Source organism: Tauraco erythrolophus, chromosome Z (assembly GCF_009769465.1).
Source record: "Tauraco erythrolophus isolate bTauEry1 chromosome Z, bTauEry1.pri, whole genome shotgun sequence".
NCBI classification, from domain to species: Eukaryota; Metazoa; Chordata; class Aves; order Musophagiformes; family Musophagidae; genus Tauraco; species Tauraco erythrolophus.
The window spans coordinates 50,339,683-50,480,422 of record NC_141496.1 but is presented as its reverse complement, the minus strand read 5'-3'; the positions used below and the strand labels follow the sequence as shown (position 1 = coordinate 50,480,422).

Genomic DNA, 140,740 nt, shown 5'->3' with positions numbered 1-140,740 from the left:
GGGAAGGACTAGCTGGAGTGCATTGCTGAAGACCAAGAGCATTGCCTTGTTCCTAGTGTTGTCATCCCTTACCTGTATTTCCCTGGGCTGTTTGGCTCAGCCCAAGGGACTGGGAAGAGCTCTTGAGCAAGCTGTTGCTGCTTAGCAATCGCTTGCTTTTTTGCCCTGCCTCACTTGTGAGAAAAGTTTCTTTCTGGAGCTGCTGTTTGCTAAATTTCAGAGGTTCTAGTCAAGTCCTTGAGTTTCTCCTGTGATAAATTGTCAACCCCATGCTTGTCAAGGGCCGCGATTATGAGGGTAGTGGTGCTGTGTGCAAGAGCCCCTTTTCAGCCTGTATACTACCACCACAGAGCATAGCTGAGACCCGTGGAGAGAGCCCTTGAAACCAGAGACTCCCATTTTTCACTTGGAGCTTTCTGGGTGGCTGCCTATGTCCCTGTGGAGCCCTGAAGGAGTCCAGCTGCCTTTGCAGGCTGTTAGCACTTGAATGGCCCAAAAGTTTGGGTTTGCATCTCCTCTGTGAGGCAAAATACATGCTAGGCATGTGGTCTGGTGGCTTGCTGAAGCAAGGTTCTTGCATCTGTTCAAGGAATGGTCTGTGGCAGCTGAGATGTGACAAGGGGAGATTGAGGCAAGAGGCCATTAAGGGGACCAGGGAGGTGGCCATGGGCTTGCCCAAGGCCAGGCTGTCATTGGGGGCCAGCCTGGTGCCTGCAGGGCAATCTGTGCAGCCAGGGTAGCTGTGCCATTTCTTTGGACGGCGATGCAAAGATCAGAGTGGTGCCACAACCCGTGGTGAGCCTTGGCAGGAGGAGCACGGGCAAGCTGGAAGCCTGTGGCTTCCCGATATTGTAAAGTGAGACGGTGGGCCTGTAGGATGGGAATGAGAAACCAGGCTGTTTCCCAGAGGGGCCCAACCTAATGCGGGAAGGTGATGGAGAGGCTCTGGCTGTCTGCTTTGCTGGTTTCTGAGGTGCACTGCGAAGGTCCGTGTCTGCTGCTGAAGCCTTTGCTAAACTGCCTGCAGGCCTGTTGACCCAGCAGTTACAGGCATGGAAATGGTTGTAAATCCTTCTGTGGACAGTGAATGAGCTTGGGCCTTACTGACTGTTTTCTCCCCTGTCCCCTTCCTACTTCAACCAGGTCATTTGCCATGCTGTTGCTTGCAGCGAGACTGTGCCAATTGCTCAACTGGTGGCCCGGCAGAGGAGTTCCAAGAGGAAAACAGGGCGACAAGTGAACTGCCAGATGAGGCTGAAGAACACATCTCCAGTCACATTAGCAGGTAAGCCCCAGGCAGCTGTGGAGGGCCTGTGTTAGTGGAAGAATTGTGCAACTGCTGGAGCAAAAGTTGACCATGAAGGTATGTCACTAATGGCCACAAGTTGTGTGGTCCCAGTGAAGAGTTCCTAGGAGCACAAAGTGTGGCTGACAAGAGTGCTTGTGCTTGCCTTGCAAGCCATGGTCAGTGAGGAAGCCCTTCTCAAGCATATACATGAGATATGAATGATCTTGGGAAAAAAGAGTTCTTAGAGAACACTTGGCTTCACTTCCACCTGCCTATTCTGTGAGAAACGTGGTTGAGATGTGGGCAAGAAGTGTGACAATGAGCCTGCTCGTTCTTTGAGGCCAAGCCCAGCCTATTGTGGCGGGGATGAGCCATGCCTTCACAGTGAGAAGGAGTGCAGCATCAGCTGTGGCTTTTTTAGCAGCTCCTGTTCCTGCTGTGAGTGCCCTGGTCCCACAAAACAGGTGATATCCAGGGGCTGCTCTTTATTCCTCTGTGCCTTTTTGCATAAGCTGCTGTAGCAGTTTCCCCAGAGCCTGCGGGTCAGCTTTCCCTCACCGCCATGCTGTTGTTGTGTTGCTGCCAGCAGGAAATCCCAGGATCAGGCCTGGGCAGGGCCCATCTGCTTGCGAGTTGGCAGCTGGGAGCAACAGGGAGTCTTGGAGTTTGCTGGTATTCCTCAGTTCTTCTCGGTAGCGAAAGCTTTGCCTCTTGGTGTCCTGCAGCCATGCCAATGGTCTACCCTCTAGTTGGGAAGCTGAACTCGTGACTCTCGTCTAGTTAAACGACAGTGATGGTAAACACACATTGGTTCGTTGTCTTCCACTGCGATACCCCTCGGAAGCGTTTGAATTGGTGTGGTACAGGCAGCAAGTAAAGAGCGAAGGGACCAAGAGGTTGTTTATGGCAGTGTGGTCTGGAGGCCAGCGTGGCGTGTTCCTCTGCAGGTGTTATTTGGTATCCTCTGCCTGGTGGTGGAGGAAGGCGCTTGCAAGCCAGGGTACAGAGAAGAAGAAACCCTTTGGGTGGCGGTGCAGGAGGTGGCCGAGGAGGTGGAACTGTGCTGCACGTGCTGCATCTCTGGGAGCTGCTGCTGGTGCTGCTGCTGAGTGGTAAAGGGCAGCCTGACCACGGGTTCCACCTGAGACGTGACCTGTTGTGGCAGCTCAGAGGTGAAAGCTTTTCCAAGAGCATTAAGGGGAGACGGGTCTCCTGTCTGTTTCCCTGCTGCAGCGTGGTGGTGGAGATTGTGGTTCGTGAGTCCTTTGGCACGAGCCACAGCAAAGAGACCCACGAGTGTGGCTGAGAGCAGCCTTCCTAAGTGCCTTTTGGAAAACTAGGGACTCCCTGGAGCAGGGAGTCACCTGCTGTGCTTGAGGAGCCCCTTTGGGTTGGGTGGAGGAGAGCGCTTCTCACGGCTCCGTCTGCCGACTTTTTAGGAAAGCCTAAAGGAACGTTGCGACAGCCCAGGCCTTTGAGCATGGCAGAAGAAGGCAGCAAGAGGCCTGCTCCTCACCCACCACGAGGCAGAGGAGTGGCGTGTGGAGTGGTGAAACCCACTATGGAGAGTGCCCGCTCTGCCTTGCCTCCAGCTGCTGGGAGTGGACCGTCGAAAGAGATTCCCATGCAGAGGCACGTCACTGTGGTAAACAGGTCAGTGTGTGCGTGTGTGTGCGTGTGAGCACGGTGAGATGAAGTGTGGTGGACCCTTGGATGCTGCCATGCCAGCAGTGCGTTTTGGGACATGGGAATGCGGGCTCCCGCCCTTGCAGAAGGTGACGTTTGAATGTGGGTGGGTACCCAGGAGGGAGATGGTGACCCTTTGCATTTTGGATGCTGCTGCAGCTACCCCGTGCTCTTGGCCTGCTCCCATGTCTTCTGGGGAGAAATGTGGCCAGAGGTGTCGCACCAGGGGTTTGTGGGGATGTGGCTGATTCGCAGGCCCAGGAGGCAGCACGACAGAGAGCAGAAGGAGGTTTGTGCGTAGATGACGGGTGATGCGGCGTGTCCAGGTTCGTGGTCGTCTGCAGGTGGCTGCTCTTTCCGTCTTGCCTGACTTTCCCGTTGCAGCGTTCGTGTCTGTGGCCTTTCTCGGCATGCTGGGAGCCAGCAGCTGCCCGACCGTGTCCGGGTGAGCTGAGCCGAGGGCCGGAGCTGCGATTTTGCTGGGTTAGCGGTACTTGCTGGTTTTCAGCCCCCTTTAAGCCTCTCTAATCTGGGCAGCTCACCCAACTGCTGCCCCATCGTTTCTGTGTTGTTTTCGGCTGCCCTGGGCCATCAGCTGATGGTGGTGAGAACGTGTTTGCTGTTCCCTCATTGTGGCCGCGCTGAGTCGGCTGGAGCTGTGATTGTGGTGGTAATCCTCTGCAGGTCACCGGGACGGGTTGGAAGTCGGCTGTGCATTGAATGGGAATGGCAGCGGGGTGCCGCGTGCACGGCAGCGTAGCTGTGAGGTGGCACAGGGCAGTGACGGCTTAATCCTGCCGTGGTGCCTGCTCTTTCTGGAAGAGCCACAGAAAGCAGGCGCATCCTGCCCGGGTCACCCGCTGGAGTCCTGCGTGCGTCAGGGGTCTGAGTGCCCGAGGGGAAGATGAGGATGTGCTCAGAGCACTCGTGAGAGCAGCAGCCGCCGCAGCTTTTGTGCCTGAGAGCACAGATCTTACTGACGGCCGAGAGCGCTGCCTCGGGACCTTCCTGCTGCCACACAGAGGGCCCTTTGCTCTGCTGGGCGTGCTTTTTGGGAAGTTGCCCAGGTGCTGGTGGGGTGAGCAGGAGCCCCGAGAAAAAGGAGGCGGCCTTGGAGCTGTCGGGTGGATCTGCTGGGACTTTGCTCTGGGGCAGGGCTCCTCTTGAGGGCAGGAGACGCTCCTTGTGGCCGTGGGCAGTCGGTCTGTGGCTGTAGCAGCAGGTGTTTGGATGTGCCCAGGCAGACATTTGGAGGAGTTAAGAGGCGGGTGGTGATGGTGGCAGGAGCCGGAGGCGTAAAGCTGAGGCGGGTGAGAGGAGAGCAGCGGCAGGAGCAGCAAGGGAGCCGGAGGAGCTGGCAGCAGCGGTGTGAAGAGTGGAGGGTTTGGAAGTAGAGGCGTCCAGGGAAGAGAGACCTGCTGCCTGCAGCAGTTGAGGGGAGTGAGACTGGGGCTCCAGCAGGAGTGGCAAGACTCAAGATGGGCCAATCTCTCCGCACCACAGTTCCTAATGACATGAGCTTGGACTGAGCTGACCCCTGTTCTGCTCCTGAGCAAGCTGGGTGGTGCTTAGGAGCAGAAAAATATAGTCTTGAAGTAAACATGGCCTTATCAAGTAGAGAAGAAACGTGTTGCCAGCTCTGTGCTCTGTTGTGTTGAGGAGGCTGCTGCACAGAGGACAGAAGGGCCAAACTGTCCAGCTGTTCAGGAGAGATGTGAGAGCAGGTGTGCGTACGCCTTCCCTATTGTGTATGTGCAGATTAATTGGATTTTTTGTAGTGGCACTTCCCTAAAAGGCAGAGATCCTTTCTTCTGAGACAGGCAAACCAAAAAGAGCACTTACAGTTCTTTACTAATTTATGTTAGTTGCTGCAAGGCCCGAAGGTGTTTTGTAGTACTCAAAGGTTTGTAATTCTTGAAATAAAATTAGGTAGATGTCAGCCCTATTCTAACTCTTCTATTTAAGTGCTCTCCATCTTGTGGTGTTGTCTTTGTTCTTCTCTGCCAAGTTTCCCTGAGCTCTTTTCAGGTAACAGTGTTCTCCTGGTTTTGTTTCTGGTGTCTGTTACTGCCTTTCTTGGGAGTAGAAGCTACAGATGAAGGTGCTTCGGCCCAGGTAGTTCTGGAGGAGAAGACATCTTTTGCTGTTGCAAAGGGTCCGAATGTTATCCTGTTACCTTGGGAACATATTAGAGGGAGTGTTCATCAAGAAGAGGATCATATTCTGTTTTAGTGTAAGATCGTGTAGTGGCCCATGTGACTGGATTAATTTGTTTCAAGTTGCCCAATTTGAAGCAGGACTAGCAAGATCCATGGCTGATGTCCTTACCGCTGGGGATGTTTTGTGCCTCCAGACCTGCTGTAGTTGCTTGTGCTTTGGGAATTGCAGGAGGGAAAGCTGCTTCAAGCCAGGAGGTCCTGGCTCCTTTTGCTTTCAGTGTATGTAATTATTCCACAGCTGATTGTTTCCAAAACAGTCTTAGTGAGCTACATACTGCTGTGACCTCTGCACTGGCAGGAGCTTGTGCTGCATGCGCTCCTAGTATAAGCTGCTGGTCTCTGAGGGACCTCAGAACACCTGCAAGCATGCCATTTGTGTCCTTTCTGTGGGAGGGCGCTTCAGAGAAGAACCTGTTAAACAGTATAGCAACAGCATCCACAAAAAGACCTTGAGTTCCTGTGTAGTTTAGGTGTTCCTCTGACTTCTGAAGCCAGATACTTTCAGGAGACTCTAACGTGGCTACCAAGAAGTTGAGCATAATCATGTTCAACAGCAAGACTGAGACGCCATCCAGATAAAAGACTAAGTAGCAAGGCTGAACGTATCAAATGTAAGATCATTAACTGTTTTAGACCTAGACACTTTCCTTTTGCTAATGTCTTTTTACCATGTGTTTTGTTTCTCACAATAATGGAGATAATAAGATAAAACTAGAAACCACCTGTTGGTCTGTCTTGTTACTACTGATCAGGTTGTCTTCTAAGACAGGACATTGCGAGTACTAATCTTGTGCAGGGCGCCTGCTAGAAGTATGTGGAATGCTTTTTTTTTATGTATAGGTCTTGTAAGCAAAATGAATGCTATTGAGAGCCAAGAGAATGATTTAAAGCAATTTTCTTTTCAATGTTAGGTCTGAGAAGAGACTAACTGTCCCACCACGGTTTCAAAAGGAGTTGCAAGTTCACCTGTCCAGAAGCAATTCTGTAGATTCAAATGGTATGTTTGCCCATTAAGAAAATTTTTGACTGCTCACATTAGATTCAGTATCACCTTAAGAAAAGTCCATCTTAATACTTGTTTTGAATGAATGGTTTGGGTGAGAAACCATGTTCTGTGAGTGAACCTTCTCACTCTTATTTCAAGGTAGTGGGGAAATGTGTGTGTTTACTTGTCTGCCTCTCTATCTTCTGGAAAAATCATTGTGTAGAAAGTGTCAAAGCCAATCGCAAAGCTAGCGTGAGTAGCTTGGAAACAGGAGGAGTATGCTTAACTTAGCTTCACTGTCAGAGCAGGGATGTGGTATAGGAAAGTGAAATCCTGGCTTTCAGGACTAAGCAGCACACTAACCTAGCTGTCCAGAAAATACCCTTGTGTGTGCCTGACTCTCAGCAGTTGTGCAGATGATGGGCTTCTCAAATGATGGTTGCTTTCTTTGAGACCTATCAGGCTCATTTATGAAGCTTCAGTTCTGGTAGCAAACACACCCCTCCAAAGGGAGGAGAGGAATAGAGATGAGGGAGCAGGCTAGCAAGCTGGTGATGTGAACCTCCAACTGGGATAATGACTGCCTTGCTCCTACACGAAATGTATGAAACTGTCCAAAGTAGCTGGACAGTTGCTGTCTCTTTTCCTGCTCCACTGAAGGGCTTCTTTGGATGCAGTAGCACCTAAAGGCTGGGTGCTGGGTTCAGACTTTTCCTCAAGAGTGAAAGGCAAATCATTGGTCTGTTTTGTACATCCCTCTGAATTCGGAAGATCATCCTTGGGTGTTTTGGTGTATCTTTGTTGTTGTGTTTACTCATAAAGAAATTATCTTGTGACCCTGTTGGGACACTGCCTCAGTGCAGCCCCTCATCAACAGCATGGCTGAGAGTTCTGTAACCTCGTCCAGGATCCCTTCAGAAGAAACATTTAGCAACTTGTTACGAAAGCAACTACAGTGATTGAAAATTCAGATTAGATTCAGGTCAGTTATCAAATGTCTAAGGTCTCCATGGCTCTTTCCAATAGAAAGTGACTAAAACAGCCATGCTGAGCAGCAGAGACGCGTTTTAGAGATGGAGTTATGTTGGCAGGTCCAATGTTTAATTTTTAAGTAGGTAATAATCTGTTTTTCTCTCTGCTTGATAAGGCTATGTTTACTTCAAAACTATATTTTTGTTTATCAGATAACTTGAGTACATCCATTGCGGAGACACATACTGTTGCCTCTGGCCCTTCTACTGCTCATGAAAATGAAGTCCAAAGTCGCATTAAGGAGATTCTGAGCAAGAGCAGCAGTGGTGTCTGGGTGTCAAAGATGCCGCAGATCTACCGGGAGATGTACTGGGAGGAGCTTAGCACAGCAGTGCTCCGTCAGCTTGAGAACTGGCCTCATGTGTGCACAGTAAGTATTGAATGTCATTTTTATGGAAGATGCCAGTACCCTACAGATTTCTGAGTGTTCATTTGCCAAACGTTATTTTGTGTAGTCCTGCATTTCCTTTCAAGATCTGTAGCAGTGAAGAAAAACGAAAACAAAAAAAAAGAAAACCTCCCCCCAAAATTGTAACAATGCCTTCAAAACAACACCCCAAAAATCACTGTTGATTGGACTAGCATTGTTTTGGAGAAGAAAGGTCAGCCTCTATGTCATCCTGGAAAAAGTGCTCCAGGTTTGCTGAGTTGCCGCCTTTAATGAACTCCAACACTGACAACCCAAACAGCAGCTGATGACACTTGCTCTCCGTGCCATGGTTGTTGTTTTTCCCCCACTGCATTTTATGCTTTTCCTTGCTGATGGGTTTATCTCCTCTTAAATATATAAGCTACGAGCAAATCCTGTATGGACAGACTTTGGTCTGTCTGTAGTTGTTATCTTTCTATAGACATTTCCACAGATCTTTCTCACATCTTAAGTCAAAGTTATGGAATTGTGCTGTGTAAGTTAGGCTTACGATGTGATACTAGATGAAAGCAAAGTGTGATAATGTTGTGGGGAGAGATGACAGCTCAACCCTTTCCTGCCCCGCTCTCGCACCGATGTCTATTACAGGTGTGTTTGTCCTTCATGTTAGGAGCTGGTATCAGGCTGAGCCTCTGATTGTAGGTTTGCCATGTGTTGCCATCACCACTGGGTTAAGGGTCTTCAGTTGCTGGGCTTTTGTCTCTTCTTCTCCACCCGTGGTTCATATAAGGTATAATGCAACTTTGCATCAAGGCTTTGTTTAGCTTTGCTTTAACAGGCCAGTCATACCAGTGAATACTTTCAACTTTATCAACATCTGTCAAACTTTGGCACCAGAAGGATACTGAAGTTCTGAGAATATCTGTTTGCCTGAAGTGACTTTTCATGTACATACTGCTGAGTATTTTCTTGTGTAAAACTTTAAATTGGAAAAAAAAGTTTCACAGAGATTAAATACTTGCTCTTCAGAAATAAGAGCATTTGCATTTGTGTATGATGGTCTAATATACAGAAAATGCATTTGTGACACTTTACTACAGACACCATCGGTAACATGCAAACAGCAGCAATTTGTTTTGATGGATGCTGATCAGCTCCTCTGTTATCCATAGAGCAAGCCGTTATGTCTTGAGTTACTTAATTCATGCAGCAAATTTTAGTCTTTTTCTTTGCTAATGTTCCAGACAAAATGTTACTGTTCATCCAGGATCTTCAGTCTGTGTTCGTTGTCCATTTGCTTGTTATCTGTGGGGTCTATCTCTTCTTTCTAGCAAGCAAATGAAGTCATTTCAGTGTAAATAAGCAGTCATTAAATCTGTGGAAACATTATAATACAGCAGGCACAATAGCAATTGGAAATATCAAGTTGTCTTGGCGCAGTCAGTCTTATTGTAGAGAACTGTTAATGAGCCTGTAAAGCCCATCTTGGTTTACTGACTTATGTAAACCATAGTCGTGGCTCTGGCGTGGAGAATTGTGAACTGGGACCCAGACCTTCTTGCATGAAGGCTACTATACATCTCTCAAATAAAATCAGTGTTTATTCCTGGTTCAAACAAGTCGTCTACAGGTATACAGCTCTTTAGAACCTTTGAAATGCCAGAGGGCAGACTGTACCCCTCAGGAACAGTAAAGATGCTTCCATGACTAATTTCTGAATTATTTCTGCATTGTTGGATACTTACACAGGGAGTGTCTGCCAGCCTCAGAAGAACAGAAAAAATGCCTAGTGTTTCTCTAAGTGCCTTCTTAAAGAGACAGCACATACTCTTATTGAATGCTTACTGATTAGTAGTACCTTAGTTACAAACTAGCAGGCAATAAACTATGTAATGCACTTTCAGCATCTTCAGACTCATTATTTGAGGACTCCACTGTGGACTCTGCTGTGGACTCCACTGCTATGGACAGTGTCACTTCTGAATAACTTGCATCCCTAAACTTTTCTCTGAAAGGAAGGAATTTTTAACTTCTGGGAAACGATCATTTCTGTGTTTAGGTTACAAGCACCAGTAATTGAAACCTTCCTATCTAGTGATTTGAAGTCTCCAGAAATCACTATAAGTTGCAAGTTGACAGTCTTGTTTTCAGTCTTCACCTCTCAGGCAAGAGGATCTGCTACAAAGGATTGAGGCTGACCTTGTTCTCCATTGGTCTGTTACCTTCCTTCTTTAGGTTAGCTTGCTTGAGCATCTTGCTTGTGGCACAGCTAAATGCAAAAGTACAAAGTAATTACATCGGGGCTAGCACTTGGAGATTATAGCCAAGCCTTAATGAGCAACTGGGCTGAGAACAAATATGCTCGCCAGCCTTATATAATTCCCAAAAAGTCTTTGTCCAGACAGGCTTCAGTCGGGGGAAGAAGAGTCTACTTCAACAGCTCTGTCGGTCAGATCCGCGGAATTGCTGAATTGTCTGCTTCCATCTCCAGCAAGAGTGGTGCTTTGAAAAAACTGGTAACCTCATTTTTTCCTGTCAGAATCTTAGACCTTTCCATTTGAATTACTGTCATGCATCTTTTAGCAGTTAGTGATCCCTGTTTTAGCCATCCTACCCTTGTCTTATTTCTTATCTTTCTACAGATTTTTCTCACAAGTCTTTCTCACAACTTAGCAATTTTTTTAGAATTCTGAGCCAAAGTTATATAGCTCTGCTGTGTTTGGGCTCAGCCTGGAATCCTTGGGATGCAGGCAGCTGAACCCCTAAGGGAGAGAGAACATTACAACAGAGGTATGAGAGGGAGAGGGATGCAGACTTGTAAACAAACAAGTTTTTTTGTTTTTTTTTTTTCTTTTTTTTGAGAAGTCACAAATAATCAAAAGCGGTAATATATTTGCTTTTGTTACTGGCAACGTGTCTTGTGGTTCCCTTTGCAGTCTAATTATAAACCTCCTTACTGAGTGGTATCACAGAATCACAGAATCACAGAATGGTTTGGGTTGGAAGGGACCTTAAAGATCATCTGGTTCCAACCCCCCTGCCATGGGCAGGGACACACTTTTGAAGTGTTCTGCTTAGTTTGGTAGTTTTAGTGCTGACTGTCCTTTGGAAAGTTGAGACCCTTGAGTATAGTACAACTGCTCCAAAGACAGTCATGGCACTTTTAGGTCCACCATTGATTCCATAGCCGCTTCTGGCCAAAGAAACAGAAGCCTTACCCGATTTATGCTATCCTTGACAAAGTACTAAAGAGTTTATAAACCAAGTGAAAATAGAGACACCAAGCCCGAACTCCTGCAAGCCTCTCTCCAAAGCACTTTGTTTAATGTGAAACAGTGACAGAGGTTCCTCTGAGCCTCCTAACAATTTCCTTTTAAACTGCCAGGAGCAGCTTTGTATTTTATTTCACCAAATCCCATAAGGGGGAGTTTTACAAACCAAAGTCCAGGAAGTCTCTCTTGTGAGCTTCCCTGTTCTTCATGGACTACTACAAGAAAGAAGAGCTAACATGGTGAGTCCAGCAGCATCAACAAGATACAGGCCCAATACTATGAGATCCGAATACCTTGATTGCCTACTGATTGTTTTAAAGTTGTAAGTGAAAAATGCAGAAGTACAGGTTCCTCTGTACAGGGCAAGGACTTCTGAAGACATACCACAACCCAAAGCAAAGAACACCAGGAGAATTAAAAATCCATTCCAGTGGAAATGAAAATAGATTCTCCTCTGTGCTAATTCCCTGTATGTTTCAAAAGGCTCACCTGTCTGCCTGCAGGCTTCATGCAGAGAGGAAACAGCATTTTCTAGGTACTGTGTGCACTATCTTGAGACGCCTCAAATCGGAGTCCCAATAATGTGCAGGAAATCGAGTTTCTACTACCTGAAAAACTAAAGAAACACACCAGCAGAGAATATCCCACCTCACAAAGAGGAAAAGCTTTATGACAGGAGACCTTGCTTTAAGTGAACAGCACGTTTATGCTCCCTATGCAAGGCAAAAATGCACTCCCTGAACAACTCAGCACATACTAAAGAAAAAAAAAACAAAAACCCTTGAAGAGCCTTCAATGTGAAGATGTGAAGTGTGTTCTGGGTCAGAATATGAGACAGAATGCTTCATCCCACAAAATATATTATTACAGGGTGCACGCTACTGCTCTGTAGGGTGTCTTCCTGAAGACTCTCTGGTGTATTCCCAGTCTCTGAGTCTATGTCATTTATTTCCTGGTGACTCGGACATCATTTCTTATCCATCAACTCTAAAAGTCTCTGCCTTTCCATTCTGATGAGATTTGTCATATTGGCTTGTATGTTTAAAAGACTTCTTCCTTACACATGCTCAGCTCTCCTCAATCACTTGAACTCTGTGAGTGATTCAGGAGATGGCGATTTAGATAAGAGAAAACTAAATAATAATAATAATAATAATAATTCAAGAGAAGACTAAATTCCTACATCTTTCTCAAAACACTTACTTGAATTCCAAGAGTTCTTTTCCAAAAGCTTTTAGAGAATTAGGCAGTCCTAGGACATTAGAGAAGGTCCTTGCATGCATGCGTAATTGGTTAAAAGGTTGGAAATGTAGGAAGGCTGAAATGGTTGACCTTCAGAAAGGCAGGAAGTCACGGAGAGATTCCACATGGGGGACACTTGGACACGTGCTGGTCAGGCTTGTAATAAGTGAGTTGGTAAAGGGTGCAAGTATGAGTTGTTACTGTGTTACAAGTAATAACACAGGGTTGTTCAGACCAGGGCTCTCAAAAGAAGTAGGGAACTGCCTGGCGAGGTTGCTGGCCCATGAAATTGCAACTGAGACTTAACTACAGCAATGGACAGGAAGAACACTGTCATTACGTTTAAAAAATGTTTTTTTCTGTGTGGTCTGTTAAGCCTGGGAAAAGAGATCGTGGCATTTTTTTATAACTTCATGAAAACATTGGCTCAGTAGGAAAAAATGCAAGTGATAAGAAGTAGTTGAGAATGACTAGAACAGAAAAGAATATTTCAGTTGGAAGGGACCTATCAATGATCATCCAGTACAACTGCCTGGCCCCTTCAGGCCTGACCAGAAGAAAGCATGTTATTAAGGGCGTTGTCCAAATGCCTTTTAAACACTAACAGGCTTGGGGCATCAGCCAGCTCTCTAGGAATCCTGTTCCAGTGTTTGAACACCCTCTTGGTAAAAAAAATGCTTCCCAATGTCAAGTCTGAACCTCTCCTGACACAGTCCTGCTCTGTTCATAAATAACAAGTCTAGGAGAACATCTTTCCTTTCTGAGTATTTGTGACAAGAAGTTACCTTCCACATACTTCAAGAATTTCTCAGACTTGCTCGTCACAGCAGTATGGTATTCCCGGTTGATGTCTGGGAAGTTGAAATCTATCATAAGAACAAGGACTGCCGATCCAGAGATTTCTTCTAACTTCTTATAGAGTAACTCATCAGTACTATCATCCTGGCTGGGTGATTGGTAGTAGACTCCCACAACAACATCTGCTTTGTTTTCCATCCCCCCAGTCCTCACTCAGAAGCTCTCAACCACGTCATCGCTAACTCTAAGGGCTGTACAGTCAAACCTCTCTCTTGCACACAGTGCGACTCCTCTACCTCGCCTGCCCTGTCCATCCCTCCTGAAGAGCCTGTAGCCCTCCATCCCGGCACTCCGGATGTGGGACTCAATCCATCAAGTTTCACTCATATCAGTGATACCATGGCTCTGGGAACTGACCAACAGTTCCAGTTCATCCTGTCTGTTTTTCATACTGAATGCGTTGGTGTACAAGCATTTCAGATGTGCTCCCGAGGTCTCTACACTCCCAGGAGCAGTGTAAATGTTCCCACTAGCATTGCCACCCTCAGGTGATGCCACGCCAATCCTTTGCTGACCTTAGGCTCTCCTGTTGGCATCCCCTTCCCTCAGCAATTCTAGTTTAAAGCCTTCTCCATCAGTCTCGCCAGCTTATGACCAAAGATGCATTTCCTCCATCAGGATAGATGGGTCCTGTCAGACCCCATCATACCTTGTACCTCAGAGATTCTTCCATGGTTATAAAACTCAGAAGTTTTGGTGGAGGCAAGTATTTATATCTTGGGCTCGTCTGTTTCTTCCAAAGTCTCTCCCCATTACTGGGAGGATTGAGGAAAATACTGCCTGTGCCCCTGAATTTTTTAGCATTCTTCTCAGGGCCCTGAATCTCTTTTAACTGACTTGGACGTTTTGTTGCAACATCCTTAGTTCTCACATGAAAGATCAGGAGTGGCTAATAGTCTGAAAGCTGTACTAAAAGCTATTCAGTTGTCTGATGACATCCCTAGTTCAGGCCCCAGGGAGGCAGCAAAATTCCCTGAAAAGATGGTCCAGACTCTGTTCTCATGAATAGAGGACAAAATAGCAAACACTGTACAACTGGTGAAATGTGTGGTGTAAGCACACATCAAAATCAGATGTGCTCCTCCTGTCTCCACCCAGAAGATATACAAACAAAAACTCACTGAGAGATCAAGCCGAGTGAAAGAGTGATTCAGAAGGATGGTGGGTAAAGGTAAGTAATGGATTCTGAACGAGCAAATTAGATGTTTAGGTTGAGAAAGATGGAGATATGGACTATAAAATAATAAGAGACCTGGAGAAGATAAATGGAGAATGATCATCATCTTGAATTCAAAAGCAATAGAATACATTCAGTGATGAATGGATGATTGCTGGCCTCCATCATCCTGAACTACTTTATACCAAAGAAACTGTCACTAACTGACAGTGCCTGAACTGTGGAGTATCCAAAATGGGAGGAAGAGGTAGCACTATGTTTGTCCTATCCCCTGTGCTTTTTCCTAGGCATCTGCTGTTGTCAAAGATGATGTCAGGCTAGGAACGTGTTTGTTTTGACCCAGTACAGCTCTTCTAATGCGCAGATTCAACCTGCCTCCATGTAATTATTCCACAGCTGATCGTTTCCAGCCGGTCTTGGTGCTGACTTGTTTCTAATAGTGGCTTTTTTTCATGCTGATAACATCAATCTGAGAAGACAACAAAATGTATCAGTCCCCTTTGTTGTTTCATAGAATCATAGAATGACACAGGCTGGAAGGGACCTTAGAGATCATCTAAGCTAACCTCCCTGTTATGGGCAGGGACGCCTCTCAACTAGATCAGGCTACTAATCTAGCCTGATCTAGTTTGTCAGGTGAAGCTGTCTTCTGTCATCTTTTTGTCCACTTGTCTTTCCAAATTCATTCTTTCAGTTAGAAGAGAAGAAAAAACAAGTAATAGACAACCACCTTTTAATTGGCAGAAAGAAGGGATGCTCGCTTCTAGACGTGCTTCCATAGTTTTCTTGTAGAAAAGGCTACCTTGGTCTTTCTATCTGGTTTCTTAAGGAGCTGGTAGAAAAATAACACTACTATTCTGAATTTGGAAATTCCAGTTGTACTGGAAAAGATATACTTGCTTTTCTACAGTTCCAGAACAGAGATGTTCTTTTCTGTAAAACATCCTACTGACTGACTATCTATAAATTTAACATTAATCTGTTGTCCTTAGAGGCCAGTTTCATCTCCAGTAATCTACCATTCCTTAGGCAGTTGTCATACTGCTTTTTAATACGTATATGGCTAAAGAATACCTTAGCATATTCTTTAGTGCACTTTAGCACTTTGGCTGATACTGTGTGAAAATGCTCCTCAGACTGGAGAACATTTGTCTGGCTATTTACTCTGAGGAGCAGGTTTTACACAGTCAAAGAAAGCTTAAGTGTTCTTTGTTTCATCTCAGATGTCTGGGATGGTGCTGGGCAGATCCCAAAGGCTGTCTGTCTTCTTTAAGATACATAATTGGAAAAAAAACAGAGAAAAGTAGGGGAAAATTAGCATGTTTTTTGTTTGGTGGGTTTTGGGTGTTTGTGGCTGTTTTTTTGGTTTGGTTTGGTTTTTTTTAAGTAGTCATTACAAGTTGAAGTTTGTAATTGCAAACAGAAAGGTAGAAGGTATTTTTAGACACGAATGGGACTTCTGTATGTTGCCTAGTTGACAGGTAGGATATTTCATTGACTTATTTCTTTTTTGGCAGTATCTATTTCTCAGAATATTCTTAGTCTCTTACATTTTGTAACAGGCATGACTGCATGACTGTTTGCAGAAAGTGAAACTAAAGGCTCAGGAAGATGGCAGGATCAGCTGGTAAACAAACTGACAGGAGGAGGATTAGAGCTATTGTCTTCCAAATCTCTGTTCTTAGGTGGTATCCCCTCCCTTAACAAACCAGGTGCTACATACTACTACATCTGGCAGCTGAGTTTTTACTGTAGTGTTCAGGGTGAATTAAACAGGTCCACTCAGAGAAGGGGAGGATTTCCATAGTAACCAGTTGTATTCCTTGAGCAACTTTGGTTCTATCAGGGTTTTTACTCTCAAGGAAGGAGTTTCTATACTACGATTAAGCAAAAGTCGTCATTACAAAGAGAGAAATGGACTTAAGAGAATAAAAAATTCATCTCTAATTATGCATAATAGGTAGTGCGTTCTTACAAACTGGAACGTACTTTGCACATGGAGGAGACAATGGAGCGGGCTATCATGGTTGGTAGTACGTATGAATGAAAGCTTGCACACTTTTACACAAACCCTATGAACTGTCTCCTGCAGATGAACTCTAGCATTATGATAGTTACTTTTCTTTTGCTGTGCTCATTAAAGAAATCGGTGTTTGGTCTGACAGTTTGCTTTGGTGGGTATCTCAGTTCTAGACACAGAGCCACTAGCTATTTAGAATGGAGCTCAGTGAACAGAAGACATGTTCTGCCTAAAATTTAACTAGCTGTGTCGTATATAGTATAGCACAGGGCAAAATACAGTTGGTATCAACCTCACTGAGAAAATGGTGTCATAGTACGTGTGCAAACGAGCCAGTTGAGGACACAAGATCCAGAATAACTTTGCTGCCCAAACATGGTGCTAGAACAGGCTGTAACTCAATGTACCTGAAGCTCAGTCTTACTGGTGACTGATTAGACAATATGATGATCCACCAAATGAAGTTAAACTTCATTTGACAGCATCTTTCCTTGTTCCTGCTTCACATACCCTTGCAACCTCTTGTGTGTTGAATCTTGCGCTTTTCTGACCCTTTAGGAAGACTTCACTGCATTATGAGGTGAAAATTAGTGCAGCCAAAACGAACTGCTGACAAAGGTGTCTGCCGATCCTCAGGGCTGGCGTAAGGATGTGAGGAATAAGGGCAGCCCTCAACAGTATGAAGTTGTTAGATTGGCTCAGCTGGCTTATTGCATCACGGAGTTACAAGTGAAACTGTATACTTTCAGAAGTCAGAGTCTCAAAAGCATGAGGAACTGTGGAGAATAATTATCTTCACTGTGATATGCAAGCTAATAAACTGGGAGGGCAAGGAAGATGGGCAGAAGGGGGCAACCTAAAGACACTCCTGAACTTTGCAGAGCTTACTATCCCAGTCCTGAGTATGAGCTGAACCTGATCAAGGGATAACTTGTCAATAAGGATCCTTTAGTCTAACAACAAAAGAAAATACAAAAATGCGCCCAGTGTGACTTGTATTTTAGCATTTCATTTAAGTAAAGAAGTAATGACTACCAGAAATAGAAAGGTTTCAGTCATTTCTGAGTCAGTACAGTTTCCTCCAGTACCTGAAGGGGATCTACAGGAAAGCTGGAGAGGGGCTTGTTACAAGGACGTGTAGCGATAGGACAAGGGGCAATGGCTTTAAACTGAAAGAGGGTAGGTTTAGATTAGATATAAGAATGAAATTTTTTACAATGAGGGTGGTGAAACACTGGAACAGGTTGCCCAGAGAAGTGTGGCTTCGCCGTCCCTGGAACTGTTCAAAGCCAGGTTGGATGAGGCTTTAAGCAACTTGGTCTAGTGGAGGGTGTCCTTGCCTCTGGCAGGGGGGTTGGAACTAGATAATCTTTAAGGACCCTTCCAACCCAAACCATTCTATGATTCCATGATTCATTGTAGAATCTGAATATTTTCACTTCAGTCGAAGGGCTGAAAGTATCTTCTGTATTTGCCACAAAGATACCACCAGAATATATTGTTGTCATTGTTAGTCTAAATATCATAAGTTATCTTTTCTGGGCCCTCTTAAAGAAACTGACATACCTGACAGAGTTAGTGGCTGAAAAGACTAAAAAGACTATTAAATCAAAAACCTTTCCAAATTATTTTGCATTCCCTAGTATTGTAAAAGGTCTGTGATGTTTGAAGGTAGTTCTTATATTCTGATAACTGAAACTCAACTGAAATTTAGAAGAAGTGAACCATTTCTTCTAACGTTGTGTAAATACTTCACAGAATCATGGAATCACTGAAGTTGGAAGGAACCTCTTGAGATTATCTATGCAACCCCCATGCTCGAGCAGGGTCACCAGGAGCAGTTTACCCAGATCAGTATCCAGTTGTATTTTAACAACAGACATGCTACAACCTTTCTGGGCAACATATTCCTGTCCTGTTCGTGTCCTGTTCCAGCTTCCCGGTTGTTTTGGCTGAAGACAAGCCTCTTAATGTGCCCTTTTGGCATTCAGGGTAAGAAGTTAGGTATTGTACCTTCCCATGCAAAACAGCTGATTGCATATTGACTAGAAGCTGTAAAAGCTGGAGTGATCCCAAGGATAAGCCCTAACCAGATGATGTCAGAGGCTTCCACAGCCTTGTAAGGAAGAGCTCTTTACTGCGTCTGATGCCAGCCTGTGCAGTGAGGATCTTCAGCCTTTCGAGAACATTGCACAAGTCTGTTTTTTTTTCCCAGAATTGGTTACTTTCCATGCGTATTCAACAGCTTGGTAGCTTAAACTGTTGCTTTCAGAGGCAGCTACTTAGAAGAACAAGGAGGACTGGAGCGTTAGTGTTGAAGCAGCATCTTACCATTGTCTGGGGAGAGCTGTACTGTAGAATGATTGGCAAAAACAGTGGGATCTGGAGTTGTAGTGGCCACCTCTGACAGAGAAAAGACACTGTCAGCCAAATGTATGGATGCAAGCTGCTGCTGATGAAGGCCAGGAATACCTTCCTCACTGCTTTGAGCTCCAACTTACTGGGAGTTGAACTTTATGTACTATCGAGGAAAGTCAGGTAGATGAGAGATGCCTTCACGCTGAAGCATTTGTCAAAGGTGCCTGTCAGCAAAATGTGTCTGTATGCGGTCTATGGCACATATGCCATAGTAGCTTCTGTGTTGCGTATTTAAGTCAGATCTGAAAGAATTCGTGCATCACACTTCTGACGAATTATTCTCACTGAATTAGAGTGATAGTTCTGATCAGTGTGTTTTAGAGCAGTCTTTGAGGACCTGTTTGATACCAAGAATCATGGAGCCAGACTTCTCCTGTTTGCCATGAGTGATGAGACTGTCACTGACATTAACCACCAACTTCCACTGCACATTTCCTTTCCCTACCTTGCAGAAGAATGGCAGAAAGTAGATGCATATTCTAGTTGTGGATGTAATCTTGAAAGTGAAGGACCCTTTCTCTAGAAATTTGCCATTCAAGGAGGTGTTTTCTCCACTTCCTCCCTGGAAGATATTGATGTTCTAGGAGATCGTCAGTGTATCTGCTCTTTGGTCATCGCAGTACACACGATTAAACAAGACCTGGTGTTATCTTTGCCATTCTAGCATGGCAAAGTGGATCCTTTCTTTTGTTTACATATGTTAGTGTAGTGGTTTACCTGCATGTTGTCAAGCACGCATGTACATAGCTTTTGTCCTAGCAACACGTACAGGAGTATGTTTGCCTTCATCCCCTCTGTATGTGTACGTCAGGAGTGTACTTGCTCTTCCTTTGCATTCAGCTTGACTTACTAAGTTGCAGTGTCAGTATTTGTCTTGGGAGTATTTTTTTTATTTGAAGCTTTATTATTTTGGGGCTCTTGATTTTAAGAGCCTCCTCTGATACTCAGGCCCAGCACAAATACGTTTTTCTTTTTCTTCTGTGTAGAATTACTTAAGTCTCTGTTGCCCTGATAATACATTCTAACAGCTGTTGACTCTGCTTTGTGCTCTCTAATGGAGAGGTGACAGCAGGCGTGTTGTGCTTGCAGACCAGGCCTGCCAGCCATACTAATGAGAAGTACCTTGCAGGCAAATCTATAAACTCAACTGGAAACCATGTTGAGATACTTGTGCTAAAGAAAGGGTGGCTGTTTTGAAGTGCTGCTCACTGCAGCGCTTCACTTGCTGCTTCACAAGTGAAGCTGTTTGCTTACAATTAAAAGTTTGTTATATTGTGTGTCCTTGAATGTGTCTTGGCCATAGGACTGTCTGGAGGAGTCTGTTGCATCTTGAACATTAACTTCTATGCAAGAAATAATAGCCTAATGATGTCCACGTGAGCTTATTTATGCTGAAGTAAGCTGAAACAACTTACTGAAATAGCATTTTTCTGTCTCTAAATGGTTTGGTTAGTCAGTGTCTACAGTCTCTTCTAAACGGACCTTCAATGCCTAGAAAACCTCAGAGCTATTATTAGAGTTAAGAGGCTTAAAGGTCTCTAAGGATCTTCTCTCTTTAGTCTGCTGCTGGTCTTTAGCGTGTAAGGTTTAATAGTCCTGTAAGCTAAAATTTATTCATTCTGTCGCCGCACTAGTTAGAAAGAGCTAGCCAAGAGAAAGGGTACGTAAAGCCAGATCTCTGCATCCAGTTTCTTTCAGGATGAACTGCTACACATTCCAACACAGCTTTCTCAAACAAATTGTTGTCCTGATAATGCCAAGTGTTTTCTGGAACTAGAAGTTTCCGTGGCTGGTCATTCAAACAAATTCCTCAATCTTGTGCATGGACACTTGGAATTAACATCTTTAATTCCTCTGTATCTAGGATGTCATTACCTGCTAAAATGGTGTGCCCTGGTTTTTCCTCTGGGCCAATTGATATACTTTGGTCTCTTGACTGTATATCAAAGCCCTTGCAAGGCTTTGATAGGTTTTTGTGGGTTTTTTTAACCAAGCTCCTTTCTTCACCAATGATTCAAGAGGCACAATAAGGTTTCTGATACCAGAGGGTACAAATGTAGGTTCTTCCTGTCATGAATCATTGATGGTAACCCTTTTAGGTTGCGTGGCCAAACATGTTCTGTCATCTCTTACATCAAACTGACTAGCAGAGATGCTTAAGAACTTGGTGAACGTACCATTGGTACATTGAAGTTCTTTATATGATTTGTTTATATTTTATCCTGTAGTTGATACATATTCTTTAGTAAATGGACATCTATAGGACACTATCTCTCCCCTCCCCCCAATTAAGAGGAAATGTCTCCTTGGTTTAGTGACCCTACTGGGAAAGACTTGAGCCTTAAATCTTGTGGACTCACTAGCATGAATTCAGGGAGCCAAGGATTGTTAGATAGGTTTGTCTGCCTTCTCATGTGTTATTCTTGCAGAAAATATTACTACTTTGTTTTTAACTAGTAAGGAAGGATTCAAACATGCCATCATGAATGCATGGGAATTCTCTGACATGGTTAATATTTTTTTATATCTATGAATACTATTTCCTTTGTGTCAATTTTAGATAACACGTATGCTAGTGTTTGTAGAAGTTGACCAAGATCTATTCCCAAGAACCATTTGATATCTTGCTTTTGCACCAGTCTAGATAATGTAATGCACAGCAAGTATACGGAAGTGCACTTACATAGGAACTCTTAGGTGGTTTTGCTGACTCTCTCAACACAGATAATCATGTGGTAATTTGGGCTGAGTGTGAAAAGGTGCACAGCAATGGCCATTTTTTTTAAATTTTTTCCCATGTATTGTAATGAAATGTCCTTGTCTTGTTAAAGTTACCTTGATAATAAGTGACATCTATTATTCTTGTTACGTAAGATAATACTTAAAGTCATCTTTGTTATGCTTCCATCGTGTGTTGCTAAGACAGAACACCAAAGAATTACTTTAGCAAGGTTTATAAAGTTCTGATAGGCATGGACCTCAATATTGTAAAGGTAAATGCTACCCCTAAGTAGTAACAAGTAATTCAACTGCTTAATATTTTCTTCATTGATTTGCCTCTGAAAAGGACTTTGGTGTGATGTGGACCTAAGAAACTGATGAGAGTTGTTTCCTCTGAGGAAAGAACATGAAGGTGAAGCCACATACACCTTAATAACTTACTTTATTGCAGGAGTTGTTCTTGCTTTGAGACCAATGTGAAAACACTGAGAGCTTTTGTTATCTCAATTCTACATAGATACCCCTGCTAAGTTACGGCCAGGTTGATCTAGGTTGAAACTGCATAGCTTTAGGAAGTGGAATTTTATTATGAGTTTGTGTCTACAGTTCTGTTGTGGTTTAGCCCAGCCAAGAACTAAGCACCATGTGACGACTCGCTCTCTTTCCCCCATACCCGGTGGGATGGAGAGGAGAAAATATAACAAAAGGCTTGAGAGTCAAGACAAGGACAGGGTGGGATAATTCTCCAGTTATGGTCACGGGCAAAACAAGATTTAGCTGGCGGAAAAATCAATTTAATTTGTTACCATTTACATCAGAGAGGATAATGAGAAACAAAATCAGATCTTAAAAAAAACCCAAACCTTTTCCCACTCCTTTCTTCCCATGCTCAGCTTTGCTCCTGATTTTTCTACCTCCCCTGCCTCAGTGGTGCCAGGGGGACAGGGAATGGGGATTCTGGTCAGTTCATCACATGTTGCTTCTGCTGCTCCTTCCTCTTCCTCTGGAGGACTCCTTACACTCTTCCCTTGCTCCAGCGTGGAGTCCCTTCCCACAGGAGACAGTTCTCCACAAACTCCTCTGACATGCATTCTTCACACAGGCTACAGTTCTTCACAAACTGCTCCAGCATGGGTCCCTTCTATGGAACACAGTCGTTCAGAAACAGACTGCTCCAGCTGCCGCTGCCCTCCCTCCCTGCCCCCATCAGGCGAGGTGGAGAGGGTAGTCGGCTCAGTGCAGACAGCCACCCGCACCTTCCTCCTCTCTCCACTGCAGGTGCCACATGGTGCAGGTTATTTTTCCTTTCTTAAATACGTTATCACAGAGGCACTAACAGTGCCGCTGACTGGCTCAGCCTTGGCCAGAGGCACATCTGACTTGGAGCTGGGGAACCTTCTAGCAGCTTCTTACATGGACCATGCCTGTAGCCCCTCCTCCACTACCAAAACCCCACCACATAAACCCAACACAAGTTCTTAAATGGTGCTTTCAAGGTTGTGATTTCAGATCATGTGAGGTGCTTATTATTGAACTTAGCAAAGGGTGGAGACACATGGACTAGCAAAATATCTGAGTCTAGAGGGAGGCTGTGGGCAAGGTTTAAAATGGCTTAATCAAATTTATTACTAAATTTATTATGATCCAGAAACTTTTTCTTTAATTTCAGAACTTTTTAAAAGCAAAAATAATTCCCTGTGCATGACAGCAGATAGCCTGACAGGTGTCCTCTTATTTCTGAAGTATACAATCAAATCCCCTCTCCCTCAGTAAACTGAGACAGAAGCTCTTCTTTATGATAATGCTTACCTGTGTGGAAGATTAGGGAAGTTAATGTGCAAAAGACCTAAAGTTTGTGGAGTGTGTCATCATCTTCTGATCCTTCTAGGAGAAAAGAGAGACTATACTTCTTTGGAAGCAAGTCCAAGCTGTATTGCATAGATTAGATATTTGCCCTGTACTGATGTAGTTATATGTATTTGATATCCTTCAAAATGGAGGAGGAAACATTAGAAAAAATACTACCCTGTACTGACTGCCTCAAGCTTAGTTTCCTGGGGATGTCCGCTTTGAAGTCTGTATAAAATCCATGTTATAAAAATGTAATTGGCAAAATGATTTAGACTTAGATATGCAACTGATTATTGACTCTATTTTTTGTTTTCCAAGGTGGAGAAAGTACACAGGGGTGATCAGATGGATGGGCTGCTTTATCCTGCTAAGAAAATACCACCGATAGCAAAAAGTGATACCGAGCAAGAAAAGGCATCTCAGAATGTTACTTCTCCAAAAGCAGACCCTTTGTTAAAACCAAATATGGAGACCACACCTGCATCACTTAGTAGTGACTTCAAGCAGAAAGTTGTTAACATCTTGCTGAAGTATTCAAGTGGTCTTTGGGCTAATGCACTTCCCAAATTGTACCAAGACACTTACCAAGTAAAATTTCCAGAAGACATTCTAAATAATCTAGAATTGCTCTCAGATGTCTGTATAGTAGACTATGTATCCGAAGTCCCTAGAAAGGCCATCCTCTATGCTAAACCCCAAAGACGCATTGATGAAAATCTGAATGTCACTGAGAAAGTCCAGAGGCATGATGGTGTGAAGGCCACAGCTGAACAACAGCATGAAGAATCCAAGGACCAGTATCCAGAGAACGTAACTGTTCCTTCTCTAATCATTCCATCGGAAGGATCTGTGTCAGTCATGGTGTTAGAACTGAAGAACACTAATGAGGTCCTAATTAGGCAAGTTTGTATTTCAGAATCTGTCTTTTTTGCTTTATTTATAAATCCACATGCACATATTGTGCAGGTCTGCCATAAGAAAACAGATGAACAGGAAGTTGCAGGACTTTGTTATTTACTTATTTTGGTAATGAAACTTAAGTATCCTTTGTCTGTGTGCTTAAATGGAAATTTTCTGAAACTTTTTCTGTGCTGAGCAGATTGGTTCTATCATTAGTTTGTCTGAGAATCAAAGCAGATTTGGCTTGCCATTGGAAGACTTTTTAAAATAACCCTACTATAACACATAGTAGTATTCAGATATTACTGCAATACTTATTAATATGTATAGTAGACTGTGTATCTGAAGTCCCTAGAAAGGCCATCCTCTACGCTAAACCTATAAAATATCTATAAAAATATTTTTTACTTCTATAACTGACTTACTGCTAACTAGGTGTGACTTGAGTGTGTTCAGAGTACACTGCAGTTTTCACTTTTGGGGACAGATAGGCTTCCATCCAACAATAAACTGCTAGTGCTTCTCGATTTGGTTGCTAATCAGCCCAGCCTTAAAGGACAGTGTAAGAAGTGCATTGCAGTGACTATCTTATGTATATGTTACTGTACTGTTTCAGGAAATACTATGATAAGCTCTCTATACTTCATTGTTGGAATAAACCACACAAATCCTAGCAGTTCTTTAAAACTTCAAACAAACACACATACACACAAAAAAACCCACTTTTTATAGAGGATGTTTCATTTTGAAAATTATTTCAAATCAAGCCTAATCTTAAAAAGTTTTATATGTCACTTCAAAGGATGAATTGAGCAACTGTGTGGTAATACACTGTATTGACAGGTCTCTTTTTTCTCACTAGTATCTGCAGTTTCACCTTTCATTAGATTGTTTCAGTCATTCTCAGAGGTCCTGATTAGGATCAAAATAAGTATATGTGCGGTTTATTTACAGATTGGTTCACTATGAAGCTAAGACCGTGTTCCTCATTGCTGGTCAGCAATATCCAACACACTAGCCTTAAGGCTGAAATTCAGATACCTTTTTTCTCTTTAGCTATCAGTAATGTATTGGAATACTCAGCCTTGAACTTTCTGCATGTGTCAGTCCACCATTTTAGTTCCCTGAAGTCATGGAATCTTAGTGTCTGATAACCTATAGTGAAAATCTCCATACTTGGAGGTTGTGAGAGAAATTCTTATTTGAAAATGTTGCTTTGTTTTACCTGCTAGTACCATTCATATATATACCATTCTTTTCTCAGATAACCTGTTTTAGTATATTGCTTATCCATTTATTTTGTAAACTGGTCTTACCACAAAACATAATTTAAGGCAAGATTCTTCATCCATCATTAACATTTTACTATCTCTGACTGGACAAGCCAATCATTTTAGCAAAGAAGACACTGCTGGAATTTGTGAGTGAGCCTAAGTTTAAAAAAAGAAATCACAGGAGGAAGAACTGCATCAAAGAAAAGAGAGGCTTTATGTTTTAGGTTGTTCCTGTGAGTCTGTTTGAATTTAGCCTAAGACATGAAAGATGAGAAAGATGAATAGTGCCACAAAAGACAGCCAACTTAAGGCATGTAATCATCTGTACATAGAGATACTGGAACGGTTAGACATGTTGCATTTTGCATGTTTTGTATTAGGAAGAGCCGGAACAAATTATGTGTCTCTTGCTTCCAGCTTGCTGTGCAGGTGGGACTTAGCTCTGCAAAACTTTTTCCTTCTCACTGTATACCTTTTAATTCTGGCAGCACTGATATCTTGCTATATATGTGGAGTAACAAATCTTAGCTTTCTAATCTATTCTACTAATTATTTAGGGGAACGTTTCATGTCCCATGAATTAAACTACTGTATGACGCAGCGGAGCTGAGGGTGATTATGTAAAAATTTCTCTAAAGCAGCAGTTCCCAAATTTTGGTCCATGGTTCTTGAACCATATTAAAGTTTCTGAATTTGTCAGCTCTGTGAAGGCACGTGGTGGTGGTTAACTAGCGGTCTCTTGGCTCGAGATACAGAAATGACTTCTTAGGGTTATCTATGTGCTTCATGTGCAAGGTCACTTATCTTCAAGATGAAACTAGCCATGAAGGGAATAGGTTTTTTGCCATGAGAAGAAAACATTCATGTAGACGTACAGGAAGGAAACAGGGCATGGTCTCACCTTTCCCATGCATGTACTAGCAGTCACTTTCTCCTGATCTACACAAGAACTGTGTAGTGGCTATTGTCTGGTGTTAATTTTTGCAGGATCAGTAAAATCAAGATCCCTCTTTCTGTCTAGGGGATGGAGCAATTTCTCTTTACTTTCTTGGTATATGGCTAAGTGTTGTTTGGCTTTAACCTTTCATCTGCAGCACAAAGTTGTTTGGCTTTAACCTTTCATCTGCATCTGTAAGACAAAGCTGGAAAGTTTGGTGCTATTTCAATTTTGAGACATGGTACAATTCTGTAAGAATTCTGATGTCGTCAGAATGAAAGTGAGGTGATAGAAACATTCCTAGATATTTGCTATGCGTGTACAACAGTGTGACTGAAGGCAGAAATGATATGCTAGGTGCTACATTTGAATTCTGACTATAAATAACCATCACCTTTTATTCTCAGCTACTTTGAGTTTCTGTGCTACAGCTCGGATACTTTTTTCCTCATCTTCTTTTATCTTTTTGAATAGACAAAACTTTGTAGCTTATTTCACTATGGAAACATACCCCTCTGATCCTTTCACAGTGAAGCAGCAAGCTTTGCTTGACATGTGAATTGATTCCCTTTGAGACTAAGAATGGTGCTGACTGCACACTTGCAGTGTCTGGCCACCTGCACATGGATTAATCTCTAACACACTTTTTTGAAGTTGCTTTCCAAGATTCTCCTCTAAAGAATCTGAAAAGTAATTTTTCAACTGGCTTTGAGCAGCCAAAAATGTCTTCAGTATGATGTTCACTTGTAGCCGGAAAATAGCAACTGAGGCAGGAAATTCTGAAAGACTCTTCTACTTTCTGTTGACATAGTCCTACTGTCTGTTAAGTATCTTTACAAAATAAATGTTAAGAAATAAACTTTTAAGTAGCACATATGTGACTGTCACCCAACTCCTTGTCCATTATGAAGTAGATGAGTGCCTACATAGAAACAAAAGGGCTGTCATTCTAAAAAGCAATATATAATTGGATGGTGAGGTAGCAGGCTTTCTTCAGGAAAATGAGGGTTCCCTGGTATGCAATCAGTTGGAACTTAATCTTTATAACAAAGTTAGCATCGTATGTCATAGTACAGTATCTGCACTAATCCTAGGCATATAGCAGAACTTCAGAATAAATCTAGATTTTTATAGGATGGTAATCTGAACTATGGGGTAGAAATAAACAGTATTAATCACTCTATGAGCAAGTTAAAACAGTAGCTTCCTTTTGCCTGGTCTAATCTGACTTGTGTCTGAAGCATTCAGAGCTTCCCATGTGGACTTTTCAGTAAGTTTATAGACTGCATTAAAGAAGATCTGTGCAACACAGACTACTTCAGTGTGAACCATTACATCAGAAGCCTAATATCAGGATCGTTCTGAAGGCCAAAAGTAAACAGCATATGGTTCGACAGCTGATTTGTAAAGTTATTTTAGATGCCTTGTTTTTGATCCACTTTAGTGAAACCTGATTAAGCTGGTGTTTGTTCATGACAGAGTAACTTCAGAGATGTCGTATTAGTTCTGTTTTGTACTTAGTCCCAGATACTGCTCTGTTCTAGCGATCAAGTTGCTCTACATGATTGTAATACTCAAGTAAGAGCTCTTACTAAAAGCCTAGTTGAGCATATTTAAATTCTACACTGCTGGACCACATTTAGCTGTCAGCAAAAGTACTAAATTTTATTTCAGTTACTTTTTTATAGCCCTCTTAATGGGAAAAGAGTTTGGATACTGGTGTGCTTAGAAAAAATATATTTACTCGTATTCATATATGCATATAAATGTTCTTAGGTTTTTATTCAGCTTTTTGAAGTTGCATCCTAACTCTTGTGATTTTTTTTTTTTTTTTAAATACTGTAGGTATGTGGGCAAAGATTATTCTTCTGCTCAGGAACAAATGGAGGATGACATGAAAGCATACTATAGTCAGAATAGTACAGTGTCACTAGCTCAGTCTCTGAGTGTTGGACAACTTGTTGCAGTACATGCTGAAGAAGATGCCTGGTTGCGTGCTCGGATAATTTCTCTAGAAGACAACAGAATAAAGGCAAGCAATTACTTCTTTTGGCACTTGGAGAAAGACTTGAAACAATCTTATTTTTTAGATGCACGGTCAATTCCTAAATATGCTGCACCAGCATTCTCTCCTTTCTTGCCCTGAAGTACTTCTGTTTTCAGTGATACAAGAAATTAAGACTCTTTTGAAGTTATGTGATTGCCAAAATTAAATGATCTTTCAGGTGTTTTTCCATAATTAGTTTGAGTTATGGGTTTTATACGGGGCTGGGCCCTATAGCACTTTTGTACTGAAAACGTGCCTTTGATGGCCTTAGGAGGGTGTAGTAGCACTGTTTGGAGTGGGCAGCGGAAGGGAAAGGGAGGGATAAAATTCACTTGCTGATAGATCTTGTTTGAAGTCTTGTACTGAAGTGTCTGTTACATGCACTAAATAGCAAGGCAATGAGAAGGATATACTTAAGTTCCCTTCCAGGCAGACCTGGTATTCTGGGAGTTACATGTAGTGTACATTTTAGTTAAACTCCTTTGAGATGATTTAACTACTCTGTTAAACTTTTCCTGGGCCAAGCAGACTCTTCTTGTCATCTGCAGTGAAACTAGGACATATGATAGAACTGTAAAAAAAGTTTTAAAATTCTAAGTTATTTCTTGCCTAGTCAAATATTAATGATACCTTTTTATTTGTTATTTTTCTCAGTTAGTCATCCCAGTTGGATGACTTTTTACCCAGGTCTGCTTAACATACTTCTAAAGTTGATCCATTTCATAAATATTTAAATAGCACATGTATTAGAATTGAGTTTTTTCTGAAAGTTAGTCTGATAGCCTTCAGCTAGGTCTTGAAGGGGGGTGTCAGAACTCAGTTTTGTGAAATACTGTTGAGTTTAGAGAAGTGGCAAAGACATTGGTAGCAAGCTTGCCTCTAATTTCTATCTAAAGCTCTCAGCCAAAAGAAGGCTACTGCTTTATTGCAGCATTTGCTGATTATCCTCTGATACAGTGTTGAGACTCCCTTTTCACTGTTTGATATGCAGACGTTTTGCATGATCGATTTTAGAAAAAAGTTGTAAAAAGCCCTTCTTTCTGTTGCTTTAGCTCAAATTATTTGCTGCCAATCCGCAGTTTCCCTGCTGTTTTCCTGCATTGACTGTGGTATTTGTGTCAAAGTTACCATAAGCATAAATCAAAATGATTCTTTTAATTCTGTATAAACAAAAGGCATAGGATGGCACTTTTCAACACTTCTAAAAGTTTACAAATAAAAATTGCTGCTTTATTACCTTTCTTCATGTGGTTTGAGGTAATATGCGCTGAGTCCTTCCAGCAGTGTTCTTATTAAGAGCTGTGATTCTGAGTAACAGTTGGAGAGGATGGTTTTACAGAGATCTTGAGAAGGCGGCTTTCTCTTAAAACTCTGAACATTCAAGCACTGAAATAAATGTGAGATTAATGGGGTTAAGTAGTACTAAATTTGCAAAAAGGGATGATTTCTCTGTGGCTGCACAGAGGATGGGTAACTTAATGTTATTTTTCCTAGTCTCAAAAATACATATTTGCAATTATATTCATGATCTTACACTTTTATTCCATTTTTTTATTATCAGGTATGCTATGTTGACCATGGTTTCAGTGAGTTTGTTGAAAGCAACAGTGTGTACAAACTACAGAAACAGTTCAAGTTGCTTCCATTTCAAGCTGCTAAATGTAAACTGGCAGGTAAGAGAAGGCCAGTGTTGACTATACAGCTTGCTGTTGCATGATTTATGGATTGAAGTGTCTCAATCTGGGAGTTTTGATCCTTCTCAATCTGGGAGTTTTGATCCTTGGTCGTAATAACTTTGTGTATGTTAGATTTTGTTGAGACAGCTAGTCTAAGCAGACACAGGTAGGCATGGAAGGAAGGAAAAGGAAGGAAAGATGGATGTGAAGGAGAATTTTGTAAAGAAATCTCGATAGTACAGGACCTTGATATCCAGTATCTCTGTAATGGAGCTTAGTTTTTTCTGCACTTAGCTTGGATATTTTTGTCCTTTTAATATATGCAAGCCTAAAGAAATAAAAGGAAACGTTTACTGTTGTGTGAAACAACGTACTAGCACAACTCCTTTTTCCACAAATGAGGCACATCTGTTGTGACCAGGTCAGGCAATGTTCCTAAATATGATCCTATTTAGTTATTTGAAAGTTATCCTTCCTCTTTCAGTGCTTGCATGCTTGCAGACTTCCTAGACTCTGCTGGAAATTATTTACCTTCCTAGAAGTGGTAGGCATTTTCTAGCTTTTAAAAAATATTTTATTTTAAATACATAAAGTTGCTATGAATGAGCTTTTTTTTCACTTGTTTGTTTTTTTTAACACTTGGATGCATTCTATTCATCTCCGCACATTTGCCTTAACTCTTTCTGAAGAGGATCTTTTTCTTTCCTTCCCTTCTGCCTCAAAGATGGCTTTCTGTGTTAAAAAGGTGAAAATTAAGCAGAATGCAAGTAGGCTTGCAGTACAACTTTCCTGCTACATCCTGATTCTTGGAAAGATTCCTGTTGCAAACACAGATCTGGTTATTATTTTTCCCTTTGAATACAGTGATGCATAAAAAGTATGGTGTCTTATAGGACTGGAAGACTTCTGTGATGATCCTGTCCTAGTAAAGACTGTGGAATCGCAGACATGCTCCAAGATATTTGCTGTGGAAATACTGGAAAAGAGTGATATTCCTCTTCTTGTTCTTTATGACACTTCAGGAGAAGACGATATCAACATCAATGCTACTTGTCTGAAGGCGTTGTATGACAAGTCCCTTGAACTGCACCTACAGGTACCATTTTCCTGTTTCCTTCTTAATTTGTTAAAAATCATTGATTGCTAAGGTCTTGGATGGACAAAAAAGAGTACTTGGAAATTTGCTAAGTTTGTTTGTGGGGGTTTTTCCCTCCTTTCTTATCAAAATCTTGCCATTGCAGGTAGATGTACTATATACAAATGTCAGAGTAACCAGTGTTTTCTCTGACGGAAGCCTGTATTGCCAAGTGCCGTCTAAAGGCTTGACTAGACTTTCTGAAATCTTGCAGAAAATAGAAGACTACTTCCATTACAAGGTAGGTTTCTGGCGAGAGAAGTGAAGTCACGTGGCCTTTCTTCAGAGTGTATCAATCATTTTCCTTGCACATAAGTTCAAGTTTCTGAGGTAGCCATAGACTATTCAAAAAGACTATAAATTCTCTTCCTAGTTTTTTGGGGTGCATCTTCCAGCATGAAAAGTGTCTTCTGATGCTTTCTTGTTCACGAGCTGTCTTTGACTTTTTTCTCCTGGCACTTGATATTCTCTGTTTCCCTGTAAAATACATAGCTTGGAATTAAAGCTTTACCGATTGGGGAAGCTTAAAACAACGTGATAAGAAATGCTTCTGAGGCTGCAAAGAGACTTTATATTCGAAACAGAGCTTTTGCTTCGCAGAACTGTTTATTCCGTATGTGGCTTTTGAAATGTTAGTTGAGTGGCAGATAGTAATAGCTCTGTGCTTTTTAACTCCTTTTTTTTATATTTGCAGCAGACATCTGAGTTGAATGTATTGCTACCTTTCTGTGGAAAAATCTGCTTGTTCCCTTCCAAAGGAAAATGGTCACGTGTAGAGGTAAGAGGTATTCAAAGAACAGCTGCAGTTTTCCCACATAGAAATGGTTCTCCTTTTTGTTCAGCTAAATATGAATCCTTAGTTTCTATGAAACTTGTTATAATGTATGTACCAGTGTTGTGCTTTTAACCTCAAAATGATGCTCTTGCTTTCTTCTTTCAGATAAGAATTATTCACACTAGACGGGCACTTGATGTGCAGTTCATGGATACTGGAACAGTTGCAACTGTAAAAGTATCAGAGCTGAGAGAAATCCCACCACAATTCCTGCGAGAAGTAATTGCAATACCTCCTCAGGTATAAAGATAGGTTAAAGCTAACCTGTGTTAGATCTCTTGGCAGCATTTGTAGAGCTGCCACTTCAAGCTTTATGTAGTGATATTTTGTTTTGTTTAATAGCAGTTAACGTTGGTGTGTGTTTCATTGTGCATCTTTGCCCGAATTAAATCGTAATGTAGTCCTATGTATCGATGGGATGTTATGTATGTGTAGTGGTACTGGCTTTGCACGTTCCTCTGTCTCTTTCTGTTTGTCATACGTATTGAATCTGTCAGCATTAATGAAGTTCTGTGAATAGGAACTTGTGGACTAGTTTCCATATTACTAAATTATGCCTTGTATACTTAATTCTGTTCTTAGGCTATAAAATGCTGCCTAGCAGATCTGCCTCCTAACACTGGCATGTGGACTCCAGATGCTGTTCTGTGGCTGAGAGACACTGTAATGAATTGTCCTGAATTTAGCATGAAGGTAAATAATCAAAATGCCTATGTGACTTGAAATCCATAGGCGTATGGAAAGAGCATTAAAAGAACAACCCTAGAAGCTTAACCACTCATCAAATTTATTTTTGTTATAGAAGTGTAAAAGTTTGTAGCCAGTTCATAGATTTCATAGATTTCTAGGTTGGAAAAGACCTTAGAGATCATCGAGTCCAACCATCCCTAATCCCCATTAAACCATATCCTCAAGTAGCTCATCCACCCTATTCTTAAACACATCCAGGGATGGGGACTCAACCACTTCCCTGGACAGCTTATTCCAGTGGCTGACAACCCTTTCAGAGAAGAAATACTTCCTAACATCCAACCTGAATCTCCCCTGACTAAGCTTATGCCCATTTCCTCTTGTTCTATCTCCCATCACTATTGTAAAGAGCCCTTCCCCTAACTCCCCACCATCTTTTCTCAAGTATTTATAGGCCGTAATCAGGTCTCCCCTCAGCCTCCTCTTCTCCAGGCTAAACAGCCCCAACTCCCTCAGCCACTCCTCATAAGTTTTATTTTCCAGCCCCTTGACCAGTTTAGTTGCCCTTCTTTGGACTCGCTCCAGGAGCTCAATATCTCTCTTAAATCGAGGGGCCCAAAACTGGACACAATATTCCAGGTGCGGCCTCACCAGTGCCGAGTACAGGGGCAGGATCACTTCCCTGCTCCTGCTGGTCACACTATTCTTGATACATGCCAGTATCCCATTGGCCTTTTTGGCCACCTGGGCACACTGCTGGCTCATATCAAGCCGGTAGTCAACCAACACCCCCAGGTCCTTTTCCGCCAGGCAGCTCTCCAGCCACTCCTCCCCGAGCCTATAGCGATGCTTGGGGTTTTTATACCCCAAGTGAAGGACTCTGCACTTGGCCTTATTAAAGCTCATGCCATTGGCCTCAGCCCAACGATCCAGTCTGTTCAAATCCCTCTGAAGGGCCTCCCTACCCTCGAGCAGATCGACACAGCCTCCCAGCTTGGTGTCGTCCGCAAATTTACTGAGGGTACATTCAATCCCCTCATCCAGGTCATTGATAAAGATGTTAAACAGAACTGGACCCAGCACTGAGCCCTGGGGAACCCCACTGGTGACCGGCCTCCAGCCGGTCTTGGACATAAATTCTATACAAAGTCATTTTCTTAGGATATTTGGCATAAAACTTACTTGCTTAAGCCTGTTAGAACCTTCTCTTTTTCTCTCAAGAATTTAGGAACTTTCACATTAGCCTTTCATGTTTGCTGTCCCAGTACAAATATGCAGCTAGAATTATTTTGCCAACTGATAAGAAAGAAACACCATTATTAATGCTTCACCGCATGAAAAGATACAACTGTTGAGTTAATCTTAAAATATTTTTATGCTTCTTGTGAGCTTATAGTCCTTGTGGTCTTGTAAAGCAACTTTATTTTTTATTTGCTTTTTCTAATCCAGTGTGACTTAATATATGCTACTGTATTCTTAGAATTTCTGTTATCTTTAAGATAAAATTATTTCTGCTTGCAATGTATCCTATCCAGTTTAATTAACTGAAAACACCATTCTAAAGGAAATCTGTTACTAGCTTCAGACTAAACCTAATTTCCTCTTAAAAAACTGATTCAAGATACTGTCATAGCACTTTGAAATGTGTTTTGTAGCTTTCCTGTACCTTTTTGCTTGCTTTAACACTGGACACCGTATAGGTAAAATATAGCTCCTCTAGTCTGGGACTTACGACTGTTGCATCTGGCTTTTCTAAACATCCTCTTCCAAGATAGTTTGTTTGGTACTAATTTTTGCTTGATTAAAAAAAACAGATGACAGATGTATACTTTAATTGTGGAAGGTTTTTATTCCTGGCTAGGAAAATCAACAGAAGAATCCGTAAACAAAGTTATATACTTTGTCAAATTAAGATTTCAGTGCTTTACTATCAATAATGCTAGTATATCTGACGTTAAATAGGAAATATTTTTGTCAGTGCTTGAAAATTATGCATGATGCAAACATGAAAGTTTCTTTCATCTGTTTTTTTCCTCGTACTTAATTTACTTGACTTCATCTCCCATAATGACAGGAAGAGAGTTTAGAAGGATTAAGTGCTAATATTTAATAGCATTACTTAATTAGTTTTTTAGATCTGTGTGGGCACTGGCTACTGTTCTTCTGAAAACTAGAATTGTACAGGCAGTACTGAGATTGAAACTGCTGGGCAGAACAAAACTCAATCCAAGCTTTGTATTGGCTTTACATTAGCGGAATAGCTGCAAATGCTCTTTTTAGCTGCTGTGAGTGGATTACTATCCAACAACTTCACTGACATGCTTGAGAGAACCTTGAAAATACTTCAGTGCAAATAGAGTGCAATGAATTGTTGCCACTTTTCGGTTAAAGGCTTTAGTCTTCTGTGCAAAATTAGATGTGCGTTTAATAGTTACTAACTTGAAACTAAACTGTGTTTCATCTTCCAAGTTGGTTAAACAGGATGGTTCAAAGGGAATTGCGCACGTTTACTTATTTGCTCCAGAGAATTTCCCAGACATGGATCATAGTGTCAATCGACAGATCAAAAACGCAGACTTGTGGAAGCATCAGAAAGATGTTTTCTTAAGCGTTACACCCAGCGGGACTAGCTCCACAAAAGTGACAAGTGGTGCTGTTTCAGCTCTACGGTTAACTAGTGGAAAGCTAGAGAAGAATTTATCATCTGATTCAGCCAGAGAAACCAGCAGTGCAGTGTCTACCATTGATATGCCTCCACCTCTACCCTTGTCAAAGACTGGTGAGCTCATGGATGTCTATGTCTCGGTGGCCTGCCATCCAGGTCACTTTATTGTCCAGCCCTGGAAAGAGCTGTATAATCTGGAAGCCCTAATGGAAGAAATGATCTTGTACTACAGCAGGGCAGAAGAGAAACCTGTGAACATTGAAAAAAACAAGCTGTATGCAGCTAAAATTGAAAATCAGTAAGTAGATACTTAAAAATCTTTGAAGGCAAGCTTAGCTCTGCTAAGCTAGGCAAGCCTAGCTCTGCCTTGTCTCCATTGTTAACAAGGTGGCTGATGTCCAGTGATATCTGAGAGATTAAGGGAGTAAATGAGGTTGCAGTCTATTCATGCTTCCAGTTTGTAGTTGGAAGACTTGACTTCTATTCAGATAATACCACATCTGGGAAGCCTGAGACGTATTGATTGAGATCTTTTGGTCATGCATCATTTTTCTGGTGCCTCGACAGCGTATGAATACGAATTAAAATTGTTTATTCTTCTTCTCACCCTTTTTAGGTGGTACAGGGTCATAATAAAAGGAATTCTTAGAAATGGATTTTTGTCGGTATATGAGCTGGACTATGGTAAACATGAGTTTGTCAGCGTAGAGAAGGTACAGCCACTCATGGATACGTTTAGAAAACTACCTTTCCAAGCTGTAACAGCTCAGCTTGCAGGTAGGTAGTAAGCATTTACCATTTTTTTGTTAAGCCTTACGTCAGTGGGGATACCAAATGAACGGACATGTAAAGTGGGCAAAGCTAAAGGTTAGTGATGTAATTGTTTTCTGCTCAAGAAAGCATGTACCTACTAGCAAAAACATGCTTAATGCATGCATGTTTATGTCATCAAAGCTCTGCTTTTCTTCTTGACATAGGCGGTGACGGTTCTGTTTTATTATTTGTTGGTTTATTTTAATGCCACACTTTTAGTTACCATGTATAAAAGCAAAGATTGCTGAAACTTTCCCAGCAGCTGCTTTTCATTGTCATAAATATTTATCATTTAATGTGTGTGATGCTTAATATGCAAAGGACACAGGGAACTCAAAACTAAATTATTTTTGGATCCTTAAACATAACTCATTACAAAGTGTGAAAATTATTATATATTTGTTGATAAGCATTTATATTCTGATTGTCTTAATCTACATAAAGTTAGGAACTAGATGCTGAGTTTTCGGAGAAGTTTTTCTTATATATCTTGCCTCTATTGTAATCTGCTGTTTTGCAGTGCATATTTGGAATCCAAAGTCGCCTGAAATATAATGTTGCTCTTAAACAAGAAAAAAAAAAAAAGACCTCCACAAGGGAGGTGGGAGTTTTCAACAGACTTAAATAAGATTAATTTATTCAAGAGTATGTGGCATAGAAACTGTGCCTACACCTGATAGAATTAAAAAAATAAAACTTGATCTCTCCTTGCCGTCTTTTCTTTCCTTTTCCAAATTCTTTTTTGATTTCTGTGTTGCTTTCAGATGTATGCGTTTCTTCTTATTCAGTGCTGCATTCTGCTGCTGCTTGGTCAGCACTAGTCTAGACTTCAGTCACAGAATATGCTTGTCTGCAGTAGCAGGCCATAGAATTGGTGCTCTGATCCTCAGTTGCCTTCTGTGGATCTGCTTTCCTGCATGGCCTCAGTGTGACCCTGAGGGCTGCTTTAAACTAGTGATGATGGAGATGTTACCAACAGGCTGGGGTCCTGGGAGTTCAGTGCTGAAATGAAGCTCATTTCTAGCTGCGTCTGTCTGCTGGGGTAGTACAGGATCCAGCTGAGCAAGCCTGCAAGTCATCCAATTTTCCTGCTTCACGGAATCCCGGATAGGTAGTTACGTTGGCCTCTGAGCTGCTTTGTCTTGTCAAAGCAGGCCTGCTGAGCCTGGAAGACCAGTAACTATTGTCTTGCTATTCTTCTACATTTTTCTGTCTTTTTTCATGTCTGCTACCTCTCAGTCTCTGATCTATTTCCTTGTAAAATGCCATTTGCTTCCCCACCAGACTTTCCTACCAGTAATTACCCTTTTTTAACTGTTGATGAACTGTTAACTTCTCATTCCTTCTGTAACCTGCAAGGAGCTGTGTTCATGTGTTGTCCTGTCCTATCAGCAGCAAGCTGCTGCTAATAGTAAAAGCAAAGTGTTGTCGCTTTGCTGTTCTGCTTTTATCCGTAAGATGTTGTTTGGGTATTCATGCATGGTATTTGAGCCCCTTGCATCTAGATCCTGTACACCAGCGGTGGTCTGGGGAGACTGAATTCCAAGTCTCCAGGAGCCACTTCTTTCTTGGTGGATTACAGCCACGTTCAGAAACATATTTGAGTTCTAGCATCACATGTCTGAGCAGGCTTGACTTTGTGGGATGCTGCTCTGAAAAAAACAGCAGCAGTTGTGAAGCATTTAGGTGGTATTTCTCTTCGTTGCTGCTCTCTGCAGATCTAGTTTGAGACTCGAAGGTTTGGCAATGGTTTAGTAGCTGATGCTGCTTTGAGATGAAGAAAACTTAATCTAAAGCAAGGCCAACAGGACAAATAATTTCAGCAACTTCAGGCAGAAGACAAAGAAATAGTTTGTTTTGAAAGGATCTTTAGTTTCCTTTTTGCCGTGTTTCTTAATGTGCCTCGATCGTGCATGTCAGCTGATATACTTTGAATTACTCAGTGAGTCAGTGCATTCACCTTTCACTTCTGCAAACTTATCCATATCTTTAGACTTCAAAAAATAAATGTCCTAGTCTCTGTAATAATTAAGCTTCTTTGTGTGGGAGATAAGTGAGCTTGTGTATCTTTTCTAGCGTTAAGCTGCGTTCAGTAGCACTTGAACATCTGTTTTCTCAAGTATTTGAAAACTCTGCACTTCTTTATAAACTTTATCATTCAGGTTGGTCTGGTCTATAAATGACCTTCTGTTTTGCTTTACATCTGTCCTAGGAGTGAAAAGCCAGCAGTGGTCAGAAGAGGCATCAATAGTGTTTCGGAATCTTGTAGAGAAGAAACCCTTGGTGGCACAGATACAGACAGTTAATGAAAGCACTAACCCTTGGGATCGAAAAATAGTGACTTTTCTTGTGGACACATCTCATCCGGATACTGATATATGGATTCATGATTTTGTGTCTCAAAGTCTTGTAGAATTTTCAAAGGATGATTAATCACCACTTCTGAAATGTAGCAGCTCAGATTTTTTAGCAATAAAATAATTAACAGGCTTTGAAGAGAAATATAACTACTACATGGCCTTGAAGACATGAAGGTGATAAAATTGAAAAATCTGTGTTCTGTGAAAACGGTTTGTTTAACAAGTTTGGGTTCTGTTGACTTTCTGAAAATTTGCACTTTGTTTACGATTGTAATGCTAGAATGTTTGGGTGAAAATATTAAAAAAGTTATTTATCAATAAAACAATGTTATCTTTTCTTCTTGTGATCTTTCCCTAATTTTGGAGGGGGCTTTTTATCTTATAGGTGTTGTTCAGAGCCATTACTGGGTACTCCTCCCTTTTTCTTTAACTAGCATTTTTATTACTTGGGAAATGTGGAAGCAGCCCTCAATATTTCTGAACTTAGTGTCAGAGACATGCATTATTGGTTAATTTTCCCCTTTCCGTAACTTCAGAAGAGTTGAATAGTTGAAAATGCCTTGTTTAGGAGACAATTTGTGGGGCTTAACTTTCACAGAAGTGTATGCACTTCGTGTGCTTACTAGAGAGCTCGCTGTTCTTTAGCAAAAATTATGCCATTTTTCTGAATTCTCTGCTCCCCTCGTCACCCTACCCACCCGACCAGTTGCTGAATTGGAGGCATTCCTTTCCCTTTTTTTTTTGATAGCTTGTTTTCATGTATGCTTCTCAAACTTTGAAGGACTACTGCTCCCTGGAGACAGGAGCAGGCAATGTCCTACAAGCACGTGGATCAGTGCTGGAAGTCCTCTGAACGCAGTATTTTTGCCCTACTTCAGAGCCCACTTTATTTTTGGTGTTAGAAATATTTAGAGGAGGTGTAGACATGGTTATATTTCATAGTCTGCTGCCTAGATTTGAGTTTGCTTGCCATAGTCCCTTAAGATGTTAAACACGGTATTAAAGCTTTACACAGTGAATGCCAGCAGAAGGAATGTTTCTGCTGTGCGTAGCTATATAACCTTTCTAGTCATACACAAGCTGAGCTGAGAAGTTCTGCCAGCATGGTGTCTGCCCGGGTAAAGGAGACTGGACAGAAAGGCAACCATGATTTGAAAGGTGCAGTGCATTAGGGTGGGAGAAAGAAAATGCGTGCAAATATTCTGAGTAAACAAGCTGTTTAAGCATGTAATACATACATTTGCACCCTCTTAATCTAATTCTGGTGTAGTTCTGGAGAAGGTCTGAGCTAAGCAGCAAGGACTCCTCTTGGAGGTCTGGTGAGTGTGTCTGCCTGGACTCCACACAGAGCCCTTATGAATGGAGTGGGCAGTGATAAACTACCAAGCTGCTAATCTGACACCAATTGCTAGTTAACCTGGTCCTGTCCATGTTTCAGTAAGCTGAGGTGAGACTCTCGAGTGTATCTACTGAGAGAGACGTTACGTCGACACCGAAGATAATAGTATTTTTCCATGTTAATCGATTTCTCCTTCTGCAGCTGCCACTGCAGAGTGGGTGAGGAATGCAGGTGAAGGAATCAATGTGATGATGAACTGCTGTAGGATAATCTTCCACAGAGAAGTTTCCTTCTGTGTAGGACTGCTTCTGACCCTGAAAATCTGAATGGTGCAGGTCACTAGGACGAGACAAGCACTTCCCTGAGCTCCTCAAGAGTTTTCTCATGTTTCTAAGAGCATATGCCACCTTCATCCACAATCTTGCAAAGCTTGATGGCTTGTTAATTGAGCAATGGAATGGCATAGCCCATTTTGCTGGAACTGTTTTGAACTTTGTCTGGTTGTGTGAGAAATGCCCAAGCTTTGTTTGAATCCTTTGAGGCCTGGGGATCTGCTGTTGGCCAGTAGTTGATTTGCACCTGTGAACTGATGAAGCGGGCTTTTGGGACTGCACAGTGGTAGTATTATGGGAAAGAGACTTAAGATGCTTTTTTGAGCTTGTCTGCTCCTTCCGGAGTATACCTCACCCTCTCCTTGGTTGTCAGTGGCTGCTGCTGCCAAGTCTCAAAAGCCCAGATCAGAAGCAAGGACAATGTTCACAGTCCATGCAGTTGCCCAGCTCGTGACTGGAGTTCACTCGGGCTGCTTTGTATGTTGGTAAAACAGAGTGTGGACTAACTGGTTGGCAAACCCAAGAGCTCTCCATGGGGTGAATCGTTTTGTGCAGGCATTGAGTGTACACCCAACCCAAAGGCACAAACACAGCGTGGTGGGCAGTTCATACGCTCCCCGTCTTCACGCCCACTCTACAGTACCACCCCTGTCTTACACCGCTCCCTCGTTAGGCCCTCACACTACAGGTACTCACTCTGCTGTTACGTCATTACTTACCCACTGGTGTTCTTACGCTGTCTGTGATTTCGGTTGCAGAGCTCTGATTTCACACCTGCTTTTAATGTTGCTTTTTTACCCACTGTGACCGCCTGTAAGATTTTCTGATACTTTTGCCAACTGACTTGTTTGTGCTATTTGAGTACATTTTGTGCTCTTGCATTGAAAAACGTGCAGGAGGTGTTGGCTGTACGCAATGTTGAACACTTTAAGTCTGCTGAAGTTCCTGATCCACGAAGTAGTGGTTACTCTGCTGTCCCCTGGGAGGCATTAGAACTGCCTGCTGTGTGTAAGTTTGTTAATTCACACAGAATGCCCCATGGTTTTTAACTTCAGGATTTCAGCAGTCTGCATTTGGGGATGGTTGTGAATGGTTTCTCTGCTTTCATGAACGCGTGACGCCTCACCAGGGATGCTTCCATGGCATGCGTCTGAATTAAGCAGGTGGTGGAGGTACTGTTTCACATGAGCTTTCCATTCTGGACGCTATTAGGAAGGCCTCTGCAGGAATCCTCCATGCCGTTCGGGGCACCGTCCTACAAGAAAGATGTGGATTCATTACAGAGAACCCAAATGAAATCAAGAACAATGAAAGTCTAGAAAACCTGTCTGAAATAGAAGGATTTGTCATTAGTCTGGATAGGAGAAGGCTAAGAAGGAGGGGAACACTTTGAAAAGTCACTGATAAAGAACGTGGTTTAAATGTGAGGGAAATAGGACGTGAAAGGGCTTGAACTGCGGGAAGGTAAGTTTAGGTTAGGTGTTAGGCAATCTTTCTAAAGAGAGGAGGAAAGCCTTGAAATTCACTAGAACTTCAGCTTCCTTATAAATGCCAAAAACAGGTAGGATGTGTCTGCAGAAGCCCAGCTGATTGTCCCTTGGGATGTGGAGATGGAGCGTGTAATTCTTGGGGACCCCACCCAGGATAACCTCCCAGCCAGAAAAAGGGAATGCAGCACTGTTAGACGTGTTTTGTAGATCACTGTGAATTTTATAAACTGGAAAATGAGCGTTCCTTACCTAGGGAAAATAGATGACACTGTAATGATTTAAAAAACAGAGCAGATCTCCTATTTTCCCAAGGCTGTCAATAGTAAGCACTTCCGAACCACCTCTTTTCTGTTTTTTTCATCTCTGTGAAGTTTACAAAGTCTAAGTTTACCTATTTTCATCCCCCACTGTGTTCACCCTGGCTTATTTTGAGGAACTCTTGTTTCATCAGAGAAATGCAAAACCCCTCTTTGCCATCCCAAAATGAGTTCCTGTCTCCAAAGTTTGCCCTCTTGGACTGCTCATTCCCCATTCAGGGAGACTTTTGTTGCAAAGCTCTTTTATCTTTGTGTTTTCACCATAGTGGTCCTTTGTTCTCACGGTTGCCGTGCACCAGGCAAACCTTCGAAAGCCCAGATTCTCACGTGCTGATTGTGTTAGACAAGAAGAGTGATGGAGAATCATGCAATGAAAAAAAAGTCACTTCAAAACCTCATGATGCCTGAAAGCTTCCTCTTGTGCTCTTTTGTTCATTGCTGATATTTTTCAGGCTGGAAGTCTTGAACAGAATTGTCCCGCTCTGTGAGGTTAGAACTTGGCTAGGACAAGAGAGGCTTGTGACCCGAGCAGACATGCTTCAAGCCATTATCCTGAGCGCTGCTTGGAAGAGGGGCTGAGGTGTAGTTGGAGACAACCGTGCTTAGTGCCTTGTGAACAGTGCTGTGAAGCGCGTCACTTGCAGCACTCGTTACTGCAGTGTGTCATGGCAGACAGCTCAGAAAGAGGCACCACTGATACTTTCACTGGAAACAAACGTGCTGAGAAGCTGGGTTAACATCTCGCCTTGATGGAAACAGGCTGAGCGCATTCTAAGGGGATGGCAGCACTCGCCTCCGATGAGCTTCCGGTGCCTATAAAGCCAGATCTGACGGCAGCCAGGTGGGCTAAAAATTAAGCGGCTCGTGTGAATCTGAGAGTGGAAAGCCAATGTGGGCTTGCAGGGACACTTGGTAGTGCCGGTGGATTCCTTCCTGAGCTGCTCACAGCTTGCACACCCTTGAGAAAGACAGTTGGTAAGCAGGTAGCATAAATACTGGCATCTAGGTTTGTCTCACCTGGTACCCATCAGGCTTCTTCAGCCTGAAGAAATTCAGGCATTTGGGCCAGTCAGTGGGTGAATTGGGTGGTTCTAAGTGTCCTTTTCACTCCTGCCAGCAGCTGGGATGACGCCAGTGTCTTGAGCCATAGTCTTGCTCACCGCGATGAGGCACATACTGAATCCAGTGCTTGGCAGGCTCCCGTTTGTATCCTTCATTTGGCCTAGCCGTGAGCAGTACATCCAGGACTAACTGCAGATCTTTCTCCAAATGCCATAGGACATGGAACACCAGCACCACCCAGGTCAGCTATATGACAAGCTGTGAAAAAAAAGTGTTCAGATGGACTGCCCTCCTCTGATGTACCTGGGGCCCTCTCCACTCTTGACTTGTGGCCGCTGGTGGAGACAGGACAGCAGAGATGAGGAGGAGCTTGGGGCTGGTACTTTGTGGGAGATTTGCTAAAAAAGATTATAGGACAAATCCGTGGGGCTTTACAGTGACTTAAAGGTAAGATAGGGGAAGGAGACTTGGCAGCAACATTATTAAAACAGTTGACACCACGGGACTGGAAGGCAGCTCCCTGGGCCGATTACAGAGTTGGAGCTGCTCTAGGAGGTGGCTGTCACTGGATATACAGGGCAAAATGAAAGGGAATACAATAAGACACGGAATTAGTAGGTGCATTGATACAGATGGTATTTGTGGGGCAGCGGCTTTTATAAATTGCCTACACTTGCAGCCGCCAGGCCCCAGCTGCGCGGGCAGCGGGGCTGTTCCCAGCCAGAGGCCAGGTGGGCCGTGACTTGCCCTGGCAGAGCCTTGAGACTCCCCTGCTCCCCCCGTCCCAAGGTTGCACCACCCCTCCCGAGGAAGGAGTTTTTCCTGCCGCAGCCTCAAGGTGCTTGGCGGTGGCCTGGGTCCCCACGAACCGCGGCGTGCGCATCTTGCGGGGCTTTCCAAGAGGCGGTTTGCCGAGGCGCCTGGCTCGGCACCCAGAAGGAAGTTTCCACGGGACAAAAGACAGCCTCCAGCCTGCATAAATCATTAAAAGCAGGAAAGACCCTTTGGAAGCAAACACAGCCCTTGCTGCTCCGGGGCCGCCGCCCGCGCAGCCCCGATTTCCTCCGCAGCGCCCACCGTGCCCCGGGGATGTACGGTGCAGGTTGCCGTGCCGGCCGCGGGCGGAGGGTAAGCACAAACCACAGCCGGGGCCGGTGGCCGAGCCGGGAACAGCTGTTCCCGGCCGGGAGGGGCGACAGGCCCGGCCCCCGCTGAGTGACGGCCGGGCCGGGGCCGGGGCCGCGGCTGGGGCCGGACCCCCGCCCCCCCGCAGCGGCGGAGCCGGCGCGGGCAGGACGCGGCGCCCGGGCTCGGCACGGCACGGCTCGGCTCACGGGTGCGGTAAGCCGGCGGTGGGGCGGCGGGCCCGGCCCGGCCTGGCCCTTATCTGGGCAGAATATTTGGCCGGCACCGGGCAACACGGGCTCGGCATAAATAGCGGCCGCCTCCGCGCTGCGTGTGCCCGCCACCGCGCAGGGGTGACTTGCTGGATGCCGGGGCGCCCTGCCTGCACCTCTGCCTGCCTGCACCTCTGCTGCCTGCATGCACGTTTGCTTGATTGCTTGTCTGTCTGCTCGCCTGCCTACCGGCAGGTCGTGCCCGAAGCGTCGGAGCGCGGCGCCGGGATGCGCGGAGCCGCCGGCGGGCGCTGCGGCAGCCGGTGTCCCCGGGCTCCGGGGCGGCTGTGCCCCCCGGCCGGCAGCCGGCAGCCCGCGGGGGAGGCTCCGGGCCGGCGGCGCTCACGCGTGTCCGCGGCAGAGCGCGGCGGGCGCTCCCCGGCCCGGCGGGGACCGCGGGGCAGCGCCGGGAGGTGGCGGGGCGCGGGGAGAGGGCCCCGCGCCGGGCGGGTTGCGAAGTGCGCTGGTAGTTCTTTTTTACTGCTGTTGCATTTGTAATCCCGGGAGCTCTGCCAGGAAATGGTTCTTCAGGGGATGGATCAATAGAAAGCTGCGCTGCTTTTGTACAGGAAAAGTAGAAATTAGCAGGGGGAAAGATTCCTTGAGTCCTTGTGGTGTATTTGCCATCGCCATGCTTTGTCCGGATTGAATTAGTCACTGCCTTGCTTGAAAGGCACTGCCTATCTTAAAGATAACTTTCTTCCACTCAGCTGGACGCAGCTTCTGCCCCTACTCACATGCCATCCTGATGTGCTCATGTATCTGCTTCTGCTTTTGAAATGGTCCTGGATGTTTTTTGGGGCAGAACTCATTGCCCCCTGCACCCCTTCTGGACCAGCTGCCCTACCTACCCTAGGCAGAGGTACTCTCTCTAATTGCGTTGCATCTTTCCTTGAGTGCTGGGCCTTGAGCCAGAAAGGTGCTCAGCCACGTGGCAGAGGTTATTTTTAAGTGTATATAAATTCCCTTCCTCCTGTGTGACCCGCCAGCTCACGTGGGAGTGAGGAATGAATTCCTTGTTTCTCATCAAAGAGACAAGATTTATGCCAAGAGGTGGCACCTTCTCTCAGGCTATCTGATAGAGCAAATACCGGGCAAGCTTTTCAGTGTGCAAGCCCTACTTCGGGTTATGGTAGTGAGCCCTTCATCTTTTTTGTCTGCTTGGAAAGAGGAGCTAGGCTACACCGTCAGAGCCAAACGCTGGCTTTCTGGCACTGTGGCGCCCAGAGGAGAGTGGCTTTTGCAGTTGTGTAGAAGAGTCTGCACTGTTGTCTCAACAGCCTCTGTACCTGTTGCCCAAATGTACATACATTTGGGTATTCCAACAAGCACGCTGCATCGTATGCTCACTGCTGCTCGTTTCAAGGTCTCTGTTTTCCTCCTGTCAGGGCTCTTTCTCTCCCTGCCTTCAGCATCGCTTTGTTTGCCAGCCTGACTCGTCTTGGTCTTTTCTCCACACGTTTCTCAGCTGTGATGGTCTGCTGGCTTTTGTCCAGATAGCATGTTTTTGCATAATATTGGTAATACCTTGCTGCCTCTCCTCCTGCATAGTGTATTGGGGAAAGTCAAACAGATGTGGAAATAGCCTGGTCTGTCTCATTACTGATTTCCTTTGCCCTCGCTTTGCTTTCGTTCACCCGAAGGACAGCTCCATTTATCTTTTCAAGAGATCCTGAATGATTCTTTTGTAAGAAGCCTCTGTCCCCCGTTGCTGGATATGTAACTCCATCCCCCAGAGCAATGTGCTGCTGAATGTAATGTTTGCGGATGAATTGCTTTACTTTTCTGTTTGCTGCTTCACTGTTTTCCAGGCATGTGGAGTTCTTGTGAAAGCCCAGTGCAGCTCAAGGGGAGGAGGCTGAGATCTGCTTTCTGATTTTTTCCTCTGTAGTTGACAACCATTTGCAAATCATGACCTAGCAACACTGTCTTCACTTCCCTATTCCAGGCAGGGACTTGTAGTCAAAACATGTTTATTTTGTAAAATTACTAGACTCTTGGAAGAAACAGGAGATAAAAATTGTGTTCCATGGCTCCGTTTTGCTAAATGGCCACATGATTTTTGTCACAGGACCCCAGCACTGCCAGTGGCTCAGCGGTTCTCTAGTCCATCCCCAGCTCACAGCAGATCTTTCCTCAGCCAGGGTGGTTGTGGCTTCATGTGGCCTATGTGTAGATATCCTCAAAGATGGAGACCCCACCTCCCTGGTGCCCTATCCCAGAGCTGCTTCACCCTCCTGGGAGGGAGTTATTCCTATTCATTCACAGTGAATGAGATAAACACTTATCAGAGGCTATCCTGCATCAGACCGAAGTCTGTCCAGCCCAGGGATGCTCTGACTAGCAGCAACCGGTAGCAGATGCCGGGGGACGAGCCTGGAAACAAGGCTTCAGTGATGCTTCCCCAGAGTTCTGCACCATTCCAGCACTGTGCGGTTTAGTAGCTTTCCCAGCTGGAGGTGGTATCTTTGTTTCTTTGGGCCTTGGAGGATTGTGTGTGGGTCCCACCTCTGTTAAATGTCTCATTCAGATCTGGTGCACAGCATACACCATGTCACTGCTAGAGCAGTACTCCTTTTGCTCCTGTGTTCATTAAGCATCAACCTATCTAGTGGTTATTAGCTGCACCTTAATGGTGCGTTTCACTCTCACTTCCTGTGTGTGGACCACACTGGCAGTGGGATGAGATCAGGAACATGCAGGCATAGGTGTCTTACTAACAGCTCTCTGTGCTTTGCTCTGGGTAGTCTGGCAGGGCCTCTGTCTCACAGGGCATCGCCGTCACCCGTCGAAGGGTCTGAGGCACTGCACGGTGCAAGACAGGAGCCTTGCTGCTCCTGTGTTCGCATGGCATCCATCAGATTCAGCTGCTCCCTCCAACTAGAGCGTGACAGAGAAGCAGGAGTCCATCCAAGGACTAACGTAAGTTCAGGCAAGAAACCCAGGACCCCTTTTCAGTGGACATTGTGCTGGCTGTGAAGTTTCCAAGTGGAAGGGTTCAAGTTACAGAGCAGGAACTGTGTGAGCGGTGTCACTGATGACTCAAGTGTGCCTGTGTGCTTTTCATGGAGATTAGTAATTAAGCAATTAAGTACATGCCAGCTGCATGAGAGAACCTCACTCCAAATAGGAGAATGCATAACTGAATTTACAAGTGTGTGCCTTAAAAATATGCAAAGGGGAGATACAGCTGGGGTGGTTTGTATTTGGGCTTTGGCAGAGTTTGACCCTGCTGCGTGTTGCCTGGTCACCAAACATCTGAGCTGTTTGTTGGATGGCATTGATAAGAAAGACCACTTGGTAAGAGTTGTGTGGCTTGCAGGATGCAGTAGTGTTGAGGAAAGGAGGGGCAGGAGGTGCAGGCAGTTTCTGAGTATTGGGTTAGGATCTGGGTGAGCTGCACCTCCTGGCACGCAAGGAGAGAGGAAGATCCAGGAGAGATTCCAGCAGTAGGAATTCCCTCAGCACCAGCGGATGAAGGGAGAGGTCGCTTTGGTTGGACATCAAGCCGTTTGTTGTGGAGCTGTCAAGTGCAAGGATGGGAATGTCAGCTCCGGCATGAGAATCCCCATGGGAATGAAGCAGCAGCATCAGTAGGCATTGTCTATGGTGTACTGAACTTCATTGCTGTAGAGTTCTGGGTGGCATTGGTAACTTCAGGTAGCGTTATGTGTTTTGCATGGCTGGTATGTCATTTAGACAGGCAGAAGTCACGGTGTGCTTTGATGGATCCGAAATTCCTCCTTCCAGGTGTTTCTTTTCAAACACTTTACTAAGGTGAACATGAATTTCAGTGTGTCTCAGGTTAATGGCTGCTGGTTGTGAGGTTTTTATCAAACCAGAGGGAATACAGATCTTCCTTGGAGAAGTCTGAGTTTCCTGAAGGCAGAGCAGATTCCCTGTTGGATTTCATTAGGTGTGAGCCTCTTGAAGGGAGGCTGAGAGGATCTCAGTCTTTCTAGTTGATGTCTGGCTTGCGTTGGAGCAGTGAGGCTGTGTGCTGAACTCTGCTTTCTGCATCTGACAGGATAGAGCTTCTCGCTGCCTGGAGCATTCCCTGTCTCTTCTCTGTCCTCTCTTCTCATCCAGGGCATGAATTTGCTGGCACTGCCCAGCTCTGCTGTGGAAAGGCTAAGGGATGAAGATACACCTGGAGGGTACTGCTTGCTGAACAGGAGCTGGGGACATCAACTACCTTGTGTGCTCTATTTTATTGAGAATCATTCAAGATGATGCTTGGCTACTGTGCAAGCTGCACAAGGGCTTCTCAGTGTGAGAAAGCTGAAAAGCAAGATGCTATGATGGTCTGTTGGAGGCTGAGTGACTCAGTCTTGTGCTGCAGAAGCAAGGGACTTAGCCAAGGTGACCTTCAGCCATGTCTGAACTCATGGTGGTTTGAACAGTTCGTTGCAGGGGAAGGCAGCTAAACCCCGTTGTGTTGAACCAGAATCAGAATTCAAACTTGAATCACAGCAGTGAGGACTTTGCTTCAGCTGGATAAATTAAGTGAGTGCAGAAAACAAGTTTTTGTGAAATGTAGGGCATCAGCTTGGAGCCCAGTTCCCATCCTGTGTAAGCTCCTGGTGTTCAGAGGAGGAACCTGGACAGTTGGACACACCTGAACATTCTTCTGAGACCAAGTCACAGAAAGTTTAGAATGGAAGTGCTCTGGAAGTTCCAGGTCCAGTGTCCCCCTCTGAACAGGCCCAGCCCTAGAGCTAGATCAGGTTGCCAAGGGCCGTGTCCAGTTGAGCACAGAATATCTAAGGATAGAGATCCCACTGCCTCTCTGGGCCCTGTCCAAGGGCTGCACCACTCTTGCAGCAAGGAATTTTCCCCTGATGTCCAGTTAGAATTTCTCTTGACACAACTTGTTCCCATTTCACCTTGTCCTTCCCCTGTGCACCTCTGAGGGAAAGCCTGCTTCTGTATTCCCTAGAAATCCTTTCCTTCTAGGCAGTGGATGAGCGACTGCAATTAGATCCCACTGCAGCCTTCCTGTCTCCAGCCTGAAGAAGTCCAGTTCCCCCCCGCTGCTTCTTGCATCTTCTGTGCCCCAGCCTCCTGCCTGTCCTAATGGCCCTGCACTGGAGTTGTCTTCAGCTTGTCAAGACTTGTCTTCTGCTGGGGAACATCAAACTGGATGCAGCGTCCAGCTGCAGCCTCAGTGGTGCTAAGCAGAGGGGAATACCCGCCTTTGTGCGCCTCCTGGCTAGACGCTTTCTAGTGCAGCTTGGACTGCAAGTCCAGGACACAGTCTATAGAAAGTCTGTCGTAGCTTTAACAAGATGTTTCAGCATCTTGTGCACTCAAGGTGGTGATGCAGAGCCCAAGCAGACCAACAGCGTTTATGGCTTGTTAAAAAGGTACTCTCCTCTCTGGCTCAGAAAAGACATCAGCCTAAAAAAGAATCTACAAAAAACATGCGAGAGATCATTCCCTTAAAAGGACTGGCTTTAGATATTTATCTTCCTTTCATTTCTCCAAGCCAAAGACTTGACGTTTAGCGAGAACAAAATACGTTCACTTGAAATGGGGCAAACATCTCACTGCCTGTAGCGCAGGTGCGGGGTGTGTGGTCACCTGCAAGGGCACTGCTGGGCTCTGGTTGTGTCTGCCAGAGAAGGGACCTCGGCCTCCCGATGTGGCGTTTGTACCCGTGCACTGGGAGGAGAGCGTTCCTGTTCCAGCACGTCTGCGTTTGACTCTCTCATGACCAGGGTAAGTAGTGACAGGAGGCTCCCAGCGGCCAAGACTTTGGATGTGCAAGGCTGCGTGGTGACACTGGGGATGGATCCAGCTCTTCCTGTGTTCTGCTCTGCTTTGCCACTGTGTTTTGTAAAATTCACATAGACTCGTGTTTTCAGATGTGGTGTGAGAAAGAGCTGATGTGCATCTTTCCCTCCGTTGTTACCGGATCTGGCCCTAATTTGTTGGCCCTTTCTTGAAACTCCTGGGAACTGGTGATGTTGGGGTGCTCAGTGACTTCAACAGCAGGGCGGCTGTGGAGTCAGGCTCTTGCACACCAGCACCCAGGTATGCTTGGGTGGAAGCCCAGGGTCTGCAAGCTGTTCCATGAGCTGCAGGACTAGCAGAGACTCACTTTTTGGTGGATAGATATCCTTCATCCCTACATCCCCACTGCATCTAGCCCAGCTCTGCCATGTGTGATGGCTCCCCTTTCTCCAAGTGCTTCTGGCATCCCCTCTTCCTCTAGACCTCCCTGCAAACGCCCCAGCTCTCTCCTTCATTCCCTGACTGTCAGCCGAAGGAGATGCCTAAGCTTGTTCCACGTTACACCTGTGCTGACAGACCCTTTGCCTGCATGTGTAGCTGGATGAGAAATTAGGGTTTGAGTCCTGTATGAGATTTCACTAGAGTTAGCTAATGGCTTTAAGGTTTATCAGAGGATTGAGAAGCCACATAAAAATACAGTCTTCATTTCGGAAACCAACTGGAGCTGATTTGCTCCTCTCATCTGCACAGCATGCATCTTGGATATGTATCTGGGTGATTCACTGAGGTCTAAGCGTATGCACAGAAAGTACTTCTCTTGAGTTTATAGGAAATGGTCACTTGAGGTATGTATAGTTTTCTCAAAAAAGGCCCTGGCATTTATCTTTAAAGTTAGGCCAAAAGTCAAAGAAAAAAAAAAAAAGAAATTGTAGCAACTACAGAGGGCTTGGTTGACATTGGTTTATTATTTTTATAGTGCAAAAATAATAGCTCCGAACCTTGACTCAGGTTTATACTTAAGCTATGAAAAAAACCTCATACATCAGAGCCCTGTGTGAGTCGAATAGGAACTGTTCTCGAGCCAGGCTGTCCCTCACGAGGTTAACTCCTGCCCCCGGTGCTGCTTAAAAGCAGCTTTCATCCTGAATAGCCTTCTGCCTTCAAACTTGGCAGTTTTTCCGAGAATCATCAATATCTATGCTGGTGACGCTTATTGGCTGCCTCCTTATCTCAGAGACCAAGACCTTGGTCTGCTTTCTTATTTCAAAGTTCTGAAAAAGTTTCCCAGCAGGTTGGAGGGTTGTTTGAGGGGGGATGTTCTTTTCCTCAGCTGTGGCTCTCATCAGCCTCTGCCTTTCGCTGGCGGTTCGGTGTGGCCGGTGACTCGGGATGCACCAAACCCTCCCACATGCCGCACTCCCTGCGGCCGTGGCATTGGCAGCCGCGTGCTGCAGCCTGCTGCGAAATGCTGGCGTCGGGGTCAGGTTGGACTGGTAACAGAACTGGTCACCGAAAAGCCCTCTGTCTTCACTGAGGTTAGTTGCTCTTTCTCCCCATATGAAGGGAAAAGGGCTTTCCGTGATTTCCTGCTGTTAGCATGCTAGCGGACGTGGGAATTTGTGCAGTCGGAGGCTGGGCTTCCCAGCACGAATGTGCACAAGACTGCTGTCAGGCTGTGTCACACAGCACCCGGGGGAAATCCGTCTTTGTGTTTTCTCAATGACATTTTTCTGTTTTCTTGGAATTTGTCTTGCTCGGTGCTGTTTCTTTTGCTTCACCCAGTTCTGCTTTCTCGTTTGTTCTTTTTCCTGGGGTTCTCAGAGCATGGAGGGATGATCCTGCAGACCCTCCAACTCAGAGGTACCTGTGCTGCTCCACAGCCTCCCCAGGCAGCCTGTTGCAGCCTGAGCCCATTGCCACCCTGCTCCTGCCCTCCCTGCTCACCCACGTGAGGAGCATGACCATGTCCCTGTGCCTGCTCTCCGCTGTGGACGGGATGCAGTGGTCCTGCATGGGCCACCTTCCCAAGGTCTCCGCAGGTTCCCTGCACAGAAGTCGGTGCTGCTCTTGGGTTTCGGTGCCCCAGAAAACGCACAGTGCTGCAGGGGGGGCCGCACCAGTGCAGAGCAGAGAAAGGAGTATTTCCAGTGTCATACAGGATTCTTTTCATTTTCACTTGTTCTACAGCATCCATTTGTTTATTCCGAGGTTTTCAGAGAGAAACTACTCCATCCCTCTCATAATCACAAATGTTGCCTTTTTTTTTTGTGTTTTGTTTTTCTATATTCATGATAGGAACAGTCTTCTCTGTAGGTGACCTATGGCGTATGTTCATTTCCCATCCGATGCCATTTTTCTCCTTAAACTGTTTTATTGGTTTTCATGCACACTGACTTGTGTGGTCTTCAGGCTTACTGAGTGCAAGTGTTTGGGCTGTCTCCTAATGTGTCTGATGAATACTTTGGACAATGAGATCCAATATCTTGCTATCTTGATAGTCCATATAGATTTCAGCTTTTTGAGGACTTGAAGTTGTAATAGTGTCAGTCCTGTGCAGCACGTTTATTACGTGTATGTTGTGTTGTGAATCTTCCTTCATTGATTGAATGAAAAGTGTATTGGTAGGTTTAACGAAAAAGAGCAAGAAATCAAAGCTGCCATCTTAGGAAGGCATTGAGAATAGATTTGATGAAGCAGATCCGTGGTGAATTAGGGTTAAGTCTTTCCTGAATGTCCATAAATGTGTGGATTTACAATTTGAAAATAATATTGCAGTTGTATTGGAGGATCTTGTTAAGTTTTTTGAGCGCAGGTGTGGTGGGGACCTGTGTTAAACCATGCTTGATCCCTAGCACCGGTCAGGGAGAGCTGTTTGTGGAGGTGGGTGTTTCAGCACGTCATATAAATGAAAACAATTATGCTTAGGCAGATTTTACCTGCTTTCTTAGTTTTAGCAGTACAAAGCCCTCTTGCCATTTACAGCAGATGGGATATTGGCTTTCTCTCCCAGCACTCATTAGCAAGATACGGTGGAAGAAGCCTGGGACGTGGAGATAAGGGAGAGCCAGTGAACATGCTGGTCCTGGAGGCTGCGCTGGAGGATGCGATGCTAAACCTGCACAGCTCATTTGGCGGGCCAGGGAGCGGTACAAAATGTCCTGCGGCCGCAGGCACAGATAGCGCTCCTGACGCTCTCTCCGTGGGAGCTGCGCAAGTTGTTGGCGCCGTGCAGCTGCACCACCGAGTCCGTGCGGGGACCGTCCCCTCCCGGTGGCTCTGCTTGGGGTACGTAGCAAACGAAATTGTCCCCACGGGGATTTCAGCTGTGTTTCAGCAGGCTCTGCACCTGTCCTCGACCCTCAAGGCCTTTGCTATATGCAGCCCGGGCTTCATATCTCTGCAAGATGCTTTGAAACCTGGAGCGCTTTCCAGAAGCATCGCCTGCACGCGCTGACAGCCAACGTCTGTCCTGCCTTTCACCTCTCGGTGCTGACAGTCTCTGTCCTTCTGGTGGGAGGCAACAAGGTCAGCCCTGCGGAGGCTGTGCTCTGGTCCCAGCCCGGCCGCTGCTGGCAAGCTGCCCCAGTTGCTTGGAAGGGGCTGTGGCTGCCTCTGGGAGTAGTTGTGTCCACGTAGCCAAGATGGAGATTGCCATGTGCGTGGCAGGTGTGGGTATTTTAAGCCATTGCGGGGAATTTAGCACCCTGGGGTGGGTTATCCTCTGCCTTCCTGCCTGCTCTTAGCTCCAGCTCCTTCTATAGCACAATAGTCAAAACTAAAAATCAAATGTGAAATACAGACTATTCATAGCTCATGCACTTCGATCCAAGGTCGCAGTGGCACAGCCCATCTCCAGATCTGGATCCAGGCTGCTTTTCTAGGATCTCCTGTGTCAGAGTAATAGTAATTGCTGTAATGACAGACGTTTGTTCATGGGTAATTATGATAAAGGCTCTGCTTTTTCCTACACTGACCAGAAGGGCAGACTTGCTGGGGCTGAGCTGCTGGACGTGGCTCCTAGCCTGACATGCGCACGGTGGTGTGGCTGCTGCACATCAGTCTGGTGGCTCGAGGTGCCTCACTGGGGGTTGATATAGCACAGGAATGCTGGGGTCCCCACCGCCTTGCTTAGCCAAACCCACCAAGCCCCATAGCCCGTGCTTCCTCCTTCACCCTCCCGCTGCCCTCGGCCCTGCTGCCTGCAGGGTGACTGTCGCCGCATGGAGCAAACCAGCCTGGTGAAAATCTGGTTTCCACCCTCTCAGCTCCCTCCTGGCTGCAGGAGGGAGGGCTGTTCTTCCCATCAAGGAGGCACTGTCTTCTAGTGCTCCACCTCCTAAGTGTTGAGTGGCAGGAATGCGAGCGATGCAGGAATTGCCATCACACCAGCAGGAAACTGAACGTCGGACCAGATGACGGCTCTAAATTTAAGGGCTTGCTGTTGAGCCATGTGTGTGTTAATGTTCCCTTTTGTGACCAAGCTAAAGATAATTTTCCTATCTGGAACAGCAGCTGCGTTGTAAATTGTATAAAGAGACTTCTCTGCTAATGAGAGCAATCATAAGAGCATGATCTGCCCTGAGAGGATGAGCAAAGCTGGAGAGACGTGACTTGGGGTAGGACTCTGAAACTCCACAGAAGCTGAAAAGAAGCCATTTGTAGAAACTCAAAAGATGTTTGGCTCCTTGAAAAACGCACAGGCCTCTCTGCTATTTTAATGTAAATGCTACTCGAGAGAATAGCAAAACTTTATTTAAACTGTAGGAAAAATCACTTTAAATTATCTAGAGTTCAACATTCTCCACAAAAATTGAGCCCAAAAAACATATTTAATGCAAACAGTGCTGTGGAACAGAAGGAAACTCTCAGCAAAAAAGCAGAGCTGGATACGCTCTTGTTTGTCATAGCGAGTGTATTTTTAACCCACCTGCTTATGTTAAACAAGTTGACCTTTGTAGAACATCTACTATAGTCTTTTAGAGCTGGCATAGGTCCAGTTATGTGCATGTGATTGTGTATGACGTTTTTTATCGGGAGACATGGGACAAACCTCTGGGTCAGCAGGGATTATCCGGATAGGTCAGTTAGTATGTTACTCCCACTTCTCTTGAAGGGTTGGTTTGGACGTGCAGTAGCACTCAGGTCAGCTGCTTAGCTTCCAGCAGTGCAAACACGTGTTGTCTCAGGGAAGGTGGGTCACTACACAGCCCGTTTAGCTGGCAGCCTCCAGAACGCCAGCAGATAATACTTCCTGATCTTCCTGACCTTGTGGCTTTAAAACACAGGAAGGAGTGCTGCGTAGTGTAGCCTCGTGGAGGTTTGCGGGGCTCAGAGGTACTCAGTGATGCTACAAATCTGTTTTCCCACCTGGTGACAGCGTGATCTGGAGTGCCATGTGCAGGGAGGTGTTACTGGGGGCTCGTAAGGGCATGAGAGCTGCAGGCTTCATGATATGTGGTTTGTTGTCCTTCAAGGAAATAAACGCCTAGGACACTTCCTTAACATCTAGCTTCGCTTGGATATTCTTCTCCAAGCAATGTCCTGTACTAACGACTTCCTTGGTGCTGCCCTGTAAGTCCGTGATGGGGCAATCTGCTACTGAAGTTGCACCACTCTCATGACCATCGGCTGCTACTTGCATGTAGGATATGGACAGGGAACCCTGAGCAACCTGACCTGGCTTTGAAGTCAGCCATGCTTTACGCATAAATCTTTTGCGACTCTGTGGTATTCAGCATTCCCCGACCAGCCGGGCTGCAGTGTCAAGTTTCATATATTCAGTGTTAACGCTTTTTTTGGCTTGTTTCAGGTCCTGTTTTGGCATAACAGTGAGATTCACGAGACTCCGCCAAGATGTCTTACAGAAAAGAGCTAGAAAAATACCGAGACCTGGATGAAGACAAGATCCTTGGTGCTCTGACGGAGGAGGAGCTCAGGAAGTTAGAGAATGAACTGGAAGAGCTGGATCCTGATGTAAGTCACTTTTACACGAGATTTGCTAGGTGGTAAATCTCAGTAGCTGTGGGGGAATGGACTGCATTAGTGATCTGTATCTAAGTGGGATCCCTTTGCAGAGCCCGTGCTCAGTGTGAGGGTGGAAGAGACTGGCCGCAGATGGACAGAAGCAGTTTTGCCATCGCGTGCACGGGCTACACGTGGGACTTTGTTTCTGTGATATTCCCTTGCACTTGCCCCGGTGTGCACGCTCCGGTGTGACGCACGCTGTGATTTCCAGCACTGATATGAGCCAGTGCTGGCGCAGGGCAGTAAACCTGGGCAAACTGGATTTCTGTTTGTGATCAGGCCACCTTGGAGTGAATGTTTTGGTTTTTGTGGGTTGTTTGGGTGTCTTTTGGTAGTGAACTTCAAATGGTCTGTGTTTTCCTCCGTTTAGGCATAAATCCAAACCCTTGAGTCTTGCAAAATGGGACGGTTGCTTTTTAGCAACCTGCTAACATCAGTAGGAGCTGCGCATATGTGAACTCTGGACCTGCTGGTGCCAAGCAGTGAAAGCTTTTTGGAGGCAACGTTGTCCTGTGTCCCTAGCAGGGGATGTGCAGAGCCAACTGGCAGGCCTCTGGGTTACGGCAACATTAGATGATGAGGCTGGGCACTGCCAAGTGAGAAATTGTTCCTGCAACATGCAGTTAGTGTTTCGGGTTGAAATTATGGGCGGTGTAGATTGCATCATCAAGAGAGGTTTTAATTGCAAGAGAGGAAAATAATTAAGAGATGGCAGGCTAGCTCCTGGGATTAAGTGTATGGGCTGATGGGCTGGTTACAGCTGCCTCAGAAGACAGAGAGTCAGGCAGCGTTCTGCGAAAGATGCAGAAAGGTAAAATAATCACCAACGTCTGTCAGTATAGATGTAGCCTGAGTACAGAAGTTGAAGCATGAAGATGGCGCGGTCACCTTTCACAGCGTGAAGCCTGAGGAGGCAAGCTGTTTCCTATGCCCCCCTGCTTGTGCGTTAGCACAGTTCTCCTCCATTGCCCTCCAAGGTTACCAGAGTCTAATTGCTTCCTATTAGTCATTTTCCTTCCCAGGCTTTTCACCGATACAGATTTAAATTATAATGAATTACTTTTATTAGGCGGGCATGGAAAAAATCAGCATGTTGTTCAAAATCACCTTGGATGTCTTAAAAAGTAAATGTTGACTTCTATCCAGCAAAGCTTTAAAGAACATGCTTAGTGTCAAGTATGGGAATAGTCTTACTTACTGCATTAGGGCTGTTCTATATTTAAATATAAGCAGGTGCTTACGTGCCGTATGTGTCAGGCACAAAGCAACTTCCCGTGGTGGCTAATGTGACCAAATAACAAGGAGGCAGTTTGAAAAAGGGCTGAGGTCTGCAGGGGTTTTGTTCTGCAATGGAGCAACTTTCTCTGCGAGACCCTGCCTGTAGTTTTCTGGTGGATCAGGAAAGGCAGAAGAGACCACCATGGCCCTCCAGTCTGCTCTGTGAAAGACTATGGGGTTTCCCTGAACTGATTCCTGTTGGGGCACATGGGGTGTGCAGGCACTTGGACAGACACATAGAGGGAGGAGAAGAACGACTGAGAGTAGCAGCTTGGTTCTGGTGCTGCGGCTGTTGTGAAGAGGCAGCAGAAAGGTTGAGGGTGTGGGAAGAGGCTAGGAGGAGCAGGAGAGCCCCTGGAGAAAGGGCTGGAGCTGCTGTTGTAGTGAAACATCCACTCAGCAGCATGGAGATCTTGTGGTGGAGCCAGCATTTGAAACTGGCGAGGGGAAGGAGCATCACGTGTGGGAATCAGTGGGGTTGGATGGAGATAACCTTTGATGCAAGGAGACGCAAATTGTCCAACAATGTGGAAGAAAGACAGTGAGTGCTCTGAGGAAAGTGGAGAGGGGAGAGTGCTTGATGGGTGGGGATCGTGGCCTGCAGAGATAACCTGTGTTTCTCCCCTCCATACCTAGAATGCGTTGCTGCCGGCTGGGCTCAGGCAGCGGGATCAGACACAGAAACCACCAACTGGCCCATTCAAAAGGGAGGAACTCATGGCCCACCTAGAAAAGCAGGCGAAGGACGTTAAGGACAGAGAAGACTTGGTTCCTTTCACTGGTGAAAAGAGAGGTATGGTCATCCTTTGCCACGCTGAGTGCGTCGTGCTGAAAGCATAGTGGTGCACAGCAGAGGGTTGTCTCTGACCTGTGTTGCTAAGCACGACCTCATTTTGACACCATTGGGATGGTGGATCTGCTCTCTCTGCTATCTAGCTGCACCCCAGGCTGGCTAATAAACTGGAATGTGCCTAAGAGGTCCATGCGCTTGCTGATTTGGGTACTACCTGTGTGTTAAGTGATGGGCAGAGGCTGTGTAGCATGGTGCAGCCTCTTTCTGTCTCCCACTGCAGCTGTATCAAGCTCTGAGGAAGACATCAGCTTCTCCTCTCTTGTTCCTCCTCCGCCCTGTCCTCCTGTGAGCCCTGCAGGCTGTGCTCTGTCTTCCACCATTGCCTTTTATGCTCCGTCCCTACACTCTGAACTTCGTCTTGGCATAGAGAAACTCCACAGCTCCCCTCAGCCATGATGAACCCAACAGTTCCTGTCTAGTCTTCATCGCCTTTTGACAACCTCAGCCTCTGGTTGTGTCACAACGGCTGTTGCGTCTCGCTCAGTACCATAGTCGCCCTGCAGCAGATCTGGTTGTGGGCTGTTCATATTACTGGTTGCCCCATGTCAAAAGAGCATGAAAACGTGTGTATGTGAGCAATGTTTCGCAATTGAGGTCTTTCTCAAAGCTGCTTCGTTACTGATCCACGTGCCTCTCTGAGAAAGACTTTGTGTTAAATCTGCCCATTTAATAAAACTTAAGGCGATGTTTTTAGCAAAAAAAAAAAAACAACGCACCACTTCTCCTTGAAAGAAGTAAATGGAAAGAGTAAATTGAGTGCTATCAGGAAGAGTGGTTTAGCAGCTTCAAACGTACTCTGGCCCGGCGCTGGCTACCTGCCTGGCTAGCCCAGCAGATTATAGCAGTGCCCTGCAGGAGACGCAGGTATTTCAGGTGCTTTGAGTCTTCAGCTTCTGTTCTGAGATAATCATACTTCAGTCTGAGGTGATCTCAAACACATGAAGCATGTTTTCACTTCACGCTATTGAGTGAAGACACTGCTTACATTGACTGTGAGCCAGAGACGGTAAATTACATACTTACAGTTGTGGCAGTGCTGGAAATAAATCACCATGTTTGCACTTTGGAGGGTGATTTACTAGTTTGCCACGGGAGGTGCTCTCTCTGGCTGTGCTGCTATACAGAGTAGGAGTTTGTGTGTGCATGCGTGCTCTGGTATGATATATAATGCTGTGTTTGCATGCACCATTTAATTTAAAGTTCAAACCTGTAATAAAGCATGACTGAGGTAGGAAGCTCTCTAAAACGAAACCCCAGAAGTTTTGCTGACACTGAGATGTCAGAAGGAGTTACTGTGTGATGGCAGAATTAAGTTCACCATGCTTTTCCTGTTCCCTGCCGAACTGACCAGATGGTGCGTACAGTTTGTCCGCTGGGACAATGGCTCCAGGTCTCCACACCAAGCCAGCGCTGAGGGGGCCAGCCCTCCCCGGACATTTTGCTGTGGAGTACCCAGAAAGCGCCTGGCTGTGCAGGCACACATGACAGGCTGCCTATTTTTGCAAGAGCAGCTGTGCCCCAGGAGGCAGATTCCTGCTCTCTTTGTCAGGGCGGCAGCGCGCAGGCAGGAGACAGGCTGTTTTGCAGAAGGCTGTTTATAGCAGCCTCCATTTCGTACTCCTGGAGGAGCCCGGAGTGCAGTTGCTTCTTCCTTGACGCTAAATTTAGCCCCTTCTGTTTCTGCACATCCCTGAGCAGCAGGATCTTTGTTTCTCCCCTTTGGTGCTGCTGACTCTGGTTTCAGATAGGGGACAAAAATAGTCTTGGCTGGTGTGCCAGGCCGAGAGCTTTGCACTCGCTATCTCTCTGCAGTGATCCTGGACTGTTTCAGGGGAGGGGACTGCTCTGAAACACTCTGGGATCCCTCCTCCTCCTGTCACCGAAAATCTGGAGAGAAACTCTCTGACACGGTTTGCAGTGGTAGAAAGCGGCATTGCTTTATTGCGGCGCCAGGTGCACAGGGGACGTCTCCTCCTGGCACGGACACCTGGGCCCTGGACAGAAACTTCATTATACGCTACGAACGTGTTCACGTAGTCATTGTTACTCTCTTCAACAACTGGTTAATTTTCTCTCGCTTTACGTGTAAATCACTTGACATGCTCAGTTCTCTTCCTCTGCCCCTTTCTTTTGGGTCTGGGGTATGTTTAGGGCAGGTGGTCCATAAGTCAGTCGTCGTCGGAATTATCTTTTCCCCAAGTCACTACTGTGCACGTTCACAGTTCAGAAAAACATTATAACAAACTTTATACGTTCTCTGAGATGTTCCCTTCAAGGGCAGAGAGTTCTTTGATAATGAGTCTCCCTTCTAATCACTCCCAGCAGCTTCAGGGATGCTTATCATCTTATGTTCCTTAGGTATGTGCAAACCACCTACTAAACCCCTCATGAAATTCTTACACAAGGTTTAACCCCTTCATTGCTGGGTAACACTCCTTCCATCCTGCAGCCATGCTGGGTTTACCCGACAGGCTGCTCCCTGCCGCCGTGTGTTAAAACACCATGAGCTTCTTCCTTCTCTTTGGTGGCAGGTGTGGTCACGGGTAGGTGCCCTGTTGTGAAATCTCACACCTGGCCCTTTCAGAGAGACCTGCGCGTCTGCTGGCGGTGCGAGCAGTGAGGAACTGGGAGCAGCCATGCAGTGCCATGAACCCTATCCGCTGCCCCATGCCTCCCTGGGACGCAACCAGTTCTGGCAGAGAGGGGGTCGTGGCATGCCCGGAGATCATTCTGGGCAATGGGATGGGGGAGTGCTGGGGAGCCCCTTGCATTCAGAGCTGGGCTGGAGCCACCTTGCTCGCTGCGCAGCCCCGTGTCCATGTGGGCAGCCCCTGTTTGGAAAAGGCCACAAGCGAGTGGCTGGGATGGCGGCTTGGCGTTACCAGCTGTACCTGTTGCTTTGCACCTCTGACTTATAGGGAAAAGGCCCGTTCCTTGGCCTGTTGCTGATCCGGGAGATAGAGCACGAGGGTCTCTGTCTGGCATGCCCTCTGCTTCCCTTCCCGCTGTCCTCTGCACCAGGGCTGAGCCAGGCCAGCTGCCCCAGTCTGGCTCCTCCTCGCATTCCCAGTGCTCGCTGGACGACCGACTGCTCTCCCTGCCTGCTGCCAGACCCCCTCCACCACCTCCTTTCCACCCCATTTCAACTAATGTGCCATCTGCCCCACCACCATCCATGTGGAGTCAGCAGCAGGAGCTGCCTCAGTGGCAGGACCGATGCTGCACAGTGCTGGTTCATGGTCCATGTGAGCACTGGCAAACCTCCATCCCTTTCATGCAGCCTTTGGAGAAGTGAAGTCCCGCAGGGTCAGGCCGTGCATGACTTTCTGAGCACCGTGCATTGAACAGTAATCATCCTGTCATACAAATAACTGTTGGGATTTTGTAGACGCAGCCCTCTGCGCTAGTGGAAGAGTCCAGCTCCACAGTTGGAGGTGTCTGGCAGGTGCCTTCTGGCTCACATCGCAGCAGGGCTCGGATCGAGCTAACGGGAGGGGATTCAGTGTCTCCTCTGACTTTTCCCTAGGTCCTTGTGCCCGCTCTGTCCTTTCCACTCCGCAAATCTCACTGCACAGAAATGCATCTGCATGGCTAGTTGTGAAACAGGTGCTATGGCTATACTGAGAGTGACCTCACTTTGCATTTATAGGAAAAGCTTGGATCCCCAAGCAGAAGCCGATGGATCCTGTTTTGGAAAGTGTGACACTGGAGCCGGAACTGGAGGAAGCCCTTGCTAACGCCTCTGATGCGGAGCTCTGTGACATTGCTGGTAAAGCAGTTTCACGTGAATTGGGGGCTCAGGTTGTTCAACTGCTAGTTTCCTTTTGTTTGTTCTTCTGTGGGAGAGGAGCTATTGAGCTTTTTGCTGTTTATCTGAATGCTGTCAGTTTTGACAGGATTTTTTTCTTTGCTAAAAAAGAAGTGTATATTTAAGGTTACTCTCAGCCCATGTGATATAGTTAGGAGCATGAACCAAAGCTGAGGAGGGAGAAGAAGGACTTATCAAGGGAACAGAGTGCGCTGGTTGATCTGTCTCTGCCACTGGATCTTGCAAATTGCAGCCTGTCACCTTCAGGAGCACAGCTTTCTTCAAGCCAAACCTCTAGGATGCAATCAAGCAGACCCAGTGAGAATGTGGATTTCTTGTGCAATCTATCAAGGAGCTGTCAGGTTAGAACAGTCTTTCAATGGATGCTCAGGGCTGCGGTTTGTTAAAGAGCTTTTCCAACACCTTTTAAAGCTATGGATTTTTTGCGATTTGTGCAGTTGGTCAGTTTTGCGAGTGTTAGCTGAGGGGTGGGGATATTCGGCGTTAAAATGTTGGTGTGCTTCATGACGACCAAGAAGCAGGTTGGAATGCACAGTGAGCTGGAGGGGGGCACAGAGCGACGGCAGGTGCTGTTTGAGCCCCAGCAGCATGCTCTTCACCAGCTTAAACAGCCCCGTGCAAATTGAAGACAGGTGAGGTCCCTATCGGCGGGGTTTGCGCCTCCGTGATAGGTAAGTGCCAGCAGTGTCCCATTGCTGCTTTTCAGGCAGTGCTGTCTGTCTGAGTGGAAGCAACCCCTGCAAGCCTCATTGCACTGCCACTTTAGAGATGACAATATTGGTATCTTGCTGAAGCCAGTAGCACGGACCTATCTTTGTGACGGGGATAGGATATGCTTTGCGCAACAGAGCATGTGGACACCGCTTGGTCCTTTACTGAGCTCACATGTCCCCTGCTGGTCTGGCAGTCAATGGATATTTCAGTGCTACTGACTTCTTCCAGTTCTGTCTCCTTCAGACTTCCGTACTCCCTAGCAGTATCTTCCTTGCCTGAAGTATGTAAGACAGCGGGCAGAATAACCACACCAGCTAGACATCTTGTACGTAATAATATCATATTCTGACTTAGAAATGTGTTTCTGCATTAAGGTTTCCAACATACGTACCCTGGTCAAGCATGGCATCTCTGGGTTTTGCTTTTTTACTGTCCTCTTAGAGTCCTATCAAGCCCTATCCTATAAAATCTGCCTTTCCAAGCTCCAGATCTGCACAGCGATTGTTTTCACAGAGAAATGCTGTTCTGAGCAGCTTGTTCTGCAATTGTTGGGAGAATACACTTGAAGTGGCAGCAGGATAACTGATGTGATACAAGCTGTGCTGAAATCTCAATATTGACAGTGACAGTGTTGCTCTTCCGAGTTTGCAAAGGCTGTGAAGCAGCTCCTACCTGTTTAGCAGGGCTCGTCATCAGCCATGGTCTATTGGATCACTTCCTTGGCAAGGCCTGTAGGTTAGCTATTGTGGGTGGCTCCCAACAAGTCCTGGAAGGGCTCCTGTGCCTTTGGCACAGCTGTGCCTCTCCTGTGCACAGCTGAGAGAGGCAGAAATGGGATGCCTTCGTTCTGCTTGAGTTCCTTTGGGTAATACACATTAAGCAGTAGACTTAGAAACAGCGGGCCCCTCTCATCTGCCAGCACTAACTCTAACCCCAAAACACCACATGCGGTCGTAACAGGAGATCCTTCCCTCTGTCTGCAGTCCAGATATTCACAGTCCTAGGTGGTGGAGAGATCTCGTTGTCAAAGTAAGCTGTGTTTGAGGTGTATGTGTGTCCCCAAAATCCTGAGTGTGCAAATTACTTTTCCGAGCTGTGTTGCACTCCTGAAAATTTCAGATGTGAGCACACGACAGAGAAAAGGGCCAGCTAAAATACAAACAAGCAAACTCAAAATGCCCAACCCCACTCAGACTTTCAGATGGAGAGTGCTTGGCTCTGTGCAGTCCAACCAGGGATGTGCTGGGGGAGTGTGTGGAGAAGTGGATGGTGGTGTTCGGTGACACCCTTTGCTGCAGGCTGTCCTGCCTGTGAAACCCACCTGGAGTCATGGTCAGCTGTCACCATAAGATGCCATTCATGTGATGGGCCTCAGGGATAGCCTTCTTCTCCTGCAACTCCCAGCCCTTCTTGGCCAAAGCACCAAGCAAATGGTGATGGCCTAATGCCAACCAAGCATAAGAGGAGCAGCTTGTGGGAAAGTGGCTTTGTGGTGGCATGCTTGAGTTTTAGGGAAAGATGTGTTCTTTATTTATTGTAACCACTGTGCCCATCTGGAGATCAAGATTTGTTCAAATATGTCTGTTTATAACAAGTACTCATGTGTCTGCATTTTTCTGTAGAAAGGCATATAGTCATTTTTAAAAAGAAAATAATTTGATTAAAAAATCAGTTTATTTTCAAACATGAACTTTCTGTGAGTAGCAGGGTTATTTTTATAAACATAGTCTTTGCCCAAATGTTTCTAAGCCATTGGCTTCCCAGTGCTTATTTGCAGCTGGCAGGAATGTCAGCAGATTCCCCTGAGCACGTTTCAACGTGCATTTGCATATTGGTTTTGCAGTCATGAGCCTGAGATTGGCAGAAGTTTGACTTTTGGGCTCTTACAGTCTGTGAATTTTGTTCATATTTTCACTGTCTGCATTTCGACCAAGCCAGGAGAGCCTTAGCTTCTCACAGTGTCAACTTCCAAGCACACCACCTCCACCACCACCCCTGCTTGTTGTGGAGTAAAAACTTCGTGTGCGTTGCCACGCTTCAGGTGACAGTCACCTCATACGTTGCTGCCTGAGGGGTCGGTTTGGTTCTGCATTGGCACAGCTCATCTCAAAAACCGGCCTCTCACGGTGTGTGGTACGCGCCCAGGTGAGCAAGGGTGATGAGGATGTGAAGGCTCCTGCTGGAATGGACCCCTTAGACTAAATCCTACCAATGGCGGGTTTTTTTGTGTTTTATTGTCTTCCCCTCCCTATTTCTGTGTGATGCTGAATCAAGTCAGCTACTGGGAAGCCTCGGCTGGTTGTTTGTTGTCTGCAAGATGATGTTCCTCTTCTCCTGTGATTCTTGGGGTGTTGGAATAAACAAGGGAGCACATCTGAGCACTCTTGTGTATTTATGACAGCCGAAGGGCTTGACCCCACCTTTGTATGTTGTTCTGTGCTGGCACAGGGAAAGGTAACATGCTATGGACCCCTGTCCAAGGCAGCATGGCATGTATGCATCTTCTCCTGGCTTTGGAGCCTGCAGTAACTCAAGTCCTGTTCTCCTTTTCTTTTCCTGTAGCCATCCTTGGCATGCACACCTTGATGAGTAACCAGCAGTACTATGAGGCACTGGGGAGCAGCACCATCGTTAACAAAGAAGGGCTCAACAGTAAGTGATTTAGAGAGTTAGCAGGCTGCAGTGTTTGGCTTTGAAGCTACTAGCAGAGGCAAAGTGGAAACTATTTTTGGGCTGAAGGTTGAAGCTGTGCCTATCAGAGCAGACTGTGATTGCTGGGTCCACCTCTGGTGCATCCTTGCCCTGTGCAAGCCAATGCAGTCTCAGCCACCGCCTGGCACCGTCTGGGAGCTAGCACAGCCCAGGGAATGGCCCCACGCAGCCAGCCTGCCCTCCATCATTCAGTTTTGGACCCTGAGAGCGCGTATCAGCAGGCACCAGCTGTCCTGTGCTGGTTGGCCCTGCTGCTGGAAACACGTGAGCATAGATGGAGCTGCCGAGTGCTTGTTGGGTCTTTCGTCTTGCATCTGTTTGTCAGGTCATGCTTCCCTCTCCCAACACTGCTTCTGGAAGAGGAGAAACACACCCAAAGAGAACATGTTGCGGCACAGGGTGCTTTCAGTTTCACGTGTCTTGCCATTCACTTGCAGGTGTGATTAAGCCCACAAAGTACAAACCAGTTCCTGATGAGGAACCAAACTCTACGGATGTGGAGGAAACTCTGAAACGAATACAAAGCAATGATCCTGACCTTGAGGAAGTCAACCTTAACAATATTATGGTATTTGCTCTTTTCTACTCTCCTCTTTTAGTAACAGGACCAAACATGTGACACGCAGAAGGCAGAGACAAAGCCTGTTTTGCTGCGCAGAGTAATACCGTAACACTGCATGTAGCCAGACAAGAGACACCAGTGCTTCCCTTCTCTGTTTTGGGCAACAGGGGTTGTCACCTGCTGTGGGACAACAGTGTGGGGTTGGTAGCAGGAGGACTTCTGTAGATGCCTGGAAGAGTGGAGCTGTGTTGAGGGTAGTTTGGAGATCTGTCTCCAGCCTGTCTGGTTAAAGGCATTCTAGGCTGATTTAACGGTTTAGTGTGGCATGTTCGGTGGAGGGCTGTTTATGTAAGATAAAATGATGGGAGGAAAAAGGCTTCATAATCCTGACATTTTCCAGGAAAATATGAAGAAACCTCCCTCCTTGCAGGTAGCCCTGTCTGTCTCCCACCCACCCCTTCTGTGGGACTCCTTGACTTCTTGTAGAAAGCAAATCAAGATACAGCGCCACTTCTTATGTTGCCTCTGGGACACACACACATACTAAAAAATAGTTTCCATCTCTCCTCCCTGACTCCAGGACCGCCATCGCATGGGGTCTGTTGAATCGTGACACAGTTAAATAGCAAGAACGTCGTTAACTGCACGCAGACTTTAAAAACACTTGTGCCATGCCACCTGCAGCTTTCTATAATAAAAAGATTTTTACTTTTATGTATGTGATTCTGGCTAGTGACCCTGAACGTCCCTTGAGGACACTAGGCTGAGAATCTGGCAGGCAGGCACTTTTTTTTGTGTGTAGGACTCATGACTTTGGGACATGATTTGGAGAACTGGGGAGTGGCAGTGGAGATGGTATGCTGCTGAGCGCTGTGTTATGGCTCTGCAGATGACCTTGGCTGTAGATGATTCCACATGGTGGCATCCAAATGGTGTGGCAGGAGGTCCAAGCTGAAGATACCACCTAAAATTTTTGACAGTTAAAAATTTTTGCGTCTGAAAGGGGTATCTAAAGTGCTCGAGAGTGAAAAATATTCATTTTGTAGGAACTCAAAATAAGCAGCATGGATTTATTTTCTGAGCTGAGACCTTGCATGGCAAATGTTAGCCTGAAAGATGTCATATAAAGCAGCCAGAAGTGTCTGTGGTTTGTACTAGTAGGAGATCATTTCAAGTCTTTCTGGATCAGGCCCCGTAGGTGGACATTTTCCTGAACATGACATGAATGTTGCTCAGTGCTGTCATTTGCATTAAAAAGAGCAGGAGCAGTGCTTTGTAGGCTCATGGATCCTAGTTACATACATCCCCATAATGCCTGCGTTCATAAGTAGCTGAGTTTCTGGGCAATTAAATTAAACAGCAGAGATGTAGCTTCCAATCAAGGCAGTGAGCTATCAGCAGAGTGGGAAATAGGATGAAGACATTGCCACACACCTGATTAGAGCAGGAGAACTTGTAAAAACATTTATCGCCCCCCTTCCTAAATTACTCCAGTGCACTTGGTGATTTGACCTTGATAACAGATTTAAAGTATTGTTTAAATGTATTACATATTCCTTCATACGGATGATGGCCTAACAGGTTTTCTGCATTTCTTTTTCACAGAATATTCCCATACCAACTTTAAAAGCTTTCGCGGAAGCGCTGAAAAATAACACCTATGTGAAGAAGTTCAGTATAGTTGGGACACGGAGCAATGATCCTGTTGCTTTCGTAAGTACGGTCGGCTCATGGTCATAACGTTGTGACAGGAGCTGTTCTCAGGCAAGGTATTTTTGGAGTTACCAACTGACTGCTTTTGCACCTTACGTCATGCCTGGCATGTTCTGCACCTCTGGCGTTTGGTGCAGGTGCTTCAGTTCCAGGAGCGTGAGTGAAAGCCAGCGACAGACAGGCTTCGGTACCTCCGCTTCCTGTTTCAGCTGCAGAAATTTCAGGACACGGTCCTTCAATCCCATTTGGTCTCATATTCATCCTCAAGGATCTCCTGGAAAAGGAGGAGACAAGAACTGGCTTCTTAGTGGCATTTTGTAAAAGCAGTTTGTCTCTCTTGATTTATCCTACAGCAGGGCCGCCCCATTTGTTTCTGTTGGTGCAAAGCCATGTGCTGCTGTGTGCACACCTGTCCTTCCCCTTGCACATGGCTGCTCCAGCTCTTTCCTGTATTCCTTTGTGCAGAGCTGTGCAGAAGCAGGACGCCGCATTTCTTATACGTGGCCTCTGTGAATGACAAAGGGTCTTTCTGGCTGCTGTGAGTGGTCCTAAATATCGGTGGGGATGCAGAAAAGTGCTGAGCTGTTCTGCCTGGCCCATGTGCTACCTTCCAGGCTGCGTCCTTGCACACTTTTCCAGCACCGCTGCAAACAGTTTTTGTTCTTCTTCACCCAGGCCATCCCTGCCTACCTCCATGCACACGTGTCCACCAGTTTCCTGTTAGAAAAAAACTTATTTTTGGAGCATGTGTACAGCCCTTACATTATTTCAGGCACTCTGGACTGGAGAAGAAGCCTGTGGAGGCAGCACTGGCCCTGTTTGAGGGCCCGTGGGTCACTGTGCAGAGCTAAGGGAGCTCTGGAGCTGTGCTGTGTGAGTGGGTGCAGGTCAACCCTGCTGCGTGGACATCACTTTCTGGTCCTTCTGTTTCATGGCGTAGATGGGTCCTCCCATGCATCTTATGAAATGAGATCATCAGATCAAGTTGGGGGGGAGTTGGGGGTGTGCCAGCCCACCTCTGGTCTTACTCGCTGAGGGAAGCAAAAGTGATTAATATGGTTGCGATGCTGCTTGGGAGGATGTCTTGGACATGGGGAGTCCCTTGTTGTTCAAGACAGGTGCTCCTCTCTCTGCCTGCTGTGGTAGGAAGCATCTCAGCCCCACACAGAAGGAGCAGTGCAGGCAAGGAACTGATCAGGCAGGAGGCAGGGCTGATGCTGGCCAGCATCCCTGCTCATCACCATGCTGGCTTTAGGAGAAGGACAGATGAAGCTGTCACGGGGTAGCTGCAGGTGTGGAAGGTCGCCTTTTAGGGTGGCCCTAAGGGTTTCTCCATATGAGATTTTGCTGCAGCCTCCAACATCCTCACGTTCAAGAATCCCCCTGCAACAGTGGAGAACCCCCTTCACTGGCACAGACCTCACCCATCTGGTGTCACAGAAACCGCTCGGCACACGGGGTCCTCCCAGTGTCCTCCAGAGGCGAGGGGAGTTGAACCCCTGCTGCTGCGGAGTGCTCTGCCCCTGCCTCTCTGACTGCCAGCTCTTCCCACCCACCTCTGCCCACAGGCACTGGCAGAAATGCTGAAGGTCAACAACACGCTGAAGAGCCTGAATGTGGAATCAAACTTCATTTCTGGGTTGGGGATCCTGGCTGTTGTCGAAGCACTCCAGGGCAACACATCACTCATAGAGCTGCGCATCGACAACCAGGTAAAGCGTGCGGGAGCGGGAGCTCTGATCAAGTGAACGTGTCCTGTTTGTGGGAAATGGAGCAGCTGGTCAAGGCAGAGGGTGGCAGCCTGCTGCAACTGCCAGATAGCTTTGGAGAGGTTTCAGCCCCTTGTTTCTGCTGCAGTTCCTGGGCATTATCTGCTCCCACTTGCAGTAATTAACAGAGGCTGTGACAGTGGAGAGCGGTGATGCACCTGCCCAGTATCATGCCTTGCTCCGAGTTCTTGAGAGGACTTAAATAATTATGTCTATTTAGTAAAACTGAAATTTTTGCTACAATGCGAGAGAAAGAGGAGGACAGCTCCAGAGTGGGCAGTGGTACAGATGCCATGGCAAATTTCGCTCCTCTGAAAATCCAGGGGGGGTGGTAGTGAAGCAGCTGCTCCCCTGAGCAGTAGGGGAGCTCAGGGACAGGTGACTGGGAGTTCAAAATCCTAGTTTCTCCAGAGGTATCTTAGCTGCAGATCTGTCCAAGACATAAAGTCTTTGGGCAAGAGGACTTGTGGGAGTGTCTGCTGGAGGAGTGGGAGCCACTCGGTTGTACCAGGAACAGACTAGTGGTTTGTTTCACCAGCTCCAAGTCAGAAATGCCCAATGGATCAACAGGTCCAAAGGAGGGAAGGCGTGGAAATGGCAGATCTAAGTGCTCACTCTGAATCACCTTCTGACCTGACCAGCTTGCTTTTTTGTTTTCAAAAGAGCCAGCCCTTGGGCAACAAAGTAGAAATGGAAATTGCAGACATGTTGGAAAAAAACACCTCCCTGCTGAAGTTCGGGTACCACTTCACTCAGCAAGGTCCGCGGCTCCGCGCCTCCAATGCCATGATGAATAACAACGACCTAGGTGAGTTGGGCTCACTGCAAGCCAGGAAGCATGGAAAGGTCCTGTGGGCAATTCGTCATGGGAGAAGGGCAGAACTGCTCACTCAAAGGCTCTGGGGGATGTGCTTGAATTAGAAACCACCTCTTGAAGGGCCTGATGATGCCTTGCCCCTCAAGGAGGAAGGCAGCCTTCACTGACTGGTTGCCTGATGCAGCTGTCGTTGGCCAGGCAATGGCTTGTGCTCCAAACTGAGGCACCAAGCAGCTAAAACTCCCAGAACAGTCAGCATTTTTGGCAGTAGCAGTGGGTCTTGTTGGGAAGGAGCGAGAGCTGCTAACGTGCTTCGATACGGTGCGTGATACAGCATATGGCACACGGGTCGTGAGCTGCCAGCACTTGTGATTCCTGCCAACTGCTTGTCTTCCTTCAGCTTCGTTCCCACTTTAACAAGGAGATGAAAAGTAGTAGAGTTGAACTTTGACGGCAGTGGGACTTGGCCCATCCCCTTCAGCAAAACAAATTGGAAGTGTTTCTAGAGAGAGGTGGGAAGCCACGTGGCTTCGAGTTATCTTTATACCCTCAGTGAAGTGATCAGAAGTGCTTGTGAAGCAAAACGTGCGCAAGTCTGCAAACTGCTGTTGCAGCCAATGCATGCGGCAGAGGCTTTCCATTGCTTGGCTACAAGCTGCTGTAGAGCACTGGAAATCAGTCCAGCAGAGCAGTATTGAATGCAGCCCACGTACCAGCCACGCTGTACTCAGCGGCTCCTAACTGCATAGGCAGGGCGGTTACAAACTGACAGCACCAAACTCCTCCTAAGCAGCGGCAGACAGTATATCCAGGAGGAATAAGCAAAAGTTTCCAGATTGTCATTTTTCTACATTAGGAAGAACCCCCTTACCGGGAGGGTGGGGGTTGGCAAGACTCAGAGGGACAGAGCCAGGACCTGCCCTGACCCAGTGTGCTCGGCAGAGCCCTGCTGTGAGCTGGAGGTTGGGCTGGAGGCGCCCAGGGACACTTGCCCCACCATTAGCACTGCTGGGTTCTGCCAGACACATCTAGAAAGCAAGGGCTAACAGGCAAGGTCTGAAGAAAGACCTAACATATAAATGCCAGCTGTAAAGAAATGGTGGAAAACTGGAACCATATATTTTCATCTGCATATGGTTCACCACAGACAGGGTCTTCTGTCCCTTCGTGAATCAACTTCAGGTTTAAAAGCCACAGAAAAACAGCTTTAAGTGGTTGCCATGTTTAGACAGATGATAAATATGTCGTGTTTTAAATAAATAAATAAAATTTTAAAAAATCAATCTTGTTTCAGCCAGTACTGTGCTCCTAGGAAGCACAGCCAAGTATAGAGGTATGTGACAGTTCTTGTGGGACCACACAGAATAGTCGGTACTACGGTTCACTGTGTATTTATTCTGCTTGCGGCGGCATTCCTGGTCACTAGAGAGCTGCAGCAGGAAGGGCTTGCGTTTTCTGTCCTTGGGAACAGAGCAAGATTTTTAATGACCACGCAGCACCTGGCATTCAAAGTAATCAGCTGGCAGATTTGAATCTAGCATTTCAATTGTTCCTGCTGTTACGGGGAGGAATTCACAACGTGCCTTCCACATAACAGTTGTGCATTTTGCCTCTTTGACCGTTACGATCTGCATTTTTTGTCTGATTTGGTTCTTGTTTGCAGCTCGTATTCATCAGTCTGGTGGTCTCTGGCAATAGCGCCTCAGCTCTACACCTGGACAAAGTATAAGTATAGAAAAAATTTATTTTCCTCCTTGTCAGCAATAGCTCTCTGCTTGTGCTCTGCTCCAGTGCTCTTGCCTACCATCACCCGATGCTACCAGAACTTGGTTTTGGTCCTATAGCTTCTGTTCTCTAAGGTGCTCTATACGAACCAACTATGAAGGCTTTTACATTCATCCTCATGAGCTAACTTCTGCATCCTCTTTATACTTTTTTTCCCCCTTTTTTCCTCGTGCACATTTCTTGAAAAGTCATGAGTGTAGCTGTCAGACCTGTAAATCAACTTGAAGAGTAGATATGAGACTGTTTTGACCATGTTAACCATGATCAAAGGGCCGGAGGCTAAAGGCTTAAGATAAAAAATGAGAGCATTTATTTATTTATTTATTTATTTTTTACTTTTCATTGTATTTGAAAGAGCAATTGAGGAAAACTAGCAAAGGAAAAACTGTGGCATCCATCTCCTGCTGTCTTCACATCAGTCAGCATCATTACGATGCTTTGGCCAAAGTCAGATTACAAAGACAAACAGTGTGAAATATAATTGACTGTAGAATAAGGGAGGTAAGGCTGAAAGTAGCTTCTGATCTTAAAAAATTCAGAGGGAGAGAAACCTTATCTTATCTTCCTTGATTTTAAACTGCATAAGACTGTGCCTGCTGCTTAGAGCAGGAATCCAGAAGCTGATGCTATCCTGTTTCTTTCCTGGCAGAAAGTATGTTTCTCAGCTCCTTTCCACAGCGGGTAAGCCAAGCCTGCCATCCACATCTTCCCACTGCCATGACTGACTCCTCTTTCTCTTCTTTTTCAGTGAGGAAGAGAAGACTTGCAGAGTTGAATGGGCCTTTTTTTCCCAAGTGCAGAACTGGAGTGTAGTTCCTGCCTATGGAGGTCATTCCCGGTGATCTGTCCTGCACTGTGGAAATCTAAAGGCGATAAGTGCCTTGACAGAGTATTTGTGGTGCCTCGGTTCTGTTTTATGCACTAACAGTTTAAATTAACTAGTGGCTGTAGTTGAAGATTTTATCCAGTAGGACTGTTGATGTTTTCTGTAGAATTGGAAACTATTCAAGCCAGTAACGACCTGCCAATTTTAGGCAATCTCAGTTTAGAGCACATCCCAGTGTAAAAGTGACTCTTAATTAACACTGGGAACTGATTTTTCCATAAACTTCCTGTGTAGTGTATCATGCAGTTAGGATGTGGTATGCATGAGTGAAAGATACAACTGTTCCACACAAATTAGAGAAGTATTAAAAAAATACTTTATTTTTTTTCTCCAAATCAATCTCAAGTAACTATAGAGGAGCAACTAGTTTAACGAGCACTTCTACCACCTGGAAACATGGCTAATTTCAAGAATTGTGAATTACAATTTTTTACCGACATTTGCTGAGTCAGTTAGTTGGAGATGCTGTTTCAAATGCATCCCTGTGTTTCTTAGAAGAAATTAATCTCCACCTCCTGATTAAATGGAATTTAAGGCCACCAATTGTAAAACAGTCTCAAAAACTGAGCGGTTTAGGATGGGTTAATATCCTTCTATCCTACATATGTCTGAAGAAAACAATCACCTATGATGCAAATTCTGACCCCACAGAGATGACCAAACTAATCAGCAAACCAGAACCCTCTCTTCTAATCGCCACTCCCTTCAGTTTCCTAACACTAAAAGCGTGTGTCCAGATGGTCACTGGAAACGAGCCAAATTATGTCTTTTCACCATTTTGTCTAGATGACCATGTCCATTAATTAAATTTTGTTCTGCTAGGGATTCCTGTCCCTAATGCCTGCAAAAATGCAATGACACACGCTGTGCCCTAGAAAAGCAGTTGAGGGAAATACCCCAACTCTGAACTTACACTGCATCCAGTCTGACAGCTTTTTGTCAGGCAGTCTACACCAATCATCGAGCCTGGGAGGAATTCCCCACAGGCTTACGTAGTTCCCAGACAGTGGATTGAACCCAGCACTATCCCATGCAAAACTCCCGCTATTAAAGTGGGTGAGATCCTGCTCGGTAGGAAAAGTCTCCTGGCATTGCCGTAGTGAAGCCTTGCTCTTGGTCTGATGACAACGTGTCCTAGAAAATGTTCCCGCTTGATAGAAATCTGCATCTGTTCAGAGTGAAGTTTTGCAGCCTTTTACACATGTTCCAGCAAAAGTCCCACAGATTCCTTCAGAGCTTGTGCTCAAGTACCACTCGTGATTTAGCTCTGACCAACAAAGCAGAGAAACACTATACTTTCAGCAATGTGGGAAACGTATTTGTTGCTCTTCAAATCTTAATAAATGTGCCAGTGGTGTCAAATAAAATGCTTCACTATAGCTTCTTCCCCCAACTCTGCAAGTTCCATATCAGAAAATGAAAAGAATACAGAAGAGAAATCCTTGAAAACTTATTGAAAAAAACCCCAAACCAACCAGCTGGCAGACAGCCCCTTTCCTCCATGTGCACTGCAAAGACTTTGAAATGGTCAACTAAATTATCAAGCCAGAGCCACAGTTCTGGCTGAGCCATCCACTCAGACTTGCATGGTACAGGCTCAGCTCTTCCATTGGCTTCAGAAGAATATAAACAAATCTAATCCTGGGAAATCCTGATGGCGCTAAGAAACCCAGACATGCAAAGAGATGCATCTGTACAGCCACTACAATGGACACACAACAATATTTTTTCCTGAATGAAAAAAAAATAACCTACACAAAAAAAAAAGCAAGAACCTAGTCCCATGTTTCACTGTACCAGCATCCAAATTAACCATGCAGCCCAAAGGTACATTAAGTTGGCAGGATCACTCCAGGTTCCTCAGCTGATCCTTACAGCTGCTTTGCTGAAAGATGCATGTGAGAGCAGAGTGCTGTGCAGTAGACAGTCTGTGCTGAGAGGCATCAGGCTTTGTGGTGAAAGGCATCGAGCTGTGCAGCGATGGAGCTACAAAACGGTGATATTTAGAAGCAAATGGATCACTCTTTGTCCCACCAGCTGTCCAGGAAAAGGGGAAAAAGCCACCAGCTGACTGCAGCATCTTAAGTTAAGCAATCCTGCTTAACTGTCACGTCTCCTGGAGCTAATGTGCCTTCTCTCAGGCATTACGACTGAAATGCCTGAATCCCAGCACACAGCATTTCACGTGGCAAGTCCTCGTTTGTATTAATCTTACAAAACTAATCCAGAAGCCAGGATATAGAAGCTGCTTATGGGCTAACTTGCAAGAGGGGGGCTAAGGATGACTCTTCCCCCCTCCTCCCCTCCTGGCAGCAGAGGAAACCTGTACATCTCAAACCATTCTCCTCTCTTGCCTTAGTGCAGCAAGGACCAGAAGAGGCCCCATGGCTCCCCTCTGTCTTTGAGGTAGAATCTCCAGCTGCCAGGAGCTCTCAGCAGAATTGTGCCTTGTAGCCAGGTCTACCATGTGGCAGACAGCTACCTAGGTTTCAGCATTTACCTCTGCAGAATTGAGCACCTCCAACATACAGATGAAGTATATTTGTGCAGTATTTAAAAAAATACGATGGAAGCACTAAAGGTTATTGTATCATCATAGTTTCAGAAGTTTACATATAAAATATAGTTGTTGCCATTCTGCACTGATAAGTGATGCAGAAACAGCCTTCAAATAGATTACAGTGTTCCAAACTTGCCAATAGACTGAATTATAAAAGCGTGTTCCTTTTAGCCTAATACATGAAGAAAAGAGAGGGCACAATATGCAAGTTGGGGAACTCCCATCAGTGCTCTAGACCAGGGCTGCAAGTTTTTCCACAACAAACATGCAGAGCTTGCATGTTTTTCCACAAGTATTCCAGTTCTCAAAAGCACAGAGGTTAACTGGCCAGCAAAGCTTGGGAGGCATGGATACTGCTTCGACTTCTGCTGAAGATGTCTACTGATGGGAATTTTCCAGTTTCTGGTCCAGTGTGGACTGTGCAGATTTACTATTAAATACCATCCTAGAAAGATTCCCAAAGGAGACATTCAAAAGTTTCAGAGATTTGCTTCAGGAAAGGAACGGTCACAAGACACTTGCTGAACCGTTGATTTCACAGTAGCAGTACTGGAAGTAAGAAGAAATGCTTGCCATGGCTTTAATGGAACCAATGCCCATGTCATTTAGTTGCTAGTGGAGCGAACAATGAGGCCTGGCTGAATTCACAGCACTGGGAGAGAAAGTTACAATGTATATGAAAATAACATTGCCCTAACTGTCATTAAGCAACTGCAGAAACCTGAGTAAACCCTTTCCTGCTTTTAAAAGTAGCTGCCAGTAAAAATCCCCAACAAACCAGTAAATGATTTTGATTTCCTAATGACTAACTAATCAGTACCAAGAATAACAGTAAGTTTCAAATACATTTTTCAGTCAAGACGTATCTTCTATACTATCAGTAAAACCTTTCTGTACATTCTACAGCATCAGGCACACACAGCAGCAGGTGGAGAAGCGTTTTTAGCTCCTATGCTGTGGATCCCTTCAAATTCAAAGACAGTTTCTCCACTAGTAGGAGCTGGAAATTGCATAAACATCTCGCAGCTTTTGAAAAACTCAGCCCATGTTTACAGAGCACAAATGCTCCCCAAATCTTGAATTATTTAACTTGAATAAAGGATCTTGCAATCTCCCTATAGCTGTTCCTGACATTTACGCACACATGTCAGCATCACTTCCGGTGCCATAATGCTGGTATTTTGACATTCTCTGTGCTGCCCTCTCTGTGTGTCTCAGTTTCAACGTGCTTAAGCTGTCATTTTTTTTTCTAGTGCAAGCAGAGCTGAGCCCTGGATTTCATGTACTGACAAGTTGAGGGATACAGCAGTTCCCACGGAGGCAGAGGATTGGAACGAGCATTACTTTTGCTGTTCATCCTACAGGTCACACACAACAAGTATGGCTGGGCAGAGAGTAACTGTGGGCCTTGGCTTCAGGGACAAGAGGAGTCCTTATGCTGCCTTCAGCCCGTTTTACACAGGAGTCAAGTCAGTGACTTCAGGGAAATAGCCCTTGCCTCTCACTGGAATAAAGCAAGAGATGCAAGCAGATGGTGTGTACTAGGAAAATACCTTCCGTTCTAATCCGGTCACGTACCCACACCCAGCTGATATATCTGCTGTTTTCACACCCTAGCACTAGCTATTGAAGCAAATGCATGATCATGGAGAGGTTGCACGGATCCATCTCCATGCAAGACAAAAAGAGTTGAATTGTTCCTATGTCCATTCAGTCTCTTGAACTGTGAGCAGCTGTGTCCCATTGCACATACTCTGCTCCAAAATCCCCGTGGTAGAGGCCATGCTACAAGACTGTACCCAAAGGGAGGAATCCTGTAGTGCTGGTGATGGGTTGGGCACTCTGGTAATTTACAGTCAAGTAATGGATGGTTTTCAGGGCATACTCGAGGCTTAAAGGCAGCGCACGAACAAGACTTTTCAAGCCACCGCATTTTCATTATTTCCAAACCTCACTGAATAACAGATCGGGATAGAAGCCCTTTGGATTAGCATGTGTCAGATTAGCTAATGAAACAGTTTAATCTTTTCCAGCGTCCAGTGTCCTTTGCGAGACACGTTCTACAGGTACCCTTGGCCGTCTCCTTGTGCATTCACATTCCTCCTTAAGTGTCTGTCCTGAAGCTCGCGAAGTCACCTTTAGCTCTTTCTCTTGACAAACAGGACAGCAAGCTGTAAGACCTTTGTTGCGACAACTTGGACATGTCAGGACAAGCTGCCGGCAGTGCTGGCTGGAACAAAGTTTATACTGGTCCCACAGTGTCCCACAGTATCTGCATGCTGGAGGGAGGAGGAAAAGAAAAAGTTAACATCCACTTGCTCCATCTGTCTTCCTTGCAGAGGGTTCTCTGTGGCACCAGGGGGCTGCAATATCTCATTTAAGTGGCTATCTATTGTCTTCCAGTTTTTTAATTCCTGCTTTATCTTAATCTTCTAGAACCTAGTTCATTTTTAATCTTTCAATTTTGATGTAAAAACCTAGGACAGCTGTATCTCAGGACAAGAAAAAACTTCTTCCTCTAGTTCCAATCAGACAGATTTAAAGATTCTTGCTGCCAAGAGAAGAAGACAGATATGCTGGTGGTAATTAAGCCAGTATGCAGGAACGTTGCCTGCTAGGCAAGGGGGTGCCATGAGACTTCCTTCCACCTAAAAGCAATGGCTGGTGCAGATGGGGTGTCATTTGCAATCCTGGTAGAGTCCTTCCATAACATCAGACAGGTTTTAACCCTTTAACTGAAAGCTACAGCCCAGTTTAGCTGTATCACCAAGACAGCGCCTACCCCAACACTTCCCCTTGAAACTTCTGTAGGAATGGCTGTGATGTATCCAAAGTGTGTCCTGTTTCTACACCAAGCCAAGCACCTTCAAGATGTATAGGGTAAGTGCAGAGGAGGAATGGGAGGTTATGCTCAAAAAGCTACCCACACAGAGAAAAACCAGCACTGCTTCCTAAAAAAGGCTAGAGCCAACTGAGAAGAAGAAAATAGGTACTTTGTTTGCAATATCTGAAGAGCGACCTCAGCCAGAAGACCAGGCAATGTTCTTAACTTCAACTAGAGGTCACTGAAATTCTATAGGCTACAGAAACTTTTAAAGCATGAAAATAACCAAGTGCTGTAGAGCTTAGTGCCACCACTCTCCCAGTGCCTGGCAGTCTGTGCTGACGTTCTGTGAGATTACTGGAGAGGAGAACAGCTGACAACAGGAGAACTATTCAACGCTTCGGTCACTTGGCCAACCACAGTCTGATCAGCAGTGTAGGCAACAAGTGGGTAATGACAGCAGTAGTGCTTGACCTCCGTCTCCATAGCAGCAGATGGCTCGTAACAGCAGCTGTTCTGCAGGAAATGCTTCCTTCTACTGCCCCAGTTTTAGGGAAGTCTGTTTAGTGACCCCATTTTCTCTCATTTCTGTTTTCTGTGCTAAAGCCATAAAGCTGGTGATCATCATGAAAAGTGACAGCACTAAAAGATCAAAGTGAGTATGAGGAAGAACTACACAGACCAGTTTGGCTATACCTATCCTGCACATCTCTGTGGAAATGATTGCAATAGCTTCCCAGCCTTCTGCACTTTTATTATCTAGTCCTACCTGAGATGATATCTTCATTGGAATGAATGGCGTAACGATCATCAAACACAAACAGCTTCCCCCTGTAGAATCCATCTGGAAACTCTTCCAGGTACTTGTGAATTCCACCTTTTAGCTGGTAAACCTCTCTGCACACTGCCTGTTTAAAGCATATTAGCAGAAAAGCTGAAGAAGACAGCAGCAGTGGTGGTGTGCCAGAGTTCTCAAAGCAAATGTAAACACCAGGGGACAAGGAAAAGCAGCAGCTTCTCATTGGCCATCAAACAACACCACATGCAACCACAACTCTAGGCAGTGCCACCAGGGACTACTGGGCAGCTCCACAATGCTGGCTTGTTGACACGAACCCAAATGTGCATTTAATGTTACAGCCAAAAAAAGGCTGGTAACCTCCTCAGCTGAGGGAGGTTTGCTGCATCACAGATCAAACGCTTTTAAACCTCTGTGAACCGCTGCTTATTCTGTTTTTGTGTACTGAGCTGTTAGCAGGAGCAGAATTTCTCAGGGTTCATATTGGTACAGCAGAGGAAAAAAAACAAAAAAAATCAAGGTTTAAATCTTTGGAGAACATATATATGTGCTGTTCCCTTGCTCCTTGAGGGAAGGATCCAGGAGAAGAGTGGGATGGAAAGCACAATTACAACAATGCAATGTGCTGGATTTAATTCCACAACACTGGGAAACTACCGACTGGCTGATTTTCACCAGTCCGAGATGCTTAAGCTGTGCAGTAATGACCACAGAGCCTAACCGAGACAGAGCTTGCGGAAACACTGCAGAATGCTCTTAAGCCCTCCTAAAAGCACGACAATGGGCATGGCAGACTTACAAATGCCTCTTCTGAGTAAACGGGTTATATAATTATTTTCACAGAGCAATCGCTGCTGTGACACTAGTCCATGCAGATCACTCTAAGCTGCATTAAACTACCCACGTCCTTGACATACAGCATGAGGCAAGTGTGCATTAGAGACGTTCATCCCCCCACCTGCTCACTGGGCAGTTTGTGCTCGGTAAGAATTTACCAGGAAAAGACAGCTGCCCTTAAAGCAGCCTCAATACCTGTGCCCTCGGAATGACATCTCACCTTGCTCCGTAGGTAAGCAGAGCCTCTTTCACAACGAATCCCTCCTGTGCAGTACATCAGGACACGCTTGTCTTTAAAAAGCTCCAGGTTTTCATCTACGTAGCTGGGAAAATAGCTGAACTTCCTGATATCTGGAGCCAGACAGCCCTGGAAATGTCCCTGCAATAACAACAGATGGCCTTGCCACTGGTTACAAGCAGTCTTACATGGTTAAGGTCTGTGCCTCAAACTAGAGGAAGTAACAAACCTTTAGGCCTAGGCAGTTCCTCAGCTGCATTTATGCAACAAAATACCTGTTAAAATCTGTAAGAAGATTCTGGATACCGCACGTCTCCTCATCCAAACATAAAAGAGGGAGCTAAGCAGAACAGAACTGTCAGACAGAGGATGAGCCAAACTAGTGCAAGAGGGCCAGTGGGTGTGACAGCAGAATGCCCCTACTCTTTTTGACATACAAGACACAGCAAAAAAGATGGAAAACATCCTTACAAATTACACTACTTCAAACTACATGGTGTTCACTGCTAATGCTGTATGGACCACTTTGTCTTCCTCTTGCCTCAAGCTGTGTAAGCACTTAGCCAGGCAGGCTCCATGCCGAGTAGCTGAGCAGGTCCTCTGGCTGCTTGTGTCTAACATTCATTACTACACTGAACTTTGTACATATTACAGTCAATCTGGAACACAGAATCTCTTCTTCCAGTAATGTTACACCCCCACAACATGAAATGCTTCCGCCAGCACCTGTAATACACTGCGAGAAGCAGGCAAACAACACTTACGATTTTACTTTCATAGAAGTTCCTACAGTCCAGCAAGATGGTATCACTTTGTCCTTGACTGGCCTGAGACAAATACTGTTCTACTTCTCTATGAAATTCTTGAGGGGATAAATGGATTCCTTTAACACAAAAAAAAAAAAAAGAAAAAAATAGAAGTGAGAAGCAGAGCTACAAAACAATGTTACGCATGATCTCACCGATACAGATTTTCCTCAGACACTCAAACAATAATTTTCTGTGATGGCTCACAGACTTTTCATCCTAGCTCAACCAGCCAAGTTTATCCATGTTTGGCTTCCTATTGGCAAATGAAAGAAAACACAATGCTGTTCCACATGACAGAAGCAGCAGCAGACAGGCGCCTGTCTCCATGATCTTTGTTATGTCCCCCGGGCAACTCTTACAGTTGTAAAAGAAAGAGTGTAAAATGTTTCCCTTCCCTTTGCTCATCTTTTGTTACATTTGGAGACAGAGAAGTGCACAGAAATGCAGTTTTTCAATGAAACTCTTCTCTGTTGATAAAAATGGAAAACTTCCGTAAGCATGTATTACTTTCCTTGCCACTTCAATTTACAAAGTTTCTGAGCTTTCAGGTTGCTCAGGACTTAGGACTCCCAACCTTCTGAAAAACAAAAAACCTCCCCCACCAAAATCCTGCACCTTATTAAAAAATAACCCTACAAGCCACCTGCCTAAGTAATGGGAACTATCTTCAAAAAACACTGCAAAATAAGAGGAAAAATAGAAAAAAAAGGAAAGAAATATCCAAGTATACATCCCACAAACTGCCAAAAAATAGGTTAAAAAAAACCTACTCTGCCAAAACTACTGAAAAATATAGGGATGGGGAAAAACACACAAAAAAATGCTGTAGGAATTTACCACCAAGAAAACCTCTTGGTGTAAAAAAAAAGCCCAAGACTGCTCTGCTAATTGCTATTTGCTGTGCTCTGGCTTACCGCCTGCGTAAGTGTCCTCATAGCAGATGCACAGTCACTAACCTCTTATCAGGCATAACCCATACTAAGCAGCAGCAGGTAGCAGAAAACAAACGCAGCCTGTGTTAGGGGAGTGGCACGAATGTGATTCAGAACCTGGCTCTGCTTTGGTGTAAAAGGCAGAAGCATGGCTGTTAACTTCAGCACAAGGATTGTCAAGCACTGGAACAGGCTGCCCAGGGCAGTGGTTGAGTCACCACCTCTGAGTGTATTTAAAAGACGTGTAGAAGTGATGCTTAGGGACATGGTTCAGTGGGGACTTGGCAGTGTTAGGCTAACAGTTGGACTCAATGGTCCTCCAAGCTTCTTCCAACCTAAACGATGTTATGATTCTAAGTAAAGGCGGGTCAGCAGTCCCTAACAGAAGAACATGTATAGACTCAACTGTAAGCTTTAGTGGGAGTCTAACATTTTCAAAAAAAAGCTCTCAGCATCCACAGCACCATCAGAGCTCTTTATATGGTATAATTTCTGAGCAGTCTCGAGCACCTACAGAACGTTTAGAACAAGTATGAATATATTCATGCACTGAAATGTCTTTCCTAACCGTCCTACATCGTTTCACCTTACATCCGGCTTTATTAAGTGTCTAATGACTTACTCCCTGACTTAAGCACAAGGTATGTCCCTAACCCAAAACAAGGTAACTGCTGGATGTCATTTGAACTATTACTGTTTGCCACAGAACAGAAAGTTAATTCTAAAGTTTTTTGAGGCAGCCAAGCACTTAGCAAACAAAAACATGGGCCAGCAAATTCCCAGCATCAGTAACTTTTGACTACCAGTAAGAGATGAATTTCCTCATCTACTTGTCCTGTGTCCTGGCCACTGTGCAGAAGGAAATGTTTTTCATGAAGGTACTTCATTCTTCACTCACTTCTCACTTGGGTGAGAGGTTTTATTTTTGATGAAATCAGCTTACCAGTTTCTTTATAAGACACTATATTTGGATCAATGCCCATAGGTACAATTTCTTTGAATACTCCAACTCGAAGGTCTGGGAAACAGTGAGCTCCTCCTGCACTGCTCTAGGAAATTAAACAGAAAAACAGTCCACCAAAATTTGCCCCTACAGAGCATGCTGACCCTGACAGAAATATTAAATGATGTCCAGTAACACATCATGTTGACACATCTGGGCCCCGTGGTTCTCTTCAGCCCCTCCGACCCCTGACACAAGCACGCTACGCCTCTGGCTGTGCCATGTGCCATGGGGACTGCAGTGCTTCATGGGCATGAGACACATATGGGAGGTCAGCCAGGCTCAACATTTGTTAACAGTGAGTCTGACGCCTCTCGCCCCCCGAAACTCAAGTGCCGGATTTCCCCTTTGGAGGTCTCAGCAATCCCTTTTCCGTAGGCACCCTTGCCGCAGGTGACAGGACGTGAGAATTTGTGCCGGGCTGAGTCTCAACATGACTCAGGCAACATCGCGCAGATGGACACTCCAACAGAAGTGCAGTACTGTGCAGCACTGCCCCAGGTATCACGGAAATCAGCCTGCAGCAGCTACAGTGGCCACTGAATATTTTCACAGCCCCAAGTGCAATTTTCCCTCCTCCATGCCCATGTCTTCATGGCACAGGGACCCGAAACCCCCACTTACTTGGGAACACAGCATGCAGAGGAACGGTGAGACAGAAAATACCGTATGTACTAGCGCATGAATGTTGAGGCCCAGAGAGATCATGCAGGGTTGGACATTTTGCAAAGATGAAGGTAAAAACTCCATCCCTGTTCTGCTTTTGCATCTACATGTGACTGTAATTAACAGGTCACATTTACTCTTGCAATTCAGCCAAGTAAAACAGTTAACAAGCTAAGAATGAATCAGAACTGCAGCTCTACATGGGATTTGAGTGTCACTAACTCTCTTTGATCCAGTTATTTACAGAAAACAAGTACTTCTCCCTGCAAATAAAATTGTGTGGAAAAGAAAAACGCTAATAAAAGCAGCAGCTTTCCTTCCTCACAGAGGAAGCAGTACCTACAGTGCTGGGGCAGCAAAAGCCTACCAGAATGCCATACAGTGCCAGCCACAGCTGCCATCACCATGTGAAGACAGCCTTCAGCACATATGCTCAGGCTCAAGCAGAAGATAGCACCTCACTCTCCCTCCAGTCAAGCACTAACTGAAGCAGGGAGAAACCTCTTGACTCCTTTGGGATGATACACACAACTTGGGATGATACACACAACTGGAGTGCTGTGTTGGATGGTTACAAGCTCTTCAAGAGAGATAGCCCAGGCAGGAGAGGAGGGGGAGTGGCTCTGTAAGTTAGGGAGGGTTTTGAATGTCTGGAGATCAGCAATGCTGATGAAAGGGTAGAATGCTTGTGGATCAAAATAAGGGGGAAGGCCAATAGGGTTGGCATCACAGTGGGAGTCTGCTATAGACCACCCACTTAGGAAGAAGATGTAGATGAAATATTCTACAAACAATTAGGGGAAGTCTCACAGTCACAGCCACTAGTTCTTGTGGGTGACTTCAACCTACCAGATATTTGCTGGAATTTGAATACACCAGTGAGGAAACAGTCCAGGAGGTTCCTAGAGTGTCTGGAAGACAACTTCCTGATACAGCTGGTGAGGGAACCAACAAGGGAAGGCTCCCTGCTGGACCTGCTGTTTACCAATAGAGAAAGACTCATAGAGGGTGTTAGGGTTGGAGACTGTCTTGGACATAGTGACCATGAAATAATAGAATTTTCAGTCACAGAAGCAGTAGGAAGAGGGGTCAGCAGCTGCCTTGGACTTGATGCCTTAGACTTCCGGAGGGCAGATTTCAACCTTCTTAGGAGACTGGTTGGAAGGGTCCCCTGGGAGTTGGTCTGGAAAGGCAAAGGGGTCCATGAAGCCTGGACAATTCTCAGGAAGGAAATCTTCAGAGCCCAGGAGCAGGCTGTCCCAATGAACCGCAAGGCGAGCTGGAAGGGCAGAAGACCAGCCTGGCTGAACAGAGAGCTCTGGCTAGAGCTCAGGAACAAAAAGAAAGACTATGACCTATGTAAGAAGGGGCTAATCACTCACGAAAACTACAAGGATTCTGTGAGACGATGCAGGGAGAAAATTAGAAAGGCAAAAGCCCAGCTGGAGCTTAATCTGACAGCTAACATAAAAGACAATAAGAAAAGTTTCTACAAATACCTTGACAGTAAAAGGAGGGTTAGGGAGAATCTCCACCCCTTGCTAAATGCAATGGGAGAAATAGTAACTGGGGATGAAGAAAAGGCTGAGGTACTCAATGCCTTCTTTGCTTCAGTCTTTGCTCTGTCTTCAGCCAGACCAACTCACTGGGTGATATGCCTCTAGAACCAAATGGTGGAGATGGAGAGCTTTATCAAGGTTTCTTTCAAGAGGAAACGGTAAGCGAACTGCTGCACAGCTTAAATGTGCAGAAGTCTATGGGGCCGGATGAGATCCACCCAAGAGTTCTGAGGGAGCTGGCGGACGTGCTTACCAAGCCACTTTCCATCATTTACCAACAATCCTGGCTAACAGGGAAGGTACCAGCTAACTGGAGGTTGGCAAACGTGACGCTGATCTACAAGAAAGGTAAGAGGGAAGACCCAGGGAACTACAGGCCTGTCAGTCTGACCTCAGTGCCAGGTAAACTCATGGAACAGATCATTCTTAGTGTTATCATGCGTCACGTACAAGACAGCCAGATGATCAGGCCCAGTCAACATGGATTTATGAATGGCAGGTCTTGTTTGACCAACCTGATCTCCTTCTATGAGAAAATGACCCGTTTAGTGGACGAGGGAAGAACTGTGGATGTTGTTTACCTCGATTTTAGCAAAGCCTTTAACACTGTTTCCCATAACATTCTTCTGCAGAAGCTGGCTGCCTACGGCTTGGACGGGTGTACGCTTTGCTGGATCAAAAACTGGCTGGATGGCCGGGCCCAGGGTGGTGGTGAATGGAGTTAAATCCAGCTGGTGGCCGGCCACCAGTGGTGTTCCTCAGGGCTCAGTGCTGGGGCCTGTTCTCTTTAACATCTTTATCAATGATCTGGATGAGGGGATTGAGTGCACCCTCAGCAAGTTTGCAGATGACACTAAACTGGGAGGTAGTGTTGATCTGCCTGAGGGTTGGGAGGCTCTACAGAGGGACCTGGACAGACTGGGTTGATGGGCTGAGGCCACCTGTATGAAACTCAACAAGACCAAGTGCCGGGTCCTGCACTTGGGCCACAACCACCCCCTGCAGCGTTCCAGGCCTGGGGAAGTGTGGCTGGAAAGCTGCACAGCAGAGAAGGACCTGGGGGTGCTGGTCGACAGCCGATTGAACATGAGCCAGCAGTGTGCACAAGCAGCCAAGAAAGCCAATGGAATCCTGGCATGTATCAAAACCAGTGTGGCCAGCAGGGGCAGGGAAGTGATTGTTCCCCTGTACTCAGCACTGGTGAGGCCACACCTGGAGTATTGTGTCCAGTTTTGGGCCCTTCACTTCAAGAAGGACGCTGCGGTGCTGGAGCGGGTTCAGAGATGGGCAACAAAACTAGTGAAGGGTTTAGAGAACTTGTCCTATGAGGAGCGGCTGAGGGAGCTGGGACTGTTTAGTCTGGAGAAAAGGAGACTCGGGGCACCTTATCACTCTCTAGAATTACCTGAAAGGAAGTTGTACGGAGATGGGGGTCGGTCTCTTCTCCCACGTTATGAATGACAGGACGAGAGGGAATGGCCTCAAGTTACGCCAGGGGAAATTTAGGTCAGATATCAGGAAAAATTTCTTTACAGAGAGGGTTGTGCAGTATTGGAACAGGCTGCCCAGGGAGGTGGTGGAGTCCCCATCCCTGGAGGTGTTTAAAAACTGTGTAGATGTGGTGTCAAGCAATATGGTTTAGGGACCCTGACAGTGCAGGGTGAATGGTTGGACTCGATGATCTTGAAGGTCTCTTCCAACCAGACGATTCTATGACTCTACCGGTGTATGTTCTGTAGAAGACATCCAATTAATGGAACTGACAGTGCACCTATACAGACACCAAAGCCTGCATGAACCTAAACCAGCAGGCTTCTAGGCGAGGATCTCAAATCAGGGTGAAGAAGAAGAGAGCGTGGGAATGCTTTGCTTGGGTGTGGGTACATTGCGATTCCTTGGTTTTGGCAGTCAAGTTGGAATCAATGCTTGCTGAAGAACGGTGTGGCTGAAGCACACTCCCTCATTCACCTGTAAGGGGAGCTTTGCTGCTGCACTCATAGCTGCCAAAGCTTGTAGCAGCTGCTATCGCCACTCACGATAACCGCTACTGATAGTGAAAACGGGCAGAGATATTTAAACAAAGGTCAGGAACCCTTGGCTTAGATCAGTGCTGGGAGAGCAGAACTGCTAGAGCAGAAGTAATACTATCAAGAAGCAATGTGCTTATTTCTCAAAAACTAAACGTCCTTCATTAACAATGTCTTATGTAGAAATTACTTTTTTCGTACCTTGAAATCCTCTTGACGCAAAATGTCCTTGAACAGAGGCTGGGAAAGCATAACTTCAATGTAGAGACTGGTAGCTACTTTGCTTCCACCGACTGTCCCATTAATCCCTTCTGAAGCAACTCGTACCTAGAAGGCAAGAGGAGAAGCTGGGGCTAAGGCTTAGCAACAGCAAAAACAGATCACAGTGAAATTAGCAAAATATGACTGGGTGACAAAAGGCAGACACAGAAGTATGTCCAGAAAAGAGACTACTGTGGAAGGAAGGAAAAGATGGTTACACTGAAGCTGAACATAGAGCAGACAGTAAATAAAATAAGAATAAAACCCCAGTAATTACTTTTGAGCCATTTCAAAAAAATTACATCGAGACAGTCAGAAAGGTTTGTGCAATAAACAGAAAAATGCTAACTGCTTAACAGGCAAATCATGCAGTCAGCATTAAAATTCTGTAATTTTAATTCTGACTTCTTCCTGGAAGTCTGCCTCAGGAAGAACAACGGGATTGTGCCAATGACTCATGCAGCTAAAAGGAAAATCTGAATATGCATAATATTGCATGTAATATTAAATTTCAGTGTGAGTCATTTTATCTCCAGCACTGAGAAATGAATAAAAACTCCAAGTGGTAAAAAAAAAAAGCCTGAACATAAGAGGCAAGGAAAAAAAAAACTGGTTGAGAAGGCAAATGCTGTACCTGTCTTGGAGATGGGGAAAAAAAAAAAAAAAAAAAAGAGAGAAAAATACCAACCACCAGACAAGATAGCTGACCAAAACAGAAGTGAATACATCAGGACATTTCAATCCCAGACCTGCGCTGATGTAGAACAGTGAAGGTGCCTACCATTGGCAGAGAAAGAGAAGCTACTTAGGAAGACAAGTCAAAGATAAAAGTAGTCTCCTGCTCTCAGTTGCCCTCTTGAAAAATCCTTCTCCTCACAGATAGCCTAGGAACATCAGCTTTGTGAGGCTAAAATTCACATTTGCCCACAGCCTCAAGAGGCCAGCTAGATGAGCCAACTCAGCTCTTTGGTCTGGTCTGCCAGGAATGAACTTTCCGCAGGAATGAGCACGGCTATCCTATGGTGTGGTCTAAACTGTTAGTTGCTCTCGTCTCATTCCTGACAGTACGGATTACAGCTCAGTGGAGTGATTCTGACTGGAAGACCATTGCACATTAAGGAGTTAGTGATACACGTAACAGTTAAGCAGAGCAAGCCCAGACTCATGCTGCATGGTGCCAGGACCTCCAGCTTGGCCTTCAGGCTATGTTGTGCTGCATGAATCCTTTAGCCACAGGATAAACCCAGTCTGATAATCCTAACAGAGATGCCTGCATGCAGCTCCCTACTGATACCCGTAATTATGCCACCTGTGTGTCCTTGCTTTTATCTAAAAGCGCATCAAGAAGCTCTTATGTGAATATCCTTTCTGTTTGACAGTAGGGGTGATGAAAAGACGTGTTTTCCTATTAAAAAAAAAAATCTGTAACAGTTTGAATGATGGAAACAGAATCATAGAATTGTTTAGGTTGGAAGAGATCTTGAAGATCATCGAGTCCAACTGTTAACCAAACACTGCCAAGTCTACCACTAAACCGTGTCCCTAAGTACTGCATCTACACATCTCTGAAACACCTCCAGGGATGGTGACTCAGCCACTTCTCTGGGCAGCTTGTTCCAGTGCTTGAAAATCTTTTCAGTGAAGAAATTTTTCCTAATATCCAGTCTAAACCTTCCCTGGCACAACTTGAGGCCGTTTCCATTTGTCCTGTCACTTGTTACTTGGGAGAAGAAATCAACACCCAGTTGGACAGCCTCCTTTCAGGTAGCTGTAGAAAGAGATAAGGTCTCTCCTCAGCCTCCTTTTCTCCAGGCTAAACAAACCCAGTTCCTTCAGCTGCTCCTCATAAGCCTTGTGCTCTAGACCCTTCACCCGTTCACCAGCTTCATTACTCTTCCTTGGACAGGCTCCAGCCCCTCAGACAGGGTAACCCTTGCAAGGACAGCATGCTGCGCATGGATCAGAGGCTTGTTCAATGCTGCACAGCTCAGGGTTCCCAGCATCAAAAGGGACCTAAGGTAGTCTGTATTACTTTCTTTCTCTTTGTAGTGTTTGCTCTTAAACAGCATTTAAAATGATACTTCAGAGAGTCTGACTACCCTTCTTAATGGAATCATAACAGACTAGCACCTTCTGGTGCAAAACACTTTGTTTTTCACATGCGCCATCATCCTGCACTAAGCAAAGATGATGTTTTTTTTGGTAAGAATACAACCATTGCCTAAAACCTTACCTTGCCAGTGAGATGCAGATGCTGGCACAGAGCCTTTTGCCAAGCACAGAGTTTCTCTGGATCCTTCACCTCACAGTAGCAGTAATACAGAAGTACTTCTCCCACCTTGCTGTCCATAGTATGGCAAAGACGACCGAATAGGAAAAGGAAGTTAGGGTTGAAAGCACAAAAATATACTATTGCGTTAACCCTTCAAAAAGCAGACAATTTTCTTCTGGCAGGTGTGGGGAGAAAACCAAAACAAAACGATAAACTTTTGAGGGATTAGCACTGCTGGGTTTGCTTTATTTCCAAGAGGCAGAATATGAACTAAGAAAAAGCTACCCCATTCCTAGTTGGTTGTGGTTTAGCCCGGCCAGCAACTAAACGCCATGCAGCCACTCACTCACCTTCCTCCACCCCCAGGGGATGGGGAAGAGAACTAAAGGGGAAAAGGGAAGGAGACTCGTGAGTTGAGGTAAATAATAATAATAATAATAATAATAATAATAATAATAATAATAATAATAATAATAATAATAATAATAATAATAATAATAAAATAATAATAGTGATAATAATATATCCAAACAAGTGATGCACAGTGTAATTGCCCATCACCTGCTGATCAACGCCTGTTCTGTCCCAGCAAATGATTCCGAAACAGGTTAAGTCCCAACACCGCAATCCCAGATGGTTAAGAGGCCCGAAAAGAGAATGAGAGCAAGAGAGCACTCCAAGAGTCCGAGAGTGAGAGCCCTGGAAGAGCAAAAGCCCTTCTTTCCGGTCAACCCTCATCTATATATCGGGCATGACGCTGCATGATATGGAATACTAATTGGCCAATTTAGCCCTCAATCCTAAGTCTAATTTCAAATCATAAGGGGAGTCGTGGACTCTTTGTCCCGGCCATGCTCCCCCCTATCCTGTTGTGCTCCTGCACACTGGCAAGAACACGGCAGCTGAAAAGTCCTTGATGTCTCAGTGCCAACTACGAACATGAGTGTGCTGTCAGCATCCTTCTCATAGCGAATCCTGGACTAAAACCAAAACACGGAGCTCTTCTAGCTGCTAAAAAGAAAAAATAACTCTGTCCCAGCCAAAACCAGGACATAGTTCTCAAGACTGGTTATGAAACGAACTCATCTGTGCTGCATGGGACATCTCTGCCAGTGGCCTACTGCGTGCTCTGCTGAAGTTTCTCTCAACATGCAGGACACAAGAACTGCTGTTTTCTATGCATACAAGTGTCCCATTAAATGCTTAATTTGGCAAACTTGCACTTGAAAATTCAAGTTCTTGAGCTATCTAAACTTAAAAAGCCAAAATTTTCAGTGAGGTTGTGTGGGCCAGTATTCTGAGCAGCACAAGCAGAACTCTCTCACAGTCAGAAACATTTTCATGAAACTACTTATTCTTAACCAACAAGTTATTAATTCAGTACCCTTAAGGTACTTGAATAAGTAGAGAAAAGGGACCCGCACAGAGCATACCCCGCTCTTCTGCTCTTTTGTTTTCCGTTTCTTCCTTCCTTTCTTAAAGATCTAAGCTGTCAAGTAACACCTGTACAGGCTTGCTTTAACAATGAGGGATGATACAGCTCTGACAGCTCGATTCTACAAAGTGCCCACCTTTACTACAAAAGAAGTGCACAGTATCTACTTCTTTATCAGCACGGCATCAATTTGCATGTTTTGTACAGGCGTGAACAGTTGTGAAGGGAATTCAAACAAACCGAGTGGCTACTGGAGGGTACCAACACGTGCTGATCTACAGAAGTATCTCAGGAAGGTATCCGAAGAAGATGTAAAAGAGTATCGGGGAAGACTCTTCCTATATCTTAACGTGTCACTTGACCGAACTCCATAAAAAAAAACCCCAAAACAGTAGTGCCGGCAGAAGGTCCCGTGAAGCGTAAGCAGCCCAACACCCCGCCCCGGCCCAGTACCAGACCTCCAAACGGCTGAGCGCCTTTCTTACCTCGTTAGATCATCATAGCTAAGGTGACTCGTGTCTGGGAGCGCACAGCAGATCTCGGGGCTGCTACCAGGGCGCGCGTTTGCCCCCGCCGGAGCCGTGCCGCCCGCGGGCCCCGGCTCGGCGGCGGCCGGCTCGGCGCCCGGCGCCGCCCGCTGCCCGACGTCGGCGGCGTGCTGCAGGGCCACGTGCCTGTGGATGCCGGAGAGCTCCGCGAACGCCTGCCGGCAGCACCGCCACCGCACGCCCGCTCCGCCGGCGGCGCACCGGGCTTCGGCCGGCACCTCCTTCGCTTTGACGAACAGGGAGAAGGCCTGGAACGCACCACAACCGCCGCCCGTTACCAGCGCTCCCGCTGCCGCCCGGGATCCCCCCCGCCCCCACCAGCCCCACACCGCGACACCGACGCCGAGCCCCCCCGGGGAACGCCAGCCCGCTCCCCTCGGCTGGGGGCGTCCCCGGCCCGAGCGCCCGCCGCCGACCCACCTTCCTCCGGACGAAGGCGCGCTGCTTCCTGGCGGCCACCGCCTCGGCCGCGGCGCTGCCCCGCGGAGACTCCGCGCCGGCCGGCGGTGCCTCGCCCGGCACCATCTCCCCCCTCCTCAGGCGGGCCGGGCGGGGCGGGGCGGGGCGAGGCCCCGCCGCCCGCGAAGCGCCCCGGTCCCCCTTCGCGCCGGCCTCTCCCCGCCGCCCGCCCCGCGCCCCGGAAGTCCTCCAGGCCGGCGCGCGGGCGATGGAGCAGCGGGCAGAGAGGCGCCGCGCGCCCTTTCCGCCGGAAGCGGAGGTGCGGCGCGCTGGAAGTGGGCGGCGAGAGGATCGCGCTTCTTTCTGGCCCGCGTGAGGCGTCCCGGCTCCGCGCCGCCGCCTCTCCCCGCTTCCCGCCATGTCGCGGCGGCGGCACAGCGACGACAGCGACGGTGAGCGCCGCCGCCGCGCTCCCGCCCGCCACCCCCCTCACCCTCATCCCCACCCGCGCTCCCCGAGGCGGCGGGGGCGGCGCAGGCCGGGCCGTGGCGGGAGGGGGGGGGGGGTTGGGGCGGGATGGCGGGCGGCCGGCCGGGGACGGGGCTGCCCGGCGGTGACGGTGTGCTTGGTGTGTTGGAGCAGGGCAGCCCCACAAGCGGCGCAGGACGTCTGAGCCGTCGGAGATCGAGGAGAGGCTCGAGTCGCTCATCTGCAGGGTGGGAGAGAAGGTAGGCGGGCCGCCCCCCGGCTGGAGCCCGGGCCCGGGCGGCAGCTCGAGGGTGTTAATGGGCGGTTTGTTTTCCCCCTTTCTGCACGTTGCGTGTTGGTGGTTTATCTGTAGTAACCATCCAAAAAAAAAAGTTGAGGTTTTGGGGTTTTTTTTTATGAGACAGTTGGAAAGTTGTCAGATTTTGCAAAACTGTGTGATAAAACGTGTCCTTAAATAGTAGCGTTGCATCTTCTGATAAACAGCCGGCGAATAGCTATCACTTAGCATCTGCAGATGTTGTTGCTGGCTCTGGTCTGCCAGGGATGTGGAGGATCGGACTTGGTATGCCCGTGGCACCAAGACATGTTTCAAGTCTTGAAGAGATTTGAGGCTAATAGAAGGGGGGATAAAAGGAAAAGAACGGAAATGATAGTGCGCTGAAAAATAAGTCATGAAGGTGTTTAGTTTCTTGCTTTATCATTAATGTACTGCTCAGTTGCCCGACCAAGATGTCACTGAGGTAGTGTGAGATCTTGCGTCCCAGGGGAGCTCTGGAGTTGCTTGTGGGGGACGTGGGTGATCAGTTGCAGCTCTTCTGAGGAGTAGCTGCTCCTTCCTTCAGGCAAGTGGAAGCAGTGCTTTACTGCTAATGGAACTGAATCGTTGCTCTGAAAAAGGAGGTGTCGTAAAAGAATGCTTTCACCCAACTTCCTCGTCTTCCACATGAGAGTCAGGGGCTGGTTCTTATTGCCTGGTTGATGATGAAACTTTTTTTTTAATTTATTTTAGAGCAATTCGTCTTTGGAGAGCAACTTGGAGGGCCTAGCTGGTGTTTTGGAAGCTGATCTACCAAATTACAAAAGCAAGATACTAAGAATACTATGTACTGTGTACGTATGCAGGAGGTCTGGGAGATGCTTTCTTCTCTGTGCATAAGTTTAAGTGTTTAAGGTAGTTTAAATACCAAGAATGGCATCCTGAGTGCTGTTATAGCGTAGAGTTTACTACAAACAAAGGAAACAGAGGAAAAACCTTTTTATGTACTCAGTATAATTCAAGGAAAATGCCTCTTTACATTAGCTTGACTTGAAATGTTGCAGAGGCTTAAATCAGATAGAAGAAACCTCAGATCTGCTCTTCAGTAGCAGTGAGAACAGTGATACTGGGTAATATCTTGTTTCCCAATGAAACGCTTAAGAAGCTATTGGCTGATAACACTTACTTGGTCTTACTAGCTGAGCTGTTCTCTCGTTTCCTGTTCCTTTTCTCTGGCAATGTAATACTCATGACTCCATAAGCCCGTTTGCTAGAGGAGGGAAACTGGGAACACAAAGAGCTGAAAGCAGGCTCTCTGATAACTGACAGTTCTCCTTCCTCTCCCTAGAAAAGTGCAGGAGCAGAGATGTCCTGCGTGAGGGTCACTGGGCGTTGTCTGAGGGAGGGATTGTGCAGGGTCTGCAGTAGTGGGTAAGAGAAATAGGAAGGAGGGTTGCGGTGAAGAGGGAGAGTGTTCCAGCCCTAGCCTCTGCTGTGGTTTTGCAGATACTTTAAATCTATTTTGTAGCAATGGTTGTTAATGTAAGGCAAAGAGTACGTTGTAGGTTTTTTTTTCCTACAGCAGTAAGACGCTTCTGAAAGTATAGGGTTAACTTACGTGCATAGAAAAATGGCTGAGGAAAATTAGTTCTTTACAGTAGGACCTGACCTTCCCTATCTTGTGCTTTAAATCAGTTACTTTGACTTGAGAAAATTGGACTTAAAACTAATTAAAATTATTTCTAAATTAAGAACTTAAAACAACTTCTTGCATCATTGCATAAATTCTGCCACCTCTGGAATACTCAGCAATTAGATATAAATAAAAAGCAAATACTTTAAATGTACTGGAAAGTGGCACCTGCCTTTCTAAAGGACTGCAGTTAAAAAAAAAAAGGGTTGTCTGTAAAACATTAACCACAGGATAGAACGGTAAGATCACGCTAGCACTTTATTCTTATTTCCTCGTGAGGCGAGTTTACTTACAATAAGCGGGTTTTAAGATGCTATGCAGGTGCCAGTTGGCATGTGATGAGTAAACAACTAACACCGTGTTTCTTTTTCTGTGTCAGTGCACGTCTTTTACCAGAAAAGCTTACTGTTTACACGACACTAGTTGGGTTGCTGAATGCCAGGAACTACAATTTTGGTGGGGAATTTGTAGAAGCCATGATTCGTCAACTTAAAGAATGTCTGAAAGTCAATATGTATAACGAAGCTGTGCATTTAGTAAGTGGTTTTTTGTTTGTTTGTTTTAGTTTTTACCTCATCCTTTTTCTCTCCTCCTCCCTTCACCTTTTTGTTCCAGAAGGGCTGGGCCTTTCGTTGTGTATTACAGTCTCTTCTGGCGTCAGCGTGACATGCACTGTAGATATACTGAGAGGAAATACGTGAGAAGTATTTTCTTCTTTCTTCCTCTCAGGGGAGAGGAATCATATTACAGTTGCAAAATTGACTTCCAACTGTATATTTTCCCGATGACAAATTGATTTGTAGTAAAGAGGTGTTCCCACCTTACCAGTTCTATAGTGAAATGTAAAAGATAGATGAAAGTCATGCACTTGTATTGTTTTCAGAGGTGTATCATCTTCCTGTGGCTCCTACGGAAAAAAAAAAAAAGCTGAAAAGAAAATGAACAGTCTGGTTCTTAAAAGCTGTTTTTGATGACTGTTATCAGGCCTGTGTTTGCATTCTGCTAATGAGGGATGAAGATCAAGCAGGCTGGTTAAAGTGCTGTCTTGTCTTTGAAACCATTTGTTCAGCCCTTGCTGCTTATAGATTTTGTCTGCAAAAACGTATTAGGACTTCAGTGGTGTCTGATTTAGAAGCCCAGTGCCAAGCTCTCCAGCTTCTTTTGAAGCCCATTGGTGAAAATCAAGATTCTAGTATTTCAGTGTATTTTGTCAAGAGGCTGTTGTGCAACTGTGGGACACTCTTGCTAATAAAGTTCTCATTAGATCTCTGAATGTGCCGTCCTGCTTCTGGTTGCTCTGAACCTTCTCTGGTCCTGCTCATATACAAATGACTTGTGAGAGTAACAGCTAAGGGAGTGACAGTGGAAATCTTTCCTCAGCTTTGTCAAAGGCTTTTCAAAGTCTGTTCAGAGCAATGAGTATCTGGAAAGTAAGAGTTTGGTACTTTTCTCTATCATAGTTGCTCTTGGAATACTGTCTGCTTAGCCCAAATTGCTTTCCCAAGACTTCTTCCCAGTGATAAAAATGCCCATGTCGATTTTTTTGGACTACTTTTTGTGAATGTACCCTTAAGGAAAAACGAGCCTTTAACAAAAACTATGTGAGATTTTAATTGCTAGAATTTCAGCCTCTATTGCCCGTTAAGGTTGTGATGATGCTGGAAGAGCTTGTGTCCTACTACGGGGCCTTGTTTAAGTCTGAAGGCAGGATGCAAATCCAAAGAGAGGGGAGACAAATAAAAAAAAAAGGGGGCACTGCTCTGCCCCGTGTGTTTTCTACTTAAATTCCCATTTCTGTCAGTCTGGATTTCTTACTAGAGTGCGGCCAGATCAAGGATATATTCCTGATGTAGAGATTTTTTCCTTCCCAGGCAAATAAGGCCATTTGATTCCCAGCACGCCATCAGTCTGTAACATTTCTGAAACCTGAAAAAAACACCAACAGTTTTTACATAGGCTCTCTCTGTGTAGCTATCCATATTTCTGAATAAATAATTCCAGAAGTTAATTGTATATAATGTCATACAGGTTCAGCACTGCTGTTTCTTGATGCACATCTAGACTCATGAAGCAATGGATCCATCCGTCTTCAGCTTTTTAGAAGTTGTTTTTCTTTCCGCTTCTGTAGTTTTAGTGGTCTGATACCACTTAGAGTGTAGAAGCACAAGGCTTTTTTTCTGTAGTATCAATTTGCGTGTCTTCAAATGCATCCTGGTGTTTCCCACCCTTCCTTAATTAGAAATGCTGTCATTGCAGTGTTGCTGCAGTGAAACGGACTACAGATGTTACAATGAACGGTATTAGGCAACATTTAACAGTACTTGTCTGCCAGGGTTGAAAGGTGGGTCCGTACAGCGCTGCGGTATTTATCCCTTCGTAGTACTGAATGAACACTGTGCCTTTACTGATGGTTTTAGTCGTTTAAGTAATGTTTATTTGCTCTTGCACAGTCTTTTTAAAAATTATTAATTTAAAACATTTTTTTCGTCTTTTTTTAGGTTCGTTTTCTGTCTGATCTTGTGAATTGTCATGTAATAGCTGCACCTTCAATGGTGGCTATGTTTGAGAACTTTGTGAGTGTGACACAGGAGGAAGATGTACCCCAAGTAAGCAAAAGATCTGCAGGCTCCTATAGTGCTGTTTTCATAATTTTTCTGTGCTTATGCTTAGAACAGGGCAGTTCTGAGATGATGAACTAAATGGACTGTTGTGCAGTTTCTTTAGCATGTGTAAAAGGAGCCTGTGGCAATTAGAAAATAAGTAAGAAAGTATGGTCCTTTATAGTGAGGAAGCTGAAGTGAATTAATTTTACTTTACTTTGGCAAGTGCGTAGTGCCTGACTTGTTCTATCGATAATCTGCAGAAGGACTGTGGAAGTGATACCATTTTTTAAGTCTGCTTGTCACAGTTCAAGTTAAAAGTGGTATATTTCAAGCAAGAATAATTTTTTTTTACCATGGCTTGCCAACTCAGTCTTTAACGTCCTCCCAAAATAATAGTTTTGCTAATGTTTTAATTTAAATAGAAATTGGATGTGTGTACAAGATCTTTTGGAGCTTACTTGTATACTCAGATTTTAGTATATTTCTTTCCTGTAGGTACGATGTGACTGGTATATGTTTGCGTTTCTGTCATCTTTGCCTTGGGTTGGAAAGGAGTTATATGAGAAAAAGGATGCCGAAATGGATCGTCTCCTGTCTCAGACTGAGAGCTATTTGAAGTAAGTTGTAACTCATTAAAAACACTCTTTTATCGGTATCTATTCAAGTGTGGCTTAATAGCTTTGCTTTTCTTGCCTAAAGAGTCTTAGGTCTGAACCATTCTGTGGGGGAAGAAACCCTGAAAATAGAATAGGTGGAGAGATTTTTGAATTTGAAAAGTTTTATTGCCTTGTCTAGCTCTAGGATGTGTTGAAGGTCTTGCTCTGCTCATGCTAGAGCAGCTGCAGTTACAAGTGTGCTGTGAATATTGATAGGGTATTGCGTTAGTGCTCTGCAGTGGGACTGCTGTCTGTCTAGGTGCTTCAAGTTAACATTCTTGTCAAGATATGATAATAGAGGTATTTTAAGTAATCACAAACCTGGTTTTTATATACTATTGTCCTGGTTTTAGCTGGGACAGAGTTAGCTCTTCTTTTTAGCAGCTAGAAGAGCTCCATGTTTTGGTTTTACTCAGAGGCTCGCTCTGAGAAGAATGTTGATAGCAAGCTGATGTTTGTAGTTGGCACCGAGGTCTCAAGGACTTTTCAGCTGCCGTGTTCTTGCCAGTGTGCAGGAGCACAACAGGATAAGGGGGGAGCATGGCCAGGACGGGGAGTCCACCACTCTCCTTATGATTTGTACTTGAACTTAGGATTGAGGCCAAACTGGCCAATTAGTATTCCCTCTCATGCAGCGTCTTGCCCAGGATAAACGTGAGGGTCAGCCAGAAAGAAGGGCTTCTTGCCCTTCCAGGACTCTCACTTTCAGACTCGGGGTGTTTTCTCTCTCTCTCGCTGTCTATTTCGGGCCTCCTGTTCATCCGGGATTGCGATATCAGGATTTATCTGTTTCGGGATTGCAGCTTTGGGAAGAGACGGGCCTCGGTCAAGGGGTGGTGAGCAATTACACCGTACATCACTCGTTTGTATATATTTATCCTTCTACGTATCTGTACATATATATATTGGTAGTAGCAGTAGTAAATTGTTCTTATCTCAACCCATGGGTCTCTTTTCTTTTTCTTCTTTGATTCTCTCCCTCATCCCTGGGGGTGGGGGAGTGAGCGGCTGTGTAGGGTTTGGTTGCCGGAGCGGCCTAACCCACAACAACTATAGACTTCGTCAGCTGAAGAGATCAAATAGTGGTACACTTGCAATAAGAAAAAAAACTGCTGCCCTAAATTAGTCTTTTAAAGGTCAGGTTTTCTTTCCTGTGTAAACAGACGCCGCCAGAAAATTCATGTACCCATGCTGCAAGTTTGGACTGCTGATAAACCACATCCACAAGAAGAGGTGAGTGGACTTTACATTGCGTTCTTTCAGAAAGTTTGAAAACAACTTTTTACTAAGGTGTTTTTTAATGGTGAAATTAAAAGGCATCTCTAAAAGTATTAATGCTTTGAATTGTCTCCTATTTGTCATTAATTCTAACGAGCTCTACGTGAGGAATTCTCTTTTAAGTCTTGGGCATCAATACAAGGTTGTATGGGGTGAACAGGAGTGTGTTCTATTGTTTGCTGACCGGCCCCTGAGGAAATGTTATGAAGTAAGGAAAGGTTGTAAATTGCAGTATTTGTTTTGGAATTGCAGGTACAGGGCTTGATGTTAAAAGGACCTTTGTGAGAAGCAGAATGAAATTCCTTACTTATCCCTTAACGTCTTCGCTCTGCAAGAAAAAAACTTTTGCAGTGCTTTGCTTTCTCAGCTCTAAGGACGTGCTAAACAAACACGTAGAAACTGTTTGCAGCAGTTACCATGCCATTTTTCACAATTAAGCCACAAATGCTACAGGGAATAGGTGGCGTCTGGCTCGTTTGGTGTGGAATTTGCCTTTTCAGATATTCTTGGGGATTTTTTTCTTTCCCCTAAGTCTGAGGAGAAACTTAGTTGGAAAGTGAGATCTAAATTGATCTTCTGGGAAGTTTTAGGACATGATCCTCTTAGATTTTGTTCTCTGTTCTCGTTAAATCACAGTCTCAACAATTGTCTTGTTAATCGTAATTTGGAGAGATAGGCTGCCTGTGATTGATTTGTCAATGTGAGTATTTTGCCTGCCCAATATCTGAATTTCCTTATTTAGTTCAATAGAGGAGAGATTAGCAGAGTGTGTTTGAGACCATGTGTTACCCAGAGTACTGCAAACATGACTGTTCACGTGCTAGTTGTTAGTAGTTTTGCTCCTGTTTTGTAGTGTGATAACTTCAGTAAATGAAAAGCACTTCCATGTGAAGACACTTCTTACACCAGTTAACTTGAAACTTGCCTTCAGTAAGAGTTCTTGGACTGCTTTTAGCAAGAGAATAGTTAAACAAAGCAAGCCCATTGCCAGTTGCACAGGTGTCTGTGCCATCTCTGGCAGAATGCTAAGACTCACAATTATGTTGAAAACCATAGCAGAGATATTTAATATTTGATAGTACTGTATTTGTCTTGAATATGCAGCAGCTGGTAGATTGCTCTGGGAACAGCATGGTGGTCCTACAGAATGTCTTTCCGGATTCAATGTTGATATTATACCTGCTTTAATATGACCAATGAGCTGTGACTGATGTAATGTTCCCTCAGTAGTTTTGCTGGCAGTTTCAAAGGGTGGACAGTGCTTAAAATTTACTGAGACGGTGTTGTGTGGAATTTGGAGCAACTGTGGAATTTAGAGTTCTTAAATTATTTCTTTGTTTACTGAATCAGCATTTCAGGAAGTTGTTTGGTTTTTACAAATGAAATACAGAATGTAAGAAATACATTTCTGATAGTTCAGAGAGCTGCCAGCTTTGTTACAAGATCCAGCGCATCTGATATTTCTCACCTTTTTCCTTCAGTATTTAGACTGCCTTTGGTCTCAGATTCAGAAGTTGAAAAAAGATCGTTGGCAGGAGCGACACATTCTGAGGCCCTACTTGGCTTTTGATAGCATTCTTTGTGAAGCGCTGCAACACAATCTGCCGCCGTTCACACCTCCACCCCACACTGAAGATTCCGTGTACCCGATGCCAAGGGTCATTTTTAGGATGTTTGACTACACAGATGACCCTGAGGTATGTGGTTCCAGTGGGGATGGTGAGTGGATTTCACGGTTAGGTTCTTGGAGCAATATTGGTCAACATGTGATGTCCCCTCTCCCAGGATAGCGAGTGGTTTGAAGACCAGCAGCAGTTCTTCTTTGGTACTTCTGCAGAAGCAAACTGGGTGACCAAGTTACTGTACAAAACAAAACTGTGAGGAGCAGAATTTAGGGAGTGAGATGTTTTAATGCTTTCCTTTAGAATGACAATGTTGATTGAATTCTCTAATGACTCTAGTAGGACTACGTTCACAGAGTTAGACTTTCTTTTCATAAAGTTGGTGACCTGAGTATTTTTCCAGGACGAGTATTTATTGTAGTGTTTGAAGACTCGTTTTTAAGTGTTTTACTCGGTTTTTTTTAATCTGTTGATGCATATTATCAAACAAAGGCACGCGTAATTGAGGTTGGTGGAAGATGCATCTATCTCAACAGTCTGCCTCCAGCATTTGTCAACAGCAGATACATAGACAAAAGCGTAAATGACTAGGAAAAGAATATATACTGTTTTCCCCAGGGGCTTTTTTGCACCTCCCTTATGACTCTGTATTCTTTCTGCTCATCCTGGCCATTCCTGGCTTTACTTCTTTATCATGTTCCAGCTTAACAGTGAATTTATTTTTTTTTTGTCCCAGGCTGCATAGTGGTAGCCTGCCTGATGGCTCCACAGAGCAAAGGAAGAAGCGGATGCTTCCTGAACTTTTCATGTTCTCTAATTTTGTTCCCATTTTTTTTATTTTTGTAATGAGTCCTAGCATTCATTTTGTTTTAAACATCAATCTGCAGTTTGTGTGGAATGTCACACCAGCTTCTCAGTCCTGAAGGATACAGGGCAGCAGAGATGTCACTGTCTTTATGTAGAAGTTGGACTGTTTATTCCGCCTGTAAATGTTTATAGGGTAGCTTGCTACCTGTAATACCACTGCCTTAGTGGTGATCTTTCATGAGTCTTGATTCTTTCTTACCAGGGCCCTGTCATGCCTGGCAGCCACTCTGTTGAACGATTTGTGATAGAAGAGAACCTTCACTGCATCATCAAATCCCACTGGAAAGAGAGAAAGACTTGGTAGGAAATGTTTAGTACTACGGGGCCCTGACACTTTTTATATGCTGCAGTGGCTTTGGTGCCATCAGGGATGTGCGGAGTCCTGCACCGGTTAGACAAGAGCTTAAGATTGAACATTTCCTAGAGCACTTGACAAAACTTGATTTACTACATTTTACTATATCTGTTGCCTGGAATACTGTGGATCTGTCATATGCAGATAATGGAGAGTCTGTATGATCCAGGGGGACAGTGGCTCCTTGGGAAGAGAATTCCTTGATGAGACAGGATATGCTGCTGCAAAAAATATGCGGACACACCTCATTCTTCACGGGAGCACTGTGGAAAGCGTAGCTGTGTTATGCTTCCTGGAACTTTGAAGCAGCTGATTTGTTGTGGCATAGTGAGCCTTGAGCTGGTTCATCTGTAGCTGGCTGTACACTGGTATTTGTGAATACGCTTCTGCTTCCGACTCCTCCTTGTTGCATTCTTCTCTTTGGGATTACGTGGCAGAGATAATTGAACTCGCTCTGGGGAGTCATTGCAGGGCCAGCAGATTTAATTAGTTTGAATTCAGCCACGCCAGGAAACAGCCAGGGTGCTTTTCTTCATTTCTGCCTGAGCAACATCTGATGTGGGTAATTGGTAACCGAGATGGTTTGCTGCAGGTAATTGGCTGTGTCATGCTTCCAAATGAAAACCACCAAACGTTGTATAGGATGCAAAAAAATGGGCAGAAACTGGTTTTGGTGAGGGCATACGATAAAGTTTTTTGGTTGCAGCTGCTTGATTCAGCAGAAACTAGAAATTTAGGATTGTCGCAGTTACTGGGACAGTCTTTCTTAATTCTCAGAGGAAAGTAAAAGACTAGATTTGCCAGAGAGGTAGAAATAAAATAAGAGAAGTAGCAGTTGTTTGCTTTGTAATAATGATAGGTGATAATAAGCTGATTAAAAGATGAAGCATCTGAAGCCTGAGAGTTTCCTATATAACCCATTAGCTTAATTGTGCTTTCAAGTCATTCTGAACATCTGTTAGTTGACGTTTTTTCCATTTCATATATGCATGTCAGAGTTGCAAATCACTGTGACTATTTATGCAAACCTATTTTGCGTAGCAGCGTACTTGTCTTGGTTTCAGTTGGGATAAAGTTAATTTTCTTCTTAGTAGGTAGAATAACGCTGTGTTTTGGATTTAGTATGGGATTCAGTGTGAGAAGAACGTTGATAGTACGCTGATGTTTTTAGTTATTGCTAAGACATCTGGGACTTTTCACCTTCCCGTGCTTTGCCAGTGTGCAGGCATGCAACAAGCTGGGAGGGAGCATAGCCAGAGCAAGGGACCTGCAGTCACTCGCTTAGGACGTGGGCTTAGGTCCAAAACGGCCAGTGGAATATTCCATATCATGCGACGTCATGCTCAGTATATAGATGAGGATTGACTGGGCAGCTGAGGCTCTCTCTCTCTTCTAGGGTTATGGTTTTGGGACTTCTCTTCAGGATCGCTAGCCGGGAGTGGGACTGGCATTGATCAGCGGGTGGTGTGCAGTTGCACTGGGCATCACTCGTTTGTATATTCTATTATTTTTATTATTATTTTTATCATTATTGCTTTTATTTTATTTTAATTACTGAATTGTTCTTTTCTCAACCCGCAAGTCTCCTTCCCTTTTCCCCTTTGATTCTCTCCTCCGTTCCCCCAAGGCTGGGAGAGGGTAAGCGAGCGGCTGCATGGTGTTTAGTTGCTGGCTGGAGTTAAACCACAATGAGTGTTCAACTGTTGTAACTACATAGAGATAAAAAAACATTATTACAAATAATAGTTTAGGCAATGCTGACGTGTCTGGTGCTATTTCTGGTTTAAGTGTTCTATGGATTGATGAGCAGACTTTGGAAGCATTGTTGATTTGTTTGTTCTACTTTTGTGTAAACTCTTGCCCAGAATTAAGCATTTAATGTAACTTTGTTACTTGATCTTTACATCAAATTTGCTGTGTTATGTTCTGAACTAATTACATCTGTGGTTTTGCAGTGCTGCACAGCTGTTGAGCTATCCAGGGAATAACAAGATCCCCCTGAACTACCACATAGTAGAGGTATGGATTTTATAGATAACCTCTTGCAGCTTCGTTATTTCGTGAGTAACGTGTCCCAGTTAGTTCCATGATAGGTCGATTACAGTGTGATTTGGGAGTCAAGCAGAACCTTGGTGAATTAAACCAGTGTTTTTTGAATGAGCGGGTTATATACAGCTGAGTGTTAGTTTTGTGCTTTTTGTTGCTATTTTAACTTTGTGCATGGAAGGTTTGGTCAAGTATCAAAATTTCTTAGTGCACTAATAATCCAGGTTGTGGCATTTCTCAAACTTTTGAAGTTTTACATGTGATGCTTCTCATTTATCACACAATCTAAGAGATGGCTACATTTGAGTCACTTTGAGTTTTAAAAAAATTAAATGAAAATACAAGGGGAAACAGACACAAATTGGAATACAAGAAACTTCGTTTAAACATAAGGAAAATCTTATACTGTGAAGGTCATTAAACGCTGAAAGAGTTTGCCCAGAGAAGTTTTGGAGTCTCTATCCCTGGAGAAGTTCAAAACCTAATAAGACACATCGCTGAGCAACCTGCTCAAGGTGACCCTGCCTTATGCAGAGGTCTTTTGACTAGATGGTCTCCAGCCAGACGCAGCCGTTCTGTGTGATTTTGTGTTTTCTAAATGGTTTTATTCTACTGGCCCTGACAAGAACTTGCAGTGAAATAGTTGTGTGTTTCCTCTGGGACATCCTCCATGTTAGAGTATTTAAAATAAACTTTAATGTGAGTCAGATCAGCAGCACAGGTTTTCTTTTGCTGCCTCCTTTCAAGGATCTATTTTCAAGATGCAAAGCTGTATAAAACTTCATTAATTTCCATCAAAAGTTGAAAGGGATTAAGAGATTTCAGTAATAATAGCAACTTGTCATATAAAGGCTTTATAAAGAAGTAACTGTAAGTAGGAATTTCAGAGCTAATTATAACAAGAAATAATCTTATGTAGAAGATATATCTTAATAAAAGTGGGATTGGGAATTCCTCTTGGTACCAAAATGCCAAATATTCTGAATGCTATAAAGCGGCATTACTTTTGGTCAGCGTGTTCTTTTTGTACTCTGAATTCAGAATAGAGGACTCTTAAAATTAACAATAATTTTCTACCTTAACATTGAAGTATCATCAGTGGTCTTATCTTCAGTATTTTCAGGTGCTGTATATGGCTGTGTGCGTTCTGCTCAGCTGTACACTAATGCCAGAAAATAGTTACTGCAATTCCTGATGGAATAAGTTGCCTGACGGCCCTAGAAATAATTTGATTCAGAAGCTTGTAGGATGTGAAAATAAGCAAAGGTTTGCATAGATGAAATTACTGGAAAGATCTTCAGTGTTCGGGTCTTCAGTGTCCTGATCTCTCCTGTGGCCTTTTTGTTTTCACACAGTGTGGTGTGCCAGTTTGAAACACGTAATCTGAACATTTGATAATGAACATGTGATGAATATTGCAAATATAATTTTACGCAGTGTCTCAAACAGATAATGACTTGTCATCCAGTTGTTGCTACTTCCTATCTTGAGAAAAAGAGCAGTTTTCTGCCCAACAGGATCCCCCCTACCTTTTTGCCATGTCTTAATGCTATGTCCAAATTATACTGTCACAGAAAAGTTTTCCAGCTTCTTGTAGTCTTTTCATACTTTCACTTCCTTCCTTTGGCCAGAACTTGTTGTTCTGTGTTTTCATGTGCTGTTTGTGAAGTCTATAAATGGATGTTGATTTCTTACATTAGTAAGATGATTTTCTAAAGCTTACTCATTTAAGCTTCAATTTTTCTGTTTATTCAGAAGCTTTAAGTTAAAGAGGAGATTGACCAACCATAACGAGTCAAAGTTTCCTGATTCCTTTGATATAATTTAAATCTAGTTGAGAATGGCATGCAAAATAAACTCATAATGTCCTACAATGATGATCTTTTTGTTGCCCTCAAATATTGACAATGCCTTTAGTAAAGGCCAACTTGGAAATCAAAACACAAATGCTGACTGCAGGATTGGTTTTGGTTTTCTTAGAAGGATCCCCTGCCAAGGAGTACTGAGATCCAAAAATACAACATATTTTTGTTGTATGAAATGCTAGTTGTAATTTTCAGTTGAAAGTTGTGGCTTGATTTATGTAAGCTTTTGTATAGGAGAAAAGACAACACGATGGAAAAGATATAGCTGTAATTTTAATGCAAATACTCTTTAATAGTAAATGCTTAAGCTTCATTTAATATGTTTAATGTTTATATTTATTATTTAACAGGATCAGGTGATTTCCACTTTTCTGAGATCATGTGGTAGCACTGCAGTAGGTCGTATTATAACTATGCCCATTTCTACTGTTAGGTGGTGTGTTTGTTAGCCATAACAGATGTGTAATGAAATGGTAAGGGCAGTTAGACTGGACTGTATTAGTACAGTGTAGGATTACCACTGCCTTTGTAAGTTTCTCTCTTTTTCCTGGAACATGCATTTGACAGAATATGGACCTTTTTGGATAGGTAATTGTTTAAAATTGGCCACTGTTGTGAAGCTGAGGGTTGTGCAGGCCAAGTTGGACTGTGCTCTGATTCCGTGCCTTCCTCTTCTACAGGTAATATTTGCAGAATTGTTTCAACTTCCATCTCCACCACACATTGAAGTCATGTACACAACGCTCCTGATTGAACTGTGCAAACTTCAGCCTGGATCTTTACCGCAAGTTGTATCCTTTCTGTGCTGCTGGAGGGCAGTCTTTGTTTCATCTGTTCTGCAAATGGCAGGAGAGCAATAAATAGTGGCAGTCATAACATTTTCCAGTAGCTGCATGAAACTTTGCCTGTGACACGCACATGAAAGAATAGCACAGCCCACTTAGCACAGGTTTAGATTTGCCAAGTGGGCAAGACTCTTTAGCTTTCTGTACAATGTTCTGGTACTTCCTCAATACGATCTGCTTCTATTCCCAGGTGACCGCCTAGTGAATGGGGGAAAGGCTGTGGATGTTGTCTACCTGGACTTCAGTAAGGCCTTTGACACTGTCTCCCACAGCATTCTCCTCGAGAAGCTGGCAACTCATGGCTTAGACAGCTGTACTCTTCGCTGGGTAAAAAAACTGGCTGGATGGCCGAGACCAGAGAGTTGCGGTGAATGGAGTTAAATCCAGTTGGTGGCCAGTCACAAGTGGTGTTTCCTGGGGCTTGGTTCTGGTGCCAGTCTTGTTTAATATCTCTATCAATGATCTGGATGAGGGGATTGAGTGCTCCCTAAGTAAGTTTGCAGATGACACCAAACTGGGTGGGAGTGTGGGTCTGCTCGAGGGTGGGAAGGCTCTGCAGAGGGATCTGGACAGGCTGGATCGATGGGCCAAGGCCAACTGTATACGGTTCAGCAAGGCTGAGTGCTTGGTTCTGCACTTGGGTCACAACAATGCCATGCAGTGTTACAGACTTGAGAGAGTGGCTTGAAAGCAGGAAAAGGCCCCAGCAGAAAAAGACCTGAGGGTACTGGTTGACAGCTGGCTGAACGTGAGCCAGCACTGTGGTATGTCCAGGTGGCCAAGAAGGCCAACAGCATCCTGGCCAGTGTCAGAAATAGTGTGGCCAGCAGGACTAGGGAAGTGATCGTGCCCCTGTACTCAGCACTGGTGAGGCCACACCTCGAATATTGTGTTCAGTTTTGGGCCCCTCACTACAAGAAGGACATGGAGGTGCTGGACCACGTCCAGAGAAGGGCAACGAAGCTGGTGAAGGATCTGGAGCGCAAGTCTTACAAGGAGTGTCTGAGGGAACTGAGATTGTTTAGCCTGGAGAAAAGAAAAGGAGGCTCAGAGGAGACCTTCTCACTCTCTACAACTACCTGAAAGGAGGTTGTAGCGAGGTTGGTGTTGGTCTCTTCTCCCAGGTGGCTAGCAATAGGATGAGAGGAAAAGACCTGGAGTTGTGCCAGGGGAAGTTTAGATTAAGTATTAGGAAAAATTTCTTTACTGAAAGAGTGGTCAAACATTGGAACAGGTTGCCCAGGGAAGTGGTGGAGTCACCATACCTGGAAGTGTTCAAAAAACGTGTAGATGTAGCACTTCAGGACATGGTTGAGTGGGCATGGTGGTATTGGGTTGGCGGTTGGACTTGATCTTAGAGGTCCCTTCCAACCTTAGTGATTCTATGATTCTGTGATTCCTCTGACCTTCCCAAGAAGTGCTGTCTTGGTGAGGGGATAAAATATAATACTCCTGTTTGTCACTGCAGCCTGTTCAGGTCTGGACAAGGTGTGGCATGATCACAGACACTGTAAAGGCTGAGAAGGAAAGGAGGTGACAGACTTGATCTTTTTTTCCAACAACTGTGTGAGTGCTCCTACTCTTTTTATAATAGGAAGTGTAGCAGATGATTTAAAGGAACTTTCCTGAGTTCCCAGTCAGTGCTCCCACTGGGAGCATTCAAAAGATCAATAATCATCTGTCAGCTCAGACGGAGTGGCCAAATGCTGAGGAAGGAGGCACAACTCCCAGCTAATTGTGACTATTACATTGCCCTTACTTTGCTGCCATTTTAGATCACATTACATCATTGTTTTAGGTCAAGCTGCAGAGTGACAATGGAGGATGTCTATCCACTGGTAATTTCATGCCCAAATTTTCGTTCTACTTCATGATACTACTCACTATTTACAAATCACATAATGTCAATGATTAGAGCCAATTCTATTTCTAGAATTGGGCAGAGATCCATGCAGAAAGTTTTTAATTTTAATAGGGACACCATAAGAAAGATAAAGGTCTTGCTGGGTGAAGTCAGTGTAGATATACTTTCTCAAGCCTTCAGTGATGATCAAAGATTGTAGGTAAGCATCAACAGCAGCCCACGAAGCCAGACTGGTGAGATTACAGAAGTGCTTCATAAGGCAGTTGGTGTCTGTTCGTATCAGTACAGTTTTGCTTGTCACATAATATAAATTCTAGCTTTCTGTGGAAGAAGCCAAAAGTCTCATTGCAGTAATGGAAGAAAACCAGACTGCGATTAGGGGTTAGAACTCAGAACATGCTTCATTTTTTCCACTGTGGATTTACGTTCATTAACCTGATTTTGCAGTAGACCCAGGGAGTTTTTGGTACAAAAAGTTGATGACGTTCTGTTAAACTGAAAAGAGTAGCATCTGACTTACCTCATGCTTTTCTGTAAACCTTAATAAGAAATTTTCAGCTTGCACAAGCCACAGAAATGCTCTACATGCGTTTGGATACAATGAATACAACATGTGTGGACAGGTAAATGTGTTTTGGAGACAATAGGAAATATTTTTCAATATCCAATGTACAGGAAAAATGACGAGGCAATGGAAAGAGTAGTCAGAAATTCTTGTTAGAACTTCTTGGTGCTATTCAAAATGTTTTCTGGGCTCTGACTTCAAGTAATCTAAAGAGAAGGTGAAGGACTGACTGCTTGCCTCTCCTTCCCAGAAACACTCCCCTGGAGGTCACAAGTCTAGCTGTCTGTGCAGGACAGTTAAGACTGGTGACAACTTTTCCATGTTCAAAGCTGTTCATAGTTGCATAGTACTCTGTTATCTCGCACTGTGCCTGCTCCCTAGCGGTCTGGGAGGCGGGTTGGAAGTGGAATTAGTAGTGTATGTGCCACCCAGTGGAGGAGAGTGGTCTTGTGGTGGTTTTGCCCTTCGAGTGACGTCTGCATTGTGTAGGAGAGCTGGTAATTACTCATAAAAAAATGTGGGAGTTGCGTATTACTGTAAACAGTAAGTTTACATTTCAATTGTTAGTTTAATAGGTCGTTTCTTTGTATGAAACAACAGAACATAGCAGGCTATTTGTCCGTAGAAGCTTCTTTCTGACTCTCTGAACTTAGTCTTTTGTGTCTGTCAACATAAATGCCTGTTTGATGCTGTAATAGCTTTAGAGTTTAGGCTTGTCTTTGGAAAGTAGAATACGTTTATACGAAAATCTCAACTGAAAGTTTTCCTGCACTTCCGGCATTTAATGGAGCTCTCTTTTTCTTTTAATACAGATTTATTAACTGGTTTTCTCACCACTTGAGCAACTTTCAGTTCCGTTGGAGCTGGGAAGATTGGTAAGTTTCTCTCCTTTTGATTCAAACCCATTACTGCAAAAATCTTAAAATTTCAAACGTCTCCAGAAAGCCAGTCACAGCATAATGGCCCTGTTAATTGCTTTCCTGCAGCTCTTCAGAGATCTTTCTTAATCTGTTCATCACCATTCAGTGGTAGATTATGTTGATAATCTCTTTAGTCCCTGTGTCCTCCATGGTGAACTCTGTGATAAATCTCAAGCCAGTGTAAGCGTTCCCTAAACAGGGAAGTAGAAACGTGACTTCTTCAATTTGTCCTACACCCTCAATCAGACGCTAGCAAATTTTCCAAAATGAGTTCCCAATTTACTTTTAATGGCTTGCCCTGGCTCTTTGTATCCTGTATTTGTTCTGTAATGTTTCTCTCTGTCCTACCCTCAACATTTCATTATAACCTTAATCCTTGAGACCTTGTGATCTGTTTCCCTCCTGCCAAATCCTAGTGCTGAAGTTCTGCAGAGCTGGCCCCGCCATACATTCTTACTACGCCAAATGTTGAACTTGTATCCCTAGCAGGAGCTCCCTGAACTCCATCAATGTCCAACCACAGGTTCCTCTGAGCTTTCCATTCTAGGCACTCATGTAGCAAGAGATCACCTCAGAGTTAAGTCCTCCCTACTGTAACTTCCACAGCCTGCTACCTTACATGCTTTTCATGGCTGATCTGCCCAAGTGTCCTTGTGGAGAGGGGTGCAGCCCTTCTTGTGATATGTTTTTGTGTCTTTACTTAAGTTTCTTGTGTTGTCCTTATGTGGAGTTAAGTGCTTGCTGGCTATCCTAGTATACATTGTGTTGACTGATCAGACAGCAGTTTTCAAAGAGCTGATTTTTCTTTGCTTGGATGTTTGTTGACAGCAGTACCACTGTGGGTTTCTCTAATAAGCTGCTATTTTTCACAAATCTTGCAAGTGACTGTATTTGAGACTTTTCTTTATCTGAAATGTGTTTGAAATCAGTCAAAAGTTCAAAAAATCTTGAGGGAGGAACAGACTATGAAATCACACAAGGTTCGTTTCCTAAGGAAAGGGAAAGCCAGCTAACCGTAAGCACAAATTATTTTTAATCTGGTGGGGGAAGGGAAGCTACTTGAAAATATATCACAATCACACAGAGATGATATTCCAAGAATGCTAATGGCCAAGAAGGAAATGGTGATAAACTTACCTCATTGTCTTAAAATTGCTTACACTGTAAAACTGTCAAGCATTCCAGTTGTCCTTAGACCATGATTGTTCTGTACTTATTAGAGCAAGCCAAAAAGAGATTAAAGCACAAATTCTTTTGCTAAAAGCTATCGCTTTCTATCCTTCGATAGGTCAGATTGTCTTACTCAGGACCTTGAAAAGCCCAAACCCAAATTTGTGAGAGAGGTTTTGGAAAAGTGTATGCGGTAAGTAATACCTTTTGATAGTTGCATTCAAGGCAAAGTTTGATCTTTGCTCCTGGGTACTGTCATGTCTTAGGCATGTCTATTCTTACAATTCAGTTTCAGTTCAGTCTGTTGTTTGTATGATTTTAATCTGATTTACTTGCTGTAGGACACTTGGGATACTAGAGAGAGGGAGAAACAGGTGGAGCAGATAGTAGTGAGCTGTATATCCTAGGCATGCGCTCCTGTAGTTACAAAAAAACAAGCTTCACATAGGCACAGAAAGAAACAGAGTTTAGGCAGTATTCCTGGAGAGTATTCAGCATTCACAGAAATAGAGGGAACTGATCATTAGAATCTTATCTTGATTCTTCTAGGTGCCTCTGATGTTCATTGACCTTCAAACAAACAAACAAAAACCCCTCCAAACAAACAAAAAACCCAAACCCAACAATAAAAGTACACAATCAGAGATGGACTTAAAATTGTTGAGATAGAGGGATATAGGAGAGAGAAAGAGCAAAGTGTTGAGAAAGCTTATGTTATTCAGCATCCTACATGAGAACATTCGTCCGGTTTTGGGTGAATTCAGTACAGGAAGTGTGAAAGTATTGTGCTGCAAAATTAATGCAATTTTTCTGTGGCACTCTTCTATTTCACTGAAAACTCTGGTAGCAAAATTAAGCCGTTGTGGGAGTGAAATAAGCTGGAAAGTGAAATGAAGACATCAAGTTTAGTTTTTTTTTCTGCTTTGAACACCAGCATCTTAACTAGTTTTCTGCAGCACGTCTTAGGCTTTTGCATAAAACATTCTACGAGGCAGAGTCTGAATCTTTGCACAAGCTAAATTATTTGTGTGAGGATGAAACTCTTGTCATCAAGGAGTTCGAATAGAAAGCATCCACTAGTAAGTTTGGTTTACTTAGCTCTTAACTACCCAGCAGAAACTACTACCATTCTGCTGTATAAACATCATGATTTTTGTTCTATGGAAGTTAAATACAGGAAAACCATTGTAAAGCAGTCACTTCAGAATTAGCCCTGTTATTATTCCCGTTTTAATTCTACTGCTGTGAAACTTGTTATTTCCAGACTCTCCTACCATCAGCGAATAATAGACATTGTTCCTGCAAGTTTTTCCGTCCTCAGTCCTGCTAATCCAGTGTGCGTTTACAAATATGGAGATGAAAGTAATAGTAAGTATTAAAGTTACTGAGGGGTCAAGTTGAAGACAGTGTTTCAGAGCAAGAGAACACGCCAGATTGACTGTAATATTGATTATCTTCATAAAGAAGAATAATGCTGAAATAAATATGCATGATTTTCATATGGGTAAATATGCTTCATGTGAGCAATTAATATATGTTAAGACTGGATATCCGTAATATAATCCTCTTTGTTACTTTATGAGGAAAAGAAAATCCAGATACACGAAGTTACTCGTGCTGAGGTGGTTGTGGTGTTGTGCGGCATTGTTTGCCGGAAGCCTAAAATTGCAAAATTCTTCTATTTCTCCTGTTTGGGCACAATACTATGCAAAAGTCAGCATATGAAGTGATAATGTGGGTTTATTTTGTGAACTTTATGAAACAGTAGAAGATTTTACCGGTAAACTTGGTTTAATGAAGCATACAGAGGCAGCAGATGATGTGAAGGCTGTGGTAGAGAGATATCTTATTATTCCTTTTATTACTCAGTAAAAAGACGATCCTAAGCGTGAAAGTGTCATCATCAAGGATACAGTAAGAAAAACCAAGGAGATATTGTATTTTCAGGAAACTGGCGGAAGCTGAAGCAGAGCTTTAAACAGGAGAGTGGTTACCTGACCTCAGCTCTAAAGGTTCTACTGAAAGTTTTGAATTTAATGTGAAGACCAGGAAATGTGTTGAGCAGTTTTATGTAATAGTGATGTGGACAATAGTATTGGAAATGGCTAGTTTTAGGTGTAGCTGGGAAGCCTATTGTTTCTCTGAGAGGCAAACTGATGTTAAAAATACTCACTTGCCTTCTACGTATTTTTGACCTCTTTGCTTTTGTTTAGGGTCTCTCCCTGGATATACTGTGGCACTCTGTTTAACAATTGCAATTAAAAATAAGGCCAGTAATGATGAAATCTTCAGCATTTTAAAAGATGTGCCTAATCCGAACCAGGATGATGATGATGGTAAGATATATGTTGTTTGGCTTTGGTAGGCTGCAATTTCTTTTGTGTAGGCTGATTTTGCCATCCTTTGGAGCTATGAGTGCGGTGGTTAACAGAACTCTACACTTTTCCTTCTAATAGTTGGTTTCAGTTTATCAGTAAACGGAAATAACACACCATTGTTAGTTTTTTTTAGAAATCTTACATGCAGAGGCAGGCCTTTTTTTTTCTTAACAGAGGTTACCTGGTGCTTGAGGTGTGTTTTCTTGTGATGATTGACAGAGGTAGCATGTAAGAATTTAACGTTTCCTTTGCCTTCAGCAACGGAATGCAGTTCATGCTGTTTATCCTCACCCCGAGATTCAGTGCTTGTTCCCTGTCTGAGAGCTGCCCTCCCCTTGGTGAAGTCCCACAATGGATAAGATACCCAGCATGCTGTCTGTTGTCTTCTATAGGTACAAACTCGCAATGAGACTCCACTCACGTCATTTTTAGCTTTGCAGCCACAGACAGCACTGATTCCTAAAGCCTTTGTGTTCTAGAGAGTGAGACGGAGTGCGAGACAGAGAATTAAGAAGTGATCTTTGCAACGGGGATGGCTTCAATATTTCTGTAATATTTGCAAGTGTGCTGTTACGCAAGCAGAGAGCAGCAACGATCCGTTTTTTTTTTTGCCCTGGAATGCACTGTCATGTTTCCTGATTTGCTTTGGGCATCAGCTGCTGCTAGGTGTTCTCCCTTATGCCTGCCTTCAGCCGCAGGTGGCTGCAGCGACAGGAGAGGACTTGGCACTATTCACCCCTAGTACCCATATTTGCTATGCACGCCTGCTGGATCCTTCTCTTCTGTCATAAATAGCCAACTGCTATACCCGGATCATCCTTGCCTTCTCAGCTCCTCATCCACTCTCCCCTCTTTATGGTCTGGCAGGCCTTCACTTTGATGCATAACAGTGCAGTTTCCTTTGCTGTCTTTCTCTGCTGCTGTCATCTACCAGTGCTGTTAAATGCTGGTAGGGTGGCTGTGTCTCTGATAGCTTCTTCACTGACCTGGAATTCTTTCTGCCCATTTTTTCGGTGGCAAAATGGGAGCCTGAAGATCTGCACATTTTGGAAAGTCTTTACTGTTGATTAAACTTTTTTTTTGTGAAATGACTTAAAACCGTGAGTTGTCTCTACAGTTTTATGAGTAGCTTACATGCTCTACTTGAAGTACTTATACTTTCAACTTTAAATAACTTGCAGATGAAGGATTTTCCTTCAACCCTCTGAAAATAGAAGTCTTTGTTCAGACTCTGCTCCATCTAGCTGCAAAGTCTTTCAGCCACTCCTTCAGTGCCCTGGCAAAGTAAGTGTAATATGTGCATTATTTTGGGGTTTACAGAACTGTTTAATTCTGACAGTGAAATGCTTGATAAAAGAACTGGACTGCAAGTTTCAGCAATGTTTTAGATGCTCCAAAATGCAAGATGATTAGGAGAGCTAATGAAATGCGAAGGAATAGTAGTTTAAATGCTAGTTTATATATGTGAATGGAATTAACAGAAATTTGTAGATTACAGCCATGTGATGTGAATCAAACAAATGAGACGCGTTTGGAGCATTACTTCATTTTAGAACTACTCATTTGCTAATTATGGTGAGGAGCAAGGGTTTCTCTTGACTGAGAATTTCAGAATGCCTGAGTAGCTTCCACTGCAATACCTTGTACTATGAATATGACTCTAGAACAGTTATATCTGTATAAAAAAAATAAGAAAGAGGCAGGGTGATACAAATACTTAGAACCATGGTGTTTTCACTGCTGCACACCAGCAGTGGCAGCCATGAGATCAAAAAGAGCTTCTCAACACTTTATAGTTATATTACAATAAGCTGGGTTGTGAATGCTGTGTAGCAGTCAGCATAACTCTACTAAAATAGAGGCTCTTGGCAGCATTTCTTTAAAAAAAAAAGGCATATTGGATAAGTGTCTGAAGTCATGGAAACATATCAAGAAGAAGGTCTAAGGCTTAAAAGGCAGCAGCAAATTTTGCTCCAGCTGTGTATGGATAAGCACATGAAGCATGACAGTGCCTCCTGCTTTTAAAAGTAGGAAAAACGTAACCTAGCTTCAGGGAGTAGGTTCACCACTAAGATTTCAGTTGCTTTTAGGAGCTGTCATGTCTTTGTAGCCTGTTAGCTCAGGATGGTTACGTTTCCCAGGGTGTAGTTGTTCCACAAAATTTTCTTTTGGCCAATCTAAACCACTTGCTTTGTATCTGCTGTTGTTTTGGCCTGATCCCAACCCCTCATCTGACTACTTACATCTATTACAAGGTTTCATGAAGTCTTCAAAACGCTTGCTGAAAGCGATGAGGGGAAACTCCATGTTCTGAGAGTTGTATACGAGGTTTGGAAGAATCATCCACAGGTAAGAGGTAGCAATGTCTTGAATCTTTGAGTTTCAACTCAAAGAGGTCATATTTAATAAAAAAAAAGATAATTATATCCTTTAAAAATAACTTGTCTATTGTCATCTTATTGAAAGAAAGTTCATACTGTATTTACTGTTGTTATTAGTGCCTAAATGAAGGCTGACATAAAATATGTACCATCATCAGTGAGGTCACTTCTTCCTCAGAGGTCATTGTGGGCGGGCAAAGGCTGTCGTTCTGACTCAGATTCGTACTATGCTGTTTGTCGTACAAGAGAGTAACGTTTGCTAAAATCATGTCTCTGATCAAAATTGGTAAACAGTGTAGATGTGTAAACTGAAATAAAATGTAGATCTCGTATCAGAAGCGGCCACATTCTTAGAAATGTGGAAACCTGGGGATTTTTAGGGCTTTTTTTTTTTTCAGTTCCTAGTGAAAGCCATACAGTTGTTACACAAAGCTCGTGTTGGAGTCACTGTTGTGCATGGGCAGAATAAGCAGAGCTGCAGTCAGTGGCTGTTTGGAACATATCAGTTTGACAGTGCCATGATTATGTTTGCTCTTGAGCCAGAGGAAATAACACCCTAAAAGACCTATGAAAAATGCCTCAGTTGTTTAAGCTGTTCGGTTTCTTCACAGCAGTTGTTTTCTCCCTCAGCTGTCATTCTTCTATAAATAGAAATCAATAAGGAACTCAAGCTGAATTTGCCTGCATTAATTGTTTTGTGTATTCCTTACTGGTGTGTTTGTGTTGCACTTTGTACTTTGAAGTGGACTGTACCTCAGAGCTGCACAGGCCAGACTTTCAGAAGCGATGCCACTGAGAACAAAGGGCAATCCTTGCATCTGCTGCTGGACCTGTGATCCATTCCCTAGGGGAAAAACTGAGCACCTAGAAGATACCTGTGCAAGATGTCACCCCTCCTCTAAGTACAGTGAAAATATCAAAGAAGCAGGATTTTTTTAATATGTTAAGCTTCCTACCCAAATTACTGACCTTGAAAATGTGACTATTACAGCCTGACCTACTTTTTAGTGTCATTTAACTAGATCAGGAGAAATTACGTTACTGCAATCTGATATCCATATCCTCTTCCGCTTTGTTCCTTCATATTGCAGCATAACCAAGCTGAGATGGAGCTTTCAAATCCAGACTAAACAGTCATGTTAGATTTTTTATTAATAAATCAAGATTGTTTTAAAAAAATATCAATGCAAAAGTTGGGAAGGTCTGCTGTTCTACTTGATCATGGAACTTACATTTCCCTCTCTTGCATTTATTGCAGTTCAGTCTTTTGCTTCTGGTCAAGCACTTTATTTTCTGAGTTCATGGCCTCCCTGGCACACAGAAGAAATGGTGCCTGGACAGCAGGATGCTTGTCCATAGTCTGTTTTCATGCCACTCACCCTACTCACATGTCTATAGGAATGTCCTTTGATTTGGTTTGGACTATCAGCAATATTGACAAGGCATATAGTGCTAATGAGTGATCTGTGCTGCAGATAGTGATTTAGCAATAGGAGTCAGTAGTTCCTAGCCTATAAGTAAGGTTGCGGTGCTGACATCATAAAGAGAAACTTAAATATTGAGATGAAATATTTTCCCCAAAGCCTAGGTCTGTGTTTCTTGGAAGATCGGGCTAAGTAACAAGAAACTCTTCCTGGCAATACAGAAAGACAAATAGACCATAGGATGCTATCCTGGGACTTGAAAGTTGAGTGCTGAGTCTTCTGTATGATTCATTCAGTTATTTTAATTTTCCTTCCTTAAAAGGAGCTTTGTTACACTTCCTTATTTGACAATGGGTGGTTGGAAGGATAAATACAGTGCAGGCTGTGGTTCTTAGATACTGTGGCATTCAAGCACATGAGTAACTAAGATAAGCCTTTTTTCTGAACAGCTTGCAACTGCTTTAGTCAGTAACTCCTCTCTGCAGTTGCCTGCTGGATTGCTTGCAACTCCCCCCAGAATGATAGCAGTGTCTGTAGCAGTTAGCACTTCCATTGACTATGCAGCACTGGCTCTGTCCTAAAATGTATAGGTCATGTGGAGAAGAACTTGGTCACATTTGAAGACTGTTCTGTTCAAGGAGAATAGGCTAACAGTAGCTCCTTCCTTATGGTGATCTGACAGGTATATTTATATATGCTCTGGTTTGAGTACTTTGATGTCAAATATTAGGACTAGTGTCTCTAATGCCTCACTTCCAACTATGATGGTTGTATTTTTGCTTTTGTATAGAAGTATGTTTATTAATGAAGAGAGATCCATCACAAGAAGTAGAAAAGGTTGTTAAACAAAATCAGAATGCTTTATGTGATTCATATAGATCCCCTAATTTGAGCAGTTTTAGGCTAGACTACACAGCTTCACTAAGTATTTGAAATTGCCCAGCAATATCACTAACGAAAAAGTTGCATCAAGCTATCTTTGGTTTTATCTGAGGCTGGAACACTTTACACAGATTGTGTGTGCAACCCTTATTTTGAATGACTGTCATGTCTTTCACAAAATACAGATGATTGCCGTGCTTGTGGACAAGATGATTCGGACACAAATTGTTGACTGTGCTGCAGTCGCAAACTGGATCTTCTCTTCAGAGCTTGCACATGATTTTACTAGGTAAGAAGAATTTGTCTCAGATTGTTACTTGTCTCTGAATTCCTATTTTAAGCGGCCAGTATATAGTTTAATCTATGAAAACTGAGTAGTAGAAGAAAAAGGTACCATTAAGCTTTTGCTCCTTCTACAAACTACATACATACTTCAGCATTTTTGTGTCTGTGTTGGGGTATGAATCGTTACATGACAGTGCAAGAAGGTTGCTAGCATGTTGTTTTGCAAATAGTCTCTAAGCCTGCTAAACCAGAACAGCACTGGAACTATTTCTAGACAAAATCTGTTGCTGTGTGTTACTTACCTGCTAGCTTAGTGTCGTCCTGGCCTTTGGTTGAGTTATGTAACTTGTACCGCCATTGATACGTTGCTTGTTGAGAAGGTGAGAAATGTTTGGTCTGAGAAGTCAATTTGATGACTGTAGTCTTGCGGTATGCGTATGAAATATAACACTGGTTTGGAAGTGTACTGCAAAAAACAGGAAATAAATTCTTGTTAAGCTTTCTTACATTAAAGATCTACTTTCCTGTGTGCCAAGTGTTTGCTCGCTCTAGTAGATATCTTAGGTGATACCAAGTTTTTTAAATTCCCCCAGATACATTTTTCTGTAAGAAACTACGTTTAGTTTTCTATTTTGGAGTAGTGTGTAATGTAGTGTTTTGAGTTTTGTGTCTTTCCTAGGTTTTATATCTGGGAGATCTTACATTCCACCATTCGTAAGATGAATAAGCATGTTCTGAAGATTCAGAAAGAGCTGGAGGAAACTAAGGCAAGATTGGCCAGGCAGCACAAAAGAGTGAGTAATTTTTAATTATTTTAAGCTAAGTCATGCAAACCTGAACGCTGTCAGATTGATGCACAGTTGGTTTTGGGAAGGACTGAATAAATATGTTTCTCAGGAAGCATGTCTGTGGACATGTGGTCATATGTAGCACTGAGACATGAAAAACTGGATGCATGTTCTGGGTCCACTTTTCTAATGGTAACTATAACCTAAGAATTCAGTAAAATATTTCAGAGGATTCCTATGTATTTGCTCTGTTCAAGCTTTCTTTCAAGTTTCTCTTCCAGTATGAGCACGTCTTCCACTTGCCTTCTAATCTAGGTTCCAATTACCTTATTAGATAACAATAAGAACAGTTACAAATTATTTACGGTAAGCTCTGTTAAATTACTCTTGTGGCTTCCATGCAGAAGTGCACGGAAACAGCTATTTGCCGTTGAAAAGTTGGCTGTTACTGTTCTTCTGATGGATGCTGCTGGATTCTGACACTGGCATCTGTCACTTCCTTCTCCCAGCTTATTTTTCTGAATACCTTTGCATGATCTGGGTTACTATATACAGCAAACGGATGAGAAAGCAACTGCTGTTGTATTCTGTTGTCTTAAGCGGAACAGTAAAACGTGGATGTCTTCTGTGGCAGCTGCAAAAGATGGGGCTCAAGGAAGCTTGGCCAAACGCAATACTTAGTTGTGATAGAATGAAGTCAGTTTATAGACATGTTGAGAGTTGCAAAGAGCAAGAGAGAATTTCCATGTTTGTATGTAATCTGAGAGTATGATTACCTGCATAAATCCCTTAGCTCCAAAACTTTGGATGAAGTTAATGTCAGAATTTGACACATGGCACAGAGGCTGCTGAAGTTTTTGAAGAAACCTGCACAAGTCAGTCACTTTTCCAGAAGTTTCTGTTGAGAGATCACTACTACCTCATGGTTTGCCCATGTCAGGTCATCCCAGCCCCTTCATCTTGTTTCCTTCACTCTCAGCAACAGCCATCCTAGTTGCTTGCATCCTCGACCTGCACTGATCAGCAGTTAATAAATGCCCGTGATATTGAAGGCCTAGATGCAGTCATTGATCTTACTGTGAGGCAAAGATCTTCTCTGGCATCTCTAAGCAAATATACCAGTGTTTTCATTTCTATACTTGTCTCTTGCTGCAGCTCTTTATTACTAAGTACTTTAGATGAGTATTGTGCCAGGAAGAAACATTTGTGTGCAACAGTGCGTAGTTCTGCAGGCTGTTGCTCTGCTGCATGACCATTCCTTTTAGAGGAAGTGGGCTGTCAAGTTTTGATGTCCCCAGCATGAAGTGGATTGCCTTACTACAGAATGAGTCCAAGGCTTACATCCTTTCTCTTGGGTCCTACTGGTCCTTTAGTGTTTTGAGTTCAGGAAACCTCTGTAGATGAGGAAAAAGCAAGTTCCTGTATAGAGGATAAAATTAAATTCTCACTTGCTCTGGTGGGTCATTTTTATTTTTTATGCTGATTTAGAGCTGTAACTATGTTCTGATGTTGAGTTTCATTTGCTGTGCAGTAGGTCAGTTAACATGTGGCCCCGTATTTGTCACAAGTTGCACATGCTCCTTTTACAAATCTTTTTAAGTTTTCAGCTGCTAGTTTATGGGTATTTTCACACAGAAACAATCCTATGAGACTGAAGGAATATCTGTATTTGAATGTGCCTGTATTTATTTGTATTTTGTATCTGTATTTGAATGAACCCATCGGATTCTGCCTTTCCTCCTGTATCCCTTCTAGTCTTGTGTAAGACTTCATTACCTGAGCTCCCAAGTCTGGTACTTAACGGGTAATTTCTGGGTTTTGTTGTTGTTGTTTTATTTTCGAGGCAATGAGAACGTGCGATGTTCCTAGTTAGTAGTTCGGTTTCCATGTTGACCCTTTCTTGTCCGAGAGCATCCCTTTTGATCATGAATATAGGGAGTCCCATTTTAACACCATGGGCTGCAGTCTCTAGTCTTCCTTTTGTTCTAATCAGCTGGATTCATCTGAGCTCCTGCACAAAAGTGTTTTATTTCTTGGAGGCCTGAGATTTCGGAACTGTTCATTGCATGAATTACCTGCCTTGTTGCAGCAGACACAGTTTTAAAAATCTATGCTAGATTTTTTTTTAAAAAGCTGTTCATATTACCTTTTATTGTGTTTCCATTAAATAAAGGACTAGTAAATCTTTAAGCTTGGCTCTGGTTTTTCTGAAACCTTGGTTTTATTTCTTTTTTCAAGGCTTTCCCATACTGGCATTTTTCCTTACAAATTTCCTTCCTTAATTATATTCAAAGTAAATATTCTTCATAACACAGTACTTACCAAGCTACAGAACATCTTGAGTTGCTGCTCTTCGGTTGCTCTGCAGACCTTTACACATGGGGAACTGGAGGGCATTAATAGGTAGCCAGGTTGCTAGTTAGTCTTGTGTTGTCACTTACAGCGAGACAGTGATGATGATGATGATGATGATGACCGCAGCAGTGATCGGGAAGATGGACCGCTAGAAGAGCAGATAGAGCGCTTGCAGGAGAAAGTGGAGTCAGCCCAGAGTGAGCAAAAGAATCTCTTCCTTGTTATATTCCAGGTAATGATGGGCAAAGTCTCTTCTCACTTTTAGGTTTTGAAGTTACTGGATTCATAATCTTTCAGTGTCACTTATACCTCAGGCATCTTCTTGGAATAAGAATATGGGAAGGGGTTGGTGGGTTTACTGTGGGTTAGAGTCAATCTATATCGTCCCCCTGCAAAGACTGCTTCTGAGCAGGATCTGTTCGGTTTCCAATGCTCAGGAGCAGTAGTTCTGCTAGCATACAGTTTAATGAACAACTAGAAGGTAACTAGATTTTATTTGTTTACTAAATCTAGTGTTTGTCAAGCAAAATAATTATTCTCACATTGATGTTAAAAGCTTGTCCTCCACATCCCCTTAGTGGAGGTTAGGATCTTGCTTTCATTTGATGAGACTGAGTAGATTTTTATTTTTTTTTTACCTTTCCTGCAGCGTTTCATTATGTTGCTAACTGAGCACTTAGTGCGCTGTGAAACCAGTGGAATTGATGTATTTACACCTTGGTACAAGAGCTGCATAGAGAGGTTGCAGCAGATCTTCCTGCAGGTAAGTTTCATTTCTCAGTTTTGGAAGGCTGTGGGCAAGGGACATGCTGGTTAGGCAGGTTTTGTGGCTGGAGAACTGAGCACTCCATGAGAGTGGCAGTAGGTGGCAGCAGCACGTCTTCTTTGAAGGCTGGTGCGGGGCCTGGTGGTAACTCTGGTTCTGGCCACATCTCTGCCACAGGCTGGTGGAGTGTCTGGTGCGTGGTTAATGTCTACACTGTAAGCATACTGCAAAAAGATACCAAGATGTGATTATGAATTTCATAAGCTCCTCTTAACTGTGTTTATAGTAAGGGCAAAGTTGTGAGCAAAGAAGAATACTGAAATAGATGTCCTTTAAATTGGCTGCTTAAAATATTGCAGAATTCCTTTTAATAAGATGTGTAAGTATCTAGTAAAAAATCATTCTCAAATTCTTGGCTCTGTATTAAATCAGGTAACAAGCACAGGTAGCTGGATGAAAGTGATAGTAATAGAAAATTATGCCTGTGAGAGCAGAACATATGTTGAAGAATGGGAGTGGTGGTATAACTCTCACCTGGCTCAACCCTTCCATGGTGCTAGAGGTGGTGGCAGAGGAAAGGAAATATCATGATTCTCCTAGGATACCTCTGGAGTTGCGTGGTGTCCTACACACGGCTCAGGGTCCGGGAGGGAAGAACTACAGGGAGCACAGTGTTCCTCGAGACAGGATTTCAGCACATGCTTTCTTCTTGCAATCAGTGGTTGTTCTGCATTTTGCTTTTCCTGTCAGTGGCTACTGCGTTGTGTTGTGGAAGTGGGATGTGATTAACAGTTTTGGTGAAAACGTTTGACCTGTGATTCTTACATGTCTTGACTTCTCTGCCTGTTCTTTTATAAAGATAAAGGCAAACAATAATGGTTTGTGTTTTGTTTTTTTTATCTGCCAGCATCACCAGATAATCCAGCAGTACATGGTGACCCTAGAGAACCTCCTGTTTACAGCTGAACTGGACCACCACATACTGGCTGTGTTTCAGCAGTTCTGTGCTCTGCAGGCCTGAGGATTATTCATGGGCGAAGTCTTGTCTGCAGGACTTCATAATTTTTTTCTTTTTTAATAAGAAAACTTGACATGGGGATGGAAGAAATTTTTGACTAAAACTGGCTTTCATGTACTCCTATATAAAACAGTACAGTACTCTAACCAACAGCAAACTGTGTAAGCATCATAAGCCTTACAAGTTATGACTGATAGGGGATAGACACAAAGTAAAAAAAGTATGAATTCTTTTTATTGTGTTTTAACTTGGTTTTGACTCTTGCCTTTATGGTAGTGTTTTTGTTTCTCCCCTCTCCCCTGTTGTTTATATAAAAATAAAAATAAAAAAAAAAAAAAAAAAAAAACAAACAACCAAAAAAACCCCACCAAACAATAGAATTTCTTAGCTCTGCCTAGCCCTTAAATCAAAGGAATTGCAGAAATGAGAAACAGTTCATAGTGTTTTGTGAGTGTGAAAGGGGATGCACCTTCTCAGTGAGCAGTGTGGTAAGCTCTCTAGTATGGCATAGAAGTGTCTTAACTTTGGGCATGTGAAGCACTTGAGTTAAGCTTTCAAAGTAGTGTAGAGCACACGGACTTGTTTATTACCAAGCCAGCTAGGTTTTCACAGTTTGAAAGAACATGGCTGTAATACAATTGAAATAAGTTTTTAAATGTATTGTCTAGTGTCTTATTACAGTAGCTATAAACAATCAGCAGAGGAACTTCATGGACAGCTTCTGAAAAATGCAATCCTTTTTGCAGTATGGTTGAAGAATCATGAACTGCTCCTGGCAGCAGTCTTCACTGCTAAATAGAGACAGTCAGCAAGAGTTGGTGGAACAAACTTTCAGCTTCTGTTCTGCAAGCCTTACCTAGGCGTGTTGGGAACTCCAACCCCAGATGCCAGGGGAGAGGGCAGGGCAGTCTTCAGCTTGTTGCTTTATTTCAGTAACTAGTTGGGCTACCAGGCTTGTGCTGGGCTGGACCTGCAGGCCTGCAGTGATGCCAGAAATCTTTCTGGTAGTGGCTGTGGATGAACCAAGTGCCCTCGCCTCATCTGGCTTAGTGATGACTGCTTTGTGGTGGCTGCATCTGCTACCCTTGCCTTGCTTTAAAATGTGAGAACAGCATGTGGCTCCTATGTCTTCAGAAAGCATTTTAATGCTAAATTAAGTGATATCTCACAGGAGACTTAGACTGGGAAAACACAACCTGAAAAAAGAGTAGCCTTAGTTTTGAGTTATGCAAGTAACAATGCGTACGTAAACGCCAAACCAGAGTGTTCTGTTAATAAGCAGTGATGAACGGCAAAGACACTGCCTTGGGTGCTCAGGTCCATCAGTATATTTCCAAGCTGTTTATGGTCTCTTCGTTTTGCAGATGAATGTTCAAAGAATTTCTAGTTTGAGCTTAGAAAGTGATGAGCTTTGAGTCATGTTGTTCTGTACAATTTTTTTTTTTCCAAGTGTTAGACCTAGTAATGCATTTCATCTGTATGGTGACCAGTTGACCTCCTGATCAAGTGAGGAGGGTGAAAAATGGAACTTTCTACTTTTGAGTGTTGACCTAAGTTTGTGTGGCCTGTAGCAATCTGATATATCCTCATAGACTTAGATCTGTTACTTCTGCTTTCTCTGCTTACCCTTTCTAATTTGACTGATCCCTCCATTCTTTCAGGGTATACTGTTGTTGTAAATTTGCTTTATGCAAGGGTTTTGTCAGTCATGCACAGACTTCTGCTTCAAATCTTTCTCTGTTAATGTTCTTGAGTAATCAAATAGTTGTTTTGTGTTCATTTTTTTTAAAAGAAACATTTAATAATACTATAGAGGTTTTAATTTGAGTTTAATAGTTTTTTCACTGGCTCAGATCAGTATCAGACTTCTGATTTTAACTAACGGTGGGGGTCTGACTATAAATGTGACTTCTGTAAAACTGATAACGCAGTTAAAACTTGCAAACCTGTAACTTCCTCTGAGCCTTGACAAGTACGGGTGCTGGGGATCCAGCTGCAAATGCCTGAGCGTAATCCTGTGATTTAAAACCAAATATCATTGTCTTTCCAATTCGATTTGACTTCCATGGTGAGCATGGGCTTCAATTACATTTCTTGAGTCTGTTGGGCACCTTCCCCTCTTTGTAGGTCCAGTGGCATACACCTGGCTTGCCTGGGAAACTGGTTGGATCTGTAGCTTGCATAGTGATTCCGGCAGCTATCTGGAGAAATGTGGAACTGCTGAAGCATGAGGTGGTGGGTAGTGAAAAGATTCTGTAGAAATGTGCTGTGGTTGGAAAAAAAATGCACAATTAAAGACAAAAATAAATGAAGGTGAAACAGGTTTGCTGTTGGGAGTGTTTGTCTTACCTGTTTTGGGGGCTGCCTGAGCCAAACATGGTTCGGCAGGGTTACAGTGTTGTTAAATGCCCTCTGGCGTGGAGCAGTCAGGACCTGCCTCCTGCCCTCCAGCCAACTCCATCTACCACTCTCCTAGGGCTTGCGAGGCTGAGTCCTCTGTGCTTGGGTGGAAAGCAGGTCGCTGAGGGCTGCAGACAGGGGAGAGTGTCAAAGAAGTGAAGGCCTGTTAGTGGAACCATCATCTGCCCTCCCAGGCACCTTCTCTTCTGCTGTAATACTTCTGTTCTGCGCAGCCATGGTGGCCCAGGCTCCCCTAAGAAGTCTCCAGAGACTTCACCAAGATCTGCCCTATTTACAGTGGTGAACAAATGCAGAGCTGCTGCCTGGAGCATGTTCTTTCACTTAAGCCATTTCCACGAGCATTCCACAACAGCAGTAAGAACCAAAGACTGAAATTTGAGAAATTCTAACTAACTTGAATGTAAATCAAACATCATTTGAGTGCACTTAGATCCACCTTGGAATGCTACTCTTCCCACACACCCCCTACCCAAGGACAGGTATTTGTCAGAAATTTGTGATTGAGAAGGGTGAAGTCCTAAGAGTCACACTAGTCTCTGGTCAAAAACTTGGGAAAAAAGCAGTAGAGGATACGCTTAAGGACTCTCCCCTATGAAACAGCGTAGAGATGCGTTAGAACTTGTGCAGGAGCATGTGCCTTTCCTTTTGGGAGAGAATTAATTTCTCCATTAATGGAGTAGTCTCCAAATCCAAGAAGAACCTGCCTCATTACAGTGTCTCTAAGCACCAGATGAGGTGCTTCATCAGCTAGTTGCCCTCTGCTCACCTGTGACCAGTAACAGTAACTGGAAACCAGACAATGCTTAGGACAAAATATGGAGCCTCCCTCCTCTAAGGGAAGCAGACAAGTAGGGGAAAGCTCACCTTAATTTCATCAGCAGATTAAGTAGCATGATACCAACTTATCTTTTGGAGTACTTATCTTCTGAACTGTTTTGTGTTCTGTTCTACCCAAATCTAGTTTAAAAGCGAAAGCTTATTGTTCTGCACAGAGCTTCTTAGAACCAATAAACATCACTCCACAGAACTTGGCAACAGCTTGTTCATAAGTATCATTTATTTGATTTTAATACAAAATTCCATTAAAAAGATAATTAATTTTTAAAACAAAAAAAAAAAACCAAACTAAACAAAAAACACAACAGATTAACACTACATCTTCTCATAAGTTAATTCATGGCCACATACAATACATGTCTTTTTATATGTATCCTCATCAATGTTTTCTTCTGGTCCATACTCATGTTCATGGATACTACCTGCTTTCTTCCACAAACTACTCCTCATGGCACGGCGGAGTTCTGAAGAGAAACACAAGAAAATTTTAGGATTTTAATAAATCTCAAATAATGGTTAATAAAACTCAAGCTAACCACCCTTCTGAGGACTACAGATGATAATCTGCTTGTTGCCTGTCTTCCCTGAATTGTGGGTAAAAGCTGCTCTTGCAAGAACAAGCTTTGACTTGCCTTGCAATCATCTTCACCTCGTTTGCATAAGAACTACACCGACATGAAATCTCACAGGAGAAGATTTTTCCATCTGGACCATGGACGTGTTGCCTGCTGCCTTTTTACAGAAAGCCATTCAAAGGTATCCAAAAGGGGCAGGTGGAATGCAGAGGAGAAGTTTTTTGTAAAACACCTCATTGTTTTACACGACCAAGCAAGCGTACTTTTCATTCAGGTCACAGTACGCCTCCCAAATGACTTGGCATTCTCCGAGCTTTATGCCCAATAACGTGAGTTGCCTCTGCAGCAGCCGCGGTGAAGTCAGCCAGTCTGCAAGAGAGCACAGGCTGGCAGCTGAGCCCAAGATATTATCCGGATGTTGCAAGTGGGTGGCAAGAATACGGCAAAATGCAGTCGCGTTTCAAGCCAAGCCAGTCAGGCTGCAAACCTCATCGTGTTAAGGCCTGCACTTGCACGAACTCTGGCATCTCGACTACAGTCTGCTGCCAGTCCTTCTGTGCACTGAACATCAGTGGTCCAGACAGGGGTGATTTGCTCATTCTCACGTTTTGCCTCCTCGAGACAATACCAGGACAGCCAGCTTGAGCTTCCTGCCTCTCTGCATGCCGACCCAAAGTGAAGCATGGATGCTACGGGCAGCACAGACATCTTGGTTAAGCCACAGTTCTTGCAAAGACAGAAACATGCCGTCTTTTTTAAAATTACTAGCATGTCTGTGCTGGAAATATTTTTCAGAAGTTCTAACCACTGAATAGTCTCCTAAATACTAAGTAATCAGGAAAAAAATAAGGATAATGAGCAGTAAAACAGCAGCTGCGAATACTGTGAGCAGTGGGAAAAGGCATTTTCTGCCTTCGTTTACCATTACTCCACCTGAAGGCATACGTGTCATAGAATTGTAACCCACTGCCACAAAAATCCATGTTCTCCTCAAGCCAGGAAAAATCCATGGCACATTCTGGGTCATAAAAAAAAATTCATTTAAAAAACACCATCATGAACCATTGTAACTGATTTCTGTCACTTATATCACGTCCAAAGGACAACAGGGTAATTCAGGTTGGAAGGGACCTCAGATCTCCAGTCCAACCCTCTGCCCAAAAATAGTCGGCTATGAGGTCAGACCAGACTGCTCTGGGCTTACCCACACAGCTCTTGAAAACCTCCATTTTGCCGCACTGAGGATTTTCTAAATACTTCCATCGGATGAAGAAACAAATTCAAACAGAACTGTACTTTGCTTCGGGTACTCCAGTATGTAAGTTTAACCCTTTACCTTTAACTTTCTTATCTAACTTCTTCTGTTTCATCTTCTCTCTGCTGTCACAGCGGAGCTTCTTTGCTTCTTGCAGTGATTCTTCACTACCCCAAACTTCAAGAGAACGCTTGATTACCTACGGGATGGACATAAATGTGTTTCTTATTGCCCTGAAATGATAAAAATAAACTAACTTACGAATTTATTTTTTTCCCTACACAATCTTGCCTCTGCCTCCCATCTGTCTCTGCTCTTGACCCGCAAACACAGCATTCCTTCCACAGCAAGAGGCAACACTGATTTTTAGCATCTAGATGTAACTTACTCAGGAAAGTCAAACTCAGCTCTAATTTGGTGCATATTCAACTAAAGCAGCAATGTTTCTATAAAAGCAGCAAACAAGAAGCGGCAAGAGCCCTGGAAAATCTACTTGCCTTTCCTGCTGCCTCTGAGGGCAGAGCTGGAAACACGAGGCCACAGCTACACAGCAGCAGCTGCCCCACACATTTCAGAGTAGCACTAAAAGGCCACGCACTTCATGACCTGCAATTGTGCAGAATCACTGAGGTTCTGGACCATGAACATCTTTGAAATGCTCTCAAACACAGACATTTTCATGAATTTGGACCATGGCTCGCTATTATTACTATACGGAAAATTTACACAAGCTATGCACAATGTACCTGGCTTTAACAAAATCGTTCAGAAATCAAAACTGAAGCAACGCATTTTAGCTACCGAAGTTGTACGAAAGTAAAAAGAGGTCTGAAATAATGCTAACAGTTTCTATACCTGTAGTTTTAAATAAAGTTTCATGTCACCCCATCGTGAATTGTGAGGGTTTTTCTTCACAATGAATCTGAGCACTGGTTCCCGCTTGTCTAAGTCACAGTCTTTAAGAAGATACTCTTCTTTTGCTTCTGTCCTTGTTATAAGCTTATGTTTATCTTCAGCATCTCTGGAAGATGTAAAATAACGATGAGAAAGTTACAACTGAAAACCACGTTATTAACATCTAAGCCTCATTACTTCTAGCATTCCTGAAATACAGGCAGCTCTCATCCTCTCAGTTTTTAATGTATGCAAGTAACTTTGGCTTCCAACAACCTAGCTAAACTCCAGGATAGGTTTACTGAAATTAAGTTCAAAAATTATCCCGTTTGAGGAAACACAGGCTGAGGAGCCTGTTTTTCTAGAAGGGCTTTTCTTCTACTTCCTTACAAGAGGGAGTAACTGAAACTTAAAAGGAGTATGAGTAATTTTAGGTATTCACCTAACCCAGACGCAATTCGAGACGACAAAAGTACAAGCCTGACACATGGTCAAGAAAGAATGCGTAATGCGAGACAGGTCAGATCACCTGAGACTATACACACTCCATATGCTTCTAGATCCCAGAAACACATTAGCAACACAGAAAGAGCACTTGTTTCTAAATGCAAGACAGTAGGCAGAGAAATTGTAAAATAAAGACCTTAAAAGATTTTAAAATCTACCAGACAGATAATGAAAAAAACCTGTGTAACCACAGCAGCATTTATGAGTTAATGAAAGAAACTACATTTACGCAATGCTGACTGAAGTACAACTTGAATTGCTCCAGCCGGAGCAAGCTGCCAAACAGTAAGTGCTAGCAACGGTCATCAAGGAAGTGCTGCTTTAAATGCAGCTTTACTAGAACTCAAAGTTCACAGTAAAAGCTAATGCGCCAAGGAATCTCTAACGGTCAGCTAAAAGAGAAGGAAAACCACTCCTCGAGCTCCGAGTCCTCTGCTTAACATCTTTTTTCCACCCATTTTACCTCCAAGACGGCACTTTTGTCTCTTAACGACTGTGAACTGCCTACAGCACGCGCACGCCCCTGGCCACTCCCTGTAGCGAGCAGGGAAGCGCTCCGAACAAACTCGGAGCTGCAATCGCCCCCCCCCCCCCCCCCCCCGCCATTCACCCGCTCATTCTTGCACTCGTGGGCGGCTGGCTGATTCAGAGCTGGTTTCATTGCCCTGGTTTATCTTGATGGCTTTTGGAGCGTTTTCTGTGCTACTGATAAGAGCGTGGAGCCTGCCTTTTGGTCAAGGGCACTCCTGCTTATCCTGCAGGTCAACCAGTAACCCTCCCGCGGGGTTTCTGCCCTTCGGCTGCCACCCTCCCAGCCCAGCCGTGCTGACCAAAGTGCCACTAGGACAGCAAATACTCTCCCAATCTCCGCTCTCCACCAGAAAGCGGATACTCTGTGTTGTCAGTTTTTCCAATAGCTCTAGTCTGCATCAGCTTCCTCGCTGACAAGCACATCAACTGCTCTCAAGACATCATGCTTCCATAATGTTATGTAAAAAATCTACTGCTGTCCCCTACTCTAGGACAGGCTAACGAGACAATGCTGCTGCTCTTCACTTCCGTAACAGAAAATAGAGGTTACCAACTTCCATTTACTTTTTCAGTAAGTATTAAGTTACTGAAAAATGTCTCTTTGCCGACAGCTTTTAATTGAATAGAATGATTGTAATTAATTAAAAGAGAGCCAGCAAACTTTATATAAAATAAAGCTTCCCTCTCCTGATTATTTGTAATACCTGCAATTATCACATGTTGCCCAATCAAAGTGCTGCATAAGGTAGGAATCCATGAACTCTTTGCCACAGTCTCCACAGATGAGATAATCAAATTCTAGTACAGGTGCTAATGGAAAGAAATATATATATAAGGAACTACCACGTTAAAAAAAAAAAAAAAGCATCTGGAATTGGTATTACAGGCAATTTTACTAAAATTTATAGTTCTCATAGCATTTGTTACAGACTAGTTTCGCTTCTCTATTGAAGTTTTCCAGAAAGATACAGTACAAATTGAAACGCGTTATCATGCAATCCAATCTCCGCTGGTTTATTTCTGTTCTTGCTGGAAGGTTCACTGTATTAAGTATTGGATTTCAACATTCAAATGCACACATTTGTTTCGACTTAACCATTGTTAAAAAAAAATAGTAAAAATTCTCCACGTTTCCCCATTAAGTGCTTCATATCCCCTCCTCCAGCTTCCTCCGTTCTGGCCCTCCAAAATACGTCCTGATTTACAGAGGACGTGCAGGCAGGAACCGGAGGAAGCAGACAAGGGGATGCAGTCCGAAGAGGGTGGCTAGAGCAGGAAACCGTACAGAAGCTGCACTGGCATCATAGTCCTCTCAGCTCTGCTCCTGTTTTTTTCCTAGCTCAGCCACACCTGCCTCTCCCTACACGAGCTCAACGGAGGCCTGGGGCGGTTGGCAAGGTTCTTGTCCATTCCGGCTGGCAGAAATGGTGGTGGATGGCCAGAGAGCTGCTAGGAGTGGAATGGGGATGGAGCTCCACTACAATCCTCTCCCCAAGCCCTCTCAGCACTGCTCCAAGCCCAGACTCATGCCAGTGCCAGTCATCGCTTCTAGCCTCATCCTCGCCGGGTAGATCACCTCCAGCGTCATCGCCATCTGCTTTATGTTCCATGGGACACCCAGAAACACTGATGCAGGTAACCACAGCTGTAAGGAACATTCCTTAAACATTGTAATTCTAGCAGAAAATTAACATCTTTATACAGTTTCACGAGCCCAAAGTGAGGTAATGCTGCAGAATATTAACGATACCTGAAACAGAAGATTAATGCTTGACATGCAGCACCATACATTTTTAATTGCGTTTGCATTTATAGCAGGTTCGATCTAGCAAAGACGACATTTTATGCCAATTCAGTCCTACTAGCGACAGTGGGATGCTCAGTACTTCACGTAGTCATGCTCTTACATCACATTTCATCATTTAAGGCAGTACTCCCGAGCATAAAGACGTTTTATTTAGACAATGACATTATGGATTACACAGCAAAAATACCCCCGGTGCAAAGGCATCCCACATCTACTTAATTTATTGTTAAACATTAGCCCCTCAAAAGAGGTAGGGCTGCTAGTTGTTTACACTCTTAACGAAATCTGGTGCTGATTTCTAACAAAGAGATACACTGCACCAAGAGCCCTGCAGCCGATTCACAGCAGAACAAAGCAAGACAAAGGCAATCCCAGAGAAGAAAGTGGATCTATTTTGGGATCCTTACTTCTCCACTTGCTTTTTAGAGAGAGAATATCGCAAGACAATATGTCGAAATCCTCCACCAAACGATCAGCAACTTGGCGTCAGTACGTTTTATAACGATAAAAGCTGGCACTGCAGCAGCGCTCTCATCTTGGCATAAACGGTATCAACCCTCAGAAATCCCAGAACCGCGCAGATTTACACTTACTTGGTCTTAAAATTCAAATTCCCGAAAGAAATGGTGGAAATAACATCAATCGGAGAAAGGAAAAAAAAATGCTATACCCAAGGGCACTGACCGTGTCCCACTTCCGCGGCTTAAAATTCTTCATTTTTAATCGCCGCGTATTTGCTAGCCGCTTTAATGCTGAAGGAATCGGACGCGCCAGAAACTGAGCACATCCAGAAAGACGCGTTGAGAGGAAGGGAAAAAAAAAAAAAGGGGAGGGGGGAAGGGCGGGAGGAAGAAAGGAGAGAAAAAAAAGCCCGGGAAAAAAAAAAAAAAAAAAGGCGCCCAGCCCGCCCTGCTCGCTCAGCCCGAAACCGACTCACTGTCGCCCCCGCGCCTTCCTGCCCTCCCCCACCAGCTCCACGCAACCGGCGCCGCCTCCTCCCGGCGCCCCAGCCGCCTCTTTCCTGCACGGCTCCCTCGAGGATTTTGGGGGGGGAGGTTTTTTAGTCTTTGGGTTTTTTTTACCGGGGGGATGCACGATTTTCTCGGCGGCGCCGGGATCTTCCTCCTCCTCCTCCTCCTCCTCCAGGAAGAAGCCCCCTCCGGTATCGACGACCTTGGCGGGGGCCCGCGCCCGCGCCCGCACGCCGCCTGCAGAGACAAACGAGACGCCGCGTTAGCGCCGCGGCGGGAGCCGCCGCCGACAGAGGGCGCGCGCGCGCGCCCCCGCGGCGCCAGGCGGGGGGCCGCGGTGCGCGCGCGCGCGAGAGCGCGAGGGCCCCCCTCCCCCCACGTGGGGGGAGGGGGGCCCTCGCGCGCCGCGGCGGCTTCCCCCCCCCCCCCCCCCCCCCCGCCGTCTTCCCGCTCCCGCTCCCCCTCCCCGCCGCCTCGCGCCAAACGGCGGCGTGGCGCCCCCCCCTCCCCCCAATCCCCTCCCGTCCCCCCGAAAAGAAAAAGGGCGCGGGGAGCCGCCCGGCGAGGCCGGGCGCGTCCGCCGCCGCCGCCATCAGACCTGCGGCAGGGTAGGGCCGAGCCGCCAGCCGCGCCTGCCGCAGTGCCAGCGCCCGCTGCCGGTTCCGCTCGATCTTCGCCAGCGCCGCCGCCGAGAGGGGCGGCCGCTCGCCCGCCGCGACCGAAGTCTCTTCCATCGGGGCCGGGGCCGGGGCTGCGCCCGCCATGGCGGCGGCGGAGCCGCGGAGCCCCGCGAATCCCCCCCGCTCCAGCAGCGGCGACTCGCCCTTCCCCTCGCCGAGCCGCCGCCGCACTGCGCCTGCGCACAGAGAGAGGCGGGGGAGGGGGCGAAAGGGGCGAGGCCCCCCGCGCAGGCGCGCAGCCGCCGCCTCGCCTCCCCGCACCGCCACGGCGGGCCCCGCCCCGCAGCCGCGCGGGGGGTGCCGGGAAGCCCGGAGGAGGGGGAGGGGGCGCGCGGGGCCTGGAAGGGTGGGGGCTGGGGCCCGCGTGGCGCCGAGCCGCTGGGGGCGGGGGGCGCCAGCCGGCCCGAGGGGCACGGCCGGGGGGCGGGGGGCCGGGGGGGGCCCGGCCGCGGCGGTTCTGGGGCCGGGAATTCCAGTCCGGCGGGGCGGGGTGGGGGAGGGGAGCCGATGACCCTGCGATTTCCGCGCTGGGCCGCGTGTGCTTTCCAGCGCTTTCTGCACCAACCTTCGCCTCTGACTCGAGCAACCCTGTGGAATAAAAAAAAAAAAAAAAAAAAAAAAAAAAAAAAAAAAAAAGACCACCCCGTACGGCAGGAATTCCTTCACAGCGTCACTCGGCAAATAGCCCTTTTGTCCGCGGAACGGCGCGGGCTGCGTTTCCGCAGCCGAGCGCAGGCACGCGGCCGCGCCAAAGGCCTGCGGAGCCGTTTTACAAGATGGATGTGGCAACGCCCGCCGGGCGGGGAGCCCCGCGCCAGCGCCGGGCCCCTTCGCTGTCGGGTGACCGGGCCCCTCCGCCCCCCGAGCGGGGCACGGTGCTCTTTCTCGGGGGGCCGGGGGGGGCAGTCTGCCGGACCCCACCTCGGCGCGCCCGCCACAACCGCCCCGACCACGTTTCCTTCCCGGAAAAAGATGCTTGGCTAGTACCGCGCCTGTTCACAGCCCAGGGCGACCCAAACCGTGCTCGGCGTGGGGAGTGAGAGCTTTCTTAGCCACAATCCCCGCCGATGCCTTTAATGGTTGCGCGTGATCCGCGCGCAAGAGCAAAAAGAGAATAAATGGAGCCCGTAGCCTTCCTTATGGATGAGATACACGTAAAAGGCTTTGTCATGCAAATGTGGCTCTAAGCCACTTTCATATAAAGCCAGCTTAATGCTGAATAGCCACTGATCCACCCCCCCCCCCCACCTCGTCCGTGAGGCAGTGCCTGCCCTGTCCTTGAAGCCATGGAAATGAAGATGTCGGTACTGGTGTTCGCTCTCTGCCTCCATACCGCATGGGTATGACCTTACGGCACAGACAGAAGTCTTCCTCCCCAAAAGGTCTCTCTCTTCCATGAAACGAAATTGATTTCCTGCCAACCCTTCCCCGCTGCCCTCAGAATATATCTCTAGTGCTTCTCCGTTCCAGTCCTAACTACCCACAGTAATTACCTGCATAGGCTGCGTTCCTGCTGTGTCGAAAAACATTTTATTTCTTTTTAGCCTGTCGTCCGTGCTTGGCATTAACTTTTAACAGCAGCCAGCAGAGTGTGCTGTGAACGCTGTGAAAAGAGCATTCTGCTTCTGGGAAATTTTGTTATATATATATATTTTTTTTTTTTTTTAAACGCAGATGAAGACATTTTAAGTGGTTCAAATATTTGCATGAGTGGTAGGTAGTACCTCCTGTCAATGAAAACGCTTCTCTTGTCACACATCGCAGGACCTCTTCCTTAAAAATTAATAACCAAGCCATACTGAACTGTCCACTTTCAGCAAGATTGCTTTTCAGTGTGTGTATAAGTTGGAAAAGTGCCCAATGAACATGTCCAAACACCTTTCACGGTCAAAAAGAAGGGTCTGTAACACAAAGTATTTAATAGATGAAAATATAAATTGTAATCTTGGCCTACAGGAAGCAGCTTACCAGAAATCATACTGTGTGAGTGTTCATTTCTCCAACCTCATTACTCTCTCTCTATTGGACATACTGACAGTCGAGTTACAAAGAGATTAATAAGTACATTACAAGAAAGTAAAATAAAAGTAGTTTGAAACAAAGATGACTTGGAAATGGAATTGTTTGCTTGAAAAGCAAGCACGTGTACGTTTGCATTCCTCATTTTATTCTGGCGTCTCTCCTTTCTCCCTTGTTCTGTAGGAACAGAAATCTAGGGAAGAGTGAACTTTTGAGTTGTGCTTGGGGATTAACAAATAGTTCGGTATCATTCACAAACCAAAACTGCGTTAAAGTGAAGTCAAGTTTGGGACCCTGTGTAAGGGTTTTAAGGGCAGAAGGACATTGTTATTATGCAACCAAACTGGAATTAAGATTAGAAGGAAATCAGAAGATACAAACAAAAGCAAATTCAGTGGCAAGGCCCCCAAACAAAATTGACTGTGGGCTGCATTTCTCCATGCAATACAGCTAGTGCTTCATTAAGTGAAGCTGTTTTAGAAAGGTATACTAGAAGTTTTTTTCTTTTTATCAGGGTCAGTCTGACTCGGCAATCTCAGCAGAATATTCTCCCTGGCTCTGCTTCCAACCAGAATGAATCAAATACAGTGCTCCTAATTTTCACGGTCATGAGAAGGTAATAAAACTAATAGTTATATGTTAAAAAGGGGTTACAAACCATCTTGTATGCGCTTTTCTGGTTATGCGGTAATACTCATGTTTAATATTAAACACACGTAGCTAAATGAGAGGACGTGAGTTAATAATCATAATGGTATGTCTGTTTCAGATGGTTCTTTTGGTGCTGTATGCCAAGTAATACTGGATATTGCTTGGCTGGTGGTAGCCATGTATTAAAAAGTAGCTGTAATTAATTGGCAAGTGTAGACTGCATTATTTCATAGCCATGGAGAACAGCATCAGTGAGTAGCTGAGTGCAGAGAGGCTGCTAAGCAGTGCTCGACAACTCATCACTCCCTTGGAGAAAAGGGTGAGCAGCAAGATGAGAATGTTTGCTGACTATACAAAACTTTTTTAAGTAAGCAGGGGTGAGGGTCATCTGTAAAGAATTGTGGGTGAATAGGCAGTAAAAAGTAGATTAAATACAGGGTAAATGAATGCAAGATGATGTATTTGCAGAAATGTAGTCCTAATTTTAATAAATGATGGTGATATCTGAATTGGTTGCTGCCACTCGGGAGTGAGACTTTGAGTATGTGTGGCCTGCATAAACATCAGCTTGGTGTTTGGAAAAGCAAGGCACGTTTTAAGGAAAGGGACGGAGGACAAAACAGGGAACGTATTTACAGCACTCCACAAGTCTGTGGTGAGCTCGCACCATGAGCACTGTGCCCGGTTGTGTTCCCTGCTTCTCAGAAGGGAAGCAGGGAACTGGAAAGGGTAACAAGGGTGCTCAGCTGTCTGCCTTCATGTCCCTTGAAAGAAACAACAGAGTAGGCTCCAAATTTTCACTCAAATTACTTAGTGAGGATGTGCCTGAGGCCTGTCACATCCTAAATAACTTGGAGAGTGCGTATGGCAATTGTTTTTTTTGAGTACAAACCATCAGATTTGCGGTAGTGGGAGCCAGGCACTAACACAAGAGATGATTCTTCACGCAGTGACACGGCGGGGGTGGGGGTGGGGCTGGTAGGAGAGTGTGGGAGGGGATGTGTGCAGTGCCTTTCCAAATGGCACACAGGGTATAGGGTGTTTCTCTGGGGTGCAGGGGAGATTGGCCAAATATATGGAAGAGAGCTGTCTTGAGAGTTAGTGAATGAACACCCACCCCCTCAGGCCCAGGAAATTCCGGGAAAGCAGTTGGAGGCTATGGGAGTGTTGTAAAGCAAGTGTCTTTTGCTTTACAAAGCAAAGTGTACATTTGCCTTGTTTTTTGCCTTCCCTTTGTGTTTGCCTGTGGCCTATTGTGGAAACAGGATGTTGGACTAAACGAGTTCTTCATCCGGGGCAGTACATCTCTTCCTCTGTATTCGCAGAGAATCATGCTGTATGTAACTGATACGTAAACACCCGGAGCTACGTAACAGCAAGTAAGCCTGTGTGGTGGGATCTTTCAAACCAGATTCAGTGTTCATCTATACCAGGAGTTATTACAGAGCAGCTGTTGTGCTCTGTATTTCCATTTTACCTCATGATATACTTACTTCTCTGTGTCCACAAAGTCTTAATAGCAATCTGCATGCAGTTGCATTGCAGTTGCATACCTACAACCTAACCATGTTTTTGTCCTCCCTTGGTAAAAATATTAATTCCATGAGAAACAGATCTAACAAGGTCTTACTTTCCTATGGGTTTTTCTCTTGAAGGGAGTGGCTGTGGAGAAAAATCTCCTTATCACTCTCCCTCTCCCTCTCCCTCTCCCTCTCCCTCTCCCTCTCCCTCTCCCTCTCCCTCGCCCTGTCCCTCTCCCTCTCCCTTTCCCTCTCCCTCTCCCTTTCCCTCTTTTTGATGGTTCAGGCGGTAGCATCAGTTTCAACCATATCTGAATTCTGTAGCCAGCAACTGACCAGTCAATGCACACAGGATGTTGGCTGCTGCCTCTTAGCATGACTAAGGCATTGGATTTTGTCCAATGACTTCAGATGGCTTTATGAGAGAGAACAGTTCAATTGCATCTTTAGGCATGTAAGGCGAGAAATACCATACCCTTTGCAATTATATTTCCATCAGGTTTTTAGTTTGATACACACATTTCTTAAGTTACCTTAAATAAATAAATGGTGAAGTATTGCTGGCTTCTTGGTGAAGAAGCAGCATGTGACCTATGAAAAACGAAGGGAGTGCACCTCCTTGGGTTTGTATGTTCTCTTTCTGAACTCACCTGTGCCATAGCTCATGGATCAGAGATATGCAGTGAATCATCCCATTGGACAGAATGGGACATGCAGAGTAAATTAAGTTTGTTGTGTGTCTGTGAGATTTTCTCATTTGCTCACCATTTGTAGGAGGGGATTTTCATAGTAATGTGACCTGTCTTCACGCTCCATTTATCATCTCCCGATTCATGTATATAATCTCGGTTGAGACAGATAATGGAGGAAACACGTAAAGTGTTGAATGCTTGAGCAACAGATCTGAAAAGAGCAGGTAGGCAAGAATTGAAGTGCAAATGTTTAAAGATAAAAATTGGCATTCTTCCCTGACAGGAGATCTCAATGCAAGTTTGTTATTATTTTCTTGTTACCAGAGATGACAGAATGTGAAATTACAATGCAGATCTCTCTTATTTGCTAGCATGTACATGACTGTTCTATTTTATTACTTTTACTGAATAGGACTTTAATATGTTTGCTTTTAATATCAATAGAAAACACTGTTTTCACATCCATGAACGGGCAAATGTCAAAGCATAACGAAAAAATGCTGCTTTTTACTGTTTCAGAGATCGCCACAAAGCTGACTACACACTTTTGTTGTTGATTGGCAATCCAGAAAGAGAAATCCTCTTTCACTGTTTTACCAGGAAAATGGTCTTCATGTGCATGAAGAATGAGACACTGTGGCAAAACAACGAACATCTTCTGTAACTGTGGCATAGCAGCCTTTGACGATTTGAGATCTCCAATACAAAGAATAAAAACATTGTAGGAAAGTAGGAAACTATGTATTTTTTTTTTCTGAAACTATGATACTGGTAGTTCTTGCCTCACCAATGGCTGCTAGAGGAGATGTAAGGGAAACAGGTTTGAAGACCCATCTCAACTGTTGTGAAGTCAAACTCTTGAGGTTTCAGTTTTGTTTTGTTTGGTTTGGTTTGTTTTGTTTTTTTTTTTCTCCCAAGTGTTTGAGGCTTATCATCTGCAGGGATATTCGCATATCATGTAACAAGGATGTCTGCATTGGCAGATTTTTTTCCACTCTCAATATTGCTATCTGACCAATTGTTTAATCCGTGCAAGAATCTTTCCTATAGCAACTTAGAAACACTAAGAAACTTTGCCTAATGCTTTAATCACATTTTTCTTTCTATTCAGATGATCTCGGGTGTTTCTGAGACAGAAAATCAGTACATCATCTATTACACTAATCTCCAGAATGTGAGATCTAACTGTAATGGTGGTGAAAGGATGAGCATTCTGGAGAAAAATGTAAAATTCTGGTCTTACTGAAGTATTTAAGGAGACTGAGAATGTAAGTATTTAAAAATAAATTCTTCAAACTTCTGTTTTATATCATTCAATGTATTGTAGCTTTTTGGTTTTTAGGCCGTACTATGAAGAGATTCTTTTTACGATTGCTTCCAAGTCAGCCTGACTTGTTTCTGGGTGTAGAGTAGCTGGAACAGAAAACCATAAACCAGCTGACAAAGTCTGCTGTAGCTGTAGCAAGAAAATCATACCCAGTTACCAGGATTTAAGCAAGATGTATCTCTTCGGTCCTTGCAAATCCCTGCAAAACATCTTGTTGCCATTGTCCATAGGTTTACTCAGATCTCTCTCTAGAATTTGGTTTCCTGATGTTAGCAACAAATATGTGATGAGAAGTTCATCTCACATGACAGGCTCTTCAGGACAGACATCACCAGGAATCGTCGCCAGTTCAGTGCGCTGAAGCATAAGAAGAGAAAGAGGATGTGGAATTGATCTTAGTGACTGGACCATGCATTTTAGGTTTACA

The 140,740-nt window shown here is 44.6% G+C and overlaps 5 protein-coding genes across 8 annotated transcripts in view; 3 read left to right on the top strand and 2 right to left on the bottom strand.

The window, feature by feature from the left end:
• Positions 1–38,755, top strand: part of TDRD7 (tudor domain containing 7) — a 46,395-nt gene extending 7,640 nt beyond the window's left edge. Inside the window, exons 3-17 of the mRNA XM_086628840.1 lie at positions 1,144–1,285; positions 2,728–2,941; positions 6,105–6,190; positions 7,363–7,580; positions 23,458–24,038; positions 28,096–28,282; positions 29,859–29,970; positions 30,867–31,069; positions 31,215–31,349; positions 31,803–31,886; positions 32,049–32,183; positions 32,526–32,636; positions 35,103–35,596; positions 35,915–36,075; positions 38,324–38,755. Of these exons, the coding sequence (XP_086484966.1) occupies positions 1,144–1,285; positions 2,728–2,941; positions 6,105–6,190; positions 7,363–7,580; positions 23,458–24,038; positions 28,096–28,282; positions 29,859–29,970; positions 30,867–31,069; positions 31,215–31,349; positions 31,803–31,886; positions 32,049–32,183; positions 32,526–32,636; positions 35,103–35,596; positions 35,915–36,075; positions 38,324–38,544 (3,084 nt within the window). The 3' untranslated portion in view covers positions 38,545–38,755. The remainder of the gene's footprint in view (positions 1–1,143; positions 1,286–2,727; positions 2,942–6,104; positions 6,191–7,362; positions 7,581–23,457; positions 24,039–28,095; positions 28,283–29,858; positions 29,971–30,866; positions 31,070–31,214; positions 31,350–31,802; positions 31,887–32,048; positions 32,184–32,525; positions 32,637–35,102; positions 35,597–35,914; positions 36,076–38,323) is intronic.
• A 17,242-nt stretch (positions 38,756–55,997) lies between these two features.
• Positions 55,998–73,042, top strand: TMOD1 (tropomodulin 1). 2 transcript variants are annotated; one of them, XM_086628945.1, is made up of 10 exons: positions 55,998–56,117; positions 58,083–58,239; positions 61,949–62,068; positions 65,405–65,494; positions 65,992–66,122; positions 67,722–67,829; positions 69,398–69,541; positions 70,262–70,415; positions 72,093–72,144; positions 72,949–73,042. In XM_086628945.1, the coding sequence occupies exons 1-10, from the start codon at positions 55,998–56,000 to the stop codon at positions 73,040–73,042; spliced, it is 1,170 nt and encodes a 389-aa protein (XP_086485071.1). The 2 variants fall into 2 exon arrangements, with proteins under 2 accessions (XP_086485071.1, XP_009978852.1); XM_009980550.2 differs by lacking the exon at positions 72,093–72,144 and having other exon boundaries at positions 70,262–70,406; positions 72,949–73,013.
• Positions 73,043–77,242: 4,200 nt separating this feature from the next.
• Positions 77,243–92,381, bottom strand: TSTD2 (thiosulfate sulfurtransferase like domain containing 2). Its single transcript, XM_086629504.1, has 9 exons — positions 92,277–92,381; positions 91,794–92,104; positions 89,835–89,943; positions 87,542–87,667; positions 83,029–83,134; positions 81,109–81,227; positions 80,327–80,485; positions 79,240–79,378; positions 77,243–77,925 (listed from the first exon to the last, which is right to left on the bottom strand). Exons 1-9 carry the CDS (start codon positions 92,379–92,381, stop codon positions 77,666–77,668), a joined length of 1,434 nt encoding a protein of 477 aa, XP_086485630.1. The 3' UTR covers positions 77,243–77,665.
• Positions 92,382–92,673: 292 nt separating this feature from the next.
• NCBP1 (nuclear cap binding protein subunit 1) lies at positions 92,674–125,933 on the top strand. Of its 3 annotated transcripts, none has more exons than XM_086629595.1 (23): positions 92,674–92,707; positions 92,898–92,983; positions 93,754–93,854; positions 95,073–95,229; positions 97,192–97,299; positions 97,792–97,913; positions 99,116–99,185; positions 100,712–100,927; positions 101,922–102,019; positions 104,030–104,093; positions 106,666–106,776; positions 109,253–109,317; positions 110,072–110,134; positions 111,468–111,542; positions 112,614–112,717; positions 113,563–113,685; positions 114,909–115,011; positions 115,983–116,076; positions 118,600–118,703; positions 119,379–119,493; positions 121,931–122,074; positions 122,492–122,605; positions 123,516–125,933. In XM_086629595.1, exons 1-23 carry the CDS (start codon positions 92,674–92,676, stop codon positions 123,627–123,629), a joined length of 2,385 nt encoding a protein of 794 aa, XP_086485721.1. In that variant the 3' UTR covers positions 123,630–125,933. The 3 variants fall into 3 exon arrangements, with proteins under 3 accessions (XP_086485721.1, XP_086485723.1, XP_086485722.1); XM_086629597.1 differs by having other exon boundaries at positions 92,895–92,983; XM_086629596.1 differs by having other exon boundaries at positions 92,674–92,713; positions 92,895–92,983.
• Positions 125,934–127,112: 1,179 nt separating this feature from the next.
• On the bottom strand, positions 127,113–134,188 carry XPA (XPA, DNA damage recognition and repair factor). Its single transcript, XM_086629707.1, has 6 exons — positions 134,023–134,188; positions 133,536–133,661; positions 131,351–131,456; positions 129,570–129,735; positions 128,796–128,913; positions 127,113–127,348 (listed from the first exon to the last, which is right to left on the bottom strand). The coding sequence occupies exons 1-6, from the start codon at positions 134,186–134,188 to the stop codon at positions 127,200–127,202; spliced, it is 831 nt and encodes a 276-aa protein (XP_086485833.1). The 3' UTR covers positions 127,113–127,199.
• Positions 134,189–140,740: the final 6,552 nt, after the last annotated feature.

What these genes read in the sequence shown, in the direction of transcription:
- TMOD1 (XM_086628945.1), top strand. Translation starts at nt 55,998, where the DNA reads ATGTCTTACAGAAAAGAGCTAGAAAAATACCGAGACCTGGATGAAGAC. An exon ending in TTTCACTGGTGAAAAGAGAG is followed by an intron (nt 58,240 to 61,948) that starts GTATGGTCATCC and finishes TTGCATTTATAG; the next exon opens with GAAAAGCTTGGATCCCCAAG. An exon ending in GCAATGATCCTGTTGCTTTC is followed by an intron (nt 67,830 to 69,397) that starts GTAAGTACGGTC and finishes CTCTGCCCACAG; the next exon opens with GCACTGGCAGAAATGCTGAA.
- TSTD2 (XM_086629504.1), bottom strand. Translation starts at nt 92,381, where the DNA reads ATGGTGCCGGGCGAGGCACCGCCGGCCGGCGCGGAGTCTCCGCGGGGC. An exon ending in ATCTGCATCTCACTGGCAAG is followed by an intron (nt 87,668 to 89,834) that starts GTAAGGTTTTAG and finishes CTTGCCTTCTAG; the next exon opens with GTACGAGTTGCTTCAGAAGG. An exon ending in CAATGAAGATATCATCTCAG is followed by an intron (nt 77,926 to 79,239) that starts GTAGGACTAGAT and finishes TCCTCCCTCCAG; the next exon opens with CATGCAGATACTGTGGGACA.
- NCBP1 (XM_086629596.1), top strand. Translation starts at nt 92,674, where the DNA reads ATGTCGCGGCGGCGGCACAGCGACGACAGCGACGGTGAGC. An exon ending in AACCACATCCACAAGAAGAG is followed by an intron (nt 99,186 to 100,711) that starts GTGAGTGGACTT and finishes TTTTTCCTTCAG; the next exon opens with TATTTAGACTGCCTTTGGTC. An exon ending in AATACAACATGTGTGGACAG is followed by an intron (nt 109,318 to 110,071) that starts GTAAATGTGTTT and finishes CTTTTAATACAG; the next exon opens with ATTTATTAACTGGTTTTCTC.
- XPA (XM_086629707.1), bottom strand. Translation starts at nt 134,188, where the DNA reads ATGGCGGGCGCAGCCCCGGCCCCGGCCCCGATGGAAGAGACTTCGGTC. An exon ending in GAAAATCGTGCATCCCCCCG is followed by an intron (nt 131,457 to 133,535) that starts GTAAAAAAAACC and finishes TCTTTCCATTAG; the next exon opens with CACCTGTACTAGAATTTGAT. An exon ending in GCAACATGTGATAATTGCAG is followed by an intron (nt 129,736 to 131,350) that starts GTATTACAAATA and finishes TACATCTTCCAG; the next exon opens with AGATGCTGAAGATAAACATA.